Source organism: Chionomys nivalis, chromosome 1 (assembly GCF_950005125.1).
Source record: "Chionomys nivalis chromosome 1, mChiNiv1.1, whole genome shotgun sequence".
Taxonomy (NCBI): domain Eukaryota; kingdom Metazoa; phylum Chordata; class Mammalia; order Rodentia; family Cricetidae; genus Chionomys; species Chionomys nivalis.
In genome coordinates this window covers 137,790,887-137,892,344 of record NC_080086.1, presented here as the reverse complement: position 1 = coordinate 137,892,344, position 101,458 = coordinate 137,790,887, and the positions used below count along the sequence as shown (strand labels likewise).

Sequence of the window (101,458 nt, the reverse complement as noted above, 5' to 3'; positions counted from 1 at the left end):
AAGGCCACACCTCCAACCCTTTCCAAATAGTCCCACCAACTGAGGACAAACAGCCAAATATGAGCCTATGGGGGGCATTCTTATCCAAACCACCACATACAGATAGACATGCACATAGATACACAGAGAGAGACCAGTACAGACACATAGACACACGTTATTTTAGCTTGCTTCTCGTTCAAACCAACACATACACATTCATGCACATAGATACAGAGAGATCGAGAGAGACCAATACAGACATAGAGACACACAGACACACATTATTCTAGTTTGCTTTCTGTCGCTGTGATAAAACATTGACCAAAAACAACTGAGGGAGGAAGGGTTTATTTGGCTCGCAGGTTCCCATGGTCCATCACTGAGGGAAGCCAAGGCAGGAACTCAAGCAGATCAGGAGCCTGGAGGCAGAGACTGAAGCCAAGACCAAGTAGGATGCTGTTCACAGGCTTTCCCTCCATGGCTTGCTCAGCTTCCTCTCTTATATGACCTGCCCAAGGGTGACACTGCCTCCTACATCGATCATTAATCAGAAAAATGCCCCACAGCCTTGCTTACAGGCAGTTAGATGGCGGCATCTTCTCATTGAAGAGTCCCTCTTCCAAAATGACTTTAGGTTGCTCAAGTTAACCAGAAAATTAACCGGCAAACATATATACACAGAGATACAAACACATATTCAGACACATACAGAGACCAATACCGTCAGATGTGTAAACCCTGAGAACCACAATAATAACCAACTTGGCAAGATGTGCCCATAGTGTCATAAATGTTGGGGGGGAGTAACCGATTGCTTTCTTATTGGCTTTAAGGCCCACTCCATTAGAGGAAATATATGCCTGAAGCCGTAGATCTGACCAAGAACCCATAGGGCTCACAGGTCCCCAGGGGTGAGTCTACTGTTATTATTTTGCTAAATGGGCATAATCTCAAACTGCCTTCTAAGTTCCTATCCCTATACCCATAGATCAGTGTGGCTCTCAGCCCACATCACAGCTGCTCTGTGCAGCGGTCAGTGGTTAACACAGAAGCTTACAACTGGTCAAAGTGCAGAGACTATATTTGGCATGCTCAATCATGAACGAGACATGGACAGCTCCCCACCTCGCTCTAAGGTTCAGGGACTGTTTTAGAAGAGAGGGCAGAAAGACTGTAAGAGACGTAAGTTGGGGGAAGACTGGGCTCAAACAGTCAGTGTCTTTTGGACGTTATGGGGTGAGGAAACTTACCCAGAAGGCTGTGGTAAGAGAGAAGCCTCAAGGGACGTAATGTTATTTGGCCGTGATGGTCTGAGGTGTCCTGGCCTTTCACTTGCTAGCTGGACTGAAATCCCTAGGCCTGCGGGATGTACAGCTCTTGGAGAGTTGCTTGGGGTCTGTTGTGAAAGCCAGGTTTGAGTTCAACCCTCTATATTACTCTGTTCCAGAGAACTTTCCAAGTGGGCTTATATAGAACTGTGGATGAGGGTAGAGACCTCCAGCCTCTGTCAAGCAGGCAGTATAGAAGCCAGAAAATCTCTTGCCCAGGAAGCTGGGAGCCGGAGGCAGCTCTGAATAGTGTGTCATTCCTCATCTCCTGAACCTGACCAAGCCCTCTAAAAACCCCCAGAGCCTCCCAGGTAGACAGCATGACTCATTTTTTTGCCGTGCTAAGGGCCACTTCCTAAGTGGGGGAGAAAGGGAATGTACAGGAATGAAGATGAGCTTTCTAATCCCTTCCCACGCCTGCCTTTCTGGAAGATTAGGAAGCAAGAAAATGTTCTGCATAACCTTGTTATGCATCTTTTTTTTTTTTTTTTTTTTTTTGGTTTTTCGAGACAGGGTTTCTCTGTAGCTTTGGTGCCCGTCCCGGAACTAGCTCTTGTAGACCAGGCTGGCCTCGAACTCCCAGAGATCCACCTGCCTCTGCCTCCCGAGTGCTGGGATTAAAGGCGTGCGCCACCACCGCCCGGCTTTTTTTTTTTTTTTTTTTTTTTTTTTTGACAAGGTTTTGCTCTGTAGCTCAGGCTGGTCTTCATCTCATGATTTTCCTATCTCAACCTCCCGAGTGCTGGAGTTACGGATGTGTGCCACTGTGCCCAGGTTCTTTGGTGCTTTTGCTCCTAGGATCTCTCTTTCTAACAAACTATGTCACAAGTCAGGTCTGGTCACAATGACTTCACACTTGCATAAGCTCCACCCTAGACCTTCTCCTCCTTCTCTATCTGGGTTCAGCAGTTCACACTGTTGGTGACCCAATTCTCTTTATAGCTACTGGAAAAACCTCCTTATTGAATGAAGGGCCCTCTCTTTTTCTGGCTTCCCAGGCCCTCGTGCCTGGGTCAGAATCCATCCTTCCTACTGCCGCTCTTACCATATCTCTTTAGTAGGCGTATGGTCTAACCAAATGAACCGTGAGCCTTTCCTCAAGCGGAATTCCCAGCACGTGCCTTTGCTCATCACATTCTCTAAAACCCACATTCCCACCTCTCCACAACTCATTCCTTTCAGAAATCACCCTCATTTCTGATCACTCCACCCAGGTGGAGTTCCTTTCCTGGGACTCTTCCCCCACCCCACTTACCCTCAGGTGACCTCAAAATCATGTATCTAAGGATGCCCCTGAACTCCTGATCCTCCAGCCTCCACCTTCTGAGAGCTGAAAGGTGTACACCACCATTCCCAGTTTCTGTAGTGCTAGAAAGCAAACCCAGGGCTTTGTAGACCTTAGGTACCTTCCTCTTATCTGTCAAGATCATCTCCCACAGACACGCCCACAGGCCAATCTATGGGGGGAAGTTCAATCACATTGTGAAACCTGAGTTTGTATTTGCATTAATTAAATAAAATCAACCTTGGGTCAGGAGGTTGAATTGACAGGAAGTGATCATAGAGCCTCAGAGTGTATCTGGGAGAGATAGAGAGACACACTAGGAAAAAGTAGGGAGGGATCTGGAGTGGCATAGTTTTGTTGTTGTTGTTGTTGTTATTTAATGGAGCAGAAGGAGGCTCTCTTTGTAAGACACCGGCAAGGAGAGAAGACTAGCTAGCTAGTTGCTGTTCAACCTCTCTGAGCTAGGAGTTTTTCACCCCTTCCTTTCTTTGGATCTCGAGTCTTATTTATAAATAACAGTAGCGACAGGGTCAGAGTCTGCAGGAACAGAATTCCATGCCAGGCTGCAGCCTGAGAGACCAGGCTGCTACCAGAGAAGCAGGCCAGCAACTGCAGAGTCGCAATTGCTAGCTGAGATAGCAGTAGATTAAGGCGCAGCCACTGAGCCGAAGTTAAAACAACCAGGTGTAGACAGTCCCTCATGGAGACTCTGTTCCCAAGTGAGTCAACACTACGCCAGGCAAGAGCTCTGCAACCGAGCCACATTCCCCAACCCCTTCTAGGAATCCATTTTGATCTCTCTTCTGACAACCATTGTTCTGCGTCGACTTATGTTCTCTGATAGACTGTGATCTTTCAGGACATCGAGGATACTCTTATTCTTCTCTGTGTATTGTGTCTACCAAAGTGCTCTCAGTACAGGTATATTTCATAATAAAAGTCCTACCTTACCAGGCTTAAAACTTCAAGACTTTGTTATCTGCCTGCTGCTACAGAGATGCCTTAGTATTCTTATTTTTTCACTTGGAATTAAAAACAAAAAAAGAGACTAGGCCGGTCAATGGTGGTGCAAGCTTGTAATCCCAACACTTGAGAGGCAAAGGCAGGTGGATCTCTCTCTCTGTGAGAAGGACAGCCAGGACTGTCACACAGAAAAACCCTTTTTGGTTTTTTGAGACAGGGTTTCTCTGTAACTTTGGAGCCTTTCCTGGAACTAGCTCTTGTAGACCAGGCTGGCCTCGAACTCATGGAGATCCGCCTGCCTCTGCCTCTCAACCGCTGGGATTAAATGCATGAGACACCCTCGCCCGGCTATCTATTTTTATTTTATGTGTATAGTCACTTTGTGTGCGTGTATGTCTGTGCATACAAGCATGCAGCACCCATGGAGGCCAGAAGAGGACATCAGATCTCCTAGACCTGGAATTACACATGGTGTGAGCTGCCGTGTGGGTGCTGAGAATCGATTCTAGGTCCCCTGGAAGAGCAGTCAGGGCTGCTACCCGCGCCACCTCTCCAACACGGCTTGACTTGCTCCAGCCAGCCTCTTTGGACTAGGTTGGGTGGCTGAAATGAGTCGCTACCCATGAGCTGGAAAAGTGAGCTTTTGGCTAAAAATTTAGAAGCTGATCATTGGAACTGAATATCAAAGATGAATTAGCTTTGTGGACACACAGAGCCAGGGTGAGAGACAGCGCACATGGCCAGGGCTGTCTGACTGCAGAGGTACCAAAGACAGAGCAGGTGATTGTGAGCATCACCCTCCTGAAGTGGGGAAGAATGGCGATTTCTGAGTCCAAGGCTAACTTGAGGCAGCATACACACAGGGTCTGGAAAGCATGGCTTGGCTTAAGTGATTCAGGGCAACTCCTCTATATTCTTGGAGCCAAGTTTAGGGTTGCTGGGTCTCCTCCATGTGTTTGAGCCATCTTTGAGTCAGGATTGCCACCCTTCAGCTCACCCCAGTCCCCCCAGCTACAGTAAGATGCAGGTTTCCTATTCGGTGGCTTAGAGAACTGTAGGTGACTCTCTGAGCGGCTGTTTCCTTCCAATCCTTTCTTCAGTTGCAAGCCATGTCTCCTACCAATAAGAAGGAAACACTGCAGGGTAGGCTTGGGCCTCCCAGAGGGATCAGACATCACACAGACTGGAGGTAGGGAATTGTACATGGCGAGAGGGTACTACCCATGGCCGGAAACCAGGAAATGGGATTTCCCTGGTCTTCATCTGAGCTGGGCAACAGGTTTGCAGATTGTTGGGCACTGCCAGAAATAAGTGGTTATAAATTTGCACTTCATGTGAGAAAAGAGTCTCTGGGGACCAGAGGGAGTATGGGGGGAGGGTGTGCTGAGCGGGTGTGGTAGCGCACGCCTTTAATCCCAGCACTGGGAAGGCAAAGGCAGCTGTTTTTGTGAGTTCGAGAACAACCTAGTCTACAGAACTGTCTAGGATAGACAGGGTTACATAGAGATACTCTGTCTTTAAAACCTCAAAACAAAAACAACAAAAAAAAGAAAAATGCGACGGGAGAAAGACAGGGAAGCCTATGGTGGTGTTTTTATACCTCTATATGCTTGCTAGTCATTAACATCTCAGACTTTCCTTGCAACCTGATCAAACCTGATTCTAAAATCTGGCCTGCCCCCTGATGCTTAGGTCTACTCTCTGCACTGCAGCCCTGCCTCCCGCAGCGCGAGACTGCTGACAGCACCTCGGTGACCAGAGCACACACCCTGCCTACCCGGCTGCCGAGCTGCTGGTGTGTTGTGGAGACCACTCTTCAGCCCTTGGAGACCTCCACTCCTGTCCTTAGGCAATTCTTTTTTTTTTTTTTTTAACAGGCTGTTCTTTCCTCGTGGCCTTCAGAAAGTAGGTCAAGGTAGCTAACCTGCTTCAGGGAGAAGAGCCAGGGTTCACGGCATCATCCAGCCTGGTGTCAGGGCTCTTGAATTCTATTTTCAGCTTCTGAGCTGACAGCTGCGTGGCAATTCTCCCAGTAAATTCTCCCCTCTGGGTCTTGCTGAGCCTGGCTTTAGGTCTCAGGGTTTTTTTTTTTCCCCCTGAGGCTGTCATTTTTTTCTCTCTCCCCCTTCACCTGGGAGGTAGGATTTTAAAGCTGTCCCCTGCTCACTGCTGGTGCCTGAAGCAAGGATGAGGACGAGAACAGCAGCTGATGGAGAGATCAGAGGCTTGGGGAAGATACAACTGAGCGATGGGGCCTGGCGAAGCTCACTGTCAGGGTGCCTGAAGACAGGCCTTGGGGATATTGCCTTGCTACTGGTGTCCTGGGTGTGAGGAAAGGTTTCTGGACTATATGTGACAGCTGTATCTTGCCTTCTGCTTCTAAGTCTTCCTTCTGTGGAACAAGAGAGACTCTGGTTCGTATGGAAACTAGCAGAGGGGATCATTGGAGCTGTCACCACAAAGGGAAACCACATGGAACAGGGTGCTGTTTGGCTAAATAATTATCTTTTCTTAGGCCTGAGCAAGCCAGTCCTTTTTTTTTTTTTTTTTTTTTTAATTTTTATTGTATGTGCATTGGTGTTTTACCTGCAAGTATATCTGTGTGAGGGTGTAATTGTGACCTGCCATGTGGGTGCTGGGAGTTGACCCCAGGTTCATCTGGAAGAGCAGTCAATGCTCTTAACCACCGAGTCATCTCTCCAGCACTGCAAACCGGTCTTGTTTGTTTGTTTTCAAGACAGGGTTTCTCTGTAGCTTTGGAACCTGGCCTGGAACTTTCTCTGTAGACCAGGCTGGCCTTGAATTCACAGAGTTCCACTGTAGTGCCCAGGTCATGGAGGCCCCAAGAAGACCACCAGAGACACAGACTCACTGAAATACAAAAGCAAGGTTTAATCTTGGTACAAATTGCAATAGGGACCTTGTCTCCCACACCGATGCAGTAGGAGTTGGAGGAGGTGCCCCATTGTTCTTAGGCAGGGTTTGTAAAGGCAAAAAACCACAAATCTATTGTTATGGAATAAGGGGTATGGGTGACTCTCTGGCTCCAGTCTAGAGGATTTTTCACTCTGCTGATATCAACCTTCAGCATCTGGGCTGCAATCTAGGGAACTTCCTGCTTTACTGATCTCTACCTTGGTGCCTAGCACAAAATAGAGTTGGTTTTGTCTCTTCATTCCCCCCTTTTCTTGTTGATTGACCCAACCATGGGGCTCTTATAGTTAGTTCGTAGATATCTTCTGTCCCGAGGGTCCTATGGTTCTGAGAGTGCTGCACCATAAGTTGGATGGTCCCCAGTCTTTCCAAGATAAATTGGACTAGCCTATTGAGTATGCACGATTCAAGAGTCAGCAGTATCAGCAAAATTACGAAGGGTGCTGTCAGAGTGGAGATGAGAGCAGTCAACCAAGGGGAACTATTAAACCAGGAGTCAAACCATCCTCGGTTGGCTTCCCTTTCTCACTTTCTCTTTGTAAGTCCCTCCCGCACCTTGGCCATGTTATCCCTCAGAAGTCCCGAATGGTCTATATAGAAACAGCATTCTTCTCCCAGGGCTGCACACACTGCTCACTGTTGTAAAAGGATTAGGTCCAGTCCCCTTCTTTTTGTGAAACCATTTCAGCCGGTGAGGAGAGGGAGTCCTGCAAGTGGGAGATTGAGGTCTCTAGGCGTTCTATGTCAACAACTACAACTTCTCTCAGAGCAGAGTAATGTTCTCTTCGGGACAGAAGAGAGGCAGTCCCTGTCCCAACCCTGCGAGGCTCGTCCCCAGGAGGATGCTGAGTGTGAGGATGCTCATGGGCTCCCCTTTTTATTCTAGTCAGACCAGCATCCTGACCCATTCTACCTAGGAGACCTTGATAGTAATGGCAAAGGAGTCGGGGTACCAGTCTGATGAGGACACAGTATTGGTTGGAGTCCTTTAGAACTGTAGTGTGTGCACAAGGAGCTAACCCCGAGGAGCATGCCCACCAGGTATCATTGGGGGGATGAGGTACTTTGCAGCGGTTGTGAGGGGATAAATTGAATTGCAAAGAAAAGCCTTGGCAGCGGGAACTTTACCTATGTAAAGCCCCTGCCCTGTTACTTGTTCCAGGGTTAGAGAGTGTGGGGAATGCAATGACATTCATCAGACTTAGCTGCTTCTCAAATTAGGCCCTGGACAGTAATTCCCTTATAATAAGGGGGAGCTGCGTCATAACAGAGCCAACAAGAGTTGATTAGATAAGTCTTAGTCAGAAGCTCCGGGAGGGGATGTTATTCTGGCACTGAAGGCTTGGTAATAGCTAAAACATCTGGGGCTGGCATTTTAGGTGGAAGTGTGGTTACAGCCTGTTGTTGGGGCATGGGTCTCTTTGTGGGTGAGGGAGTAGGATTTGGGTTCAGTGCCTTATTGGGGCCTATTGCTGGTTTTATTGGCTCTATCTTAAGCCAAATTACAAGGATGGACATGTCCCCCATATCTATCCAGTGTAGGCCTGATGACCCATCATGTGTCCTGTTTTCCCTGATCAGTGAAAGTAATTTTTATCTGGTCTAGGTCACCTGTCCTGCAGGGCTTGTCAGGCTGAGGAAGAGGGGGACCATACCAGATTGGTCTTACATATTTAAAAGTGACTAAGTCTGGTCTGCTTATAGTCCATCCCCATTCCCCATCATTAGACGTAACACAGTCCCAACTTTTGCAGAAAGAGGATTCCAGGCCTCCCCACTGCTTCTTATTCCTAGTATGACCTGGGCACACATAAAAACCATACCTCCTGGCCTCTACCTGGCTCTGTAGACATGGTTCTATAGACATGGTTGCTCTATAGACATGGTTCAGGTCACGAAAGCAGAAATATAGGTCAGGCCACCAGGTGTTCAATGGGGGCTACACGGGTAGTCTGTTACAGAGATTCGTATGGCTCTCCATCCTTGAGAACCCAAGTCACTTTAAAGGGTACATGGGGGTTGACTTGTTTAGCAGGAGCAGAGGAAACCAGCACCAACATCAACAGGATCAGGAACGACGCTTGAGCCGGACCTTTAGGAGTTGGTGGGGTGTTTGGATGCCTCCCAGGTCTTGCTGCGATAGTCCTCTTACAGGGTGAAGGGATCTGCTGGGCGGGCATGTGAATAATGGACCCAAGAGGTGGCACCGTCCACCTTGAGGGCAGTTGGTATTGTCAGGGCAACCATGTAGGGCCCCTTCCATCTCTGCTCCATCTGGGTGATGCTTCTGGATGAAAACCCAGTCTCAGGGCCTGAATCTGTGAGGGGTTGGAACAGAGGCAGCTTCATAAATCGCCCTAAGCTTAGGCCATATGGTTTTATGAACTGAATGGAGCCAGTGGATGGCACTGAACAAGTCCTGATCATCTAAGTTGGTAATCAGGTCAGTTTGTAAGCTAGGAATCATGATGGGGGAGGGTGCCCATACATAATTTCAAAAGTAGTCAGGGCCATTCGATAGGGGTATTTCTGACTCTAAAAGAGACAAAGGGAAGGAGAGTTACCCAGACAGTGCCAATCTCCAAGGCCAATTTAGTCAAGGCCTCTTTTAGGGTCCTATCCTTCCTCTTTACCTGCCCTGAGCTCTGGGGTCTATAAGCACAATGAAGTTTCCAATCAGTCCCCAGTGCAGCGGCTAGTCTCTGGCTTACCTGAGAGGTGCAGGCAGGGCCATTGTCTGACCTTGTCATGACTGGGAGTCCATATCTAGGCAAGATTTCTTCAATCAGCTTCTTTGCCATCACTGTGGTTGTTTCATGTTTGGTGGGAAATGCTTCAGTCCATCCCGAAACAGTCTATAAACACTAAGAGATATTTATATCCAAAATTCCCAGGTTTGATTTCAGTAAAATCTACTTCCCAGGACATACCTGGTCGAGTTCCCTGCTGACGGGCCCCTGGGTTGGAGGGGGTGCTCACCACATTTGTCAGCTGGCATGCCTGGCATTGTGTCACTATCTGTTCCATTTTCTGGCTACCATCTTGAACTTTGACTTGGGCGCTTTGCAACAGGTCCTGCATTCTACATATCCCCAGGTGTGAGGAGTAGTGTATTTTTTTTAAGCATCTCGTATCCCAGCCTTTGGGGCAGGATGACTCGCCCATCGGCAGTTTTCCACCATTCCTCTATTCGCTGGACCATGGGGAGAGTGTGTATGCAGGCTAGATCTTCAGGTGTCGACTTGGGGATCTGTCACAGGCCCCTGGCTCCTGGGTCAGTTAAAGTCACCCTAGCCCTGGGGGCTGAAGCCACTTATCGGCCAGGTTGTTTCCCAGTTGTATTGTTCCAGAGCCTTTTTGGTGTCTGGGGCAGTGTATTATTGCCAACTTTGTGGATACCCACAATACTTGTAGGAGATCCAGAATCTCCTGTTTGTTTTTAAGAGTGTTTCCTTCTGCCATTAGCAACCCCCTCTCCTGGTAGATAACCTGTGGATGTGGGCCGTGGCAAAGGCATACCTGCTGTCTGTGTAGATGTTTAGCCTTTTGCCTTTCCCCATCTTTAAGGCCTTTGTAAGGGCTATTAACTCTGCCTTTTGTGCTGAGGTCCTGCGGTAGGGGCTCAGCCCATATTGCCTCTGTAGTTATCACTGTGGCCTCTACGTACTTTCGTCCATTCTGCACATAACCGCTGCCATCTGTGAACCAGGTGACCTCTGCATCTGGGATGGGAATGTCGTTCAGGTCGGGTCTGATGCTGTGGGTCTGAACCAGTATCCCAGAGCAATCATGTAGCCAATTTCCATCCTCATGGTGGCCCTGCTGTGAGGCAGGGAGAGGGTTCCAGCTGGGGTACCACCCCAATTGCCCTTTGGTGGCTTCGAGTAGCCCGTGTTGGCCCTTGATTAGCCTCAGGTTGGGACTCAGGCATTGGGGGAGGGGGAGGAGCTGTGGCTGAGGGGTATAGGGAGGAGGGGAAAAGTTCAGACTCTTCAGCCCCAACTGCCAGGAAAATCCACCCTACTTACAGTGCAGTCACGTGTGTCAGTGTGCAAGGCCAGGCTTCGCACTGGTCAGGAATCCTCTTAAGTGGTGTTCTGAGCTCGAACCCCTACCCAGCCTCTTGCTGGAAAGCTGTCTAATCCGCTCTGCATCCAATCTTCCAGCCATAGGGCAGAAAGAGCAGTATGGATGCTCCTGGAGGGACAATGGTGCTACACTCTGATAAAGTCATTGTAGGAGCTGCTGGGGACGTGGCTCAGCTGGCCAAGCACTTGATGCGCTAATGTGAGGACCAGAGATTGAATGCACTGCACCCTTGTAAATGCTGGGGCAGAATGGCAGCCGTGTAATCCCAGCTCTTGGGAAGAGGAGCCACCAGGCATCCCTGGAGCAAGATGGTTGTCTAATGAGCAAGTTCTGGGTTCAATTGAGAGACCCTGCCTCAATGAACAAGATGGAGAGCAACAGAAAAGGAAACCTGACATCAGCCCCTGACCCTCGCATGCATGTGCATACATGTGTATGCCCCCCACAGACACAACATGCATGCACAGCCTACATATACATGCACACCAAGGAAAAAGCATTGAGAGTGGAAAATTCACTTACCTCTGCCAAGCTATGTCATCACATGGAACACAATGCACTGGAGGTACTGCTTACCTCCCCTCATGAACGGAGGGCTGACTGAGGGCTAGTGGCTCATTCCACTGCCCACAGCAAGAAAGACTAAAGTGCAATATGTTGCTAGGCTGAGAAAAGATCACAATTTCAAGTACAGTTTCTACTGGAGGTGTATTAAAGTCACAAAACGCAGTGTTTGGCCACCATAAGTCAAGGGGAAATCTATACTGAGATCTGTGTAAGGGCTGCCCTGACACAGACCCAGTGCATTTGGGCCAATGGTAAATGCTATTTCTATCACTTTACTTTCTGTTCAACCCATAATGTTCTTTGAGATTTCTGTAAGGAAAGAGGAACTCATTTAAGATAGAAATCCCAATTCTGACTTCCCCTCATCCCATAGTTCCCCTGAGTAGCTGATTTCTGTTCGTCCCCCACAGTCACCCTGCTCTGGAGGTTGGGACTCTTGAATTCAGCACTTTGGTTTTACACCGTATGTTTTGTTATTTCCCCTGAGAGTTTCTTTCTTTCTTTCTTTCTTTCTTTCTTTCTTTCTTTCTTTCTTTCTTCCTTCCTTCCTTCCTTCCTTCCTTCCTTCTTTCTTTCTTTTCTTTTTTTGGTTTTTGAGACAGGGTTCCTCTGTAGCTTTTGGAGCCTGTCCTAGCTCTTGTAGACCAGGTTGGCCTAGAACTCACAGAGATCCACCTGCCTCTGCCTTCAGAGTGCTGGGATTAAATGTGTGCACCACCACCACCCAGCCCACAAAGGCAACTTACAAAAGAAGGCATTCAATATGGGGCTCCCATTTCCAGAGAGCAGCAGAATCCACAGCCATCATGTCGAGGAGCCCGACAGCAGGCAAGCAGGCACAGCTCTAGGTTAGAGTTTATACCAGAACCACCAGCTTAAGGCAGAGAGCAAGTCAACTGGAAGAAACCTCAAAGCCCACCCCGGGTGACACACCTCCCCCAACAAGGCCACACCCCATAATCCTCCCCAAACAGTCCCACCAACTAGAGACCAGTATGCAAATATATGAGCCTATGGGAGCCGTTCTCATTTAATGTCCCTTAACTGCGCTCTGAAGTTAATATGACATAAACCCTTTCCTCCCCAAGTGCTTTTTGGTCATTTTGTTTTTCACAACAACAAACTGTCTCAGAGTTTCTATTGCTGAGATAAGTCACCATGACCGTCTCAACTCTTTTTCTCGGGGGGGGGGGGAGACGGGGTTTCTCTGTGTAGACCTGACTGTGGCTGTACTGGGACTCACTTTGTAGACCAGGCTAGCCTCAAATTCACGGAGATTCACCTGCCTCTGCCTCCCAAGTGCTGGGATTTAAAGGTGTGCACCACCACCCGGTCTCACAGCAACTCTTACAAAGGAAAACATTTAACTGGCCAGGCTTACAGTTTCAGAGGTTTAACTCATTGTCACCATGGCAAAAAGCATGGCGGTGTGCGGGCAGACACGGTGCTGGAGAAGGAGCTGAGAGTTCTACATCTTGATCTGCAGGCAGAAGGAGAATGCCACACTAGGCCTAGCCTGAGTATATGAGACCTCAAAGCCCACCTCCCGCGGTGACATATCTCCTCCATCAAGGCCACACCTACTTCAATAAGGCCACACCTAATCGTGTCACTCCCTGTGGGCCAAGCACTCAAACACATTCCTATTTAAACCACCACAGAAACCAAAAGAGGATGGGGGAGGTGTGTGTGTTGGGAGGTGTCTTGGAGAATGAAAGCAGAGAAAAATGTGGGTTTGGGGTGCAATGAGCATTGTCTCCATATACGGGTTCTCTCTGTCTCTCTCTGTCTCTCTCTGTCTCTGTCTGTCTGTCTGTCTGTCTCTCTCTCTCTCTCTCTTTTTCTCTCTCTCGGGTTTTATCCTTGTCTTTCCAAAGAAGGATGGGAAACAAATATGTGGGAAATATGTGGGTGCCCACTATGTACTGTAGGTTCCCCCAAGAAGCAAGACTCGAAGAGGGTAGTACTTTGACCTATTATCTTAGACTCAGCGTTTGGGGATGTAGGAAACCGAACACAAATTAACTTCTCAAGGTTAAATCAACTTTTAATAAAATGAAGGTCACTACATTATCTTTCAGGCCCTTCTCTAATTCTTATGATCGGGAAGCAAACGAAAATCCTCCGCCAAGGGGCAAGCACAGAAATTAAGAAATAGCTACAGAAAGGCCAAGAAGCTAGAAGGCAGAGACGGCTTGGGGCGTTGGCCTGAGGTTTCTGCCCCTTTGTGTCTGCTTCTCATTCTGTCAGATCAGGTGAAAGACACCAAATTCAAATCGGCTCCTGGGCACCGCTGGAGAGGATGCTTGCTGCAAATCTTGCAAATCTCAAAAATCAAGCGGACTTCCTGAAACCCTTGGGGGTTGAGAGCGGGATCTATTTCCTGCATACCTGGCCCAGGTAGCAAGCACCTGGTCAGAGAGTCTAAGGATTGCGCTAGAATTTGGGGACCCAAGGAAAGAGGAGGATTATAACTCAATTTCTACTCCCTGGAGCCCGAGGCTTAGTCGGAGCAGCCTGGATAGAGTTGGAGGAGGGGGTGCACCTGAAGTTTCAAGCGCCCTGCTGACCTCTGAGGGGTCCTCACGTTGGGGAACACGTCAGCGACCTGCATAAGGGTTGAGCCAGGACCTGGAATTCATGTGGATAATTCACTGATTTACTGGGTGACCGCGGTAACCAGAATCCTGGCTCCCGGGGGCGTCGGGTTGGCAAAAGGCGCACCCCAGGCTGAGGGCGGTGGGGGGGGGCAGGAGTGGGGGCGGGGTTCTTGAGGCAGCCCACCAGTGGCCAAGCGGAGAGGGCGTGGCAGAACACAGCCCCGCCCCCTGCGCGCCGCCTAGCCTGCGGACCAGAACAGGAGGCGGCGGCCAACCTCGGCGCTGAATGGGCGGGTGGCGTCCTGCTCTGTCCCGCCCGCCGCCGGCCCCCCATCGGCTGCTCCCGGCGCGCCCGGGTCGCCGCCTGAGCCAGCCGGGCTGTGAATGAAAAGCAGGCGCGGCCGTGGACTAGCTGCCAGAGACGCGACGACGCCGGCCTCCCGGGAGGCGCGCTCCCCGCGGAGATGTACGGTAAGGAGGACTCGGCGCCCCGGCTCGGGCCCGCAAACTTCCAGGACGCGGACCTTTGTCCCCCGGAGTGGCCCCCGGCCAAAAGCGAGAGCGCCGACTTGGTGCCAGGCTGGCTGTTTCTGTCGCCCTGTGAGCGCGCGTCTGTGCCGAGAGGACAAAGATGCCTCGGGCCGGGGGACTATCTGGTCCCCTGAGGTCTTTCGGGTCGGCGCGTGCAGGCGCTAAAGGGCGGTGGTCTGTCGCCGGGTAGAGACTCGGATGGTGGAGAGACATCCAGCTTTGGAAAAAGCGAATGTCTCGTCAGCTGAGCCCACAAAGAGTGTTGGTGGAGGCGATCGTGTGACAGTATTTGCAGAATTAACAAAGAGGCTTGTGCTTGGGAGTTTGATGCGCGAAACTGGTCCAAGGTAGAGGGGAGCTGCTCGCTGCCGGCCTAATGCCCGGCTCCTTGGATGTGAAAGGTGGCACCGGCGGTGCAGGAGCTGGGGAGCAAGCCGGCGCTGGCGGCTCATCTTTCCGAGCTGGATGCACTTGGCCTCTACCTAACCCGGTTGTTGGTGGGATGCAGGCTTCCCAACTTCCAGATTGGCCTTGCGGAGGGCCGAAGGGAAGAGATGTAGCTTCGAGGGTGTCTCCCAATCCCATAGCTACCGTCCCCACAGCTGTGTGACAGTTCCAAGACTCTCAGGGTGCACGACTCTGCTGCTTCTGCAAGCAATGTGGATGAGGAAAGCTCTCTTTGGGTCCCACTTTGCAGCTCCTAAGAGTAGAAACACTGGCGATCTGGACCAGGCTGGGAATGGGCTGACTTGCAGAGCTTACCTGGGGTATGTGTGTGTGCGTGTATTCCTATGGACACGGTCTATTAGAGCCCAGGTTTCCAGTAGTTATTCTTGGGCCAACAAAAAAATTAGAGCCGTGTTCACTTCCTCTCCTACTGCAGGGTAAGGGCTCGGGCTGCACCTGAGGGGTGAGTGATCTAGAAGAGCGTGTTCCCAATTTAACCCATCTCTAAGACTGCTGGCTGCCTCTGCAAACAGACCATGAGTCACAAAGTTTGTTGGCACTGAGGAAGCTGAGAGCATGCTGGAAAGGCTCAGCAGTTGGTGGGCCTCCTATTTAGAAGACAAAGACTCAACTTTTGTATGCATCTCATTCCGTGCCCAGTTGATTACACAGCCCCACTATGATCCCTGTGAAGATACCAGCAGGTCCTCATAGCGAGTATTAATTCTCTTGGGTGGACCAAGTGGGGGAGGGGCTACTTGACCAGTAGGGATGCTGAAGGAAGGTGACTAGACTTGTACATTTGCCTGCTGGGAGGATGGAAGAGCCATATACCTCTTTTATTCTGTCCCTTCCCCCCCCCCAACACACACACTTCTTTTCTGCAGAGGGAGCAGCCTAAAGCTGCAGATCACTCGAGAGAAGCATGTGACTGCAGGGGCACCTGCAGCAGAGAAGGAGTTAGGACAAGCACATTAGTATGGGCCAGAATTAGCAGCCCTGGATAGCCACAGTACAGCTAGTAATGTGGTAACTTACTTTGGGTGTCTGAGAATTGGGGTGTGGGGATTCCAGGTCTGCTCCTGTTGAAAGAGCTGGCTAGAACAGAAGGAGGATCTGGGGAGCCAGCCTTAACTGCGTGCTATTTTCAGCTGCACCATGAAATCTCAATTCTTTTTAATAATGTTTTTATTTCCCCAGATGCAAACAGAGCAGGGACTTTACCCTGAATGATTCATAGAAAGATTGTGATGAAGGGCTCCTCTGGGTAGTTGCCTACAGCTCAGGGAAGTCACATTAGTGCTGGGTGGAAGCTGTGTCCGTCCGTCCGTCCGTCCGTCCCCCGCCCCCCCCCCCCCCCCCCCCGCAAAGCCTGGAATCTGGAGTTGTCTGGGAACCTGCGTTCCAGGGGAACCTCACCTGTCTGTCTGCATTTTAGGAAAGAAAGGGGCTGTAGAGCTCTTCCGTTATCTCCCTAGAAGTTGTGATAAAAAGGACAGGAGTAGGGTCAGAGCGAGTGTGTGTGTGTGTGTAAGTGTGCTTGCACACGCGTTCATGCACACACAAACATTCTGGAGGCAAGCTTGAGGACAACCTGGACTACGTAGTGAGTTCCAGGTTAGCAGGGATGCACAGGGAGAGACTATGTAGAAAAGAGAAAAGGCAAAGTATGTGAGTGGTAATGGCACGCGGACTTCCTATGGATTGGTCTTCCTCTAATTTTCTCAGTGGCTTGTCCAGGATGAAACCTGGCCTCTTGACTCAGTGCTGACTGCTGACCCTTGTCCCCCTTTCCCTAAGGTCTCAGATAAATGCATATTATAAGATGCCACTAGGCATTTTACGAATGGATCGACAATAAGGAGGGACAGAACCAGAAGCTGTAGAAGAGCTTTAGATACTTTGGTGACTCAGTCACTGTCTTGTCCTCAGGCTATGTTCTCGTCCCTTGCCAACTCCGGGCAGATCTTCATTTTCACCTTGACCTTGCTAACTACCGGCCACTAAACGGCTCCCGCTCTTCCTCTTCTTTTTTGAGGCAAGGGTCACACTGTGTACCCCAAGTTAGCTTTGAACTCTTCTTCATACCTTTGCCTCCCGAATGATGGCATTACTCCTGTGGTGCTACACTCAGCCTAAACTGTTTTCTTTCCCGTTTCCTGACCACTGTTCACGGTTACTTTCTAAAATCGCTCTCCAAAGGGACACAGATTTCTTCCTGTAGTCTTTTTTGTTTGTTTTCTCGAGACAGAGTTTCTCTGTGTAGCCCAGGCTGTCCTGGAACTCACTCTGTAGGCGAGGCTGGTCTCAAACTCAAAGATCCGCCTGCCTCTGCCCTGAGGGCTGGGATTAGAGGCGTGAGCCACCACCGCCAAAGTACTTTGTTCTGGGAAGGGGGGCAGGTCACCAGACAAGTTCCATGCAGAAGTGGATCCCATTTTCTTTTCATTTGGGATTACATAATGAAGCTTTAACCCATTCCTCTCACCTGGGCCAGAGCCTTGAGAGCATCTCATTCTCCTGCTGAGGTAGATGGAGCCTCCTGAGGAGAGTGCCTCCAGAGACTGAGGGCAGTTGGCCACAGAGAGGAAAGAGAATAGAGAGGATTTCCCCACCACTCTGTGGTTTGGGCACGCTGGTCTCATCGGAGCCAAAGCTGCTCCGACTAGTTCCTCTGTATCCTTGGCTCGTGCCTCCCTCCCTGCTTTGTGAGGAAGAATGGTCACTATAGGGAGAGCAGTGGTGTCTGGCTTTCAAAACGGTGCTCAGTACACCCCACACACACTGTACAGCTGCTGTAAGTGGAGCAGAGAAACTGCAGGGCCAGGCTGACTCTCCCTGAGGTGCAAAGACTTATCTTTGCGAAGATCTGTCTGCCTGTCTGCCTGTCTGCCCACTGACCTCCCCCCTGCATATCTTGAGCCTCCTGCAGCTCATGGTAGCATGCATGGCTTCAGCTGTGTGCCCTCCCATTCATTACCTATATCCCCATTCTTTAGTGTCCTTTGGAAGAGCCCCTGCTGGGAGAGCCTGTCTTCTGTCTCTTGCCACTCACTGTTCAGTTATTCAGGCTGTTGCGCTTTCTTTCATAGCAATTAAAAACACGAAGTTAACATCACCTTACAGAAGATCTGGAAAAGAGAGAAAGCGGAAAATCAACCCTTCACTGCTGCTCCCTCAGGTCTATCTTTTGGCCTTAGAATTAGCTCAGTGGTTGAATCTAAGGTTTGATCCCCAATACCACAAAACAAACAGACAAACTCAAAAGGACAAACTGCTGAGCTGAGCGGTAGTGGCGGAGCACAGCTTTAATCCCAGCACACGGAGCCAAGCCTGATCTACAGTGTGAGCTCCAGGACAGCCTGGGATATGGAGAGAAACCCTGTCTCAAAAAACAAAATAAAATAAAAAACTACTGAACAAAACCCACTACCCCCCCACCCCACCCCCATTTCTGTGTTGTAGTGTACCTGAATGCTGTGATTTTGCCCAAATCCTTTGTCCTTTCTTTTTTTCCTTTCTGGATCTCTGCTGTGTTTGTTACTCTAGGCTACCAACAGTGAAAGTACATTGAGGACCCCTCCCCCAGTTTTGACCCCAACTCTTCCCCTCAAGTAACCTTGAACTGGAACTTTTCTTAGTGCACTCGAGGGTGCAGACACACACACACACACACACACACACACACGCTCATGCTCTTAAAAAGTACGCCCACCTCACCATGAAAATTAATTTGAATGAGAGCTGCCCTCATCTTCTCCTTTCCTCAATTCTTCTCTGCTTCTTAATTTTATTGTTTGTATATATGTATTATATATGTGTATATGGTGGAGGGGGCACCCATGCATGCCATGGCACATGTGTGACAGTCAGAGGTAGCCTCAGGTATTGGTCCTCAACTCCCACCTTGTCTTGTTTGCCCCTTCACTGTGTATGCCCGACTAGCTGGCCTGTGAGCTTCCAGGTCTATCCTGTCCCTGACTCCTGTCTCACTGTGAAAATGCTGGGATTACAGCTGTGTGCTGCCATGCCTGGTTTTATGTAGGCTCTGGAGATGCGAACTCAGGTCTTCCTCTTTGCATGGAAAGGAGCATTTTACCCTCTGAACCGTTTTCCCTATACTCCTTTGGTTCTTAATTTAAGAAAAGAGGGTTGAGAGGTGGTAGAACATGCCTTTAATTGCAGCACTCAGGAGGCAGAGGCAGGCGGATCTCTGAGTTGAAAGTCAAGTCTGGTCTACAGAGTGAGTTCCAGCACAGACAGGGCTACACAGAGAAACCTTGGTTTGAAATACCGAAGGGAAAAAAAGAGGAGAAAAAAAAAAACCCAAATGAACAAAAACTTATGCTTCATAGCTTAACAACAATGCTTGTTATGTTATTCCCCAGTTCAAACAATGGAAACGTAATTTTTAAAAATGACCTATGTTTTCCTTTACTACTACTAATGATCTTTCTAGAGAATTTGAAAATATAGCTAGTTATAGCAAACGTCTTGTTCTATGATTTGTTTACATGGTTGGAACTGCTCATTTTACATAATTTCATGTTGTTTTTCGAAAATGGCACATATGCATCCTCCCCCAGCCCCAAATAAACGAAAACTTGCCAATTGTCCCTTAAAATAGATATTTGAGAGGGGGTTCTTGTAGCTCAGCGGTCCAGGATAGCACTTGGCACGCCTGAGGCTCTGCATTCAGTCTCCCATTGCTTAGCTCCTTATTCTACACTAAAATCTACAATAGCTGAGCTATGGTGGCCCACATCTTCAGTCCCAGCACTTGGGAGGCAGAGGCAGGTGGATCTCTGTGAGTCTGAGACCAGCCTTGTCAACAGAGGGAGTTCCAGGACAAGCTCCAAAGCTACACAGAGAAACCCTCTCTCAAAAAAAAAAAAAAAAAAAAAAGCAAACAAACAATAATAATAATAGTAATATTAAATCTTAAAGAAATAAACAGTCCATTATTATTATCTTTAGTCACCCAATACCAGAGAACTGCCATTTAAAGTTGTTTTTGGTGTATTATTGCTGAATGTTTGTACGTTGTGGTGGGGAGGGGACACATGCCAGGGCATACTTGTGGAGGTCAGAGGACAACTCTGTGGAACTGGTTTTCTCCTTCCACTTTTACTTTTACATGGCTTCTGAGGATCAAACTCTGGTAGCCAGGTTTGCCCAAGCCCTTCCCATACTGAATCTGTTTGGCAGAACTAGTTTTTTTGTTTGTTTGTTTTGTTTTTGTTTTTTGTTTTGTTTTTTAACTAGGTGTTAACACCCTAGCAGCCTGGAACTCTCTATGTAGACCAGGCTGACATGGAACTCAGATTCTCCTGCTGGGATTGAAGGCCAGTACCACTTGGCCCCAGGCTGATTTCTAAAGGCTGTGGTACGGTACTGTGAATGAAGAAGCACCTGCTGGCCAAAGCCTTTTCTGAACTCTGGAACTTTCCCTTGGGCCATAGTCAAGGAATGACTGTAAGTGCATGAACATTTTAGGGACTTGCTAGTATTGTCAAAACTGTAGCTTTCCGTTTGTGTAGGTAACACTCCTGGTAGTTATCGGAGTGCCTATCTTCTGGTACCCTCAAAGGCAAAAAGTATGAGGGATTAGCGGTGTGGGTATGGCTCTGGTCAATGCTGGAGGAAAAAGCTCCAGTTAATGCTAAGGGCTAAGGGTGTGGCTGATAGAGCCATCACTTAGCATTCCTGAAGTTCGCTTTCCTTCTTATCTTTGTTAATCTGATCAAGGTGTTCGTATCATTTTTAACTTACCTTCTGGGTGTCCTCCTCTATCACTATCCACCTTGATTTTTGAAACAAGAGCCTGAAGTTCATTGGCTAGGCTTCCTGCCATTGAGCTCAGGGATCTCCTTCCGTCTCTGCCTCCCGAGAGATGGGGTTATAGACATGTTCTACCATACCCAGCTTTTATGTGGGTGCTGAGAACCCTAATTCAGGTCCTCATGCTTCCCAACTTTACCAACTGAGCCATCTCCCTCATCCCCTAATTTGTATTTTGTTACTAACATTTCCTGTGTTTCTAAGCACTTATGTTTCAATAAATTGTAAGACTATGAGTATTGTATTTACTAAGGATATTAACCATTTGATTCTTATTTGCTTGATACTGTATTCTGAAAATAGACAAAAGCTATCATTTATTTGTGGTATACCAGCCATGTATGATATAATACAGGGCATCAAAGGGGACACAAAATAATGGGGCTTGTGGGGGGGGGGAATTGTGACTTAAGGGACCAGTGACATGGCCCAGCAGGCAAAGGTGCATGCCACCATGCCTGAAAACCTGAATTCAATGCCCAAGACCTACGTGGTGGAAGCAGAGGACCAACTTCCTCTAATTTGTCCCCGACCTCACATACACTAAACAAATATATAGGTATAATTTCATTTCTCGCATGTTTTACAAGGATATGCCCAGTAAATGGCACAAAATTTCTCTAGCAAGGTGGGACGGAGCATCGTCCTGCGGTCTGCCAGCGACATCTTGAAGTGGCAGAGACTATGTGCTGCCTGACTCCCCTTGCCTAAATTCTATAGACTGGGATTAGTATTTCTGTTTTCAGAGTGAGAAAACCGAGGCCTAGAAAGCTGAAGGAACTTGCCATGGCCACCTATTTTGGGGATGAGGCTGAGATTTGAACTTGGGTTTTCCAACTCCAAATGCCATCACACTGACCCCAGAGCAGGCGAGCCTTCCAAGAGGATAGGGCCTTCCCTTGTGGTGCTCACTGTACCGCACTCCCCCAGACCTGAACAAGGTTTCCCAGACAGACACACTACCGTTCTGGAGTTCCAGGCCATCTACAGACACTCTCTTCTGGATGGAGTCTGTTCTTACCATTGTTTTGCTTTGTCAGGAAGAAAGGGCTAGAGGAAGAACCTTGGAGGACTGAAGAGTATGTAAGACACAAAAACAGATGTGCAGTGGTAGAGAGGACAGGCAAGAGATGGCACGGCACGTGCTTCACAGGCAGACAGAGCAGACTGGGGCTGTCACCTTCAAGACGGTCACTGTCAGGCGGTGTTAGGATGGCAGCAACCTTAGAGAGGACTCTGGTCCTGGGTGCTGTGTGCCTGTAATTCTAGTTCAGGAGGCAGAGGCAGGAAGGTCAAGAGTTCAAGGTCATCCTAGTCTATGGAGCAAGTGGGAAGTCAGCCTGATTTATATGATACCCTGATTAAAAAAAAAAGAGTCTAGTGGCCAGTGTTTGGCCTGAGCAGAGGCCCTTCTAGAATAAGAGGTGCTTCTGTTTGCCTGTGAACTAGAACTTGCCCTCAACCCTCAGGTTCCAGACAGACTCAGTTTAGCTGGTGCTGTCTCAGAGATGACTTGGAGCAGGTGATGTGGAGCTGGCCTGTATCCTATGCGGATCTCATGTATAGACTGTGTACCTACATCCTAGACAGGCCTGACTGAGACCGAGGAAGGGACAAACTGAGTAACCTTGTCAAGTCACAGGACTCTAGACACTTAATTCATGTTTCTGAGACAGTCTTGAGAGGTACGCGGGGCTGACCCACTGCCAAGCTGATCCTGGGTACTGAGATTTCAGGCAGGCATGATGCTTGCCTGGCCCAGTTTTCCTCATTTATAGCCTGTGTGAAGGATTATCCCCAAATTACAAGAACAGTTGTGCAGACCTTGCCTTAACATCTCTTAAAATGACATCATGCCAGTTAATCTCCTACCTACTCACAACCCGTGCATGAAAGAAACTTCTAGAACAGAAGCATGGAAGAAGATGCTGGGAAAATCCAGAGCTCTCCCACCAAGCCTTTTTCATGCCCCCAGGGTACTTTATCCTTTATTGTTACTTTGGCCATTTACACATCACAGCAAATGTCATTTATGTCCTTACATAACAGATTTGTGGGCCTCTTGCACATACAGCCTCTGTGGGGCACGCAGGCTCAATCGTATTCAGTTTTGTGTGCTCAGGTGGAGAACTAGGGCGTACGGTGAGAACTCACAGGTTTGCCCTGAACCTGAAAGCCGTCGTCCGTGTCATTCATGCCCACAAACATGCCTAGCAGCCCATCGGCCCATGCTTCTAGGGAATGCACAGCGGTGGGGCTAGAGGATCTAGCTGAGGTCAGACACAATCCTGAAATGACAGCTATAATGTGCCATCCCCCTAATTGCGCTTTCCCACACTGGTGATGATTCCATAGAAGAACAGACCAGTGTATATAATCATCTGGCTTCCTCTTCCACTTTGAGGTTTCGGTCTTAGGAAACAGCCCTTGGTTACTTGTGAGATGTGGTCAAGAAGGACAGGCGTTTTCAAGTGTTTCCTCCTGGGTTTGTAGAGACCAGCAACAATGCCACAATCTTTCTCTTCAATAGGAGGGTCATCTAGTGGTGTAGGAATGGGCAAATCTTTATCTTGATTTCTGTTCCTGTCACTTGGGTATTCTAACACAAAACAAAGATGGAAAGGCCCCTCGAGGCAGAGGCAGTAAATGTGATTCTTGGTACCTGAAAGCACACGCTGGCCAGAATGTTCCTGATAAATGCCAGGCCTGTGCACCTTCAGTCTGGGAGCTGGGGAGAGTGCACTGTGTGTAATAACCGGATCTCCTGTTGACGTTGAATTCCTGAGAGTGTCGGCCATAGCTAGCAGGTCTGAGCCCGACAGCTGGTAAAGACAGGAAACCCATCTAACTGTCCGGAAGCTACTCCTTAGGACTGCTAGAAATGGCTCTTCCAGACAGTAGTCTTGGAGAACAGAGCTGAGTGTTCTAGAAAAGCGTGGGTGGTGCGGGCCACCGGCCACACTGTCCTTCTGCTTCATCAAGGACATTTCTGGAGTGCGTGGGGGCGGGGAGTTGGCCATCGGAGCCGATTCAGGCTCTGTTGCTGTGTGAATTTGGGCAGGATTCTCTTCCTCCCTCGGCTTTAGTTTTTTTCCATCTGTAAAGAGGAAGAGCTGGACTGGATGGTCTCGAAGGGTTTCCAAGCTCTTACAACTTGTGAAGTGATTGGCAAGGCTGGTTTATCCCGACTCAGGCTTCTGAGGCTTGTGTGCACCCAAAGCTGGGTAGGTAGTTGGGGTGGGTAGAGGGTTGTAAACGAATGGTCTTAGTGGGAACCAGGCACTTTTTGTAGCCTGCTTGGCATCGACTTCCCTCACTGGCAAGTCAGTTATAATGACCCATTGTACCCAGTGTCTGTTCTTGGCCCTGACCAATGGGATGGTCATGCTGACCTATGTGCTGGGCCCGGTTGTCTGGGGCCAGTTTTCTTGTTTTACATAACATTCAAGCCTCATCTGAACTCCTGCTGGATGGGTGATCCTCTCTACATTTGTTCCCACGTTTAAGGATAGTTAGATGTCTTATGATGTGCAGAGTCACCCATGGATGCTTGAAAACACCATTTCCAATTGGGCTACATCAAAATCTAATACTTTGTGTCTCTAAGGACACTCCTAACCATGAAACTGGAGAAGGTAACAGTGGGAGAAGATCCCAGCAGGTGATACATTAGATAAAGGATAAGTTGCAGGGTTTATAAGGAATGTCGGAAGCTCAAGAGACATGAACAACCTTGATTTTAAAATAGACAAGAGACTTGACTAGGGAGTGCGGGTACAGCGCTTGCCTAGCGTGTATGAGGGCCTGTGTTCAATCCCTCATGCTGCAAAAAGAACAACAGAAGAAAAGACAGCCTTACCAACTAAACTTGTGGGCTGAAGACCCAACAGAGATCCTGGGAAGACTTCCCGAAAGACGGCTCTACAAGCTAGGGAAGGAAGTGCCTCAGCTGAGAACCGAGGCAAAAGAATGGAGAGTTAAAGGCCATATATCAACTCAAAAAAACGCGTGAGGGTATTTCTTTTTAAAGATTTGTTTATTTATTGTATATACAGTATTCTGCCTACGTGAATGCCTGCAGGCCAGAAGAAGGCACCAGATCTCTCATTACAGGTGGTTATAAGCCACCATGTGGTTGTTGGGAATTAACCCAGGACCTTTAGACAAGCAAGCAGTACTCTTAACCACTGAGCCATCTCTCCATCCCTGAGCATTTCTTCCCATGTGTGAGTAGCCAACAAACACGAGACACAACTCAAAGTAGTTGTCATATGCTGCTCGTATCTCTTAGGGCAGGTGCTCCCAAAAATGCAGGAAAGAACTGGGGGCGTAGCTGGCTCAGTTGGTAAAGTTCTTACCTGATCCTCATAAAAAGCCAGGTCCAGGACAAGAGGATTTCTGGGGTTTTCTAGGCCAATCGGCAAGCTCCAAGCCCTACATCTTAGAAAACAAGATGGGGGTGCTGCTACTGGCAGAGGGGAGCTGTTTTCTCTTTTTTTTCCTAATTTTTTTTGAGAGAAAGTTTCTCTGTGTAGCCCTGGCTGTCCTGGAACTTGTTTTGTAAACCAGGCTGGCCTCAAACTCACAGAGATCCGCCTGCCTCTGCCTCCCAAGGGCTGGGATTAAAGGCACATACTACCACTGCCTAGCCAGGAAGCCGTGCTTTTACAGCAATGAAGGGGAGCTGTTTGGTCTTTTTCCACAGGCCATTCGTGCGGAGTCCATACCTGGGTGGATGGGTGCACTTATTCCTGTCTTGCTAGGGAATGACAGGAGTAACGTTGACAGTATAAGTTGTTTTTCATGAGAGTGGCTATTTCTGGAAGAGCCATGGGTTACTAGAGGTTAGGCTTTAGGTGTTTGTGTAAGGCATCTTAGGTTGCTAGGGTTGGGCTCCAAATGGTCAGGGTCTCGTGGGTAAATAGAGTATTGAACTTTTGTCTCTACAGACAGACGAGTGGCTGATCAAAATGTGGTGTTTAGATATGATAGGATGTTACTCAGTTCTGATTATATCTCAGTGGTAGTGTATGCCTAGCTTTCATAAGACACTGAGGTTCAATCCCCAGTTGCAGAAAGGAACAAATCAAAAGAAGAGACCCCAACACAGTCCACATCATGGATTAACTCTAAGGACATGCTACAAAGGGAAGTAGACATTAACAAAGGGACTGATGTTTTTACTACTAAATCCTCACTGGACTACTAGCATTGTTCAATTTATAGGGACAGAAAGTCAAAGAATCCAGGGCCTGGGGAGATGGTTAAGTTCTTGCCATGGAGACATGAAGACCTGAGTTTGGATCTCAGAAACCTCATACAAAAGTGAGTGTGGTGGTGTACCCTAGTAACCCTAGTGCTGGGATGTGGAGACTCGTAGATCCCTAGGGGTCCAAAGTGAGAAAACCTGCTTCAGAAAACCAGGTGGATGGGATGAGGGAGAACGGAGAGGAGCTGCGTGGACAGAGAGCGTGGGGGTGTTTAGTGGGCAGAGTGTCAGTTGTGTCTTACTTTGTTTTCTTCTCTTCTTTCTTTTTTCCCTTTTCTTTTCTTTCTTTCTTTCCTTTTTTTTTTTTTTTTTTTTTCTCGAGACAGGGTTTCTCTGTGGTTTTGGGGCCTGTCTTGGAACTAGCTCTTGTAGCCCAGGCTGGTCTCGAACTCACAGAGATCCGCCTGCCTCTGCCTCTGGAGTGCTGGGATTAAAGGCGTGTGCCACCATCACCTGGCATTTGTTTTTTCAAGCAAGATTTCTCTGTATAACAGTCTTGGCTGTCCTGCACTCACTTGGTAGACCAGGTTGGTCTCAAACTCACTGATATCCGCCTGCCTCCGCCTCCCAAGTACTGGGATTAAAGGCATTAGCTACCACTGTCCAGCTGTTTTATTTTGTTTTTGTTTTTAATGAAAAGCAAAGATGGACGTGGAGATGGCTGTCCAGCAGCGTGAATAGACTTAATTCCACTGAAGTGCACTTTAAAATAATTAAGATGAGAAAGTTTTATATTACCTAATTTAAATTTTAAATTTTTCTCCATGTGTCTGGGTGTTTTGCCTGCAGTATGTATGTCTGTGCATCATGTGTGTGCAGTGCCTGCAGAAACCAGAAGAGCACATCAGATCTTCTTGAACTGGAGTTATATACAATTGTGAGCCACCATGTGGGTACTGGAGTTGAGTTTGGGTCATATTGGAAGAGCAGCTAGTGCTCTCAACCGCTGGGCCATTTCTCCAGCCCCTCTTCCCTTTGAGGCAGGGTCACGCTTGTTGCTCACACTGACCTGCAACTCCTTGGCTCCATCTGTTGACCCCACCCAACCTCCCAAGTAGCAGCTGTAGTACCCAGCTTACATAAATTTTACGAAAGTTTTGTGAGCATGTGTGTGCATGTGATGTGTGTGTGCGTGTGATGTGTGTGTGCATGTGATGTGTGTGTGCGTGCGATGTGTGTGTGTGTGCACGTGGCGTCGTTTTCATATCTCCTCGCACCCTCACCACTGGCCATGCTGATGACTTAGCAACAATCACCTATTATTTTGGGGTGTTTATAAATTGAGGCTCAGAAACAGACATCCTCATTCATATTTTTTGGATTTCCAGGCAACTCCATCCTTAATTAAGAATGCTATTAAAGTGTCATTTTTAAAGACATGAAATTTTTACCTAAATCAGGTTAAGGGTGTGTCTGCTGCTGCAAGCAGACAAAGGGAAGATGGTCAGATCTGAGGCGTTCGTTAGGGCTAGTGCGGACTGCTTTCACAGCGAACACACCCTTCACCTGGGGAGTGTCTCTAGGAACTGGCTGGTATCCTGGGCAGCAGACTGAGGTGGTGGGAGAGGCCCACACGGCTGCTGCTGGGGAAGGAGAGCCAAGCATTCTCCAGAGAAAAGCCATGCAAATTCGGATTTTAACTTCAACTGAGCCGCTGGCCCTTGAATTATGGATTGATTTTTGATTGGACTACTTTGTAAGGGCAGCTTTGTTAGCCTGATCTGAAGTGAGCATGAGCAGCAAGCCTGGAGGAAGGAGGAGGGCAGGAGGAGGAGGAAAGGGAGTCGGGAGAGAAGAGAAGAGGAGAGGAGAGGAGAGGCGAGGCGAGGCGAGGCGAGGCGAAGAGAAGAGAAGAGAAGAGAAGAGAAGAGAAGAGAAGAGAAGAGAAGAGAAGAGAAGAGAAGAGGAAACTAATGCTCCACCCAGGAACGGTGATAAATGCCCAGGTCCTGGCCTTGACAGAAACACTCTGGAGCTCCAGCCATGGTGAAGAGGACCGTGGATGATGTTAATTTACTTTAAATTTTTTCATAGTTTGTATAACGAGTATTTTAATATCGGGGCATAAATATAATTAAAAGTATTCTTCATCACCAACAGCCTTGTGGGTAGTTATCTAGAGTCTTCTAATTATGTTTAAGAAGTAATTATGCGAGGATTCACGCACGAAAATTCTATGTGGATAGGATTCATCCTCAGCTGCATGTAGGCATTGGTTGGGAAGGTGAACTTTTTAGGGGCTGGGAGATGTCCTGTCTGTTGGATGATTTTGGTTAATTCTTCAGACTCTGCATCTTTTGCATGTCACAGTAAATGAGTAGGAAAACCCAGGAAAAGCAGAAACCAGGCATACAGACAATCACAAGGCTGTTCTGTAGCCTAGGCAGTGGGATTATGGGGAAACAGGGTCTGTGCCAGCCTGCACCATGACTTTTACCCATAGCCCAAGATGACCCTTGGCACCCTAGTCAAAGGGCTCCATTGAGAGCTGTCGGCCAGAGCCCATGATACGAGGCAGCTAACAGGCTGAGCACCAGGCGGAGGAAGCTGAGCCTGGAAGTTCAGTCCGTTGGCAGCTGGGAGGCTGATGGTGCTGGCAGGGTAAGTGGGCAGAGGGCCCACGAACAGGGCTGTCTGGGCGGACAGTCTGCCTTGGGAACAGAGAGACTGACATGGCTGACTTTCAGGGGACCAGAAATGACAAGGCCTGGCTCTCAGAGGTCTTAAGCACCGTCTCAGCCCCAAACAGGCGAGCAGAGCCAGCTTGTGGGAAAGATTGACTTTTGCATTTCCTCCTTGGGGCTTCTGTGACAGGTTCAGCCCACAGCGATGTCATTCTTCTGAGGATGCACTTAATGGACTTGCCTGACATCTTAATAAGGTGCTGACTATTGACATCTCTGCACAGACACCTGTGTGTCCATGGCTAAGAGATGAATCTTTCTCTGATGACATACCGGAATAAATAAATCTCAATGTCTCCCTTTCAGCCAACAGGAGAAGTATAAAGACCCCCAAGAGACCCATCACTTTGGGTTTGAATTCAGCTGCTTTGTTAACATCTGGGTGTCTTTGAAAATACCTGCTTGGTGTCACATTTTCCCGTCTGTTAAATGGGACAACAGACCCACCTTGATGGCCTTGGGAGGGTTAAAGAAAAAGGCATTCAAGCCGGGCGGTGGTGGCGCACGCCTTTAATCCCAGTACTCAGGAGGCAGAGGCAGGCGGATCTCTGGGAGTTCGAGGCCAGCCTGGTCTACAAGAGCTAGTTCCAGGACGGGCACCAAAGCTACAGAGAAACCCTGTCTCGAAAAACCAAAAAAAAAAAAGAAAAAGAAAAAAGAAAAAGAAAAAGGCATTCAAACCGGTAAGGGTCTCTGACACACAGTGCCATGCTGGCGAGCGGCAGATGGTGTAGAGGTTACTAGGAGAAGGCCCTACACATCTTCCCGTCAGTCAGCCCTTTATGATGACAAGACCCCTCCCCAGAGGTCTGGTGATCTGCTTGAGAGGGAGAAGACACCTTGCCTCATGGAGAGCTGTCGCAGGAGCTGTTTTCCCACTCTGCGTTTTGCTACTTGCAGCATCTGTTGAGAGTCTTTGTGCCTCAGTCAGGTGTAACAGAATGCCCATGCGCATCAACGCGCTGCTCCATTGAAAGCGGGTCTTGGCTCTGCTTGGGCCTCTGTTTACTTGGCATTTTTAGTAGGGCTCAACCTAGTACTTTGCCACCGCCCCCGAATTTTGATACTTCTCATTCAGTTTAAACCACCCTGGGCCCTGACTTTACGTTTTATCTGCGCTGGGCACAATGCCTGTTTTGTGTTCTGGTGATACACACATGATGCAACTGACTCTCTGATTAGATGGTTGGAAGCCTAAATAATTGATCTCAGATTCTTGGCCTGCCTGTAAGAGTCCGTGTCTCAAATCTGTTGGCCGTCTGTACAGTCAGAGCGCTTGTTCTTGCCCTCAACTTGGCCACACGACAACGAGGCTTCCTCGGGTTTCTATATTCGTTAGCAGAGTGAGTAGCCCTGCTTCTAGGCCGCCTGTTGACCACAATAGGAAACTGGATATATTTTAGGAAAGAAGAAAACAGAGATGTGTTGTGTACTCCAAATCCTGACCCCTGGCTCCCAACTTTAAACCGAATCACCAGTGACGTTGCTGGCGCTCTAATGTTTGTCTGTACTCGATGTTGGTGCCGCAGGCTCTCTGAGAGTGGAGTTATTTGTCAGGATGCTTTTTACCGCACAGTTCGTGTGAGCTGAAAGGAATAAATAGAGCGCAGTGTCTCGGTGTTCAGATGAATGAATCCCCACGAGAAGCTCGGATCACCTCGCAGAGAGCCAGACACACACGTATGCAATTCCCTACACCTGAGCTCCCATTTATCGTCAGTCGAGGGGCTTAGGAAGATCACAGAACACTTCCATAGATGTAACTGATAGACTGCCCATCCTGGTAAATACTGTCTATGGAGTGAGGGCTTATTAGCCATCCAATCATTGAGTAAAACACCGGCTCTCCTGTGTAATTTGATCTACACAACTACAAGAGAAGTTAGGGGTCACAAGGCTCTAAGTTGAAGCCAGAAGGTGTTGGGCCATGTCTCAAGTCCACCCTGGCCCAGGGCCAGAGAGGCTCCCGACTGTGTGTGCAGTTGGCTCTTGGAAGCAACCTGCAGTCCCAGGGACTCGCAGCTGGCCAGGGTGTGCAGCTTGGAGAAGCATGCCCTTCCCTGGTCTGCAGAGCTGTCGTTACATTTGGAATTTGTATGACACTTGAGTGACCTCCCTGAGGCAGCAGTCATTGCAGTGAGTGGCTCTCTGCCCTTCTCCTTTCCTAGTCGTTCTTTTTTTCCGGTTTTTCAAGACAGGGTTTCTCTGTGAAACAGTCCTGGCTACCCTGGAACTCGCTTCGTAGACCAGGCTAACCTCAAACTCACAGATATCCACCTGCCTCTGCCTCGCGAGTACTGGGATTAAAGCTGTGCGCCACCACTGCCCGGGTCCTGCTCATTCTTTACTTTCTCTGTTGGAAATCCCCATGTCACTCCCTGCTAAGAGCTCTCCAGGAGATGGCCAGTGAAGGCTCGACGGCCAGGCCCCATAGAGACTTCTCCTTCCCTATTCTCACTGTCTCTTCCTCTTTGGCCATTGTTCCTTTCTGAAATTCACTTTCCCGAGTGGCTCAGTGGTTAAGAGCTTGGACTACTTTTCCAGAAGACTCAAGTTCAATTCCCAGCTCCCACTTGAGTGGATAGCCACTCCACTCCAGCTCCAGGGGGCCCGACACCTCTGGTCTCTGCTGGTACTACACCCCCACACAGACACAGACACATAATTTAAAATCATAAAAATAAATATTTAAAAAACGATTTAGCCAGGCGGTGGTGGTGTACATGTTCAGTCCTAGTACTTGGAAGGCAAGGGCAAGCAGATCTTTGAGTTCAAGGTGCCAGCCTGGCCTACAAAGTGAGTCCTAGGAGAGGCAGGGCTACGCAAAGAAACCTTGTCTTGAAAAACAAAGGAAAAAGAAGGAAAGGCCCCTCATGTCCTCACTGTGTGTTGGTGGGCTCTGCTTCTTGTGGTCCAGCTCATCCATGTCACACACTAGGAGAGCAGAACAATGCTTTGAGGGCCCGCTTCTTGTGGTCCAGCTCATCCATGTCACACACTAGGAGAGCAGAACAATGCTTTGAGGGCCCGCCTGCATCTCCTGCCCTGCTCTGCTCTAATGCCTCCCTAGGAGCCTTGTTCACTGCCTCCAGCTGCACTGGTGGCTGTCTTGTCAACCTGTCACGAGTAGGATCACCTGGGAGGAGGGAACCTTAACTCTCCTTTCGCCTGCACGTTTCTGCTGCCCCTGTCCGTGGGAAAGTCTGACGTCTGCTGGTCTGCTGACACACCTGGCTCCGACACTGCCCTTCGTTCTGGCTGCTTGTGCACACGCTGTCCCTCCATGACTACAGAACTCTTTCCTGTTTCTTTTTACCGTCATCGGTATCTAAGGCACTTAATGCCTTTAGGTTGCATGCACGTGTGTGGGAACAGATAAAATAACTTCCGGGTCACAGATCAGCACCTTCAACCCAAAATTTCAGTAAGAGCTGAGCTGAGCTAAAGTACAGAAAAAATTATGAGACTTTCAATTTAACTTTAAGAGAAAATGAGAGATATTAAACTTTATCCTTATTTTAATTTAGACGAATGATCTATAGAACATTTTCTATTGGGGGCAGAACACAACCAAAAACTAAAGCCCCAAATCAGAGCTGTCTGAGGGAACGTACTAGAAAGACACAAATGTTACCTGTCTTTGCCGTTCAATATAGTATCTGCTAGCTATGCATGGCTGGTTTTTGTTTGTTTTTGTTTATGTCTCTTTTTTTTGTAGTTTAAAACATAGTTTTAACATTTAGTCTTTAATTGATACATAAAGGCGTAGGATTATACATATAAATGGGATACCACGCAATATTTCCATTATACACTGTATAATGTTTAAATATGGTTAAACTACCGGTTCAAATGTTTGTCATTTGTTTTATTAAATTGTGAGTATATGTGCCTGTGCCTACTTGTCTGTATGATCACCATGTGCATGCAGTGCCCTCAAAAGCCAAAAGAGGGCTTCGAGACCCCTGGAATTGGAGTTACTGGTTTTAAGTCACCCAGTGAGGGTACTGGGAACCAAACTTGGGACTCTCTCCAGCCCCCAAGGACTTGTCGTTTCTTTATGGAGAAACTAGGAAGCAGAAACAAAAATAATCTCACTGTGTAGCCCTGTCTGGCCTGAAACTCACGATATAGATGAGGCTGGCCTCGAACTCACAGAGATCTGCCTGCCTCTGTCTCCTCTGGCTTTTTAACATGTATAAGCACCTAATTGTCACTAACCTATTGCAGTACCACACACTGGGACCTCTTCTGGTCTAGCTGTAGTTTAGTACCAACTGGTCTTCCAGTCTCATCTCTGGCTATTAAACACACAAATGAAACTGATATACTTAAGGGGCAGAGTCTTGATTTGTATTCTGAGACAGGGTTTTTCTGGTTAACAGCTCAGGCTGTCCTGGAACTTGCTCTGTAGACCAGGCTGGCCTTGAACTCACAGAGATCCACCTGCCTCTGCCTCCCAAGTGCTGAGATAAAAGGTGTGTGCCACCACTAAGCTTAAAAAGATCCCTTCTCCCTGTACCACTAGTTACTCAGGGGACTGAATTGAAGGGTGAAATTTTTGAGACCAGCCTGGGAAACTTAGCAAGATCCCATCTGATAAACAGATAATAGTGAAATAAAACAAGTGACTACCGTACTGTGGGGTGCACTCTGAGACCCCTCCCCTTCATCAGCCGGCTAGCTCCAGCCAGTAGCCAACAGTACCTTGTGGTTTGGGTCCATATTGATCTTTCAGCATTTATAGCTTGTTTTACACACACAGATTTACACACATGCCAGGTTTGTTGCACACCAGTGGTGTCTGTCCTGCAGCTCTCCTTTAAATTACCAGGGTATTTTACAGAGCTGACAGAGGCAACACTCAGTCCTTTTTTCGCTTGCTGCATGGACGTTCCCTGCTTAGGTAACCTAGTCCTCTCCTGAGGAAGAGCAGTTTCCAAACAAAGCCACCAAGGCCACTCCTGACCTGTGGCAAGTGAGCTGAGATAGATGTGGAGTCATGGGATGTCTAGGTTTCCATGTTGTGTCTTGGGCTCTCTCATCCCAATTTCCGACCCAGGCAGGGTCGGAGCCCCTGTGAGGTCAGCCCTGAGAGTCTGAGACGCCGCCAAGGTGCCAGCATGTATTTTATGTCGGGAAGCTGGCAGCTGTGCCCTACTCTGGCCATTTATCACTCCTTATGCGAGAAGCTAAAGCCTAGATTCTGTCAAACGGACGGAGATGAGTCCGAAAATACTGAGACATCAGCAACAAATCACGATGACAGACACAGACAGCAGCACTCCTGAAAGCGGAGCTGAGTGCAGGCTCCAGGAGATCCAGAATGCTTATTATTCCCTTGTTTTATGTTTGAGACAGTGTCTTCTCATGTAGCCCAGGATGGCTCAAACTCATGACAATCCTCCTGCCTCAGCTGTCTGCATTCTGGGATGGCAGATGTGCACCACTTTGCCTGGCTGGCTAGGGTCTTGGTTTTTTTTTTTTTTTTTTTTTTTTTTTTTTTTTTTTTTGGTTTTTCGAGACAGGGTTTCTCTGTGGTTTTGGAGCCTGTCCTGGAACTAGCTCTTGTAGACCAGGCTGGTCTCGAACTCACAGAGATCCGCCTGCCTCTGCCTCCCAAGTGCTGGGATTAAAGGTGTGTGCCACCACCGCCCGGCTAGGGTCTTGTTTTAAAGTTAGATTTTTCAGGTTAATTCACTGCATTCATTTTGGGGCACAGGCATTTTTTTTTTAAATGGGGTTAAAGGCTCACATATTGTCAACATTTGGGTGTTGAATAAAATAAGCATCTATCATGTGCTGTGTCCCAGGATCCCTCTCTGAGTGCTCTACAGAGACTTGGTGCGTGATGAGGAAGCCAGCATGATCACACTGAGATGAGACGCCATGACCAGCTTCTAAGGGACACAGGGCACTCCCTCCAGTGCTTTCAATCCCACTGGCCTGCCTTCCCTGTTTGCTGGAGGCTGAACTCAGGGCCTTTTCTGTCAGCACAGTGCTCTGCCACCGAGCCATGCTTCTAATATCTCCTGAACTAATTTCAAAGCACACTGAAATAGATTTATTAGGATTCCAGGTCAAGTTTTGTTTTGTTTTGTTTTGGGATATTTTAAGACAGGGTTTCTCTGTGTAGCCCCGGCTGTCTTGGAACTCTTTAGACCAGGCAGGCCTTGAACTCAGAGATCCACCCCACTTTGCCTCCCGAGTGCTGGGATTAAAGGTGTCGCCACCACTCCTGGCTACTGAGGGCTTTTGATGGTCTTAAAATTTGAACCTGAAGGCTAGGTGTGGTGACGCACACCTGTACTTCTAGTTTGTGAGATGCTGAGTTGCAAGTTCAAGGCCAACTCGGATGTCACAACAAGTCCATGACCAGACTGGGCTACCTAGAAAAACTCTCAATGGTAACACTTCAATACTGAAGGAGGTGCTGATGGCCCAGCTGGGCGAGAGCTGGAGGAGGAAAATAGGGGTAACCTTGCCATTTGAAATGCGGCTCCCGCAGCCGGGAGTGGGAGACACCTGTGACCATCTGTCCAGCAAAAACCTGAGAAAAGGAAGGAATGAAAGCGTGAGCAGGACAGGGACACAGAGGGATGGAGGCGGCTACTCTTTCTCATGGGTAGGCTCTAACGGTGTGCACACGACATTGAGACGTAGGCTCAGGAGATAGCTTAGAGGGTAAAGCACTTGTCATGCAAGCCTGATGAGCTGCTTTTGGATCCCCAGAACCCACGTAAAGAGCCAGCGTTGCTGTAGCATGCTTCTGTAATCCCAGAGCCTGCGCAGTGAGATGGGCAGATCACCTGGAAGCGCTGAGGTCACATGACCAGAAGTAAGCTGTGCAGTGGCAAAAACAAGAGAGACTCTGACTCAAAATGAAGTGGATGACAAGAACCAAGCCCTGAGAGTTGTCTTGACCTCCACACATATTCTGTGGTATGCGTGAACCAGCACTCACACACATACCATATGTGTGTATATGTGCATATATATGTGTGTATGTATATGTATATATACACACACATAAATGCATGCCCAATGTCTTAAAATTCATCATAGTCTGATACTCCAGCAATCAACCTACTTCCCTTTTGGATATCCTCTGTCCTAATTTAATAATTAGATACAGTTAAGTGTGGTACTAGTTTAGCTATGAAGTGTCCTTTTCAGAAGACTCATGTATTAAAGGCTCAATCCCCAACTGCTATTGCTCTTTTGAGAGGTTCCGGAAACTCTACAGGTTGGCTCTAGTTGGAGGAAGTTCCTCATCATCCCAGGCCCCTTTATGCCTGTCCCTCTCTTGCTTCTGGGTGCCATGAAGCGTGGAGCCTCTGCCACGTGCTCCTGCCACCATAATGTGCTGTTTCATCAATGTCCAGAATGCACACGCCCAGGACAGTGGACTGGCCCCTCTGAAACCGTGATCCACAATAAACCGTCCCTTTCCTAAGTAGTTCTTGTTAGGTGTCTTACCTTGAGACAGCCTGATACCCTCCCCTTATCCCACACACCCATCCCACTGGATACCTGAAACAATAGATGGTACTGAATCCTTTTGTTTGCTTGTTTGTTTTTGTTTGCTTTGTTTTTCAAGACAGGGTTTCTCTGTGTAACAGTCCTGACTGTCCTGGAACTCACTCTGTAGACCAGGCTGGCCTTGAAGTCACTGAAATCCACCTGCCTCTGCCTCCCAAGTCCTGGGATTAAAGGCGTGCACCACAGCTAAATGTTTGGTTTTTTGTTTTGGGTTTTTTTTTTTTTTTTTTGATGGTATGGAATCTTAAGTAGTCTGTGTCTTATTTCTATAATACATACCTTGGATACATTTAGTTTGTAACCTAGGCACAATGAGCGATGGACAACAACAATTAAACAGAACAACTGTAATCACATACTGTGTGAATTGACAGCATCGCTACCTTTGCACTTGGGGTCCATTATCAAATTAAAGGTTTAGTCGAGCACAAGCCTTGCAGTAGTCAATCAGGATGTCTGCTGTGTGGTTATCTGGAGGATAGCGTATACCATGTGGATTCGCTGGCAAAAAGGTCATCCACATCCTGGCCTGGGTGGAGGGAGACCCCCATGAGATTTCATTATGCCACTTGGAATAGCATGCTATTTAGAACTTCGGAGTTTTAGGTACTTCTGCAGTTTTCCTTTTAATGTCTTCTCACCAAGATGGATAACAAACCTCAGAAACTGCAGACACCCAGGGACTGTTGTATATGTTTTTTATTAAACATCCCGAGCCCTAGGAATTTTTCCATGGTGTCTCCTTGTCTTCAAAATAATGCCAGTGAAGTTTGCATTTAAATTATTTATTCAAACACATTTCAGCCATCTGGCCGAGTTTCACTGGGAATGTCTTTGTTGGCAGACATCACAGTGAAAGTATGTCCTGTGCCTATGTTTGGGGGAACCATCAAAATGGATTGCCAGTGTTGGAAGCCTCTCTCTATTGTTTTCCCTGAAGACTATGTGGTAGTTTTCTGAACCCAACTCGCCTTGTGTCTCATGCCTGTTTTTCAAACCTCACGAGGCACTCTGTTGATATAAGAGTATCAATACTGTCAATTCTGGGCTGTCGAGATGGCTCAGTGAGGAAAGACACTTGCTGTGTGAGCTTGGTGACTTTGGTTTGATCCTTGGGACTCACGTGGTGGAAGGAGAGGACTGACTCCCACAGTTGCTCTGTCCTCCACATGCATGCCCCTGCTCCCATGCATGCTAGGGATAAATAAATTGAAAAAGTTTAAACACGCTGGATTTTTAAAGATATATATTGTCATTCCCGCAGGGGTGGGATATGTTCTAATCCAGCTCTCAGAACCAGTGTGGCTTCCAAAGCATCCATGGAAATGGAGAGTCACCATTTTGCTCGGTAGCCCCAACCCTTTGGCTTCTCCCTCTCTGTGCTGTTAGTCCTGGGCTCCCCATTGCTTTCTTCTAGGCCTCCCTCCTGGCTCCGGCTCCTTGTAACAACCTCCTTCTGTTCACTCTACACTCGAATCCATAGTCAGGTTTCTCTTCTGAGAGTCTAGAAGTCACACACACACACACACACACACACACACACCATACGCTGGACCCCAGGCTGCCTTCTTCTCCCTCGTTAACCCAGCAAGCAAAGCACCCCCAGTCTGCAGTCCTCAGCTGTTCCTGTGGGGACCTATCCTGCTCATGAATATACAGTTCAGATGCTTGAGTCTTACTTCTGCATGGACCTTTGGACTCTTGAAATTCGTCCTCAGGGAATACTCTAGGAAAATGATGAGTGGTGGTGGCACATGCCTTTAATCCCAGCACTCTGAAGGCAGCAACAATCAAATCTCTGTGAGTTCAAGACCAACCTGGACCAACTAGTTCCAGGACAGTCAGGGTTACACAGAGAAACCCTGTCTCAAAAATATAAAATGAATAACAAATAAATAAATGGGAACAGCTGTACCGGCATAGTCTTTCCAACATTATTTTTTCATGCTGTTGCGTGAAGATGTAAGTAAGGTAAATGTCAAAGTAATTCTTGTGGGTCTCCCTGGAGTTTGAAACACCCATTCAAAATGCTACTTGACAAGCGGGGGAATGCATATAAAATGGGAAGGAACCCACTTAATCGTGGGAGTTACGCTGCGCACCTCCTGGGGACGAGGAAGCCTGCAGAGGGCTCGAATGAGGCAGCTGTGTCACACAGCTCTAGCCTAGTTTGGTGAGTCCTCTTTCCTCAGCTGTAAGAAACATACAGAGAAGTCCCATGTGCTCTTCACACAGCATCCTCCAGTGTTGATATGATGGGATAATAATAGGGTTTTGTATAAGGAACTTGACATTGATCATTGGTTCCGTCCACATAAGTGATTTCAGTTATTGATAACTTTATATCTTATTTACTGGGTGTGTGGGAGCCTGGGGTGGGTGCAAGCATACTACATACAGATTGCAGTGGAATCAGAGGGCAACCTGTGGGGGCTGGTTCTTTCCTTCCATCATGTGTGTTCTGGGGAGCGAACTCATCGCCAGGCTTGGTGGCAAGTGCCTTTACCCACTGAGCCATCTCACTAGTCTTGTGGACAACTTTTTATTGCTGTTGTTTTGTCTTTTGAGACAGGGTTTCTGTGTGTAACAGTCCTGGCTGTCCTGGAACTCACAGAGATCCACCTGCCTCTGCCTCCCGAGTGCTAGAATTAAAGGTGTGTGTCACCACTGCCTGGTTGTGGACAACTTTTTAAAAAAGCATTCCATCCCAGAATTTGTCTTTTCTTCTACTTGAACACACTTTCTCCATACCTGCATGACATATTCTTTCTCACTTCAGATCTTCCTATGAACAATTAATTGCTCTGAAGTTTGAGAGCTAGCTTGATCCCTTTCCTTGCTTGGGATCTTGGGCCAATAAATTAACTCTTCTGTTAATCCCAGCACTCAGGAGGCAGTGGCAGGTGGATCTTTGTGAGTTTGAGATCAGCCTGGTGTACAAGAGCTAGTCCCAGGACAGGCTCCAAAGCTACATACTGAGAAATCCTGTCTCGAAAAATTAAAAAAAAAAAATAAATAACCCTTCTGGTTTTCCATGTGAAGAGTGGCAATAAAACCTCATGAGAATTTGGGGTTTTAATGTAAAATGTCCAAGGTAGGCACATAGAGTAATACACCCTCAGGGGCTGAAGATAGGGCCCAGCAGTTAGGAGTGCGCGTTCACTCTGCTCCTGCAGAGGACCCGAGTTCAGTTCCCAGTCAGGTGGCTCACAGCAGCCTGTCACTCCAGCTCTGAAAGACCCTGTGCTCTCTACTGGCCTCTGTGGACTCATGTCCAGCTGCATGCCGGTGGGGACACGGACACAGAGGCATGCGCAGAATGAGAACTAAGTGCACCCGGGATGTGCGCTTCTCTGCCCTCCCCCACACTGACCACTGCCTTTTCTCACAGTACAGTGGAATTCTCTTAGTCTTCCCCAACACTTTTCCACCCCAGCTCTGGTCTCTTCAGCAACCTGGGCTATGCATGCATAATATTTAATGTGTATGAACTGACTTTAATGTGTTTCATACTCCTTTTGAATATATTCACATTTCTATTTTTTTAATCTAGCAACAATATGAGGTGTTTGCAGTAGAGGCCTCAGTCTCTACAAGTCAGCATGTTGGAGAAGAGCCTGGGTTCACCACCATCTGAAATACAAGGATAATTTTTTTCTTTTTTTTAAAAAAATATTTATTTATTATGTATACAATATTCTGTGTGTTTGCCTGCAGGCCAGAAGAGGGCATCAGATCTCATTTTTAGATGGTTGTGAGCCACCATGTGGTTGCTGGGAACTGAACTCAGGACCTCTGGAAGAGCAGTCAGTGCTCTTAACCTCTGAGCCGTCTCTCCAGCCAAGATGGACTTTCTTAATGGTTGTTTGTGCTTCACACTCTTGCTAGCTCATTTTATATCAACTTGATACAGGTTGAAGTCATCTGAAAGAAGGGAATGCTAATTAAGAAATGGCGTCCCTAAAATTGGGCTGTAGGCAAGCCTATAAGGCATTTTCTTAATTACTGATTGATGGGGCCATTGTGGGTGATGGCAGCTCTGGGATGGTGGTTCTGAGTTACAGAAGAAAGCAGACTGAGAAAGCCACGAGGAGCGAGCCAGGAAGCAGTACCCTTCTGATGTGGGTGTTCCTCTGTATACTGTGAATATGTTTTATTATCATTGGTTAATAAAGAAACTGTTTTGGCCAATGGCTTGGCAGAGTAAAGCCAGGCAGGAAATCTGAACAGAGATATATAGAGGGAGTAGGGGGAGTCAGAGAGATGCCTTGTAGCTGCCAAAGGAGAAAGACACCAGAACACCAGAACCCTATCTGGGGTAGGCCACAACCTCGTGGTGATACACAAATTAATAGAAATGGGTTAATTTAAGATGTAAGAGTTGTTTAGAAATGTGCCTAAGATATCGACCAAACAGTGTTGTAATTAATATTGTTTCTGTGTGATTATTTGGGTCTGAGCGGCCAGGTAACAAGCGAGCAGTCTCCGTTTACACCCTCCAGGGCCTCCGCATCAGCTCCTGCCTCCAGGTTCCCGCCTGTTTGAGTTTCTGCCCTGATTTCCTTCGATGACCATCAGTGATAGTGAAGTGTAAACCAAATAAACCCTTTCCTCCCCAACTTATTTTTTTGGTCCTGGTGTTTCATCACAGCAATAGAACCCTAACTAAGATATGAACCAACCATAAACTATAGAGGGACAGGTTCAGTGGCTGAGGGCGCTCTATTACTCATTCAGAAGACCTGGGTTGTTCGCAGCACCCACAAGGTAACTCACAACCATCCTAAATCCAGTTTCAAGGGATTCCGTCCCTTCTTGTGACATCCATAAGCACCAGGCACACTTGTGGAACACATACATACCTGTGAGCAGAACACTCATACACACAGAATACATACATCTTTGCATATTAAAAAAAATAAGATAAAGATAGAAAGCTTAGCGGCCTTTCTGCTATTTCAATTGCTTCTGTTCTGATGCCTTTCTCATAAGTTGGGAAAGAAATTGTGTGTGTGTATGTGTGTATGTGTGTGTGTGCATCCGCGTATGCGTGCGTGCATGCCTATGTGTAGGTGGAGGTCAAAGGTTGCTGCTGGGTTTGTTTTCTGGTGCAGGGTCTCTCACTGAACCTGGAACTCACCAGTTGACTAGGCTGGCTGGCAGCAAGCCCCGGGGTTATGGCTGTTTCTGCCCCTTCTACTCTGGGTTAGAAACACAGAGTACCATTCTCAGCTTTTGAGTCGTTACTGTGGATCCAAAATCAGTACATGTGGAACACGCTAGTGACTGTGACCTCACCCCAACCATAGAAATGTCAATAATATTTACTTGAAACTGAGAATGTAACTAAGTTGGTAGAGTTCTGGCTAGCATGCATGGAGCCCATGTCATACATCCATAGCCCACTCATATCCAGTACTGCGTAAACCATCAGCCTTGCAGAGTTGCGCATGCCTGTAACCCAAGCTCTTGGGAAGTGGAGGTAGGACCAGAAATTCAAAGCCTTACTCAGCTACTTGGGGAGTTCAAGGCCAGCCTGGGTTAGAACCTCTGCCTGTGATGGCGATGATGATGATGATGATGATGATGATGATGATGATGATGATGATGATGATGGCAAAGGGGTGACCCGGTCAGGGATTAAGCACATTTACTCTTCCAGAGGACCCAGGTTTGGTCCTCAGCATCCACATTGTGGTTCATAACCTTCTGTAATTCCAATTCCTGGGGATTCAATGCCCTCTTCTGGCCTCTGCAAGCACCAGATACAGCAATACACAAATGTACATACAGGCAAAACACTCATACACATAAAATAATAAATCTAAGATGGGAAATGGCAGGACACACCTTTAATCCCAGCATTTGGGAGGCAGAGGCAGAGGATCTCTGAATTCAAGATCAGCCTGATCTACAGAGCAAGTTCCAGGACAGCCAGGGCTACACAGAAACTCTGTATTGAAAAACAAACAACAACAACAAAAAATCTAAATAATAATAATAGTTGTCACAGTACTATTTGGTGGTGGTAATGGCTGATAGTGACTGAGTGTTTATCTTGTAGCAGAAAGTGTGCTAATGGCATCACCTGTTTCATGTTAGTTTCTGCTACAGCCCTGAGAAGCAGACATCCTCAGTCCAATTTCACAGATGCATAGGCTAAGGCACACAAAGGCTTAGATACCTTGCTTCAGTTTGTACAGCCATCAGAGCTGGGCCTGGGGTTCGAAAACCAGTCTATCAGGCCCCGTGGAAATGGTTGAGACAAACGTTTCCTACCGACTGTGGTCCCGAGAGTCAGACAATCGGAAGAGATTCCATTTGGTTTTATTTGTTATCTGTTTGGAAAGTGGTGCTAAAACCCTCAGGGGAAGCTCGCAGGTAGTAAGGAATTGAAATCCTGACATGAAATCAATCAGACACGTTTCTTTTAAGATTCTCATTCTCAATTAAGGTGGCAATCAGATTAACCGAGACTGGCTGGGAAGCGGTGAGCATCTTGGAGGCTCTGGCGCGTGAAAGGTCAGCCTGCTCCTGCCAGCGCCTGCCAGCATCTGCCTCCCTGGAGAGAAATCAGCTGCTGCAGAATCCCTTTTTCAGGGAGATCTGTCTAGAAACCGGTTCCTTCCCCAAATTCCTTTTCACCTGCACCTTCTCTTGTTGTCCATCCAGAATCTTCCCTGGGTGAGAGACAGGTGCTGGTGCCCACCCTTGTGCCTCCCAACCGTCCACCTGTCCTGCAACCACATGGTGCCATCAGTGTCCTTATTCACCAACCGAGCAGACCTGGGCTCTGCCTGTGTGGCTCCCTGGCTTTAATTACCCAGGGCAAATGGCCGCCTCGCTCTGAGTAATGAGAAATCGGAAATAACAGGGAATGATTAAATAAATCAGCATCTGGTCAAAAGATGGAATAATAAGCAGTCATTTAAGTTTGATCAAAAAATAATATCTAGCGAGAAGGTCACAGTATTCCTGACACAAGAAGAAAGTAAGCTTTGGCAGTAGTAGCCCGTGGGATCCAAATATCATGTCTTTTTAAAATATGTGAAATCATGGAAACAAACCTAGAACAAAAGCCCCACCATGTCAATCATTATCTCCAGATAATGTGATCACAGGGTTTTCATTCATATTTAAGTCTTTATAAATGAGTCTCTAAGAGCATGCTCTCTTTTTAGATTTGAAGCAAGGGAAAGGAAGAATATGACTTAAGTAAGTTTGTTGTCCCCGCCCCCTAATCAGTGGCTTGAATTCTCATTGCATGCTGTCCCTCTAAGGACCCAGTTCAAGTCTTGCCTCGTTGGGTGGGTTTCTACATTCATTCAGCTCAGAGATATCTTCAGTCTGACGGACCCTTGGACTCACTGGGACCCACCAACAACTCTGTGGGGGTCTTACGTCTCCAACTAAAGGATGGGGCCCTTGGTGACTGCCTGTGTTTATATTTAACATCCTTCTCCTGGAGACACGACCCAGCAAGTGCTGTACAGCTGCTGGAGTCTAATCAGTGTTCATGGAACACAAGCTGGGTCCTCATGGGACGTACCACATGGGGGTGACCCGCCTTTCTCTCTGAACTTTGTCCCATTTCCTCCAATTCATCTGAAAGGGCTGTCTGTGCCATTAGCCCTGGCTTAGACTTTATTGTGAATTGTTTTGCTGTTTTTTTTTTTTTAAAAAATTCCATTTATTTTGGTAGGGATGACCAAGTCTAGCCCTTGTTTTTATAGGAAGATTATAGAAGAAAATAAATATGGGCTATTTTGAGCATAAAGGTTGTGCGTGCGTGTGTGTGTGTGTGTGTGTGTGTGTGTGTGAATGGGGATAATGGAACTCATGTTTTTAGGACAAAACGAGAGCCAAGAGGAAAGGAAGGACTTCCCTGGGTCTCACGCGGATCAAAGGCAGGTGAAGTCACAGGCATGTCAGCCTTCCTCCCGGCATGCTGCGCTTGGGATACTGTACAGAGGTCAGGGTTGCAAGACACAAGACCTGGGCAACTTACAGTTGTTCTAGAGGAAGAGAAGATGAATCACTAAAATAACAGCCTGAACGGCCCAGCTCTGCGTGTGTGGCACACGCACAGATTCCAGCTGGCGGAGGAGACGGATGGATGCTGGCAGAGGCGTTAGGGATGGAAGCAACTAGGGAGGTCCGGGCCCTGAGTCAGGGTGTTTTGTGCTGCTAGTTACCCACCCCCCAGCTCGTACCCAGCATTTCTGTCACCTCATTTGCAGCATGCTCCACCCCTGTTCCTGTCAGGACGTTCTATGATGCAGTCTGTTCTCTGCCATGGCCCCGCGCCTATGAGGCGGAGAATGTAAATCAACTATAGTGGAGGATAGCTGAGGGGCAGGATGCCCTCCGCCTGGAGTAGGCTTCCCTGGTTCAATGCTAAGTGATGGGTTTGAGATTTTGGTGCAGAAATGGAGCCACCCTAACTATTCTGCTGGGAAGCAAACTAAAGCAGAGATACCTTAATGCTACGTTGGAAATGGATGGAAACAAGAAGACCGACTGGTGGCCAGACTGATGGGATAATGTCAAGCATCCAGGAGCTTTCTAGTCGAGTGACAATACAGAATGAGCTTTGCCGGGAGGGCGGTGGCTGAAGATGCATCTCAGTTATAGTAATGAGAGAGTTAGGGAGACTCCTGGTAAAAAAGGCATATGCTGTGAGATCCTGGGCAGAATAATCTCTCGGATCCTTCCTCTGTCTTACGGGGTCTTGACGGGTTCTACGTGAAATACTTACAAAGTCTTTGGCTACTGCTTAGCCCAAAGCAAGTGGTAAACCCTGGGGTCTGTTGAATATTAGAGATGAGCGTGAGGGAGCCAGATGCGGCAAGCAAGAGGGCGAGGAATACAGATGGGGTGGACCCTTGGGTCCTGACTACAGCTCCTATGGGCTGAGAGGAGGGAGGCCTAGATTTTTAAAAGTTTGTCATGTTTAGTTTTAGGGGTTTTGTTTCCATCTTCCACTTGGCACAGGCAGTTCTGTCCAAAAGAACAGATTGGTCAAAAACCCAGGATGGGAGCAGGTGGAGCCCGGGAGAAAAAGCTGCAGTGGACAGGAGCTGGCAAGGCTGACGATGCCAGCAGGCCAGATGAGGTTGCCAGCAGCTGGGGTTGTTTGCCATCAGATCCAGAACAGCCAGCGTGGGGCCGGTGCCCTCACCATGGCTTCCCGTCAGTCCCTGAGGAGCATTTAAAACCCCTGTCCTTCCTCAGTGGGAAAGCGTGTCATCTGATGGGGGCACTTGAGCCACTCAGAGGCCAGAAGGTGGGAGAAGGCCAGGGTATGTGGCATGGGCAGGCAGGAGAACTCTCGGACCTCTGGCTACTCATCTCCAGCATGCCTGCTTCAAAGACCCTGTCCTGTAGAAGATAGGACCCCAGAGCCCTGAGCTGTGATCTAGACCAGAGTACTGGAGGCAGTGGCCACCCTGTGGGATTCAAAGCCAAGATCCTTCCCAAGATCCTCCAAGGCCAAGGCAGGCATTTATGGAACTATTGCTGAGTGCCTTAGAATGGGTCCCTGTTGGCTTCAATTTAACCCCACTGGCTTCTCCTGAGTCACAATCTTTGCTTCATTCAGAAAGTATGTACCTGAACCTGTCCTGGTCCTGGGCCAGAGCAGAGACTGCCCCCGCCTTTGACAGGCTGAACTGGTGCAGAAAATAAAAGGGGAACAGGGTCAAGGGAACTTCCCCCAGTTAGGCTATTTGTGGGCAAACCTCCTTGAGAAATTAACGAAACCTCCCTCCTCCCCCCCAAAAATAGTGGGAAGAATATTCTCTAAGAGGGGATCTTCAATACCACTGTCCCGAGAGAAGTCCTTGCATCAGGGCTGATGAGTCCTAGGGAAGAAGGAGGAGAGGGGACCAGGACAGTCTGACCATACTTAGCTTTCAAATTGTTGGGTATTCCTGCAGCCCTGTAACTGGACAGTCTGTTAAAGTCTGTTAGTCATTTGATTTTTGAGTACCCAGAGATACTGTGTGTGTATCTTCCTGTTTTATTTATATATATGCATAAATAAATATATACATATATAACAGGAAGTTGGCCAGGCTTCTTTTCTTTACTTCCCTTAAAACAGGCATAAAAGATTTAGGCAGGTGAGGTCTTAGTGACAAGAGGAGTATTTAGAAAGTTGCCTTTGGTGCCTGGAGATTGCGCCCGCCTGGTACAGTCTCCAGAGAGTGAGAGATGACCGTGGTGGAGGGCAGTTCTCTCCTTGATAAATAAGATGGACAAGAATTAAAAGGTACAATATAGGCAAGTGGCTTCGAGCTAATCTCCACCAGCTTCCGTGTGCTAACATCAAGAATCAGTGCTCTCAGGAGCAAGATTAAAGAAACACTAGACAAGCCTATTGAATTCTCCTTCTAATGAGCTGTTTTCAGTTGCAACGTATTGCTTTGTTTGGTTGTGAGTCGGGTAGGACACTCAGGGAGAGGCTTGTGGGTTGCCCAGCACCTACTTTACCTGTTTTGGCTCCGAACCGCCCCCGCCCCCACCCTCACCTTACCTCCAAGTTGCCCAGGAAATGCAGACACTATATAGCGCCAACTGTCCTATGGCTGAGATTCCAGGAAAAAAAAAAAAAAAAAAAAAAAAAACTCTAGCTATGTGATTATGATTGTTCAGTTTCTAAAAGCAAGTAGATAAGAAGCCCATGCAGCCCAGCCCTGGGCTGAGTGTCCTGCCGACTGCTCTACTAGGGACACAGCTTTATCCTTACGATGTGACGAACTACTTTTTTTTTCTCGAGACAGGATTTCTCTGTAGATTTGCTGCCTGCTCTGGCCTCGAACTCACAGGGCTCTGCCTGCTTCTGCCTCCAGAGTGCGGGGATTACGTGCTGTGCCACCACCGCCCGGCTTGGTGAACTACTTATAACTGGCAAAACTACTGTTTTGTTGCTGAGCTTTTCCTCCATCTTACACCAGGGTGTTCATTTCACATCTCTACCTTATTTTAAACCCTGTAAAGGTTGAAAAACAAACAAAACTCCAGCACCTAACAGGGTTCAGACACCTGTGAGCCAGTTTTCTCATAAACACCCCGACACCCAAATGTCTAGGAGGGTCTACAGTGAGGGATTATTCCCTTTGCCTGTCGGGCTTTAAAAGAAAACAAAACCAAAAACATGTACGTTCTAAAAGACTGCTTCTCAGACACCAGCAACTTGTGAATTGGTTAATAAGATCTCCGAGATGGGAATTTAGTGTTCGGGGGCTGTTCATAAGATCGATCGGAGACCAGTGTTAGCCGCCGGAAGGCTCCGGCATCTGGGTTTGGAGGACCCTAAGAAAGAGGCAGAGACATAACGAGGGAATGAAGGTGACATGCTTTATGGAAGACTGGTGGAGATCACAGGCTCTGTGCGTCTTTTCTCCCTCCCCACCCGCCCCCAGCAGTTGTTTCTCCCACCCCACCCATTTCCTATGGTGTCCCCGTGTGTCACCGTGCAGCTTCAATGACTCCACACAGGCAGATGACCCCCGGACTTCAGTCCTAGCTTGTGCTCTTGTTTGTACACGCGAACCCCACATTCTTACCTTACACTCTTCCTTCTAGGAGGTACTCACATCTTGCTGGGCTCTGCCCTCCCTTGTCCTGTCTTGATAAGTCACTCAGCTCTGTCTGACCTTTGTCCGCAGTCTTGGGTGGCCCATCCACACAGGTCCCCAGCAGACATCCCTATGCCATCCTGTGCCTCACATCAGAGTGGGTCTCCTGCTACTCAGATATCTCAAAGCTGTTAGGCTGTGCACAGCCTCCTCAGCCTGGTACTGCCTGGTCTTTGTGTCTTGTCTTTTCTTCTAGGATGTTGAAAAAAAAGAAAGATGCAATGTCTCTTAGGTCCCTTAAGTAGGAACATTACCATGTATCTATGAGAAATTGTGGATCTGGGTTGAATTACTTACTCAAGGTCATACAGTAAGTAACCAGAAGAACTGGGGTTTCAGCCCAGGCCTCTCTAACCCTTGAGCCTAAATTACTTAGCCACCACGCTGTGCCGCTTTGCAGACTCCAAGAGACGCCAGTAACTGGAGCATCAGTATTGCCATGGGTGGGAATGTGGCATCTTGGGCATCCCATGCTCATGTGCACTCTCCTGCCCTTGACCCTATCTCTTCGCATCCTCCCTTTGCACTAGGGCTTTGAGTTTTCCTAGCTTGCTAACTATGTAACCCGCTCAGCCCTGGTACAGTGGTTATGTGCTTGGTCTCTGAAGTTAGATTTTGGGGGACTAAATCCTGGTTGGGCCTGTATTACCACTGTGCAGCTCCAGGCAGGTCATTTAACCTCTTCATGCCTCAGTTTACTTATTTGTAAAGCATGGATAAATATAATACACATTCACCCTATGGAGTTGTTCTAGAGATTTAACAAGTTGCCATACATTCTATTTTTTTTTTTTTTCGAGACAGGGTTTCTCTGTGGTTTTGGAGCCTGTCCTGGAACTAGCTCTTATAGACCAGGCTGGTCTCGAACTCACAGAGATCCACCTGCCTCTGCCTCCCGAGTGCTGGGATTAAAGGCATGCGCCACCACCGCCCGGCTATTGCCATACGTTCTAGCTGGGCACTTGGAGAAAGTGTCCAGAAAGCTGGGCCAGACAGATGACAGTATAGCCTACAGGCTTAAACCCTGGGCTTTGAGACCCTGAGAAGAAATGTATCCCCTTAGGAGATGTCCCGTCATAAATAATCCTGGGTGCCAACAGGACATGGCCCTAAATGCTTTCGCCTAGGAAGGAGCAAGGAGGAGAAGCCAGAAGAGTCCAGGGTAGTGGGGGCTGAGGTCACAAGGCTTCCTTGTGGGACATGGGTGGGACTTACACACTGGTTCCCTGCCACCCTGCCCCTGACTGCCTTGTACTTCTTCAAGTTCACGTCCATCCCCACGAACCCAAATCATGAAGTCTGAAGCCCAAACCATGGCTGTCTCCTCCTCCTGGCTGGATGCCAACCAGACTTTGCAGCCAGAGCTCCCTCACTGCTTCTCCCACCGGCCCATGTGGGTTGCTTTGTGCAGCGGAGGAATTCCCACTACAGCAATTCATTCTTCTCTCAGTGACCCCTAATCTTCCCAGCAAACATCTGCGTTTCAAGTACAAGGCGTGTGCAAACACAGCTCGTCTGTAATTGGCAGGTGGAGGGGGCATTAATTTTCTTCACAGGAAGGACTTTGCCAAGCCCCCATGGGCTCCTCTGTGATACCTCTACCCCTCCACTTTCTACCTACCCCAACTCTCTCGGCACAAAGAACCTGGGACGCAGCAGAGCATGGTCCTGCCTGGAAGAAAGCTAAAGAGGACAGTTTCTAGATGTTTCCATTTCCTTGATCCATTAAGTTGTTTTATTGTTGATTTCTGGACACCATTTGCTTTCCCAGCATGAGAGATCCTGAACAGGGTCATTTGGGGCTTCTCGGTGGAATAAACTTCACTTTGTAAAACCTGCCACATTGTTCTTAGTTTTTCCATTTGGCCAGGGGACCAGGGAAGGGCTGGCATGGAGAACTAGACCAGCTCTTCTGTGCACTTTCAAATTCACAGACAAAAGTCTTAGAAATTCCTGTCTGTTGGTAGTTAATAACCTGTCCATTTATCATCATGTCACGACTGTTCTGCAGTGGGAGTGGTACAGGAACGGACCCTGGAGGAGAATGAGGCTCAGGAAATAGGGATTTGGGAGCCAGTGAGGGCAGGAGGAACAGTCAACCCCCGCGTGGCCTTCGTCTTCCCAGGACACTCTAAACTCGTGGGCTGTAGGGGTAGATTTTATAGTCTGATCCCAGAAATTCATGGTGTGTGTGTGTGTATGTGTCTGTGTGTATATGTGTGTGTGCGTGTGTGTATGTGTGCGTGTGTGTAAATGGTAGGGTGGTGGCATATGTGTGTGTGCGCGCGCGTGTGTGCACGTGCGTGTGTGGTGTGTTCATGTGTGTGTGTAAATGGTAGGGTGGTGGCATATGTATAGGTGTGCGTGTGTGTGTAAATGGTAGGGTGGTGGCATATGTATAGGTGTGCGTGTGTGTGTAAATGGTAGGGTGGTGGCATATGTGTGTGCATGCGTGTGTGTATGTGTAAATGGTAGGGTGGTGGCATATGTGTAGGTGTGTGTGTGTGTGTGTGTAAATGGTAGGGGGCGGCATGGCAGCACCCGGCTTTCACATGTGTTCCCACCCACTCATGAGGTCTCACCCTCCAGGTGTTCTTCTGAGCTCTGGTTTCCTACCCGAAACACCCCACTCTGCCCAGCCCCTAAACTGAAGACACAAACAAAAGATGTATCAGTGGGAGACCTCCACTCTGGGAACAACAAGGCCATTGGCCCTTCAGCCCCGGTTTCTTTCCTCAGAGGTCCTGGGTTCCCGGTCTCTGCAGCCTCATGAGAAGGCTTCATTCCTAGGTTTGGTTTTGTTTTGTTTCCCCCTTCCAGGTGTGTGCGGCTGCTGCGGCGCCCTTCGTCCCAGGTACAAGAGGCTGGTGGACAATATCTTCCCGGAAGATCCTGAGGTGGGTCACAGGAAGGGCTAGTGGACTGTTGACTGGGGAAGGCCTTTGTCCCATGGAGAATGAGGACATCTGGCTCTTTTAAATGGCTGTGCAGAAGGCAGTAGGGATGTGTCGGGCCGTTGCTGTATGGTTGACATGTCTTTCCCACTCCTGTCTCAGTTGCTCACTCTCCTGATGGAAATGTTTTCCCGTCATTTAGTGAAGACGTGCCCCTGTCTAGCATTTGCCTCGGGAACCCGTGTCTCTCCCCGGCTCCCTCTGGCATCTGTCAGGTGTCTGGCTGTGCATTGCACAGGAGACCTGGCTGTGTGACTTCCAAGCTATCACTCTGTGTGTCACCTCTGTTATGCATTGTGGTCTGAGGATGTCAAGAGTTGATGCATTTGCCTTGATATTTGAGAATTCCTGGCCTCCTCCAGATGGGCAGCCAGAGGTTCCCATTTCCATTATCCTCTGGAGAATTCCCTAGGAGCTGCAGAATTGCCTTCTTTATGTCTTGGTGGTGACACCTTAATTCTGAGTTACTTTTAGTGATGCCACATTCTTCAACCATACCGATATGTGTCTCTGCACCCACATGTATATACACATTAATGCATAGACACATAGACCACCTTCTATTTGTGTGTATGCGGTATATGTGTGTGTGCATATGTGTGCAGATACATTTGTCTGTGCATGCATATGTGGAGGCCAGAGATTGCCATCACGTACCTTTATCACACTCCACCACGCTTTTTTGAGACAAGTCTCTCACTGAACCTAGAGTTTGCTGTTGTGGTTAAACTGGGACCAGAGAGCCTCAGGGAGCTCCATGTTCCCATTCCTACTCAGCTCCCAGGAAATTTTTAGCTTACAAGGACGTGTGAGGTTTTTCTATGGTTCTGGGGAACCTGAACTCAGACCCTCGTTCACACAGCAAGCTCTACGCTAGGAGGTTCTCCCCAGCCCCATGCTTGGAGGACGGAAGTGCCTTTTTCACCCTTTCAGCGAGCCTGATGCCCAGCACCTGTATAAGAGACACCCTGTAAACGTCAGCTTAGTTGGACTGATATTTGCTCCAGACTTGCGCCTTCCCGCCATACCGGGGCCTTGGTGATGTCGAGCTGTCTGTCTTCTACAGGATGGTCTGGTGAAAACCAACATGGAGAAGCTGACCTTCTATGCTCTCTCAGCTCCAGAGAAGCTGGATCGCATCGGTGCCTACCTCTCCGAGAGGCTCATCCGAGACGTGGGGCGCCATCGCTATGGGTAAGGCACGTGAGGGGGAACAAGGTGGATTTTCAGAAATCGCATTATATTTTTAGGGTAAGATAGTGTAATAACATTTCAAGAAAAAAGCTGCGGGCTGAGTTATTGGATAGACTGGGAAAGACAAAACCCGAAACCAAGGAGGGTGGGTTTACGTGTTCCCCCAGGCAGGTGACCTTGGATGAGTCTGGACTTTTGGGAAGAGGGCTCGGTGGCTCTAGAGGAGTAGCCGTTTGGCATTCATCGAGTCATTGCGTGTCCCCATAGAACTCACACAGTCAGTCTGCCTCGCGTGTGTTTATTCTCCCCAGCCCGGCTCCCCTCAAGGTCTGAGAAAGTGAGGTGGAGCCGACTGTGTGCTGAGAAGAAAGGTGGGGGTGGTTTGTTCAGTAAAAAACACACTGTAGAGAAAGGTGGGATGGAGCTTAGCTGCTCGGGTGTCTGGCAGACTAGAAACTTTGACTTCAATCTCTAGTGTCACCTAAACCAGTCCCCCTAGAGCACACCTGTGATCCTAGCACCCAGGAGGCTGGAGATGACAAAGTTCAAGGTCATCCCTAGCCTCGGAAGTGTGAGCTGCATCTCAAAACAAGACAAAAATATACTTTAGTGAAATATTTATTATTATCTGAGAGCAAAGGACTTTGTGTGTTTAAAAGAGAGAAGAAATCTTAAAGTGATCAATTCACTTAGCTGTTTAAATCTTGATGCTGATTTTTTTTGTTGTTTTGTTTTTAGTTTATCAAGACAAGAGTTTTTCCGTGTAGCCCTGGCTGTCCTGGAACTTGCTTTGTAGACCAGGCTGGCCTTGAACTCATAGAGATCTGCCTGCCTCTGCCTCCTGAGTGCTGGGATTAAAGGTGTGCGCCACCACTACTCAGCTGAAACCTTCAGATTTTTAAAACTGAACACAAAAGATATATATTAACAACAAATAAGACAAAGGATTCAGGTCGCATGTTAGTACCATCGAACAAATAGTCCTGGGGAATCAGGAGAAGGATGGCCAGGGAAAAGATAAGATTGCAAAGGGTCCACTCAGAGAGCCAGCGCCATCTGATAATGTTCAGACTCACAGTCCATGCCCAAACTACTGGGTCATCTTATCACATTTTTATAAAAGTAAAAAGGCATTTTTACACCTTCCTGGAAAGAGAACAAATTGGCTAAAATTTTCTAGGTCATGAAATGTGTGTCCTTTCCTGCCCATTGCTTCCCAAGGAAACCATCTCAGTGCCTCTGCCTTGTACAAGAAGATGTTTTTTGCAGCATTTTCTGTCTGCCTCAAAAAACCAAAACCCAACCAACAGAATCTCAGGTTGCCCAGGCTGCCTTCCACCTGGCCGTGTGGCTGAGGATGACCTCTGGCCTCCTCTTCATAGCACTGGAATACAAAGTGGGGCGCCATGCCCAGGCCATCGTGCCTCTTAGAACAACAAAACCCTAGAAATGGTCCAAGTGTCTGGCAAAAGAAAACACCAGTAAGTTATGGTTCGTATCATTTGATAAGATGCTATCTAGAGGGGCTGGAGAGATGGCTCAGAGGTTAAGAGCATTGCCAGCTCTTCCAAAGGTCCTGAGTTCAATTCCCAGCAACCACATGGTGGCTCACAACCATCTGTAATGGTATCTGGTGCCCTCTTCTGGCCTGCAGGCATATACACACAGACAGAATATTGTATACATAATAAATAAATAAATAAATAAATATTTTTTAAAAAAGATGCTATCTAGATAATAAAAATGGTGTTTATAAAGATCACTATCTAATGATATTAAAAATAAGAAAACTTAGGTTATAATGGCCACATACGTAGTATTTAGGGTCAAGTTAAAAAATATCAACAAACCTCAGTGGCTAAAAAATCAAGTCCAAATGCCAGTGTATACAGAGCGTTCACCCCGGGAGTGGCACAGTTCGAGGACTTTGTTTCATTGTGTTCTCTCTGTTCCCTAAACACCTACCGCTGGGCAAGCGTCACTTCCACAGTGTAAGAGTGGGCCACAGCGCAACTGTACTTGCTGCTGCCCTGCCATCATGACACGATTCCCAGCCAAACAGCTCACCCCGAGAAACCTCGGTAGTGTTACTCATGGCGCAGAGGGTTGAGTACGTGATGGGTAGCCATGGTTCCTGTGGATCTGACTCTGCCCGAGTCTTTCTCTCCACTCTCCACTTCCCTCTGATCCTAACGTTGTTTTGTTTTTCCTTATTTTGTGGGGGGGGGGCAAGCAATGATGGTGATGATGAAGGGAGACAGGGTCTCATGTATCCAAGGCTGGCTTTGAACTCAGTATAACTAAGGATGAGCTTGAACTTTTAACCCTCCTGCCTTCACCTCTACAGTGCTGGGGTCATAGGCATGCCCCACCATACTGGGTTATTGTAGTTCTGGAGACCAAACCCGGGGCTTCATACATGCTAGGTCAATGGAACTATATCCTCAGCCCGCTCCTGCCTTTTTCTTGGTTCAGGCTTTGAATCTGTTAGCTCAAATTACAATAGGGGATTTGTCTCCCTCTCTCAGTCTTCCTGTTTGCTCTTCCCAGGCCAATAGATATTACTTATCATAATTATATGATATTTAAGAGTTAGACATGTTCTTCAACTCAAAGACTAAGATCTTCAGTCTTTAGAATCAACTCCAGAGCTGGGCAGTGGTGGCTCACACCTTTAATCCCAGCACTCGGGAGGCAGAATCTTGGTGGATCTCTGTGAGTAGGAGGTCAGCCTGGTCTAAAGAATGAGTTCCAGGACAGCCAGGACTACTACATAGTGAAAGCCTGTCCTGAAAAACAAACAAACAAACAAAAAATCAACTCCAGGCTCCTCAACTTCTAGGGTCTTCCACCTCCCAGCCATGCCCACCACACCTATCGTATAACCAGTACCACACATACTGGTTGAACAATCCTAAGGTTGAGAAACCAAGGATCATTGGTAAATGCTGGGCTTAGGGAAAGGTTTTGTGTGTACTAAGGGTGTGCTCTACCCTAGCTCTGGCAAATCTTTTTTTTTTATTTTTTTTTAATTTTTATTGAGCTCTACATTTTTCTCTGCTCCCCTGCCTCTCCCCTCCCCTTTAACCCTCTCCCAAGGACCCCATGCTCCCAATTTACTCAGGAGATCTTGTCTTTTTCTACTTCCCACTCTGGCAAATTAAACCAGGCTACCCTTTATGTGAAAACAAAATGAGAGCTAATGTTTCCGTGGTCATTCTCTATATGATAAAAGTAGACTGCCGCTTAATAAGAGGAGGGGCATGCATGCTTTGCATGCTGATTATATAAAGAGCTCTGACGTACTGGACAGCACATTCAAGCAAGCGAAAATGGCTCTACCCTAGACTGAACCGAAAGCTAATGTGCCGGTAATAGCATTAAACATTTAACACCGATTCTGCCCTGCAGAATTAAGCTCTCTGCAGTGATGTTTCTTGTGATTAAAAATGTCCATAGCTGACAGAGCCTCTTCGAATCCTTCCTCTGCTCGTGGAATGACAATTCAAAATTGGCATCATCCTGTTAAAAATAGCCGGGTGGCATCGAGGTATTTAAAGCTTGAAGGAGGACTTTGATCATAAACATTTGGGAAAATGTCTGTTAGAATCCTTTCTCCTGGCCCTCCTGTAGCTCCCTGCCCAAGCCCCTGGTCTCGTCCTTGTCATGGGTGGAGGCCTTGGAAGAGCAACATTTTTACATCAGACAGTGAGCGGATGTGTGTCTTCCTAGCATAAGGGTGTCTGTTTATGGTTTGGTCCTATCAATGTGAGCCCCAGAACCACCTGCTTATGGCCACTGCCTTCCTGCACTGTCACCCTGTCATTGGATACGAGGTCCTGATTCGTGAGTGTCAGGCGCTATGAGCACGGAGAAGACGGCGGAATTTCAAGGTGTTTGGTATAAAGGGTGGTGATAGGCAGAGGAGCAAAAGGCCAACATTCCTTACGCTTCTCTCCCTCCACTCATTCTCTTTCCGGATCAGCTCAGCGTCCCTAGAAACAGGGGGACAGGGGAGGGAAGGACGGTTCTGAGTGAGACAGGTCCACCAAGGGCACCAGCATGGACCGCAGTGTGCAGCATGTAATATCAGACAGTGTCTGGAGTTCTGCCCCAACCCAACGCTGAGCACTGAGCTCTGAGCATGGAGACTGAGGTGGAGCTGCTGCAGCCTCAGGACCCTGGCCCAGCATTGTTTTCTAGAAGGATCTGAAGTTGGTAGGAGAGTAGGCTAACCCCGCAGTTAGCACTGCAGACTCTGCTAGGTGGAGAGGCTGGGCCCGCTCTTCCTCAGCTGGGGCCCAAACTATCTCCCTGCTCCTGGTCTTCTAAAAGACTCAGAAGATGCTGGGATGTGGTGGTGCACGCCTTTTATCCCAGCACTCGGAGGCAGAGGCAGGCGGATCTCTGGGAGTTCTAAGCCAGCCTGGTCTACAGAGCAAGTTCCAGGACAGGTTCCAAAGCTACAAAGAAACTCTGTCTCAGAAACAAAACAAAACAAACAAACAAACCAAAAAATCTCAGAAAGTTCAATTGTGGAATGGGCTGACTAAATATACACAGAATGCCCAGAATAAGGGTCCCTGACTCCAGGTCCATCTTGTCTATCCAACTGGGTGGAGCTCCCAGCCTCCTCTGCCCACACATCCCCTTGTGCTACAGACCTTTCCCTGAGTTCCCTGGCTACTTCTGACCTGGAACAAGGTGTCCAAGCAGAACCAACCTCCCTCGGAACTCACAGAGAGACTTCTCATCTGGCTCATAGGCACCAGGCACCCTAGCTATTTTTCTCTGTGGTTGTCATTCACTTCCTGTGTTGGTCCCTGACTTCCGGTTGTTACCTGCCCGGCGTCCTCCCCTGCTGCCTGAGATTTCTCGTCTGTTCCAGGTCACTTGGGTCCTGTCCTCTTCATCATGCATGTGGGGAGCTCCCGTGGTATACTTGGTGCTGATGTTTGCTGCTGTAGCAGCCTATACCTCCCCCACGGCCGGGCTCCACCCTAGCCCATTGCTCCAAGTACCCACACAGGCCAGTCTAGACTCACAAACGTTAAAGAGCACCAGATCTCTGACGGTAACTTGTCCTGGGAATCCTGTTGGTGGACAGTACCCCCAAAAGTCCCATCCTCTGTCCTGAGAGCATAGGTCTGACACGCAGGGCAATGGGCAATAAAATAGGACAAACACGGAGGTCATCATTAGGGGTCCAAATTCAAGTTCATAGTTAAAACCGTGCCGTTCTTAGCACTGGGGTCAGAAATGGAGCGTTGGGGGCTGGAGAGATGGCTCAGAGGTTCTGAGTCCAATTCCCAGCAACCACTGGTGGCTCACAACCATCTATAATGATATCTGGTGCCCGCTTCTGGTGTATAGGCCCACATGTAGGCAGAACACTGTACTGTATATATAATAAATAAATAAATCTTTAAAAAAAGAAATGGAGCATCAAGGGCAACATGTTCAGGGAACGAAGCCCTATATGTCTTTATTTCTTTTCATTTCTAGCTCAATTCTACCGCTATTTTCACTTTATACCAGAATCTCTAGTATTGGTCAATGCCAAGTTTGTTTGTTTGTTTTTCTAAGAAAGAAGAGGTTTTCTTTCTTTTTTATTTATCTATTTTTTTCTTATCAGATTATTCTAGACCCCCCACACACCCTGAAAGAACGATAATGATCTAGGACTTGGGAGGCCTTCTAGTTTCTTCTCTTGCCGCCCATCCCACCCCTTCCTTTATTAATTTCATTTAAACTCCAGGAAAAGTAAAATGTCAGTAGAAAAATGCTGGTATGACCCATAAAAAAAGGGTGAATTTCTCTTTGCCTACGGTTATTTTCTAACCATTGTTGGTGACTTGACCATCTCCAGGCGTCCCTACAGGGAAGCCTGACCTCTCTGGCCTGTCCCATCTGGCAGGGGTCCCAGCCAGTTTTCTTTTCCAGCTTGGGTGACTTGAAGTCTCTGAAATGCCAGGCCTGCCGGAGGCATCTTGGCTGTGACTATGCCCGTCTATGGAGGTCAAGGTTATGGCGCGAGAGGCACGTCTGTCCTGGGTAGGAGGAATGCTGACCCAGGGCTCCCACTCACCAAATGAGTTCTGAGAGCCAATGCTGCCTTTGTGTTCCAAAGCCACTACCGAGAGCTAGGGCTGTCGCTCAGGGATAGTGTTTTTTGGTTTTGTTTTGTTTTGTTTGTTTGTTTTTCGAGACAGGGTTTCTCAGTGGTTTTGGAGCCTGTCCTGGAACTAGCTCTTGTAGACCAGGCTGGTCTCGAACTTACAGAGATCCGCCTGCCTCTGCCTCCCGAGTGCTGGGATTAAAGGCGTGCGCCACCACTGCCCGGCTTAGGGATAGTGTGTTTAATAAGGATGTGCAAAGCCTGGGTTCCACCCTGGCCCCTCAATAAAACATACTTTATAGATAAAAGGATGAGATGATCCATCTTTTAGAATGCCCAAAGATGACTTCCATAATCCTTAATAATTGAATTTAGTAATATTAAAGGATTTAATATCTGGCTTAGCAGATAGAGATTAAAGACATAAATTTTATAAAAGTATAAAAGATTTCGAAGTACAGAGGCTTTTTTTAAAATGACCATTTTGTACAGAAGTTAGTGCAAGGATGTTTAAGCGTCAGTGTCCAATGGCTGTTTTTAAAACCAGATTTAGGGTCTGGAGAAATGGTTCAGTAGCTACGAGCACTGGACGCTCTTCCAGAGGACCCGGGTTTGATGTCCAGCACCCACAGAGCAGCTCGCAATCATTTGTAATTGCGGTTCCAAGGGATCCAACGCCTTCTTCTGGCCTCTACAGGCACCAGACACACACATGGCACACAGACATACATGCAGACAAAGCAATCATATGCATAAAATAAATAAATCTTTAAAAATAAAAATTGTCTCCAAAGCTACAGAGAAACCCTGTCTCAGGGAAAAGAAAAATGTTAAAAACAAGTTTAGAAGACACCGTGGATTCTGCTACTTTGTGTGGATGTACAGAGTTGCCGTGGCTCAGGTGGTTTACTACCTGAGTTTCTGCAGTTGGGTGGTTGCCACAGAAGAACCATTAGGGCCGGATGAGGTCAGATAATCCTTCCTGATAGACCCACGCTTTTTTGTAAGATCGAAGAAAATCAAGAGTTTATAAATATCCACCTCATATTCAAAGATGGACTTGATCTAAATAGATGAGGAAGAGCTGATCTTTGGGGCTCATTCGTTGCTGTATAGGTAGCACATGAGCTTGACTGGGGTACCTTAACTTGTGTTTTTTTGTTCCGAAACAAGGTTTCTCTGTGTAGTCCTGGCTGTCCTGGAACTCACTCTGTAGACCAGGCTGGTCTCAAACTCACAGAGACCCGCCTGCCTCTGCCTCCTCAGTGCTGGGTTTAAAGGTGTGCGCCACCTGAGCCCAGCACCTTAACATTTTTAAGTCCTCCTCGCAGCTCTGTGTCACCCTGATTCTCAGTTCTGGTCTGGAGTGAACACTTGTTAGAAACACGGCGCAGACACTGGCCGCCCACAGAGGGAGGCATCTCCTTCCTCTGATACAGCCCTAGCCAGGTGTGGTGGTAGGAGAGAACAAGACCAAGTGAAGCCATTTATGCCTCCGTCCTCAGGTACGTGTGTATCGCCATGGAGGCGCTGGACCAGCTGCTCATGGCCTGCCACTGCCAGAGCATCAATCTCTTCGTGGAAAGCTTCCTGAAGATGGTGGCCAAGCTGCTGGAGTCGGAGAAGCCCAACCTGCAGATCCTCGGCACCAACTCGGTAAGGGGTAGGGGCGCGGTGGGTGGCATAGGTTAGAAGACCTCTGGGTCGGGCAGTTCCGTCATCACTTGACTTCTGATTCTAAGCCAGTGGTTCTCAACCTTCCTAAGGCTGTGGCCCTTTAATACAGTGCCTCACATTGTGGTGACCCCCAACCACAAGGTTATTTCGTTGCTACTTCATAACTGTAATTTTGCCGTTGTTATGAATCGTAATGTAAATATCCGATATGCAGGAGATCTGATATGTGGCCCCCGAAGGGGGTCTCACCCACAGGTTAAGAACAGCTGCCCTAAGCACAGACTACCTCTTGTGTTTTAGTGTGTCTCTTTGTGTGAGCAAAGAGGCATTGTGTTTTTAAGTTCAGTAAATACACAATTTACATAAGGATTTAAGAAAATACCGTGTAAAACTAGAACTTCCTGGAGCTGGAAAAATGGCTCAGTAGCTAAGAGCACACAGTGCTCTTACAGAGAGAACCCGTGTTTGCTTCTCGGCGCCCATCTTGGGCTGCTCACAACCACCTGTACCTCCAACTCTAGGGAAATCCGACATCTCTGGATTCCTCAGGCACCTGCACTTGTGTGCACAGAACCACACATATATGCACATAATTAAATATGATATAATAAATCTCAAGAATAAAATAAAATTTGTGGGCTGGGTATGGTGGCACACATCTTTAATTCTAGCACTGAGAGGCAAAGGCAAGTAGAGCTCTGTGAGTTCAAGACCAGCCAAGGCTACATAACGAAACCCACTTCTCAATAATAAGGTCATGCTCTTCAGACTGATAACCTCTAATGTTTTCTCTATTAAATTGTCCTCACAAATAACTTTCAGTGAGGGCCCAAGAAATAGAAAGGGCAGGACTGAACCTGGGCCATTCTGTGGAGAGTGGAGCTAGGTGCCCAGGGCCCATTTGGAAGCTGAGCTCAGGTATATGTTCTTCAGAGAGCAGAGCGCACAGAAAGCCCAGAGAAGTGGGAAGACTGGGGCAGCCAGAAACGGGCTGTGGACTTAGGCCCGCCTTTCCCAGCTGGCTGACTTTTGTGGGCTTTGGCATTTCTACCAAAATTTCCAGTGATTGAACTTGGTCTGTGTGGGTCCCCTGGCTCTGTTGTTGGTTACAGTACAGGCAGATGCTACCATGACATGTTGTGATTTATGAGAGAAGTTGGCATGCTAAGAAGTCCCACTATAATGTGTGTCTAAATGTTCTCAAATGTTATGGCTGCTTTCTTTAATCTCTTGCCATTTGTCTTAGTCCTTCCCCTTAACTTACTTGAAGCTCCAGGTCTGTAAACAACTTAGATGCAACCCTTTTTTTTTTTTAATTTTTGTTTGTGTGGGTTTTTTGTTTTGTTTTTTCGAGACAGGGTTTCTTTGTAGCTTTGGGGTCTGTCCTGGAACTAGCTCTGTAGACCAGGCTGGCCTTGAACTCACAGAGATTGGACTGCTTCTGCCTCCTGAGTGCTGGGACTTAAAGGCGTGCACCACCACCGCCTGGCAGATGCAACCATTTTATAACTTTAGTGAGTCCTTTATCTTTCTGCAGAGAGAATAGAAAAGGAAGTATTTTTCCTTGGTGTTCTCAGCTAGATGTTCCTGGATATTTCTTTAATTTTTGTTATGTTTATTGTTTCCTTGGTGTCTGTGTGTGGGCATGTGGTTGCCATTGTGAGCACGTCAGAGTCAGGACCACTCACAAAAGTTAGTTCTCTTCTTAACATCTTCATGTTTCCCGGGGATTGAACTCAGTTCATCGGGCTTGGCAGCAAGCCCCTATACCTACTGAACATAGCCCTATTTCTGAAATTTTAATCACACAGGCCATGACTTTTTTCTTGCTCTATGAAGAGTTGCTTTAACTAGAAGAAAATCTCAGTTTACTTTGCCAAGCCCAAAGTGACAGCCCTTCCCTTCCCTCCCTTCCCCTCCCCTCCCTCTCTTCCCCTCCCCTTCCCCTCCCATCTTTTCCCATCCCCTCCCCGTTTTTCCCCTTCCTTCCCTTCCCTTCCCACCAGCTGACTGACAAATTACACATCCAGCAGGAAAGGGTGAAGCCCTTTGTCCTGTTGCTCCGGCAACAGCTCCATGCCCTGCTGTTTTAGTTGTCTTGTTTAAGATAGCTAGAGTCTGGGAAAGAACATCTGGATGGAAAACAAACTAGTCATCCTGGACCCACGGGGGCCACAGAAGCAGGTGGCCGACAGCGTTTATTTTTCTCAAAGAGAATCCTAGCCCAGGACAGGTCTTTATTATCTACAGCTTTGAAAATGCCATCTCCTCTGAATTCAACATCCCCGTGATTCAGCACCTTAGCTGGAGCCGGGAGCAGGCTGCTGAATGCCATGCTGGCTATGCTATGGTGATGGAGATCAGCAGGTGGCAACCCCCAGGAGTTCAGCTGAACCTGCACAGGGTGGGCTAGGATTCCTACTTGGAGGCAGCCTGTCCTGGTATTGTCCTTCATCTGGATGCTCTGGCCAGCGTCTATGCCAAGGACCCCCAGAAGAGCCTTGCTTCACATCATTTTAGATGTGCAGGGACCCAGGTGCCTGCCTTGCTCTGCCTTAGGACATTTAGCCCAGGAGTGTCGACATAGTCTTCCCAAGAATCTGAAGCTTTGTGAGAGCCGAGGAGCTGGAGGGAGAGGAAAGAGAGGCTGTGGGTCCTTCCTTCTTTCCCCAGCATCCAGTTCCTGTGTATTATATAGTCAGCGGAGCACTTTCAGCTTAGGTAAGGTTTTGCTGCCAGGAGAAGAAAAGAGAAATCAGATGTAGTAGGATGGACCTGTGGTCACAGCACTCTGGGTGTCATGGGAAGAGCTTACAAGACAAAATGGAACAACAGCAATCCAAAAAAAAAAAAAAAGAGAGAGAGAGAGGAGCAGAGGATGTGGAAGTCAAAACACACCAGTGGTTGTAAGAGCTGCTGTCTAGCGAGGATGGGCTTGGTGAGGAGAAGAGGGGATGAAACAGAAAGACTAGCAGCCCCCAGGCTGCAAGAGAGGTGAGGTCCTGCCTCTACACCCTCCAGAGAATTCTCTGTTGTCCTGTTCTTGGCAACCGAGTTATTCAGCACCTTCTGTGGAGGAGGGAGGGCTAACTCTGCTTGGAGACACTTTGTTGGTGCCAGAGTGAGCCCAGCAAGGCTCAGATTCCCTTGTCAGGCCAGGGGAGAGCTGTTTTGTGCTATGTCACTATTTGGAGTAGGCCCTCTCTTTGTTACCCAAGCCCTTACTCACCCTCAGTTTTCCACACATTTGTGAGAGGCATTGTGAGGGCTGGTGATCTGCCCCAGCAAGCTTGGCACCCTTTGTTATATAGAAAGAGCCGGAACTTTGATCTTGGATGGGTGGCCCTAGCAGTGTGCTCCTGGCCTTTGAATGTCGTGTTCAGAGTTGTCAGTTTGTTGTTATGGAGACCTTCTTCATCGTGGCTATGTCTTATAAAAGAAAAAGAAACAAAATTTCAAATGTATTCCTTTATGATTTCATGCATTAAATAACTAGCATTTTAATAAAAGCCATGTCTGGGGCTCGAGAGATAGCTCCATGGTTAAGAGCACTGATTGCTCTTCTAGAGGACCCGCATTAGGGTCCTTACAATCTCCTATAACTTCAGCACCAGGAGGGCTGATGCCCTCTGCTGGCCTCCTCAGGCACCTGCATCCATGAGCTTATCCCCCCCACACACACAGACACATGCAAACGTATAAATAAATAAAATAAATCTTTTGTTGAAGGAGCTACGGGCTGCGTTCCTGCCACCCAGCTCCCGGCTGCCTGGCTAGAATATGCCCCAAAATAATTACACGGAAACTGTATTCTTTTAAACGCTGCTTGGCCCATTAGCTTTAGCCTCTTACTGGCTAGCTCTCACATCTTGCTTTAATAATGTGTGTGGCTTACCAGGAAAGATCTTAACCTGCGTCCATCCTGGGTCGGAGCTTCATCGCGTCTGCCCTGGGGAGCAGCTGCATGGCGTCTCAATTCATTTCCCTTCTTCCCAGCATTCTGTTCTGTTTACTCCACCCACCTATGTTCTAACCTACCAGGGCCAAGTAGTTTCTTTATTAATTAACCAATGACCTTCCTCCATCAATCTTTTATTTTTAAAAAGTGACGGGCAGGGTGGGTGGCCATTCTGGTCATAGCATGCATATAAGACAAGTTCTCATTAGCTCCATTTTATAGGTGGGACAATTGAGACCAAGGAAGCTTAAGGAACTTGCCGCAGGTCACCCGACTGATAATTGGTGGAGCTAGAATTTGAATGTATAGTTGGGCTGCAAACCCAACCTCAAAATACTAATAAGGGTGCCAGGTACAGTGGTACGTGTTTGTACTGCTGGCACTTAGGAGGTAGAGGAAGGAGAACCATTAATTTCAAGCCACTTGAGCTGCAAAGTAAGACCTTGTTTTTAAAAAAGCCAAACAAATTTAACACACACACACACACACACAAGACTGGGCTATGGGTCAACGGTAGAGAGAGCTTGTTTGGCGAGCAGAAGGAATAGCATTTGTTCCGTAGCACTGCAAAAAGAAGAGGGGGGGGAAGTCCCACTATAATGTTCCGTGGTGGTTTGTGAAAATGGCCCCCACAGGCTCACAGGAAGTGGCACTATTAGGGGATGTGGCCTTGTTGGAGGAAGTATGTCACTGGGGGCCGGGCCTTGAGGTTTCAGAAGCTCCAGCCAGGCCCAGTGTCACTTTCTTCCAGCACCATGTCTGTCAGCACGCCACCATGCTTCCCGCCATGACGATAGTGGAAGAGACCCCTGAACCTATAAGCCAACCCCAATTAAACGTTTTCCTTATTAAGAGTTACCATGGTCCACCAGGAAGTGGTGGTGAACATCTTTTTGTTTTGTTTTGTTTTGTTTTGTTTTTTGAGACAGGGTTTCTCTGTGTAGATTTGGAACCTGTTCTGGAACTTGCTCTTGAAGATCAGGCTGGTCTTGCACTTACAGAGATCCGCCTGCCTCTGCCTCCCGAGTGCTGGGATCAAAGTCATGCACCACCACCCTGCCCATCTGTGGCAAACATCTTTAACCCAGCACCCGGAGGCAGAGGCAGGCAGATCTCCAAGTTGGAGGCCAGCCTGGTCTACAAGGCAAGTTCCAGGGCAACCAGGGCTACACAGAGAAATCCTTTCTTGAAAAAGTAAAATCAAAAATAAACTAACAAACAAAAAAAGAGCTGCCATGGTCATGGTATCCCTTCACAACAATAGAAACCCTAACAAAGACAAGTTCTAACTCTGCCCTAGCCTGGTTTGGGCCCTCTAGGATATGGGTATGGCCTCATGTCTGTAGTTCCCATGAAGCACCCCATATGAGACCTGAATGGAGACCCCTAGCATGTCCCATTTGATCCCTCATGTCAACCCCTGAAGGACTCAGGAACAGCATGGAGTGGGCTAAGAGCTGCCACCCACAGGGACACCAAAGGCCAGCACTCTCTGACCAGGTCATATAAGTAACTGGATTACCATGCCTGAGTCACCATGTTCAGTCTCGGGCACGCTGCTCGCAGAGCCTGGTGTGGAGACGGTGCCTCTGTCTTAGCTAGCCCCGACGCCAGCCTTCCTGTTAGAAAGACAGCACGTGCTCTCTGTGTGGGAGGTTGGGATTGAAGGACATTAGCGCCAGTCCCTGTAGCAGCTGGAATCCTGGAAGAACGAAGACAGAATTGTGCACAATTTGAGCCTCGTGACTGGAGCCTCCTGGGCAGTCCTGGACTTGAGAGTTGAGCACTGTCTTCCAGAGATAGAGCTGTGACAAGATCATTCATTCAACCTTTGGTCCAAAACTCCAAGTCACACCAGTTCTGTCCTTCAGAGGAGGCGGGTCAGCGACCTGTGCAGCTAGCCTTAAGCATGGCCATAGCTGTGGACTAGCTCACTCTGGGGCAAAGGAGTCCCTGGCTCAGACTCCTCACGGTAGGAGGTGGAGGGGAAGGGCTCCTGGAAATGCAGGTAGCTAAGCCTTATCCCTCAGTCAGCCTGGGGAGCGGAGATGGTAGAAATTGATAAGTTGTCCAGGTAGGTTAATATGCGAATTCAGGGAACTAGAGAGATGGCTCAGTGGTCAAGAATGCGTACTGCTATTGCTGAGGAGCCGAGTTTGATTTCCACATAGGTGGCTCACAAGCATGGGTAACTCCAGCGCCAGTGGGTGTCTAAAGCCTCTGGTCCATGAGGGCGTGTGTGTGCGTGTGTTCATGTATGTGTGTGTGTGTGTGCAAGAGAAAGAGAAAGCATGCTCTCACTCTCTCTCCTCTCCCCCTGCCACACCATTTACAAATTCATCTTTTTAAAAATGTGTTTTTAAAAATTCAAAGGGCATAGTCAGAATTCCCAAATTTGAGGCCCAACAGGACCCATTCACAAGTTAGCTAACCTAAAGTAATCCAGTCACTGGTGAAGGCCTCAGTTTCCTTTTCTTTGTAATGGGATAAGTATGGATCCTGCTGAACTCGCTAGCTGATGGAAAACTACATCAGATAACAGGAGTGGGAGCCGGCTGAAAATGGTGTCCCTTGGGAGGTCTCTGTCCAGATCCTCAGAACCTGTCACTTCATAAGGAAACATGGTGTCTACAGCTTTGAGTAACTCAGGGGTCTGGAGATTCTGTGCTGTATTATCTGGGCTGGGCGGGGGGTGGAGCAGTTGTGAATGCTGTCACACAGTAACGTAGGAGAAGGCAAGGCAAGGCAGGTATAGCGGTCCTCAGAAGCACAGTGTGTAAGCGCACAGACCAGTTAACGTGTCTCTCAGAGCACACTGACACCAACTACTCTTGCCTATGGCCTCCCCAGCAACACCCAGCCTTTTATTTGTTTGTTTGTTTTGTTTATTGGTTTTTTTTTTGTTTGTTTGTTTTTGAGACAGGATTCCTCTATGTAGCTTTGGAGCCTGCCTGTCCTGGAACTCGCTCTGTAGACGAGGCTGGCCTCGAACTCAGGCCTGCCTCTGCCTCCCGAGTGCTGGAGTTAAAGTCGTGCCCCCCCACCACCCAGCTTCCTCAGGACTCTTAATTCTTGGTGCCTTTTGAATACTTGAAAGCTTGCAGCCGAGTGAGGTGTATATTAAAGCCAAAGCAAACAAGCTTTGGGATGCGTCTTCCTGAAGTTGGTTTTTCTGATCAAGTGGGAGAGGGCAATGCATAGAGAGGCCTAAGCGCTTCGCAATGCAGCACTGTTTTCTGAGTGGCATGTGGAGTGCTGTTTTCCTGTGGGTGAGAATCCCCGAGAATGCCACTCCCTGTGACCGCCGAGCTGAATCCTGCAGAAGAAGCTGGGGAAGTTTAAGTCCCCGAGAGTAGGTGAAAATATACATTGCATCCAAGCAGTCTTGGATTTGCTTCCCCCACCCTTCTCGGCTTCCTTCCCTCTCTCAGGAAGTGGTCCGAGGAAGGTCCCTTGGGATCTGTCCCACCCTGCTGCTTCAGGTGACCTCTGCACAGGGGGCTTGGCTGTCACCACCGAACTCTTGCTCCCATCCTTCGCTCCATGCCCACACCCACCCTTGGGGTCTGGGTCACTGGAGAAGCACCTGACTCTCTTTCCATTTCTCGGTGCCTTCTGGGTATGAATTTTTGTTGTGTTTTCGGTTCTGTGTGTGTGTTTGAGACAGAGTCCCATGTAGCCAAGGATAGCCTCAGCTCAGTTTGTAGGGGAGACTGTCCTTGGCCTCTTGATCCTTTAGAATTGCACTTCCCAAGTGCTGGGAATACAGGTCTGAATGACTGTACCCAGCTCCTAGTTCACACTTTTAGGGTGTTACCTTCTCTAGTCCATGCTGCCTAATCTAGGCTCTAGGCTAGAGTGAACATAGGAGAGGACAGAGGTTAAAGTGCATCCAAACCTACATACCCTAGAGTTGATGGAGCTGAGAATAAACAAATACCATGACCGCCATGGAGTCATTTCCTAATCGTGTCGAGATGTTCTGCATGTCCTGTCATCTCCATGACGACCTTATATCCACATCACAGAGAAGGGTGTTGCCAGGAGTTAAGGTCTGGGTTGGGTATTTCCAGATTCTTGCCATCTTATTTGAGAATAAAGTAAAGTACAAAACCACACAGATTGCAAAGTATCACAGAAAAGTTATTTAAAGCAGAGTAGTGGAATAAGTTAAAATGCACAGCAAGAGATCGGGGGCCCGCTGGGCTTCCTTTTACTAAGTTTAAGAGGAGGAATTTGGAGGTGAAGTATGGGTGTTTCTCTTCTTTGGTTGACAGGCTTGGGTTGGGTAGAACATTGCTCACTTGTACATGTTCCTTCCCATAATACATCTGAGTTTAGCCATATGCATGCTCAATAATTCATGGGCACGAGATAGCTAAGCAGGGGATTCACCCTAGAAGTTCACTTGAAGGCACAGTTGTTTTACAGTGTCACTCAAAACCAGTCTAGGCCAGCTAGGACCATTGGCCCTGGTTCCATAAACGTGGGACATTGTCAGGGGGATGCTATTTTTATTATTTCCCTTGTTTAAAACAGGTATGGGGGCAGCTTGATACAGGTCCCGGTTGCTAGTTACATTATTTGAAGAGAGTGTGTGCATAGCCTAAGCCAAGGGAAGTCCCAAGTAGCTAAGATACTCCTTGTGCCCGCCTTAAGGGAGTAAAAGCTCAAAGTTAAATAGCTCCATGTGCTCCATGGGAAAAACAAGCATGAGACGGGCCAGGTGCTAGGCAGAGCGCCAGCTGCTCTTCTGGACTATATAGGTCAAGCCAGCATTTAAAAACCAGACTCAAAGGCCGGGCATGGCGGCACACTCCTTCACCCCAGCACTTGGAAGGTTGGCCATAGTCCAGTGGATGGCCCCATACCCATGAGCAGCACAATTCAGACCTAGTGAGGAAAAAAAAGAAGACATGAAGTTGGGAGTTGGGTGGGAAGCAAGAGGGTGGATCTGGGAAGAAGTGGGGGAAGGAGTTGGGGGTTAATAGGATAAAATATTGTATGATATATGAAATTCTCAAAGGAAAATTAAAACTGTAATAAATGAGGAGACTAATGGAAGCTGTTGCATCTAGGGGTTTTTGTTTGTTTGGTTGGTTTTTTTTGTTTTTTTGTTTATTTGTTTGTTTTTTCAAGACAGGATTTCTCTGTAGCTTTGGAGCCTGTCTTGGAACTAGCTCTTGTAGACCAGCCTGGCCTCGAACTCACAGAGATCCGCCTGCCTCTGTCTGCCTCCCAAGTGCTAGGATTAAAGGCGTACGCCACCACCGCCCAGCCTAAATTAGCAACTTTTAAGTAGTTAACTAGACACAAATTAACAATTAATACCAAATACTATGAAAGTAAATCAATTAGCTACCTTGAGAAATGATAATGTGTGTGTGTGTATTATTTTTTGTGTATTATTTTTTAAACAATATTGAAGTTCTATAGTTTATTGTCGGTCTAAGCACTCTTTTTGCGACAAGGTATCATGTAGCCCGAGCTAGCCTCAGATTTGCTCTGTAGCCGAGGATGTCTGCAGACTTCTGACCCTACTGCCTTCACCCTCTCGTGCCAAGGTTACAGACCTGTGCCACCACCCTCAGTTTGTCCCATTCTGGGGACAGAGCTCGGGGCTCATGCGTGCTAAGGAAGCACTCTCTCCACTGAGCTGTATCTTTAGCTATTAATCTAATCCTCTTTCAGAGTTGTTCGGGGCTACTAACCTAACATAATATCGAGCAAAATAAATTATATTCGTTTCTAGCGGTTTATTTTGTATGCAATGCTTGCTTCTCTGGGGGATGTTATTGAAATGAATTCCCTCTTTAGAACTGGAAGCGTACAATGCAATATGATCCAGCAGCCGAGGATGCTGCCAGAGATTAGCGCTAAGGCTAGGCACAGGGCAGGCCCCTGTAATCCTAACAGCTGGGAGGTAAAGGTAGGGATCAAGTTCAAGGCTAATATCGGCTATGTGAGATCTTTCCCACAGAGAAAGAGAGGGGTCAGAGGGAGTCTACCAACATGGCAAGCTTTTGACACCCAAAATTTCAACAGTAAAATGTGATTCCAATTTTGAAGTCAAATGCTCGGATTCGCTCTCCTGTCTCAGAATTCAGCCAAGGAGGTGCTCCATGCATTGACCCAGCTCTCCTTCAGTCTCCGCATTGTGCCTAATTCGCTGTGCCCCATCCATGCATCCCCTAGGGGTTTTCAGCCGTGTATAGGGGCAACCATCATTCGCTTTCTCCTTCCTCCTCTGTCCCCCTCAGCAGAAAAGGTCACAGTTGCCAGCTTTTGGTGTACAGGAAAGCTGAGTCGCCTATGAACTCAGGTCTCCCAAGTGTGCTGTTATAGGCAGGAGTTGGTCCCCAGATGCCTGGGTCTGTGGCTTTTTCCATAATAGGTGCTTGGGAATGTCCCAAGGGGTGGAGCAACTGGCCCTCATGCAAATTCTCTTCCTCTGCCCCGACAGTTTGTGAAGTTCGCCAACATTGAAGAGGACACCCCATCTTATCATCGGAGCTATGATTTCTTTGTGTCCCGATTTAGTGAAATGTGCCACTCAAGCCATGACGACTTGGAAATCAAGACTAAGTGAGTAGAGAGAGGCAACGGGCCTACGGGGCTCCCAGCAGAACCATCAAGGGGCCTTGAAGGGCTTCAGCACTGGCTGACCACTCTGTCTTCCTTGACTCCCCTTCTAGTCTGCCGTGGCCAGGTTGGGTGGGTGTTAATCAGAATGGGGCGGCTCCAGGCAGGTGGTTCTGGAGGAAAAATCTTGGACCAGAACATAGGGCAAAATATAAGATAATGGAGGTCTCCTGAGCTGAACTTGAGGGCCAGGAGCAAAACACATAAGTGTGCATATACACAACCCCTCCACTCACGGATAGAAATGTTCACTTGCAGGCACAACCTGCTTAGCAGCATCTACATCCATCAACAGAGCCCAAGTCCTCACGCTGGCTTTTCCTCACTTCACCTTCTGGGTCCTCCCACCAACCCATTCTCCTGCCACACTGTATAGGACATGCAGGACACTCTTGCCTCAGAACTGCACGGTCTGTGCGTGATGGAAACCTTCTTCCATGGATCTCAGCTCGCTGCTTCCCCTCTGCCACGGCTTTGCTCACTTTGCTCTCTTCAGTGAAGCCCGCCTGACTGTCCCCACATTCCCCCCAATCCTTCTGTGGCCTGCTCTGTCCCCCCCGTGGTATTCACCCCCCTTTTAGCAAGTTTCATCGTTCCTCTCTTACATTGCTGACTCTGTCTGCCTCTCCCCACTGGCTTCTAAGCTACAAGAGGACAAGAGTCAAGTTGCTCATTAATGTATCCCAACCAGGTTAAAGCCCGTGAGGAGGAGCAGATAGAGGAGCCTTCCGAGCAGTTAGGTCCCTAGAGCTTGAACCGTGCTCCTCTTGGGGCCGTGGAGATGCTCAGGATGCAGAGATGCCTCGGTCTCTTTCCTTACAGAATCCGAATGTCGGGCATCAAAGGCCTGCAAGGGGTGGTGAGGAAGACGGTGAATGATGAGCTGCAGGCCAACATCTGGGACCCACAGCACATGGACAAGATCGTCCCATCGCTCCTCTTCAATCTGCAGCACGTAGAAGAGGCAGAGAGGTGAGTGGGGCTGGGGTTCCTGTGTCTGAGCACCACCGTCACCCAGGCTCTTGGAGCTAGCTTGGGCTGGAAGGTAGAAGCCAGCTACGAGGGCAGGAATCTTGGCTTTGTGACTTGTTCTGCAGTGAGCACAAGGCTGGTTCCTCCTTGCATTTGGGTCTGGCTTCTGTCGGTCTCTGATCTCCTTCTGTTCTCAAATAAGGACGTAGGAGCAGCAATGGGTCTGTGCTGCCTGGGTATGCGTGTAAGCTGGTCAGGACACAAGGGGACAAGGGACAGATTACCCTCGTGCCCCTCTGGAAGCAGCAAGCTAAGGAGGTGTAAATGCCTTTCAAGGTTCCAAATGCTAAAGACTTTCCCTGGGACCTTGCTGTCTCCCTTCCCGATGCTGTTGCAAACCTAAAACATGACTGCTTGATCAGCCATGGCCACCGAAGAGTTGCAGAGCCCCAACATCAGACTCATCCCGTCCAGTGGCCCTTACTTTCCCCTGTAGAATGGGATGGGGAGGAAGGTTCCCTCTACTGTCTCACACCTCGGCTTTGTGCTCAGATGCTCAATAAAAAAAGCTCTCCTTTGGGGGTCTGGGATGTTAAACTAGCAGGGGAAAGTGTGCCCCCTGGTGGTTGTTTCTGATGTAACAGCTCGCCAATCTGGGGTTGTGGTCTCTTAGATGGGGAATTCTGTTCTGAGAAGGTACACTCTGATTTGCATGTCATTAGGCCACACCCTAGCCAATCACCCTTCCCTTCCAGTTGTTTCCTTCTTTCCGCCTGTCTACTCCACTTTCCTCTTGGTTCCTATCCCCCCCACCCCCCCACCCCCCACCCCCCCTACCCTACCCACACCCACACCCACACCCACCCCCGCCTCCAACCCTTTGGTATATATTGACCCTTGTAGTCTGCAGGCCTCCAACAGAGGGAATCCAGCCCCCTCTGAAGTGTTCCCATGAAAATAACTCTAACTCTATAGTCTCCCTCCCGCAACGTTCTACTCCCACCTTCCTTACCCCGTTTAATTGCTGACAGCCATGACTATGACCTGGTGTAGCTTATCTCAAATTCCTGCTTGTCCTGAAGAGAAACCCAAAGGTATACAATACAGTCCTGGCTCCCCACTTTGCACCCCATCCTTTATCCACATGGCTCTGTCTCCACAGCCGGTCTCCCTCTCCCCTCCAAGCACCAGAGAAGGAAAAGGAGAACCCAGCAGAGCTGGCTGAGAGGTGCCTGCGGGAGCTGCTAGGCCGGGCAGCCTTCGGAAACATCAAAAATGCCATCAAGCCTGTTCTTATGTGAGTTGACCGTTCCAGGTCCCCTGCCCTTATCTCCTTGCCAACTGCCCCTGGTCCACTCTACCCCTGTGAGAGGAAAGGAGATGGGACAGCTGACATGCTGTGGTGAGGTGTCTGCAGACCCTGCATCACACAGCAAGGCTACCACGCAGTGGCCACCTGCCGTTTGTGGTGAGCAATAGAGGAGTTCCCAAAACTGAATGAAAGGGCCAGCTTCATCCCTTGTGTCAAGCTATACTGTAAGCCCTTCCTTGACTGAGAACTGCAAGGGCCTCTCAGGAGGTGCCCCTGACCCTCCAAGCTCACCATACTCCCTGGGTCATTCTGGGTCTCTCTGAGTTTCCTAGTCACCCCCACCCCTTGTGTTCTCCCTCGCAGCCACCTGGATAACCATTCTCTTTGGGAACCCAAGGTGTTCGCCACTCGTTGCTTCAAAATCATCATGTACTCAATCCAGGTGCGGTAGCTTCCCTGCTCCAGCTTGCACCCCTTCCCCTCCCATATCACCACCCCTCACTGCCCCCGGGGCACTCCCAGATGCGGGACAGTACACAAAGTAGTACTCTCCCCCCCCCCAAAAAAAAAACCCTAGCTGCCACAGATCCTGCTACCTGACTGTGAAGGAAGGCCGGTTTAATGTTTAGTACGTCCTAGGCAAACATTTTTTATGAAATACAATGAAAGTGAATTCCTAGAGAAAAATTACATCTCGCAAAAAGACAAGCAGCCTGCACCCCCTGGTTCTCTGAGCGTTCCGACTTCTACAGCCTTGCCTTCCTTCTGGCCCGCCCTCATCTCGGCAGCGGTGTTATCTATCAGATAGATCTTGAATTGGCACTGGGCCCCCAGCCACACTGTGCAGCACGGAGCTGAACCATGTGGCTTCTCATGGTCCTTGCCAGTAAGACCTGGGGACAGGGAGAAATGAAAGACAATATTTTGAAATGGGTTTCTGGTCCCCTTTGAAGTAAAAGGAACCAGGAAAAAATGTGCAAACGCAGATTCCCTGGGATTTGGCTCCGCGTTTGTGGGCCGGGATGGGGGTTGGGGAGTGCTGTAAGAATGAGCGGTCTGGGTACCACCTGCAGCGTCCACTGGCTGTGGGATAGCATTTTGGTTCACCCTCCGCCTCAGGGTCCCCTCAGAGGGCTGCCGGGCCTTTGGGGTGGTTGTTTGGGAGTCCATCACGTCTTCCTCCCCCACAGCCGCAGCACTCCCACCTGGTTATCCAGCAGCTCCTGAGCCACCTAGACGCCAACAGCCGCAGCGCGGCGACTGTGCGCGCAGGCATCGTGGAGGTCCTATCGGAAGCTGCGGTTATCGCCGCCACCGGCTCTGTTGGTAAGGGGGTCCAGAGCAAACGGCCAGGGGCAGGAGAGAGGGGCAGGGGCAGGGGCAGGACCGACTGGCTGAGTGGGTTTTAGGTATAAGGGATGCCGGTCCTGACTTGCGGGTTCCTCCCTCTTGGCGCCCAGGGCCCACGGTGCTGGAGATGTTCAACACCCTCCTGCGGCAGCTGCGGCTCAGCATCGACTACGCGCTCACCGGGAGCTACGACGGCGCTGTCAGCCTGGGCACCAAGATCATCAAGGAGCATGAGGAGCGCATGTTCCAGGAGGCGGTCATCAAGACCATCGGTGGGGAGGGTTGGGGGTGGGCTGGGAGGGGCCACTGAGGCTTGGGGGCGGGCTCAGAAGTGGGACGGGCAAAGATCTGGAGGCGGGGCTAAGGGAGAAGCGCCTATGAACCAGGAGATGGTGGGTGAGGCTTGGAAAAGGGCCGAACTCTGGGGGAGGGACGGACCCTGTGACGCTCGGAGAAGGGCGGGGCTCTGAGAAAGGACCTAAGGTGGGAGGGGTCTGGTGAGGGAGCCGAATGAGGCTCTGGGGGAGAGGTTGCCAGGGCCCTAGGGCATTGGCCTATGGGACTGGACTACGCTGAGAGGAGGTACCTTGACAAAGTTTGCAGAGGGAAGAGTTCTAGGGGGAGAAGTCAGGGCACCAGTTTTTTGCTTTAGCATCTGCTGTATGATCAGTTAGCGCTATCTTGTTATTTAGGAACATCATGGGAAAGGGGGGCAGTAGCCTGTGCATGTCTGGCTGGTCCCTCCACCCGGCCTTCCTGCTAAGGAAGACTATTCCTGTGTCCCTGTTCTCATTAGTCATGCCTAGTGTTTCCCCACGGTGGGGCCACTGGACGGGAGGTGGGGATTAAGGAAGAAAGCTATGGAGGCTATTTGTACCCCGGATGTGGAGAAATATGAAACTCTAATTCCCTAGGTCTGTCTGTACCTAGGCCACGAACTCATTGGTGCTGGGAGTTGGGAAGCGAGCGATGAAACCGTAGGGCTGCCCTGCGCCCCAGGCCCTATCCCCCAGTAAAGGAGTCCTGACAGTGACCACAACCTCAGTAACAAGGGAAGAACAAGTGGCATCTAGAAGAGCCCTCCAGAATCCTCCACGATCCCCTCCTCCCAGAAGGCAATGTCTCAGCATCTGCCTGAGCACTGCCCCTGGGCATCAGTGAGCCTCACTCTCTGCCCATTCAGCTAATACATGCTGAGCCAGGGAGACCTCTAAATCTCCTTTCTCGTCCTAACAGGCTCATTTGCCAGCACGCTGCCCACCTATCAGCGCTCGGAGGTGATCCTCTTCATCATGAGCAAAGTCCCCATACCCTCCCTGCACCACCCAGTGGAGACCGGAAGGACAGGGTAAGTCCACTCCCTTCTTTCTCCCAGTCTAGACTGTCTGGTTCCTGGTTATCCACTCTTACTTCTGTGGATCTTCTCTTGATTCAAAGACGGGCATTGGGGGTGGGGATGGTAATAGATCCCATGGCAATTTTTCAGGTTCCCTCCTCACTTTAGGGAAATCATGGGTCCCCAGTCTGGCTTCCTGGGTAGCCTAACAAGATAAGCCCCTGGTGAGAAAATTCATCCGTGGGAGAATTAATGAGAAAAGTGGGGGTGGGGGAGGAAGCACCCTATTGCCGTCCTGCTGAGAGTGCACACGTCTCTCCTCCACAGGGAGAATAGAAACCGGCTGACCCAGATCATGCTGCTGAAGTCTCTCCTTCAGGTGAGCGCCCCCTACAGGGAAAACCAAGACGGGGCAGTAATGTGTGTTACAAACTGCGCAGATGTGCGCGGCTATTAAAGGTATAAGGGAGGATACGAAACCCAGCCTGAGCTCCACTGAGTTGTTCAGAGTGGGGTGGAAATGTAATGTTTTGTTGTTGTTGTTGTCGTTGCTGTTGTTGTTTGAGACGGGGTTTCTCCGTGTAGCCCTGGCTGTCACTCTGTAGACCAGGCTGGCCTCAAACTCACTGCTACCGTCCTGCCTCTGCCTCCTGAGTGCTGGGATTACAGGCATGCCCCACAATACCCAGCTTAATGCTTTTTTTAAATGATGATTCTATGTGCTACTGGTAGCTCTGTCGCTATAGCTAGCCTTGTGGGTCTTGACGTAATTCCTCCCCTCTGACCACCCAGTGCCCTTCCCTAGGTCCTGTCCCTCTGGCTCCCCCATTTCACCATTGATGTCTCTCTCATCTTCCCACCACCACCTTCTCCTTCCCCTATGTCTTCTGTATGCCTCTGCACCTCAACTTCCATTGCTGGAGTCTAAATTCTATTGCTCACAAACAGCATTCCTATGACCAACTGGTTAAAATATGTAGGTTCCCCGGGGAGTGTGAGTAGTCAGTCACTATGAGATTCTAAAATCTGTATTTGTGTATGTATGTATATGAACACAAATGTGTATTGGTATGATCTATTTAGGGCCTTCCTCTGTGGCCCTGGCTGGCCTTGGACTTTACAGAGCCTATGCTGACTTCATATTCAAGATCCTCCTGCCTCACCCCACTAAGTGCTGGGATTACAGGCATACGTGCACTGCCATATCCAGCTTTGAAATTAGGTTTTGCAACAAGCTTCCTGCCGTAGCCTAAACTTCGGACATCTTACAACTAGGTTATTCTCCTCATTGTTTCTATGTCCACCCTCAACCATCATAAACACCAGGAGAATTTTCTGGAAATTCCATTTCCAGTTTTGCTCCTTATTTCAGAGGAGATCTCAATTTCTAATGTGAACATCTAAATTTCAGGCTCCTCAGAGCAAAGTTCCCAGGGTCCCTCTCTCTAGACCAGCAGTTCTCAACCTGTCGGTTATAACCCCTGTGGGGGTTGAAGGACCCTTTCATGGGGGTCGCCTAAGACCATTGGAAAACACAGATATTTACATTACGATTCATAACAGTAGTAAAGTTACAGCTATGAAGTAGCAATGAAATAATTTTGTGGTTGGAGTCATCACAGCATGAGGAACTGCATTAAAAGGTCACAGCATTAGGAAGGTCGAGAGCCATTGCTCCAGACTGTTCATTGTACCAACTGGCTCCAATCTCTGTTCCCAACACACTGGTCTGTCCAGACCCCCTCACTCCATGGAAGCATCTCTTCCCTCTTCTCCTACCCTCTTCCTTCTATGTGTTTGGCCACTTTGCTTTGGTAGTACTGGGGACTGCCCGTCCACTGAGTACACCTCCGGCCCCACGCAGTGTCCTCTCATCCTCTCATGAAGCCCTTTTGTTCTTCTTCTTCTTCCTATATCTAGTTCTCTTTTCGCCCCTTGGTCTTTGTAATCCTGCAGTTTTGCCTAGTTGGCCCTTGTTAATTTGTGCCTGGTGTCTTATGTGACAGTCTGGGGAACACTCATGTGCCCCTTCAGAGAACATTTGATGCTCTGGGCTGGGCCGGCTCCATGGAAACCTTCCAAATCATCAGGGGTACCGTTCTGCAATATGGACTTAATAGAAAATGCCCTTTGCTCCTGCTGAGCATTTGGCATCCTGTGTGACGTGGCTACCTGTGTTGACCGATTTGAGTCGGAAGGCCCCATTGTCCCAGTGCTGTGCTGACTGTCGGGCATGTGAGTGGACCCTGCCGCCCAGCTGTGAGTTCCTCTGCCCTCTAAGTTCTTGTGACTCCTGATCGCAAGAAAGCATTGTAACAGAACAACTGCGCGTTCACCGGTTGTTCCCTGGCCAGCTAGAACTTGCAGATACCCTGACTCTCACCTTTCTCTGGTGCTAATCCTTACTCATTTTTAGCTCTTACTGCTCCTGCATACTGTTCTCATACACCTATATGTCAGCTGAGCTGCACTGAGTAGATTTTCCAGGTGGGTATTCAGGGGGCTCTATACAGAGGATAGACAGACACTACACCAGATCCTGGCCACTTCTCCATCTCATGTCCGCACAGGGAGTGGCGGTGTTCCTAAGCACCCCTGTCCCGGGCTTCCTCACAGGTCTCCACAGGATTCCAGTGCAGCAACATGATGTCAGCTCTGCCTAGCAACTTCCTTGACCGCCTGCTCTCCACCGCCCTCATGGAGGATGCCGAAATCCGCCTCTTCGTTCTAGAGATTCTCATCAGTTTCATTGATCGCCATGGCAACCGCCACAAATTCTCTACCATCAGGTGAGCTCAAGATCCCTCCTCCAGTAGATGTGTGATAGGGGAGCCCCCAGTGTGACTGTCTTCTTGGCCAGCGACTTCACACCCAGGTGGGAGGGCAGTTTGGGTACAGTGAGACCCACTTAGAGCCTGACCCTGGCTTTAGTCAAGGACAGCGGGAGCCGGAGCGTGGTACTGCCTGGGCTGGGGGCTGGAGAGAGTGTGCATCAGCATAAAGCTCAAGAGAAAGAAACAGGAATGTGGGAAAATGGAAACTGGGTTAAGAGCCAAGGAATAAAGCTTGGTGACATCAGGTGGACTCGGGTTGGCCTCGGAGGGCTAAGAGGCTCCTCTGTCCCTTCATAGCACCCTCAGTGACATCTCGGTCCTGAAGCTGAAAGTGGACAAGTGCTCCCGGCAGGACACTGTCTTCATGAAGAAGGTGAGTATGACCAGAAGACACAGCGAGCCCATGGAGGTCAGGATTACTAGTCCCAGTCTTCCAGCGTCTAAGCCACTGTGTGACCACTGGTCCCAGAGCCCGCCTCCTCCCTCTTCAGTTGGCCAGAGTTGTCCGTTGCTGAGGACGGAGGCGGGGCGGGGGGGGGGGGGGCGTCTGCACACAGCTATCTCCTCCCCATCACACGGACCCTCCTCCCCAGTTCTCCTCCCTATCCACCCGGACCCACCCCACTGACCACGGCTGTCCTCTGTCCCTGCACCTGTCCCCAGCACTCCCAGCAGCTATACAGGCACATCTACCTAAGCTGTAAGGAGGAGACGAACATCCAGAAGCACTATGAGGCACTCTACGGCCTGCTGGCACTCATCAGCATTGAGCTGGCCAACGAGGAGGTGATGGTGGACCTCATCCGACTGGTACTGGCTGTTCAGGTAGGGTCGGATGTGGAGAGGACCAGATAAAGATCATGGGGAGGGGCCTGTCTAGCCAGGTCCAGATAGGGATACTCTGCTGTGGTGACAGTTGTTTTGGTGTCTGGGGACATTGTACTCTGGTTGGTCACTCCTCCATGATAACCCAAACCGTGATCTAGACTGGGAAGCCCCAGAAATGAATTAATTTGTGGCTCTTGTTCACCATTAAGGTAAAGAGAATACAAGGTCACCCAGAGTGACCCGTGAACCCCTAGCATTTCAAGTCCCTCATGGGGTCTGAGTGCTACCCCAAAAATTCCCAAAGGGGGCGTTCGAAAGCCCCAAGTGATCCAGTAGCAAATGTGTTCATCTAAAAATCCTCCTCCTCTCAGATTTACTTGTTCAGAATTGTCTCTGATGCTTGTTCAAAGAGGCTCATTACCCAAACTGGAAGGCCAGTGTCCCAAACCCGGGACCTGTTTCTTTAAGAAGCCTCTGTTGTGATTCATAGGCAGCCAGGGTGGTACTAAGTAGGACCTGAGACTTTGAAGGTCTGCCCAGGTAGTAGTGCACTGCCATGGAAGTCGAAGTGGGTCCTTCAGACCTCAAAGGCTGCAGTCTCCGGGTCCTGAAGCCAAGCACGCATCACATTCTTGAACTTTGTGACAGGTGTCTTAGGTCAGCTTTGGGACCATGCTAGATCCTGAAGGCCAACCAGATGTTATAATTTTCTTTGTTTACCCTAATGGGTGCAATTTGGGACATCTCTGAGTCCCAGCCTCCCAGTGATTCCCACGGCTTTTAGCATATGGACCCAGTTCAACGAGACAATGCAATCAGCTAAGCTTCAGCTTTGCTGAAGGAGATGGCGGCTGAATGGTGGGCTTAATGCTAGTGAGGAGGGTTTGGACAGTGGCAGTCACTACAGCTGAAGCCACAGAGTGGCGAGATGACGCTCTTGCTTCTGCCTAGTAGGGATTGATGAGTCTCCAGTCCATGGCTTATCCTAGGGGCCATTCTCTCTAGTTTTTTAAAGATGACTTCTCCCTCTCAGAAGGCTATGGGACAAAGACTTAGTCTAGAAAGATGAACCATCTCTAATAAAATTGGGGAGAGGGCAGGTGGGAGGGTATAGACTTTAGTATGACTTGTCAGGGGAAAACTCCGAAAGCCTGTCTGTTACCACAGGACGTGGCCCAAGTCAATGAAGAGAATCTTCCTGCCTATAACCGCTGTGCACTCTACGCTCTGGGTGCAGCCTACCTGAACCTCATCAGTCAGCTCACAACGGTGCCTGCCTTCTGCCAGCACATCCATGAGGTTGGTGTCCTCCTGATCCTGAGAACTCAGTGAGCTCCGGCGCATTAAACTTGGGCTTTGGAGGAAGTATTGAAGTAAAGCTCCTCTGTCCTCAGCCTCCTGAGTAAAGGGGTCCGTTTTACCTGCCCCCTACCCACTGTCCTAAGGTAGCATATGACACACACTCCTCCAACCATGTGAACAGAAGCAACTTAATAAGAGGTTGCGAAGCATACATAAATTCCTGGGTTCAATTCCCAGACCACACAAATCTGGGTATAGTGGCATAAGCCTATACTCCCAGCACTCAAGTCTCAGTGGTAGGGAAACCTTGGCATAGCAAGTCTAAGGCCAAACTGGGCCACATGAGGCCCCCCTCCCCACCAACAAAAAGTTTTAGGAATGTGAGCATGGTGATATAGACCTGCAATCCAGCCATCTAGGAGGCTGATGGTAAGGCCAGTCTGGGCAACACCGAAACTCTTAGGTGAAAGCCCTTGCCGTGCAAGCCTCATGGACCTGAGTTCAACCCTGGAGCTCTTGAGAAATCCGAATGCAGTGGCACGCACCTAAATCCCAGCACTCCTGTGGCAAAACGGGAGTCAGAGACAAAAATGAGACAGAAGCTCGTGGTCCAGCCGCAGTGGTAAAAGCAGGAGAGACCCGGCACCAACAAGGTGGCAGACAGGAGCCGACTCCCCAGACCTCCACACGTAATTATAGTGTGTGCATGCCCCTGACACACGGACACAGACACGGACATACACACGGACATACACACGGACACACGCACCAAGTAATTTAAACAGAAAAGAACTCTGTCTCAAAACAAAAAGACAAGATTTTTGTCATGAACCCTTCAGTACCACAAAAGCAAAAGTAGGACTGAACCCCAGGCATGCCAATTGAATACTTGTGAAAATTCTTCACACTTGCTTACTAAGATCGTACCCTTTTCCTTTGCTGAAATATTTTAAAACAAACTCCAGCTCCCTCTGCATGAGTGTAACCCATATATCAGTATGAGTAGTGGGAGAGGATGAGCAGTGGCCTCTCCCTCCGGTGCCACCATGTTGTCGCCTAGCTAATTAAATTTTGAATCTCCCCCTACCTTGGCATTCTCTAGCAGCCAGTCTCATCAATCAACCCCAGTTGTTGCATAAATTCTGAAGGTGGCTGGAGAGATGGCTCAGCAATTGAGAACACTGACTGCTCTTGCAGAGGACCTGGGGTCCGTTCCCAGCACGCATGTGGTAGCTTACAACCGTCTATAGCTCCAGTTTCAGGGGATCTGACACCCTCTTCTGGCCTTCACAGATACCAGACATCTGAACATAGTTCATACACATGCATGCAGGCAAAACAGTCACATACATAAGGATTTGTTCCTGACTTAAAATCTTAAGTATTTTAGGTGGACTCATGATGTCTAGGATTAACTGTAAAATTCCGAGTCTCTGCTGGCCTAACCTGGCTTGGGGACATGAGGGTAGATGCTGTGCCATTGTACCAGAGACTTCCCAAGCGCTTTGGGGCTGATAAGGGCGGACGAGAAGTCCTCTTCACGGGAAACAGTGGCTGTTGCCAAGTCACAGGCTCACACCCGCACGCTAGCCATCTCTGGCTTCTCGCCACTTCAGTAACTTTCACAGCTCCTCCAGAAACACTTGCAAAGGCTATTGAGGAAATCTCAAGCCGCCACTGCCTATCAGCCGCTTTTCCCTCAGCCAGTCTCAGCACGTGGTGCCACCTGCATCCCCCTTTCTCTCACGGACTAAGAAAGAAAGCCCAGCCTCTTAGGAATGAAGTCCCCTGCACCTGGAGGACACTTGACACATGTGCGTCATCAGTGGCGACAGCCTGAGCAGCGACTCATCTCCCCAGGCAGCTCTGACGGCGACTGGGGATCTGGATTCTCCCTGGAGAAGCTCGTGTTTGCATCTCCAAGGCGGCTGCGGGTGGGGGTGAGGGGAGCGAAAGGGTACTGACGTGAGGCTGCAGCTTTCCCTGGCTCCTGCTCTGAGCCTCCCGGCCCTGCTGGATCCAGCTCTCCCTCTCTCCCGCTCTGAGCCGCCTGACCCTGCTCTGAGCCACCCGGCCCTGCCCCTCCCGGACCCAGCACTCCCTCACTCCCGCTCTGAACCGCCCGCCCGGCCCTGCTGGAACCAGCTCTCATCATTTGTTTCCTTCCGAACTCCAGGTGATAGAGACCAGAAAAAAAGAAGCACCATATATGCTTCCCGAAGACGTGTTTGTGGAAAGGCCCAGGTAAGGACATTACCGGGGATGCGGTCAAACACGCGACAGTGGGCAGTATGAGGCCAGGCAAGGACACACATCAGGGGACTTTGACCCTGGGCAGAGTTTGGCCCCCATCACATTACCATACTCCTTCCCAGGCTGCCATACCATCAGGCCTCAGGCGGGCGTGATGGGCAGGGAGTGCTGTACTGCATAGGTGATGTAGACTCTAGGAGCTTTGGTCAAACCCAGGGAGGGTGAATCCTAGAGGAGTTGCCCTTGACAGACCCTGCCTTCAGACAGTGCTATGGACCAGTGTCGCTTCCGCATGAACTCAGGGGAAAGCTATTCTGAAAAACGAGGTGTCCAGCAGCAGGACTTAACCTTCTAAACTGTGGCCTCTCATTTGCTAACTGGAATGTTGTTTAAAAAAAAAAAAAAAAGTCAGATGTGCATATGCTGGAGTGGAGACATGCAGGTCTGTGAGCTCACTGGCCGGCCAGCCTAGCTTACTTGGTGAACTCAAGGCCAGTGAGAGACTCTGTCTCAAAGCAAATGTGGATGTTGTCTAAGGAACAACACCCAACATTGACCTCTGGTCTCCACACATCTGTGCGCACACATATGCATGCACACCTGCGCACACATATACATACCCAAAATTAACCACAGAAGAGTGTGCTAGGGAAAAGAACATTCATGTGTGGGCATAAATGTTTGCAACTGAAGTTTTCTGCATAAAATGTAGGATAGTAGGTGTCCACAGAGGAACAGGGACCAGGGGAACTTTTTTCTGTTTCTCTGTCATTTTGCATAGTGACTATGTTGCTATTAGGATAGTCATCCAGGGATTGTTCGAGCTGCCCACAGTTCTACTTTGCCTCTCTGTCCTTCAGGCTGTCTCAGAATCTAGACGGCGTGGTGATAGAATTTCTCTTCCGCCAGAGTAAAATCAGCGAAGTCCTGGGGGGCAGCGGTTACAATTCGGACAGGCTCTGCCTGCCCTACATCCCTCAGCTGACAGGTATGCGCATGCTCCGGGCAAGGCTTCCACCCTACCTCTGCCTTTCCTGCCACGTAAGAGCCCTGGGTAAGGGGGTGGACACCTGACTCTCTTGTGGTGGCGTCTTAGATGTTATATAAGAGCTGAGAGACACAGCAGAATTTATGGTGAGATCGCTATTCCGATGCTCCTCCTCCTCAGTCTGGGATCTCAGAAAGCAACTGGGCCATGAGAATAACCTGACTTATAGAGGGCTGGTCTGTAATATTGGAAAGAGCACACACGGGTTACAGAACCAGGGACCCATTTTAAGACTTCTGTCTGTGCTACTTACTTCCCTAAAAGCATGTTGGGCAAGTCTCTGGACTATGGAATTCCTGCATTAGAGGGTTGTGTGGTGTGTAGGGTAATGAAGTCAGATGTGCTTAGGGAACACTGCGTGTATGACCATTACTGGCGCTGCTAGTGGATGCAGCCAGCTTACGCTAGTTGAGACATGCTTTCTGGTCCTAGCAGCTCCTTTGTTTTCACACATGGTTGCAAAAATCTTAATCCAAAGAAGCAACCTGGCCACCATAAGATGGGTAAAGAAGACCCACAGCAAATAGAAGCTTCTGGAAGCTCCGTGTGTAGCCTAAGTTTGTACCGAGCCATTGAGGACTATGGATCAAGGCACAGAGGGTGGGACCAGTGGCTTATCAAGGACTGGGAACCCCAGCTTCTGGGCTGTTCTTTTCCAGATGAAGATCGTTTGTCTAAGAGGAAGAGCATTGGAGAAACCATTTCCCTTCAGGTAGAGGTAGAATCGAGGAACAGCCCAGAGAAAGAGGAGGTGAGTGTTTTGTCAGTATACTGGGTGCTAAAGTACTCCAGAGCCCTTTACAGTGCATTAAAGTATCTGCAGAAATGAGTTTCTTGAGCACATCCACTTTCTTACTGACTCTCATTATGTGTACACCATTGGTATTTCCAGTTAAGAGATTAATGTTCTTCTACCATGAGAATATCATTTTTAAAAATCACTTTAGAAAGGCTTGCTCCATCCCCTATCATACAAATTAAGGAATTGACAGTCCTGGGGCAAGTGTCATACAAAGTAAGGAGGACCCACATCTGGGAGGGACTGGGACAGGAAGACTCATGGGGAGTCTGAGGGCAGCTGTGGAGGACGCTGATCTCTCCCCAGGTGTGATCAGAGCATAGAAAAGCCCTTAAAGGTTTTAAGCAACCCTCTAGGGCCAAGCCCTAAACCTGGACATTCAGAGCTGCTCTGGAACATTCCCATGGAAGGCAAGAAGCTCTGACCCTGGCTAATTAGTCAAGCAAAGCGAGGAACTGGAAGTGGAGGCCCTCAGAGACCCTTCCAGTCATGAAAGACAGGACTGTTGACAGAGGTTTCTGTCCCATCCAGTCCCACAGCTATTCAGTCTCAAAAGAAACACACAGAGGTCTACATTAATTATAAACTGGTTGGCCTATTAGCTCAGGCTTCTTATTAATTAACTCTTACATTAATCCATAATCCTTGTCTGTGTTAGCCACATGGTTTGGTACCTTTTATCAGCAAAGCATTCTCATCTTGCTTCCTCTGTGTCTGGGTGACAACTAGCCTTTCCTCTTCCCAGAATTCTCCTATTCTGGTTGCCCTGCCTACACTTCCTGCCTGGCTACTGGCCAATCAGCATTTTACTAAACCAATACAAGTGACAAATCCTTACAGGGTACAAGACCATTGCCCCACAGTACAGAACTTCTAGTGTGTAACAGCCTTGGAGTTGACTGCTTCCCCATGCTGCAGAGGGGACCTTCCCATCAAGTTCAGTAGTTAAGTGAGGCTAAGGAGAGAAATGCTTACCATACTCACTGGTGGCCTCCTGGGACACTCGTATTGGCTCTTTCCTTGGCTCAGCTTAGCCCAGGGGCTCCTGGTAACTGATGCAGAGCTGTGCCCTCCCTATGCTCCACTGCTTCAGCCCATGGTGCCCTGGTTCAGGATCCTGTGCCTGCTGACTTCCTCACTGTGAGTGATGAATCAATGCTGATGTGGTCAAACCTTAATCCTAGTGCCCAGCATTCTGGGCTGGCCCTGCTGTGTTCATTTTATCCTCCATGCCACCCTATACGTTTCTGCTGGTGGCACTGCTGCCAGTATCCTCCATGCCACACTCACTCATCTGTTTGCACAAGTACACTGGTGCCAAAAACCTCCCAGAGTCTGCCCTCTTCTCCATTGTGGGTGCTTGGACCTTTGGACCTATGAAGTCTTCTTCCTTGAAGCCCAGCTAGGTCCCATTTCTTCCACACACAGCTAGCTCTCTGCCTGCTCTCATTTGGAGAACTTGCTTTTCGTTTTCCTTTACCCTATAGTTCCTTAGTGCCTGTAGTTTATCTGCATTGGTCTTCACTGACCATGGATGGAGGGATGGATGAATGGATGGATAGATGGTGTGTGTGCATGTGTGTGTGTGTGTGTGTGCACGTGTGTGTGTGTGTACATAGGATGAATCCTCTATTCATCTATTGGCATGTAATTCTTCTGTTAACATATTTGGCAGCTTCTGTTACCCTACTGACAGTTCTGCATACTATTGATGTCCATACAATATTTGCTCAATGTCTTTATTCCAGTCAGACACTTACTAAATGGCAAACTAATCAAGAACTGTACTGTCCGAATTTTCACAAGCTGAGTGTACCCACCCCATCACACTCAGATCAGGCAATCAAACACAATCATCACCTGGGGATCTATCTGGGCCCCTCTCCCTCGAAGGAACCATCTAGCACAGTTGTGTCCCCTTGTGAGACTTTGTCCCATTAAATCACTTTCTCCTGTCTACATTTTCCCCTTATTTTTTGTGATGGCATGTGATTCATCATGGGTGTTTCACCAAGAAGCTTATAGTCTGGTTCAAAGTTCATGGACTCTAGTCCAAACTTCATTATCTTTGGCATCTTCCCTGAGGCCATGCATCCATGGAATTCCCTTTGAGTTTTATTATTTTTCTCCCTCTTTCATAACCTCTGCAGAAGTTGAGGTCCTTTGCCTCCAGTCTTAGGACCAATGTCATCAATAGAGGTCCCATTACTGCTAACTCCCATGACTTACTGTATTAAGATTCATCACTTCAGGGTATAATTTAATACCATGAGCCTTCAAAATGTTATGAAGTTCTTGGAGTTTATTTTAGAGATTGTATTTCTCAACTGCCTCTTACATATAATTGTTTCTCTGAGGACTTTTTTTTTTTTTTTTTTTTAATCATAAGATGGTTTCCTCCCATGGAGCTTGACAGGGAAGTAGGGAAAAGAGAAGAGAATTCTATTCTGAGGGAATCTGGTGAGGAATTGGCCTCATTTGCTTTTTCTCCATACATGATCTGGGAATGGGGGTGTCCTGGAGACATTCCCCTAAGAAGCAAAGGGGCTGCCTTTTCTCCCTCACCTTTCTGAACATGTCTGTCCCTTCTCCTTCAGAGAGTGCCTGCAGAGGAGATCACCTATGAGACACTGAAGAAGGCCATTGGTAAGACAGCAGCCCAGGAAACTCTGAGGAGCGGGGAGGTTGGGGCTGACATGGACCTGGTGGCAGAGGCTGGTGGTTTCTTGAAACTCAGCGGCCCCCAAGCTGCAGCTGGAAGTCCCCAGTCCCTGAAGGGGGGGTGGGACTGCCTGTCACTGCATGTCATCACTGTGTGTCACGCACTCCCTTTCCGCCTTTAATGACAACTATCTCTGAAGGTTTCCACTTGAGGGCTAGAGCCTGGTGGCTAGTTTGTGCAAATAAAACTTATTCTGAGTGAAAGATGACACGAGGGGCAAGATGTCCAGTGGAAGGCACGAGAAGAAATTGTGTTGACGTTCGTTCAGTAAGGGCCATAGACTTTTAACCCCAAGTCACCTCTTTGTCTGTAGGATTGGCTCATGAAGTGTTATTAAGAAGTTGTTTCTAACTGATGACAAATGAAGCCACTAAATGGACTTTGTGTGAAGCCTCTTCAGTATTTTGTTATTATAAATGCATTCAGCCAGGTGTGGTGGTGCATGCCTTTAATCCCAGCTCTTGGAGGCAGAGGTAGCCAACTATGAGTTCTCTGTGAGTTCGAGACCAGCCTGACTATGTAGTAAGCTCCAGGATAGACAGACAGACAGACAGACAGACAGACAGACAGATGCGCCGCCTGCCTCCTTAACGCCCTAAGAGGTGATCCTTATTTAACCTCCAAACCCATTCCCTATTTTTGTTTATTTGGTGCTAACTCTCTTTGGGTAGCAAGCAGTCTATGTAAAACCTTAAGTGAAATTTCCTCAGACTGCTCAGCTGAGGGGCAGTGCTGACTCTTACCGTCTAGCTGCCTTTTCCATTGTTCAGGTCCTTTTTCTTTCTTTCTTTCTTTCTTTCTTTCTTTCTTTCTTTCTTTCTTTTTTTTTTAATTTTTTTTCCGAGACAGAGTTTCTCGGTGTAGCCCTGACTGTCCTGTCACGCTGTAGACCAGGCTGGCCTCAAACTCACAGAGATCCTCCTGCCTCTGCCTCCCAAGTACTGGAATTAAAGGCGCCACCACCACCACTGCGCCTCAGGTGCTTTTTCAATCTACCCTGGCAGTACTAAGAGGGACCCAGCAGGAGTGTAGCCACGTGGGTCTTTAAAGCCCAGACGGGCTCTTTTAGCTGATTCTCAGAGGGCAGGGCTCAGGGAGAAGCAGGAAGAGTCAGTCTTTGAGGACACACGGGGTCTCTACGCCTTCCGCGCCTCCGCCCCCTTTTCATCCCAAGAGCCCACCCCGTCCATCTCCCTCGAGCTCCTTCCCCTAACTCATCCCCGAGCTCTAACCCAGTTCTCTGTGTCTCAGTGGACAGCGTGGCAGTTGAGGAACAGGAGCGTGAGCGGCGACGACAGGTGGTCGAGAAATTCCAGAAGGCGCCCTTCGAGGAGATAGCAGCTCACTGTGGGGCCCGGGTGAGTAACATACCAGAGGGTGGCTTCCTGACCAATCAGAAAGCAGACTTGGATCCAGGGTAGGACTGAGTTCAGACGCGAGCCCTTTGTCCTGCAGAAATTAGGGTTTTGGTTCCAGTATACAGTGCACTGCGTTTCCCCCAGTACCTTCCACTCCATTGCTCCCCCTGAGACCAGGGACTGGGCTTTTATTTGGCACTCACTATCTAGGACCTTTAATCCCAGCACTTGGGAGGCAGAGGCAGGCAGATCTTTGTAAATCTGAGGCCAGCCTGGTCTACATAGATAATCTCAGGCCAGTCAGAGCTACATGGTGAGACCTCAAAAAAAAAGAAAGAAAAGAAAAAGACAGGCAGGGAGTGGGGGGAGGGTAAGAGGGAACCAGCTGGTTGTAGTGGCTCATACTTTAATCCACCACTTAGAAAGTAGAGGCAGTGGATCTCTGAGTTCAAGGCTAGACTGATTGTCATAGATAATCCCAGGCCAGCCAGGGTGGATACCCTATCAACAAAACAATTTTTTTAGTATTATTATCCTGTGTGTATATGTGTATATATATGAAGGTCAAAGGGCTTTTGCTCTCTCCTTCCACCTTTATGTGGGTTCTAGGGTTTGAACTCAGGCTACCAGGCTTTTGCAGTGTGTACTTTGCCCACTGAATCCTCTCACCAGCCAGAAGGTTCTTTTAAATGAGGGTCTTGCTGTAGCATCCTGGGCTGGCCTTGAACTCACTATATAGCCCAGGCTCATACCACAGCATTCAACCATCCTGCCTCAGTCTCCTAAGTGCCGAGGTCACAGGCTTGTGGCTTGTATATTAAATTTATCGATATAATATCTACATTATTTTGCAGCTGTGTGAAAACACGTATCTCCCAAGCCTGTGCTCCCCATTGTTATTCCCACCCCAATTTGAGAGTTTGACTGCCCATTCTGTGATCTAGGAGGAAGCCTAAGTGCTGGACTCATGTCAAGAAAGAGCAACATCAGCCCTAGTCTCCTGACCCCATGCCCCAGTCTCCTGACCCCAAGCCCAACAGATCCCGTTACCCCATATTAAGGAGCAGACGCCTGCCCAAACCCTCTCTGGTCTTCCTAGCCCGCTGTCAGGTCCCCAGCCAGCCTGTGATGGGTGGTCGTCCCTGATCTGGATGTATAAGTTCAATAGACAGGTGCCAGGCTCAGAGCATCTACCTGGCTACCCTCCCATGGTTGCTACTGCCAGAAACTTTGGACAGTAGTGTCCTTTGCGCAGGAGGCCAGTGAGGTGGCAGCTCTCTTGGCGCCCAACGTTCACTTTCCTTCTGTCTGTGTTTAGGCATCCCTGCTGCAGAGCAAACTCAACCAGATCTTTGAAATCACCATCCGGTAAGTGGCAGCACAGACAGGGGACCCTACTTCTGTGTCTGGCATCACAGGTCAGGGCCATTATCCTAAATCCTCTTCTCACATCTGCCTGCAGCCCTCCCTCCACCCTCATCCTCTATTCCCAGCCACCACAACATGGACAAGAAACTGACTTAGTAAGGTCTAGAAAAGGCCAGGAGTCATGGTGTCCCAGGCAAGCACCTGTGTCACCAAAAAAGCAGCTGTTCCCAACCTGTGGGCCATGACCCCATTTGGGAGTCACATATCAGATATCCTGAATTTCAGGTGTTTATGATTCATAACAGTAGCAAAATTACAGTCTGAAGTAGCAGCAAAGTAATTTTATATTTGGGGGTCACCACAGCATGAGGAGCTGTGTTAAAGGGTCGCAGCATTAAGGTTGAGAGCCACACTGGAGCCTACAGGAAGCTTGGACTCGGGGAACGGCCTGAGTTTTAGAGAGGCTCAGAAAGCAACTGCCGGGTTCAGTGGCACAAGGGTGGGACCCAGTCCCTGGTTCATACCTTTCTCTTCCGTGTGTCCCCAGGCCCCCTCCAAGCCCTTCAGGGACCGTCACGGCAGCGTATGGCCAGCCACAGAACCATTCCATCCCTGTCTATGAGATGAAGTTTCCCGACCTGTGCGTGTACTGAATTCCAAGAGACGGAACTCCTCAGAGGACACCGGGAGGACCGCCCTCCCGCCCACTCTCACCTTGTGGAAACCTAACCGGGAGAGCTGAGAAAGTCACCTTGGACAGTGGCTCTTCCTGAGTTGAGCAAAGATGGAGCCTCTGGTCCTCCATGGCCCTCCTGCTCCCTTCTGGTCTTCTATGAGGAAGATCCAGTTTCCTGCCCTCTGGGGCTAAGCATCTCATCTGTCTTCCCTTTTGTATCAGCCAGGGACAGAGAATCATGAGGGTGCCTCCCTTGAGAAGCAAGAGGGGCCTGGGAAGCTTCCATTGGGAATGTGTCCATGAGGGAGTATCAGACACCCCCAGGGGAAGGAGCCTGATGAAGACGTGGATGGTCTAAGAAAGCCAGAGATGGTGCTGGGGGAAACTGAGGAAATCCTCCTCATCAGAAAGTGACAGTGTGAGAACTGGACGTGATGTGTGCCCCACCCCTTAGTCTCGGGTGTCTGGCTGAGCCTCTTCTTTACTTCCAGTTGTCTGTTTCTTTTTCTACTATTAATGGTTGCTGAGCGCCTACAGAAGAAGCTGGGGTAGAGAGGCTGGCGGGAGAACAATGGGCTGGGACAGAGGGACAGCTTCTTCCCGGACTGGGTGGCAGCCGTCGGCAAAGCACAAGCGTGGCAAGCTGCACCTTCTCGGCTCCTCTGTCTGGAGGAAGCTGTGACAGATCTTCTGCAGTTCTCTCTTCTGGATCTTTCCCAGGTTGTTAAGTGTGTTCCCTGATACCTTTCTTCCAGATATCCCTCTGTGTTCCCACGTCCTCTGGGCTGAGAGACAGCTGAGCAGGCCAGCTGGTCCTAGATGACTGGAAAGCGGGAAGGAAATGCCGGGGCCCTGAGACCTGTCCACATCACTTCCCATGGAAGATGCTTGCAGCAGGAATGTGTGGGTGTGGGTGTGTGTGGGTGTGTATCTGTGTATCTGTGTCTGTCTCTGTGTGTGTTGGGATTAATTGAACAAGTGGCACTTTAGGATTCAAGGAAAGAGATTTAACAGCAAGGATTGAAATGATATTTTCCCTCTCTGGGCCAAGTCTGAGACATTGAGGATAATTGGCCTTGTTTGTGGCATGGGGAGAGGTGATAGAAACCCCTTTGCTTCCATTTTCCCTGTGTATGTGTCTAGTGGCTTATGTGTTCTGGGAGCACTGACCCAGGACCGGGTGGATGACCCTTTCCTGATGCCCCTCTGGGTGTCTTCATACCTCCCAGGATGCTTCTGGCCGCACCCCAGGCCTCTTCCACTGGTAATACCCCACGGTCCAGGACATTCCTTTCTTTCCCTTTCAAACTTCCTGTAAGTTTTCTGAGCTGTTTTCCTCTGAGGTCCAATGCTGCTTCTAGAGATTTTGCTTTTTAGGAAAAGGGAGTTGATCTGTTGACTTGCAGGAATCCTTTCTAGGGTATAATTTTAGGCAGTGTGTCCTGGGACCATAAAGGAGCCATTTCTGCTAAGGAGAGTGTGGGCTTCTCAGGACACTCTAGACCACAGCCCTGGATGTGATCCTGCATGGTGAAAGCCTGCTCACCTACTAGGGCAGGTGGGGACATTTTCCAGAATTAGGAGAACTGGAACCCATGTACTTCCCCATTGCACATATGTTAAATGTCACAGATGGGACCTATCTGACCCTGTCCCCATAGATTCTTCACTTCTAATGTAACACTTTCCCGTGGTCTCTGCACTGAGCTGTGGACTCATGGCCTACATGATCTCATGTCCCTGAGGACAAGGCCGCCCCTGATTTTGGAGCAATGTGATTGTCACTCATTCCAACTTCATAAGCATGGACTTAGGTTTCTCCTTAATATCTCTTTACTAAGAAGCCAAGTTTTTTAAAAAAGCATGAAGGCAAGTAACCCTTTAGAAATTAAGAAAATCTAAGCCTTGAGCTAAAAATGTATCTTTTTTCACCTGCCAGCCACATTATTATTATTATTATTATTATTATTATTATTATTATTATTTTAGTTTTTCAAGACAGTTTCTCTGTAGCTTTTGAGTCTCTCCTGGAACTAGCTCTTGTAGACCAGCCTGCCCTCGAACTCACAGAGATTCACCTGCCTCTGCCTCCCGAGTGCTGGGATTAAAGGCGTGCGCCACCACCGCCTGGCTCTACCACATCTTTTATACCAGGCTTGGCTTGGATAAGAGCACATCAGTTTCTTTCTTGTTCCCAAGTGACATCCATGTCTCCTCTGAGGTAGCTTGACCCTTGTGGATTGTGAGAGCCTCTTTCTTGGAGTCTCTCTAGAGCCAAGCATCAGAACCAGAGGCCTACGCAGGCCCCACTCAATAGAGTATTGAGTCCGACAACCCAGCCTTGGAAACAGAAAAAAAAAAGGGAACAGAGTTCCAATTCTGCAGACCCAGCTACTCCGCAGTCCTCCTCTGAACTTCCTTTTTCTCCACACCATGGCTGCTTAGCAGGGACGAGCTGCTTCTAGATAGCGGGCCACATCTGTGCCCTCTTCTTAGTAGATTTAAGTTTATATTCAGTACGTATTGGGTTGCCTGTTGACAAGGAATGGAATCTGATCCTAGCCAAGTCAGGAAGTCTAGATGGTGGTCACAAGAGAGTCTGTCACTCTGTCACCAGGCAAAGCAGAGTGGGCGGGCGCTGGGGGAGGGACCCAGTGTGACTCTTGCCTTTCCAGCCTCTGGTGTCTGATAGCACTGTCCATGCCCTGTTCTGTTCACCTTCTCTGTTGTAAACCAGGGCCAGAAGGAGCCAGCAAAGTCATTAAGGCCAACTGGTCCCCACCCCACCAGAGCACCCAGGGCTCTGGCTTCATAGGCCAGGGCCGAAGGGTGGCATCCTGCTGATGGAATCTAACAGGTGTGTGTTTTGAGGTTCAGAAGTTAATTTGGTAGATCATAAACAAGTGTAAGAAGCGGATCAACAGAAAATGCCTTCGTTCCAGAAACAGCTGCTGTTTCCCCTGTCCTGAGCCTGTTTCCTCTTTACTTCAATCACTAGAAATAAATGGTTTCATGACTCCTCAGTAACCTCTGGCAAGTAGATTGCACTGAAGCAGGGGTCTTGTCCTCTGGAATCTGGGGGTAAGGTTCAAGGAAAGCTGTTGCCTCTATCTCTCTAGTGTAAAAGTCTGCTTTCTATGGCTCTGTAACCCAAGCTAATCTAGATCTAGCCACTGCAGAAGGGGAGGCATGGGAGGTCTTATTCTTGATCCCGGCTACCTGGGGGAGTGATGAGGAGAAATCGTGGGGTAAAGGGGAAAACTTCATGGCTATGTTGGCTGCCCTCTGGCATCAGCCTGGCTCCTTCAGGGAGCATAGCTTTTCCTGAGCCCAGCCCTTGCCTTCTTTTTTGGGGTGGGGTCGTGCTCAAGACAGGGTTTATCTGTGTGACAGCCCTGGCTGTCCTGGAACTCACTCTGTAGACCAGGCTGGCCTGAGAACTCTGAGATATGCCTACCCCTACCTCCCAGAGTACTGGGATTAAAGGTGTAGGTTGCCACTACCTGGTTTACTTGCCCTCTGAACACTTCATGGCTGTGGATTCTGGTATATGGAATATAAAATTGAACACCCATAGATGCTCCAGCCCATCCTTCTCAATGTGTCTGAGTTCTTTTAGACCTTCGTGACCTGGCTGAGTGTATATGTGCCTATGTCAATGCATGTATTTAATGTAGTTTGTAGTTGCCAACGTTGTATATATTATAGCCGACTTATTTATATGTGAGTACAGAATTGGCACCTGTGGCAGCTTCCTGTATTTTAAACTTGTTGAATCTAATTAGTTTTCCTTCCAGGGAGGCGGGGGGCCAGGGGAGAACAGGTGTTGGAAGGACTATTCCAAAGTCATTCTTTAGGACATTAGCGGTAGTTTCCCAGCGGGCCTGCACAATGCCCTTTTCAAATAAATGTTAATGTTGTCACCATATGGCTGTCTGTTGAAATTCTTAAAAGGAAATGGCTGGGGTTTTTTGTTTTGTTTTAGATAAAATTAGAATCTGAAAAAATCAGCAGTGTGCCATTGGCATTCAACCACCTCCACTGACCCTGGCTTTACCTGGCTCTAATGAACGGTGGGGGAGGCGGGGATGTTACAGAGATGGAAACCTGAAGTGAGGATTCCCAGCAAGGGAGCATCCTCGGGAAGGCTCAGGCCATTCTTCATCCTAGCTCATTTCCCAAGACCCACCTTAGGGAGAGCTTAATCAAGATTTCTGACTCCCCACACACCAGGGCTCATGGTGTTTTTGTGAACGCCTATCAAATATAAGGGGTTATGAACAAATACACCAGGCTTTGATGTGTGTGGTCCATGGATGCCTAATCTAGCGATAGGTACATGTTCATTCCCTGTAATGGTAATGAACTGCAAAACTCTGGCCCCTGCGTGGTGACGACACAGGACACAGAAGCAGTATAAGACACGCCTGCAGAGAAGCGGACAGCAGAGACACACACCAAGTAACTTGCCTTCCCGGCCAGACAGCATGCCGTCCAGCACAGAGGGAGCTGACCACAGGAGCCCCGAAAATGAACAGGGCCACTGGATAAGAGCAAAACTGGCCTAGTAGAGGTGGTCTTGAGCCTAGGCTTACTTTGGAAGAGGCAAGATTGGCAAAGGTGGGCAAAGGTGGCGCTGGAGATGGGGTCTGGGTAGTGAGGAACTGAAGGGTAAACAATGAGACCAACAGACACAAAACCGGCCCTTCATCCCAGGAAGTGTGAGCTAGCAGGCTTGGTGGGAGAGTGGACATGGCTGACATGGGCTCTACATACTTTGCCCCAAAAGTTTGCAACTGTTAGGAAATTGGGAGGGAGGGATGCTGTTTTGGTTGGTAAGCCAGGGACTATGAGACCAGCAAGCTTTTTAAATATTTGTTAACATAATTTGCATAGGCAGGAGAGCCGCTGGAGGCCAGTGAGTTAATGCACTAGGATAGTGGAGGTCTTCAGGGAGAACTTGGGAATGAGGACTGAAGTTGGACAATGGGGGAGCTGGGGAGACACAGCAAGATAGGAAACCACCTCAAGACTCGAGGTCTCTCTCCACGGTGTGTACAGGAGGCAAGGTCATGTGCCTTGAGTATCTGTGAATATCCAAATTGAAACTGCTGTCAACTCTCAACTTTCACATTTTCCTGACAAAATAATGTCATCTCTTTTATTCTTGCCAGAGCCCTTACGCCAAGGAAGGGGCAGGTGAGAACTAAATCCTGGGAGGTTTCGGGGACCTGCCTGAGGTCACACACAGAAGCCCTTCCCAATGGGGAGTGGGCCTTACTGGTGCCGCAGGAATATTGGACAGGGATTCCAACCTGAGCCACCCAAACTATCTGTACCACCCCCACCCCCGAGTCATTTGCTGGGGGAAAGTGGGTAGAGGTATGTTTTCTTTAAACAACCACCTGGTCACATGGTCGTGTCATTGGACGGCTGTGTGTTTTGACTTTATTCACGCGCTATATTGAAGGTCAGAGCCATCTGTTAAATCTGAAAGGTTTTATTTCCTAACTACAGGCTAACTATGAAGGCGGCGAGTAGCTCGCCCATGCAGGGAGGGGGCTCGGGGTGAGAAGACCCCTGCACCCTCACTGGCCCTTCTTGTGAGCGTTCTTGACGATGGCGTTCTTAAAGAGTGTCACCAGGGGCGTCTGGCTCTTCTCGGAGGTCATGAAGCCGCCATAGCGCTTGTCCTTGGGCGTGCTGCCCCAGCGGAAGCGCTCCATCCGGTAGGGCCCATCTTCCTTCTCGGAGGCGGCGGCGTCGGGCTCCAGGATGTGCTCCAAGCCGTCGGGGCGCTCGCCCGCCAGCTCCCTCCTGAACTCCAGGGGAAAGGCCTCTGCGGACTCGTTCTCGGCGACGTTGGGGTACACCTTCACTGGGCGCCGCTTCTTGCCCACCGGCTTGCCCCAGCGGAAGTGCTCCATCGAGTAGGAGCGCTTGCCCTCGCGCAGGCCGGGCTCGGCGCGACCATCGTCCCCCGCCGCAGCATCCTCCTCCTCTTCCTCCGCGCGCCTCTGCGCCGTGCCGCTGCTGTTCCTCGGGCCGAAGCGGTCCCAGCGGAAGTGACCCATGACGTACTTCCGGGGGTTCTCAGTCAGCGGCTGCTCGTCCCCGTTGCCTGGGAACACGGGTGTCTCCGCCGAGAGGTCGAGTTTGCAGGCCCGTATGCAAGCCTGTGGGAGAGCCCGAGGTGTGAGCCAGACCAGGCAGGCCCTGTGGCCACCGTCCCCTTCCCTGGTCTCAGAATCACTTCCGGCCCCGAGGCCATCGCACCCAGCACTTGGACACCGGCACGTCGGCACCGGGTCCCCCTGGCGTCCCCCCCCCCCCCGGGTCCCACCGACAACCTGCACAAAGTTGTTCTTGCTCTTGCATGATTCTGCCTAGATGGCAGCAAGCACCCCTACCGATTCCTTGCTTATCTTCCTTGGCTTTTACTATGAGGGCCTTGCTACCATGTGCACCAAAAGGGGGTGTTGTCACTTGCTGCAATGTGTGGCTCTGTTTCAGTACAGGAGGGGCATGGGACTGGAATTTGGGAGAGAATCTTTCCTGGTTATAAATGTCTGGCTTCTGGGGCCTGAATATCTTAACCCCAGGAATCTAGAGTTTCCTGTCTACTCCGGCCCTGCATCCACTAGGCCCTTTATTCTGTGAGTTGATCATGCATCCTCTCAATCAGAATTGAGACAAATTAGTTCGTTTTCCTGCCACCTCATTCTGACTGGGAGGAAGGTTGGAAGGTTGGATATTTTCTACCGCTGCGAATGCAATGTTTGTGGCTGTGCACTCTGGCCCTAGAGGATTCGCCCAGGGGGCTTTATTTACCCGTAGTTGCATCCTTAAGATTTTTAGATCCTTGGAAGTTGCCGAGGAGAAAACAGAAGGATCCTACCCACTCTTCACTCTTTCCAGTTGAGGGTTTTCTACACCAGGGATTCAGAATTATAATACCGCAGAATATTAACAATGGATGGTAAAAGCAATGTGATTTAAGTACCTTTCCCCCAGGACAGATAATGAAGTGGTGGGGGATGTCAGAGAAAAAGATCTGGTCAAGGTGTCAGAGGTGGGGATAGAACCTATGACTCCGATCCTGTTTAGCTCACCTTCCCCTCTTTCTGGTGAGATCTCAGAAGAGGTGATGCAACGTGTGTCTCAAAATCAAGTCTTAGGTTTTTCTGAACTGGATTCTCCCAAGTGTTTCTGGGGCCTCTGAGTCTAAAACACCCAGCCTCAGCTGTCTATTGATAGCAGTAACAGGCACCCGGCATTTGTGTGCACGCCCTGTGGTGACCTGGAAGGAGCTCCAACCTGTCCCAGAGGGCTTTCGACTTTCTTTTTAGAAAGACTGGAAAGGAATTGGCAGGAAGCCTGCCTTCTAGACACAGCATGAGATATTTGGCACCGTTACACACACACACACACACACACACACACATTCTCCCTCTGGAGATGCTGTATTTGGAAATACCTAACTGGCAATGGCTTTGTGACTGGAAGAAAATAAAGAAATATGAAGTAAAATGGTAAGTTTTCACTTATATGTAAAGGAGGAGTTAATTTGGGAGCTAAAAGGTAAAGATATAGAATCAATTAAGGGAACAATCATGGTTAATATGACTCTGTCTAAACTAAAATATGACAAGGGGTTTTCACAGAAAACATAGTGGGGCGTGAGGATGATAGGGCAGAGATCATGGGCCAGACCCCTTTTCTCTTAAGCTATCTCCTCCCTCTCCTTTGTGTAATTCCAACCTTATGGGAAAAGTTCTGTTGCTGCTCTGGGTCACTCCAATCAATGGAGATGAATTTCGCTGTCTCCACCCCCCCCAACTGCTCTTCCTTTTGAGCTGTCCTAAGCCCAAAGCCGCCATCTACCCAAACCAAAGTGGTACCTGAGGTCCACATACCAGCAGGTTCCTTTCCGTGGTGAGGTCCTGGCACTGCCTGCTCTCCAGGCACCAGCCCCACACTTCCATGGAGATCTGAAGCAGCAAGGCCAGCAGCAGGGCCCCTGAGCGACTGTGGCAGGATCTCGGCATCTTCCAGGTGACAGGCTGAAGTTCTGTAGAGGCAAACAAGATCGGTGGGACCCCTGTGAGGAGCAGAACAATGTTGGCTGGTCACCAGGAAGGACTTCAGGCCAACACTAACAGCTCTCACTTGCTCAGTCCAAGGCTTTCTGAGGACAGGAGCAATCTCAGAAGCTGAAAGATGTGCTATCGTGGGAGGGAAAAGAGAAGAGCTCGACAGAGTGATGGGCAGCCCCCCCCACTTCCTGTTGAAACCCTTTAAAGAAATTAGACATTAAAGATGAGGCTATTTGGGAGATCACGTGGCCCAATCCTTCATCGGAAAGATGGGAACACTGAAGCCCAAGAAAAACCATTTCTTTGTGTTCATGATGAAGTCAAGGTGAGTTCTCCTGCGTTCCCAGGGCACCTTCTATGTTTACAGCCTGCCTGAAGCTACAGTTCGACACTCCGTATCCAACGGGTAGGAGTAACTAAGAAAAAGATAAAGGGTTATTAGGCCATTCCTGGTCTGGATCCTGTTCCCTAAAATCTGATGATTTCCCATGAATGTTAGCTTGACTACAGGCAAATAAAACCGGTCTGTTTAGCCAAGGTCTTGAGCAACCAGTCTCATGTCCCATCCACAGATCACCTGGTGATTGCCATTTCCCAGGACCTGGTAACTTCAGAAAGGTTTTTTGTTGTTGTTTATTTTTGTTTTTTTTAAGACAGAGTTTCTCTGTGCAGCCTCAGCTGTCCTAGAATGCGCTTGGTAGACTAGGCTGGTCTCGGACTCAGAGAGAACCTCCTGCTTCTGCTTCCCGGGTGCTGAAGTAAAGGAGTGCGTCTCCACTGCCCAGGCTGGAAAGATTTCTTTGTAAAATAGATCCCAGTTCTCTTAAACTATCCTGTTTTCTAAAGTTACACACCACACACTGGTTTTTTTTTAATTAAAAAATATGTAAATAAAATATCTGTCACTCCTAATGAACCTTTGCATTTTAAAATAAATGTGGCAGAAAATCTCATTTGGAGAGACATGCGCCAAGCCTTTCTTTTTGAGATGGAGGATTTGGAAGTGAAAGTCTCCCTTCTAGAATCTCTTCATAGCCTCTGCTTCACCCCTGTGCCATCCTTCAAGGACTGGCTGTCCTGCAAGCTTTGAGTGTTTTGTTGTTGTTGTTTTTTTTGTTTTTTTGTTTTTTTTTCAAAACCACCATTAGTCACCATTAGTAGGCGCTGGCTACCATTGAGCTGTGTGGGCCACACCTCTGTCCAGAAGCAGCCTTGTTAGCCTTCCTGGTGCTCAGACTTAGACAGCCAATTACCCCAAAATGCTGAATTCCCCCAGAAAAATGGTAAATAGCATGAAAACATGTTAGTAAATAAAAATAAGATCACACAAGACTGATAGTTCTCGCAACTAAATTTCAATTGTCCTCAAAGCCGGATGACTGTGGAATGAGATTTATCTTTGAAAGAATGACAGTCGAGATTTCAGGCCTTCAGAAGCCTACCCTCTTCTCCTAGCCCACCTGCTGTGGACTAAAATCCTCATCCCCATCCCCCCCCCGAAGCCCCCAGTTAGATGGCTCCTTAAAGCTACTTGCTATAAGTTTTTTTCTTATTTGTATTTCCCCCTTTTCTCACAGAGGAGCAAATGTCTTATTTATATCATTTTTGAGAAACTAAAAGTAGTGAGGAAAATGTCAAATGTTGTGTTCCTCATAAGTAGGAGAGTGTAGGATTCCAGTCATTAAAATCCCTGGAAGATAGAAAGTCGCGATTTATTCATTTTGACAGAACCACATTTATTCGGATCCCAGGAAAACCCTCTGAACTCAGGCGAGCCTTATTTTACTTCTCTCCCGATGACACCGACATAACCCTCCGGAAAGCCGAGAGGCTTGGAGATGCGGTTTCATCCATCCACACTGCATATGCCCAACTTGTATACTACCCAAAGGAAAAAAGCCACAATCTGCACATGCTTCACAAACTGAGAAACACAGACATATACTACTTATTTTCACTTTACTTGATTCTTCCCAGTCATCCTGTGAAAACCTCCCCTGCTTTATTTATACACGGAGAATTTGGGGGACCTCTTCCTCCCTGCGCCGCCCTGTATTCCTTTTGAGGTCTTCTGAAACAGGTCAGGGTGGTTCAGAACCTTGGACAGTTCCCTTCCCAGTCTGTTTTTTAACCGAGGCTGGATCGCAAAGGGAATGACTGCGGTCCTGTAGCCACCTCGGATCCGCTAGGATACTCCGGGCATTGAGGATTTGGGGTCTGCAGCAGCAGCAACAAAAGAACTCCACTATTAGAAGCTTATTGTGACTCGGCCGTCTTTCCCACTGTCTTTTCAACATGTATTTATATTCAGTATTTATATAAGCAAGTCCGAACAATCGGGAAGAAAAACCTACGGGGGAATTATCCCAAGATCTCCCTAGGGACCGGTCGGAGTCTAAAAGAATCCTAAGCATCCCGATACTCCATTCCTCCTTGCAGACTACGGGACCACCCCTTCCCCCGATGGCAGTGATCCCCAGAATCACAAAACCACCTGCCGTCTGGAGCGTTGGAGCCTGCCACTCCATGGCTGTCCAGGGTCAGCTCCTTCTCAGAAAGTTTGAGAAGAGCTCAGGTCCGCGACAAGCCAGAACGCCAGTCTCTGCATTCCCTCCCGCAGAGCATCCCAAGGCCCATGGGCAGAGCTCAGGGTAGGAAAGCTGTCCCTAGTTGTGGCAACCTTACCTATTGCGGAAAGCAGCTCTCCAGGGACGAAGGTGTTTGGTGTCCTCTCTTGCTCACCGCTCTTTAACCTCTTTCTCCTCCTTCGCCGCCCGTTTGGTCCCTGCTGTTCTCCTCCCTCCTTTTATACTTGCGGGGCTGGGTGGGTGAGCGTTGGACGTGACCTTCCTGGCAGCGCTTCTGCAGCGCAACAGGCGAATCCCGGGCCACGCGAAGGGGGGCAGGAGGGGGACTTCCCGGTCGGGCTGAGCTCAGGGCAGATGTGTCTGGAAAGC

At 48.7% G+C, this 101,458-nt stretch overlaps 2 protein-coding genes across 2 annotated transcripts; one reads left to right on the top strand and one right to left on the bottom strand.

The window, feature by feature from the left end:
* Positions 1-14,011: 14,011 nt before the first annotated feature.
* Efr3b (EFR3 homolog B) lies at positions 14,012-94,331 on the top strand. The gene is made up of 23 exons (XM_057773287.1): positions 14,012-14,219; positions 50,525-50,601; positions 51,725-51,852; positions 59,476-59,626; positions 70,069-70,190; positions 71,070-71,219; positions 72,382-72,516; positions 72,895-72,973; positions 73,722-73,857; positions 73,992-74,153; positions 75,118-75,229; positions 75,545-75,596; positions 77,834-78,006; positions 78,349-78,424; positions 78,715-78,876; positions 80,047-80,178; positions 82,358-82,425; positions 83,295-83,422; positions 84,142-84,233; positions 86,879-86,927; positions 88,255-88,361; positions 89,680-89,729; positions 90,277-94,331. Exons 1-23 carry the CDS (start codon positions 14,213-14,215, stop codon positions 90,380-90,382), a joined length of 2,454 nt encoding a protein of 817 aa, XP_057629270.1. The 5' UTR covers positions 14,012-14,212; the 3' UTR covers positions 90,383-94,331.
* A 1,564-nt stretch (positions 94,332-95,895) lies between these two features.
* Pomc (proopiomelanocortin) lies at positions 95,896-101,246 on the bottom strand. The gene is made up of 3 exons (XM_057784009.1): positions 101,187-101,246; positions 98,322-98,476; positions 95,896-96,581 (listed from the first exon to the last, which is right to left on the bottom strand). Exons 2-3 carry the CDS (start codon positions 98,451-98,453, stop codon positions 95,994-95,996), a joined length of 720 nt encoding a protein of 239 aa, XP_057639992.1. The 5' UTR covers positions 98,454-98,476; positions 101,187-101,246; the 3' UTR covers positions 95,896-95,993.
* Between the last annotated feature and the right edge of the window lie 212 nt (positions 101,247-101,458).

Coding starts and splice junctions, on each gene's coding strand:
- Efr3b (XM_057773287.1), top strand. Junction 71,220..72,381: donor CACGTAGAAGAGGCAGAGAG/GTGAGTGGGGCT, acceptor CTGTCTCCACAG/CCGGTCTCCCTCTCCCCTCC. Junction 84,234..86,878: donor ACAGCCCAGAGAAAGAGGAG/GTGAGTGTTTTG, acceptor CTTCTCCTTCAG/AGAGTGCCTGCAGAGGAGAT.
- Pomc (XM_057784009.1), bottom strand. CDS start 98,453: ATGCCGAGATCCTGCCACAGTCGCTCAGGGGCCCTGCTGCTGGCCTTG. Junction 96,582..98,321: donor CCACGGAAAGGAACCTGCTG/GTATGTGGACCT, acceptor GCTCTCCCACAG/GCTTGCATACGGGCCTGCAA.